This window comes from Acinonyx jubatus, chromosome C1, assembly GCF_027475565.1.
Source record: "Acinonyx jubatus isolate Ajub_Pintada_27869175 chromosome C1, VMU_Ajub_asm_v1.0, whole genome shotgun sequence".
Taxonomy (NCBI): Eukaryota; Metazoa; Chordata; class Mammalia; order Carnivora; family Felidae; genus Acinonyx; species Acinonyx jubatus.
This window is the reverse complement of record NC_069381.1, coordinates 199,041,374-199,170,085: the sequence shown is the minus strand read 5'-3', so window position 1 is coordinate 199,170,085 and position 128,712 is coordinate 199,041,374. Positions and strand designations below refer to the sequence as shown.

Here is a 128,712-nt window from a genome sequence, read left to right as displayed (position 1 = left end):
CTGTATGGCTAAGAAAACTGAGGCCCCCGAGAGGTTAAATGTCTTCCAGGTTGACGCAGTCAATACAGTTGACCCTTGAGCAGCACGGGTTTGAACTGCCACTTATATGTGGATATTTTTCAAGAAGTATAGTACAGTACTGTAAATGTATTTTCTCTTCCTTATGATTTCTTAATAACATTTTCTCTAGCTTACTTTATTGGAAGAGTACTGTATATAATACATATAACATACAAAATATGTGTTAATCAACCGTTTGCGTTATCTGTAAGGCTTCGGGTCGATAGTAGGCTGTTAGTAATTTTACCCGGATTTTCTTTTTTTCTTTAAACAAAATGTTAAGGCTTTTTTCCTCCCCTTTTAGCTTTATTTATTTTGAGAGAGTGAGAGAAAGCATGAGCGGGGAGGAGGAGCAGAGAGAGAGGTAGAGAGAGAGACTCCCAAGCAGGCTTCGCATGGTCAGTGCAGAGCCTGACTTGGGGCTCAAACTCATGAAACTGTGAGATCACGACCTAAGCTGGAATCAAGAGTCAGATGTTTACCCGACCGAGTCACCCAGGTGCCCCGAGAGAGAAAGAAATTTAAAAAAATTTTTTTTAAGTTTATTTATTTATTTTGAGAACGAGGGTACCAGTGGGGGAGGGGCTGAGAGAAGGAGACAGAATCCCAAGCAGGCTTGGCACCCTCAGCACAGAACCCAGTGCGGGGCTCCAACCCACGCACTGCGAGATCATTACCTGAACCGAGATCAAGAGTTGGATGCTTAATCGACTGCTCCACCCAGGCGCCCCGAGAGAGAGAGAGAGAGAGAGAGAGAGAAAGAGAGAGAGTGAATCTTAGACTCCACACCCAGTGAGGAGCCCAACGTGGGGCTCGATTCCATGCCCCTGGGATCATGACTTGAGCCAAAATCAATAGGTGCTCAACCGACTGATCCACCCACGTGCCCCTTATGCAATGTTAAGTTTTATTTACTTACTTTAAGTTTATTTATTTATTTATTTTTATCTTAAAAAATTTAATTTTTATTTTTGAGAGAGAGAGAGAGAGACAGAGCACGAGTCAGGGAAGGGCAGAGAGAGAGAGGGAGACATAGAATCTGAAACAGGCTCCAGGCTCTGAGCTGTCAGCACAGAGCCCAACGTGGGGCTCGAACTCCAGAACAGTGAGATCATGACCTAGGCCGAAGTCAGACACTCTACTGACTGAGCCACCCAGGCGCCCCCATTTATTTATTTTTAGAGAGAGTGCAAGAGTGGGGGAGAGGGGCAGAGGGAGAGAGGATCTTTTTTTAAAAATCTCTCTCTATTTTTGTTTAAAGTTTTTTTTATTTTTATTTTGAGAGAGAGAGCAAGAGAGAGAGAGAGAGAGCATGCGTGTGAGTGGGGGAGAGGCAGAGAGAGGGAGAGAGAATCCCAAGCAAGCTCTGCACTATCAGTGTAGAGCCTGATGTGGGGCTTGAACTCATGAACCGAACTGTGAGATCACAACCTCAGCTGAAGTCAGACCCTTAATCCAACTGAGCCACCCCGGTGCCCTGACAATCTTAAACAGACTCCATGCTCAGTGAGGAGCCTGACGTGGGGCTTGATCCCATGCCCCTAGGATCATGACCTGAGCCAAAATCAAGAGTCAGGCGCTCAACTGACTGAGCCACCAAGACGCCCCTTAAGTTTATTTATTTATTTAAGTAGTATCTACACCCAACATGGGGCTTGACCTCATGACCCTGAGATCAAGAGTCACATGCCCCACCAACTGAACCAGCCAGGAGTTACTACTGTACCAGACTTTCAACTGTGCAGGAGTTTATTTATTTATTTAAGTAGTATCTACACCCAACATGGGGCTTGACCTCATGACCCTGAGATCAAGAGTCACATGCCCCACCAACTGAACCAGCCAGGAGTTACTACTGTACCAGACTTTCAACTGTGCAGGAAAAGGGGGAGTGTCAGCCCCTCTAACCCCCACATTGTTCAAGGGTCAACTCTAATTGGAAGAGTCAGGGCTCAACTGGAGGCAGCCTGGCTCCAGGGTTAGAGAGAATTCAAAGAAAACTGAAACTGTAAATAGATGATACACTGAATTCAAATGAGAGGCGCGACAACATGGGTAGTGATTAGTGACAAAGACGGTAATAGAGGTCTGATATGACTCAAACCCCAGCTGTGGGCTATCTGGTCCCGACCTTGGAAGTGTTAGAGTCTGCATCATAGCAGCTGTAGGAGGTTCAGCCTGATAGAGCCACAAAAAAAAAAGAAAAATCTTGTTGAGAAACTTCAGTCACTTAAGAAGTTGTTCCCCCGACCCCCACCATAGCACTTGAGAAGGTAATCTTCAAATGTCTTCTCATAGATTATCTATCCATTCCACTTTGGGGAGATCTATCTATCATCTCTATTTATGAGAGAGAGAGAGGGCATGTATGAGGCCGTATGAGGCCAGGAGAGGGGCAGAGAGAGAGAATCTTTTTTTTTTTTTTAATGTTTATTTATTAGAGAGAGAGAGAGAGACAGAGTGCGAGCAGGGGAGGGGCAGAGAGAGAGAAGGACACAGAACCCAAGGCAGGCTCCAGGCTCTGAACTGTTAGCATGGAGCCCGATGCGGGGCTCAAGCTCACCAACTATGAGATCATGACCTGAGCCCAAGTTGGACGCTTAACCGACTGAGCCACCCAGGCGCCCCGGGAGAGAGAGAGAGAATCTTAAGCAAGCTCCATGCTCAGTGCAGAGCCTGATGTGGGGCTTGATCTCATGACCCTGGGATCATGACCTAAGCTGAAATCAAGAGTCTGATGTTTGACCAACCGAGTGACCCAGGCACCCCATCTTCAGGAAGATTCAGAATTATGTGTGGAACTGCTTAAGAAAATCGAACTCACAATATTAATTTTTTTGTGTGTTATATTGTGCATCTTTAGTATTTCAAGTTCTTTAAAAGAATTTGGCATGGAAGGGTGCTTAAAAGATGTCTTGAGATGCTGATTTAAATCAGGCAGTTGAATGGCAACTGGCTGGCTTGGTCGGTGGAGTGTGTGACTCTTGATCTTGGGGTTGTAGGTTTGAGTCCCACGTTGGGTGTAGAGATTTCTTAAAAACAAATAAACACAACATCTTAAAATAAATAAATACATTGAGCCATTGAATAGTTGATTTAGACTGAACGTTGAAGGTAAATTCTTACTGGGATTGTAAGTACAACCAAAACATTTTTTAAAAAACCTTAAAATTTACTATGTTTCTGTCTTTACTTCTAATCAGACTGCAATTAAAGTGCTTGGGGGCTCGTTTCTCTTTTTTTAAGAGCATGGAATTCTTTCTATTTTACTTTACCTTTTTCCAGCTTTATGAGATATAATCGACATATATGATCAATTGCTTTTAAAAAAGAAATGGAATATCTGGAATGAATAAATACATAAACTGCTTAAAGCAGTTTTAACTTTGAAAAGAGGACTAATTGTTTTAAAGTTTTTAAAATGTTTTTATTTATTTTTGAGAGAGTAAGAAAGCGTGCATGAGCTGGGGAGGGGTAGAGAGAGAGGGAGACACAGAATCTGAAGCAGGCTCCAGGCTCTGAGCTGTCAGCACAGAGCCTGACATGGGACTCAAACTCATGAACTGCGAGATCATGACCTGAGCCTAAGTTGGATGCCCAACTGATTGAACCACCCAGGCCTGAAAAGAGGACCAATCATTAATTAAAGCCCCCTTAAAAGTTATTATTAACATTTACTGGATGTATAATTAAAATATGGCTGATAAGTTGAACTTAAAAGTTTTAAAAATGCTTATGTTTAAAATTTTGCAATTTAAGAAATTGAGTATCTTTTAAAATTGTATTTATTGTTATTATTTTTTAAGTAAGCTCCATGCCCAATGTGGGGCTTGAACTCACGACCCTGAGATCAAGAGTTGCATGCTTCTGGGTGCCTGGGTGGCTCAGTCAGTTAAGCAGCTCTCATTCTCTCTCTCTCCCTCAACAATAAATAAATAAACTTAAAAAAAAAAAGAGTTGCATGCTCTACCAACTGAACTAGTCAGGTGCCTCTAATTTTATTATTTTTTAAATTTTATTTTGAGTGAATTCTGAATAAGCGTTTCTCTGCACATGAAGACTGCCAGGGCATTAAGAGAACGCACAACTACTTTAGGAAGTAGTTTGTTCCTCAAAAAGTTAAATGTAGAGTTAACGTATGACTTAGCAATTACACTCCTAGGTCTATACCCAAGAGAACTGAAAACATCTGTCTACGCAAAAAACCTGTACCCCAGATGTTCATAGCATCGTGATTCGTAATAGGCAAAAAGTGGAAACGAGTCAACTGTCAACTGACAGGTGGATAAACAAAACACGGTGCATATATACACAACGCAGTATCTATCATTCAGCCATTAAAAGAGTAAAGTCGTGATGCGTGCTGCAACATGAGCCTTGAGGAAATGCCACGTGAGAGGAGCAAGTCACAAGAGACCACAAATTGTCTGATCCTATTTATGTGAAACGTCCAGAAGAGGCAACTCTGTGGAGACAGAAAGTAGATCGGTGGTTGCCGAGTGTGGGTGCGGGGAGGCACGGAGTGACATCAAACAGGCACAGGGTTTCTTTGGGGGACGAATGAAAATGTTCTAAAATTAGATGGTGATGGTCACAAAACAGTGAACACAAAGCCGCTGAATTGTACTCTTTGAAAGGATGAATTTTGTGGTGTGGAAATTATATCTCAATAAAGTTGTTGGTAAAAAATAGAAGATTTAAATAAAATCCAAAAAAAGGCGAACCCTATTGCTTTCATATGTAAATTACATAAAGTTTGATTATTAGGACAAAGAGAAAAAAAAGAAGCAAATTGTGGTCTCGAGGCTCTTGGAGGAGGGGTGCCCAGGCAGCTCCCCTCCTTACTGCACTTCACCTCCCTCAACTCCTGACCAGAGGGGAGATTTCCTCCCAGAGCCCTCTACCCTTTCTGGAGTTTTCCCCCTACCCCCTCGCCTCTCCTTGGTCAGGCCCCTCTAGCTGCCCAGGACTCCCGCCTGCCTGTCCGCAAAGGCTCCCGCTTCTGGGAGCCCAGGTTCTCTCTCACCGCCCCCCCCAAATCCCTCCCCACTGGTGCTGGCTGTTTCCTGCCAGCTGCTAGGAGAGAAAGAAATTTGACAAAGTGGTTCACGGAAGGATCAACATCCAGTTTGTTAATCTAATTTTTTGAGAGGGAGAGAGAGGGCACAAGTGAGTGAGGGGCAGAGAGAGAGAGAAGTGGGGCTCCCCCGAAGCAGGACTCGGGTTTACCTGAAGTGGGGCTTGAGCTCACAAACCGTGAGATCATGACCTGAGGCGAAGTCAGATGCTTAACAGCTGAGCCACCCAGGTGCGCTGTTAATCTTATTTTTAAACCTCTGGAAGAGATGTGCTACAGGCCCTTGTTACCATCCCCCCTTAGGGCCGCTAGGCCAGTGGAAGGCCACATGGTTCCAGGTTGACATACCAGCTGTGTAGCCATGTGGGACAGTTGGCCTCTCTGAACCTGTGACAGGGACAGCCTGTGTCCTCCAGCCGCTGGGATCGGCTCTGTTAACAGCCGTTAACAGAGAGAGGGCTCACTCTGTGCTCAGCCCTGCAGGTGTTAACCCGTTTAATCCTCACAATCAGCTTCCAAGCCACATCCTCATTGGACGTATGACGAGCAGAGGCCCAGAAAAGCTAAGTAACTTGCCCAAGGTCACCCAGTTAATAAATCGACAGCGTGGACCCCAATCCGGATGGGCTGTCTCCAGAGTCTGGGTTCTTAATCAGTTTGTCCTACTGTACCCGATGGACTGGCCCTAAGTTTATTAATAACAGTAAGAGGAGAGAGAGGCTGTTCACTGAACACCATTCATGTCATTTAGTTTTCCAGCCGCTCCAGAATGAGGCTCGGTGACATGAGATGCCTGTGTAGCATCACCCACAGCCAACCAGAGGCAGAACCAATATTCCCGTCCAGACTGGTCCCTCTCCAAGTTCTCTCTCTGCCACCCTGTCCCACCTTATCATCTATCTATCATTTATCAATCTATTGATCGATCATCCATCTATCATCTGTCATCTCATTTTCTATTCGTTCTGCTTTTCTGAAGAACCCTGAAGCAGATGGCTTTCTCTGCATCTTTTGTGGAGCTGTACCTATAGTCAGGAACTCAGTAAGTGTGATTGCCAAGGGTTTATTGACCGTTAGGGTTAGTTGCCCACCCACTTTCAAAGGCTTCATTTGTGGCCAGGGCCGTGGAGGTCACGTTAAAAAAATTTTTTTTAATGTTAATTTATTTTTGACAGAGAGAGACACAACATGAGTGGGGGAGGGGCAGAGAGAGGGAGACACAGAATCCGAAGCAGGCTCCAGGCTCTGCAATGTCAGCACGGAGCCTGATGCGGGGCTCGAACTCACAAACCACGAGATCATGACCTGAGCCGAAGTTGGACGCTCAACCGACTGAGCCACCCAGGCGCCCCATATTTTTTTCAGCATTTTTAAAAGTTTATTTATTTATTTTGAGAGAGGGAGCGCAGGGGAGGGACAGAGAGAGAGGGAGAGAGAGAATCCCAAGCAGGCTCTGCATTGTCAGCACAGAGCTTAATGTGGGGCCTGAACCGCTGAACCATGAGATCATGACCTGAACTGAAACAGAGAGTCAGACACTTATTGAGCCATCCAGGTGCCCTAACTTGCTGGTTATTTTTAAAACTACATATTCAAATACCTTTGTGGCCACGTACCTATGCTCTTCTATACAAGTAATTATCGCACCAGGAATCTGATGTACCATTTTCCAAAGTGACTTCATATACCTTTTCTCATCTGACTCTCCTAATAGCCTCTAGTAAGTGGGATTGTCGGTGAAGATTTATGATTGTGCTGCCTTGCCTCATTTCTGGTACAAGTCCCTATTACTTTGGGGGACATTTTCCACACAGGGCACCTTTCAGTTGGGTCTGACACTGCCCTTCCGAGTGTGGTCATGTGACCTAACCTGGCAGTGAGAGGGGCCCTTCCCCCTAACTCCTATGATTGGTTCCCAATGAAACTCAGTCTCTGGGACTACCGGAGGTTCTGCTAAGTTTGATGAACTAGTGGCCTGGAAGCCTAGCACTTAAAGATAGAGATGATCTTTCCACTGCAGGGAGAAAGCCTGGCAGAGAAGGGTACCAATACAGAAGAAAACTGAGCTGAATGATAAAACTGCCCTTTGACTCTGTGGATCCAGCCGTGACTGAAGTCACCGTGACATAATCCCACACTTCTTAATTTCACCAGCTGATAAATTTTCCTCTTAGTTTTAAGCTCCTAAGTGTTGAGTATGTCCCTTGCACCTGAAAGGGTTCTGACTCCTTCAAGGTTGTCATCTCTATGGAAAGTGGAGAAACCGAGGTCATGGAAGGGAAATTTGCCCAAGGTCACTTGGATGTTGAATGACAGAACTGGGAATGGAGCCGGAGTCCCTAAGGCTGGTGGCACCCGCTCTCTTGCAAGCAAAGGGCAGGCAGCGTGGTTGTTGCCGGTCAGTTCCAGCACCTTGAAAAGCACGTGCCATCTGTCATTCAGGGTGATGCCCCAGTGGGAGGGTCACCCAAGGCGCTACAGAAATGTTTTGCCAGCCCCAGAGAACTGTCGCCAAGTGCCCCTGAAGCTGGGCTTCCCCAAAGAGACCTGGCCCTGGGGGCTTGCCCGTTCAAGACAGGAGTGATCCAGAGACAACCACAGAACACAGAGAACTTCCCTTCTTCAGGAAGGTGAGGACCACGGCCCCTTCCTCCCTGCCCACCCTAAGCGCAGTCCTGGTCCAGGACAGGGAGGCCAGTGCCAAAGTCCCTAGCTTGGGGTGAGGGGCGCCTAAGAGGGGAGGCCGAATTGTGGCCAGGTGTGGGAAAACCATGCCTTGGTCTGGCCCCGAGGAAATGTGGCACTAAGCTGGTACTTCCCAGTCGTCAGGCATGTCAGGGCCACCTTGCAGAGCTCTGCCATGCCCACAATGCCACCTGGACTCTGTTCCTCTTTCGTGAGTTGAAAACTGTGGTCACTTTGTGGGGAAAAAAGAAAAGAAATTAAAAAAAGAAAAGAAAAAACTGCTATCACTCGCCAAAAACATTGGCCTCAAAGGTAAATACAATGAAAACACAACCATGGTGTTAACGTTTAACTCAAGATGGTTGACGGACGGTGCTGACCTGGAGTCTGACTCTGCTAGAGCGCGTCGAGAGGGGCTGGCACCAAGGCCTTGCCCCTCAGTGCTATTCCTCTCCCTCGCTGCCAGTGGTGCACCTGTGCCTCTCAAGCTCTGGAAAACACTAAGGGAAGCACATTGTAATCCCGAACAAGTGCACACGAGCCACGGGAGCATGTATTTATAGCACTGTTTCTGGCCAAGGCTCTTGGAGAGCAGTAACTCCAAGTTAGCAGACCTGTGACTGAGACGGGAAAGTGGGACCAGCCATAAAGACGATCTCACTGAGTGACCAAGCCCTGGTTAAATTATTCATTCATCCAAGATTTATTGAGCGCCTACTGTGTGCTAGGCACCGTGCTAGGCGCAGAAATACAGAGATGCATTAAGATACAGTCCATGCCCTGAAAGGTTCACAGTCTAGAAGGGGAGACAAACATGTAAACAAGTAAAATACAGTGTGGTAACTGCCACGAGAGAAGCATTTACAAAGAGCAGAGGTAGCCTGGAGGGCAAGGGGCATGGGGGATGTCTTCCCGGAGGAGGGGGCCTTTGAGGGGGATTGTGAGAGATGAATGGGTGTTTGCCAGGCAGACAAGGCCGGAGGGGCCGGGGAAAGGCATTCCAGTCTGAAGAAACAGCATGAGCGAAGGCACAGAGGCATGAAACTGCATGTCTTGGGGGACAGGGAACTCTATTCTGGTGGTATTGCTAGAGTTGGTACCAGAGGCTGTGGCTGGAGAGGGAGGCAGAGGAGGGACGATGAGGGGAAGCTGAAGGGAGGGGTCTTCTTGGAGTCTCAGCAGAGGTGAGCGGAGCCCGAGGGAAGGCTTGCACACAGGAAGCGAAGGCTCCTGGTTGACCCGAGGTATGCCCGCTCGAGGACCTTATGGTTCCCCTCTTTGGCTCCAGAAGGACTTGGACTAGAGACCAGAGGAGAGGCTGAGCTGCGGGGAAGGGCCCAGGCCTGGGGTCCTGGAAGCCACCACTCCGACAGCAGTCTGCTCCCGGACTTCTGACTTCTGCACTCTGCTGCCCAGACCCCCACCCCCAGCCAGGGTGGGACCAAGGATCAAATGAGAAATGACATGGGGATGTTCTTGGCAAACTGCAGAGGGCCAGATGAATAATGTCTTTATAACTAAAAGCAGAGCGGGACTGAGAGGATAAAGAAGGAGTTAGAGCAAGGCAGAAGTTCCTAAGAACAAGGACCGTCAGGAGAAAACTGCCGTGGCCGGGCCGGAAGATGGCTTTCTCTCCCCTGGAAAGGGGAGTCCTTTGGGCCCCAGGCAGGGGCGGAGGCCTGCTGCACAAGGAGCCTTCCAGTTTCCGTGGCAACCAGGACCCTCCCTTTTCCAGGCTGTAGGGGAGTCACTGAGGCCGAGATTGTCCAGACAGCCAGACTTCCAGCCCTTTCATCTTTCCCAGAAATGGCTGTTTGAAAAATGCTTTTGTGGGGGTGGGGGGAGAGGAGGGGCGGCGGGGGGGGAGGCTTGGGGAGGAGAGCCAGTGTCTCAGGACACCAGAGCCCAGCTCCCCCTCTGAGTGACCGCTTTTCCAAGGCACCACACCTCAGGCCACTTTGGGGGACCGTCTTTCCCAACCCTGGATGGGAGAAGGGGGAAGATGACCCCTCACTGCCCGGGCAGGAACAGGGCAGGAGAGGAGGCGCCCTCCCAGCTGGCTCTGGAGATGTCCCAAGGCTCCGCCTTTCCTCTCGCCCCGGATAACTCAGCCTCACCCGGTGGGGTCTCCAAGCCTTCCACCAGCCTCCTCCTCCTCGGTCTCACGTCCTCATCACCTCGACCCTCCTCCCCTGACAGTGCTGGGACTGATGCCCGCCGTGGGCGCCGGTGGAGGTGGCAGGTGGTAGCGATGAGAGGGATGGTGTGGTGCGGGCGACGGGTGGCCTCCCCGCCGCGGGGGGCGGGCTGGGATGGGGTGGGGGCTGTCACTTGCTCTTGTGCAGGTCCTTCAGCCGGCGGAGCTTCTCCAGGAGCTCGGCCCGGGAGTAGCTGTCGTCCCCAGTGGGGCCCGGGCCTGGCCCCAGGGCCTCCTGCAGCACCAGGCAGTGGGTCCTCAGGAATGGGTTGTAGGAGCGCTCTTCTCCCAGGGTGGATGGGCACTGTGGGACGAGAGGCACCAGGTTGAGCGGAGAGAATCTGGAAAATAGACCCAGTCAAGGAAGCCTCCCCCACCCCCTACCCTGTCTCAGGGTCCAGGAGGCCTCGCTTGAAGGCCTGTGAACGGAGCTCCCCCCTCCCCCGTCAGAGCTCTGGGGCAGGGCCTGCAGGCCCCAGCTCAGCAGAGAGGGGCTCCTGCTGGGGAGTGCCCTCGGGCCCCTCCTGGACCCAAGCCCCCACCGTGCTCTTGCGCTCCATCCGCTGCCTCTGCACCCACTGCATCTTCCTCTCCCGGGCCAGGTTCTCGGGCTCGACCACACCCGCAAAGCCCAGGTTCTCCTCCGCGTACTCGTGACCTGAGGACCACCACGGGGGCAGAGAGCAGGACACACAGAGATTGGTGGTGGGGTCAGAGAATGTCCTCCCTACCCACCGGCCTCTGGGTACCTGACAACCAGGGGGAGGTGTGGCCCTTCCAGGAAAGCCCCAGCCACACGGAGCTGCTTCTCTGAATGTGGGCACAGGTCAGCCATGAGTGAAGGGGCAGAAGCAGTTCAGGGGGGAAAACCACCAGACCTGGAGCCGGGGGACCTGCATCCTAGCCCTGACTCTGCCCCTGCCCAGCTGTGCAACCTCAGCCAAATCGTGGCACCTCTCTGAGCCACAATTTTCTCATTTGGCAAGTGGAAAAAACAAACTATAATGCTACTAGAACACAGATGTGTCCCCGGTGCTTAGAACAGAGCCTGGCACATGTTAGGTGTTCAATAAAGCACTTGTCAAATGAGTGGATGGATAAATATGTGGTTTGAGGATTAATTGACATGTTAGTGATGCGTTTTAGAAACTATGGATATCCGATGTGTGTGTGTGTGTGTGTGTGTGTGTAGGGACATGCGGTGTCTGTATGGATGGACAAATGGACATTCAACGTACATGCACGGGGAGTATAGATCTGGATGCGTGCAGAGTAGATTCACTGACTTCTCCGATAAGCAAAGGCTATTTTCTGTTCTAGGCTCTAGCTATAAAATATCAGCCATGTCTCTGAGATGCACCAGGGCCTACAGGGCTCCCAGGAGGCAGAGGGCTGGCTGTCAGGGGCAGTTAGTGTGAGAAGCAGAGGCATTCAGAGCCAGTGCTCCAAAATGAAGGGCGCTCTGCCCTGGCTGCTAGAATTGGCTTCCGGGAGCCATCAGAGGTGGAGTTGCGTCACCTCCGGGCCCGAAGCTGGGTGGGCTGGGACTCTAGGGGAGTGAGGGAGGAGTGGAGGGGCACCTCACCGGGCCACAGCAGAGTGTCATCCCCCAGCCCCAGCACCGTGTCCAGGGAGCTCAGCATGGTCTCTGCAGTGCCCTCGAAGGTCCGTCCTGGTGAGGGTCGGCGGGTGTGTTACAAGATACAAGGAAAACACAGCTTGGCGTAAGTAAGAGGGGTGGGGACCAGCTTGCAGAGCTGGGACTGGCCAGCAGCCCTAGCCTTACCCCTGCCATACCCACTCCCCCAGGCTTCCGTGCCGTCCTTCCCACTGGATGCTGAGCCCACATATTCACTCCCCAACCAGACCTGTTTGAAGCCTCTGTTGCATATACTGACATGTGGGTGGGGAGGGGGTACAGAACCTTCAGGCTGAGTTCTAAGGGCCCCAAGCACAGCTGGTGTGGGGTTGCGCTTTTCCACGGAGCACTTTTTTCTTTGCCAGTGCTGCCCTTTGAGACTCCGTGCAGCCTGGGACTGTGGTCCTCCCCCACCCACGGTTTACCCTCTCATTTGGAGGTTTTCCACTTTTTGTAACCCAGTCTCTCCAGTGACTGTAGCAGAGAACTAGGCTCCATGGTGGAAACAAATACCCTGTGAGGTCTGTACTCAGTTACCAGTGTTGTCTCATTCTGTCCATCCCCTGTAGGAAGTTGTGAAGGTATTAAAAAAAGGGGGGGGGGGCGCTAATACAGATGGGAGTAACTGTCAAGGCAATATCTGTGCTAAAACCAAAGTTTTAATGCACTGCATGGGACTGTGGCTGTCCTTGGGTCCCTGTCCTGACCTCTCCCCCTCCTTTCTGGCCCCTCCTCCTGCTTCCCTTTTGGGGGAACTCACCACAGCCAGAGAGGAAGAGCAGGTCCCCTGAGAAGAGGCAGGAGGGACCCTTGTAGGGCTCCCCATCCAGCAGGTAGACCAGATGGCCTTGCGTGTGTCCAGGGGTGGCCAGGGCCCGGATCTGGAGCCGTCCCACGCTAACTACATCTTGATGACACAGGGGACTGAGAAGCAAGGCAATAGCGGAGAGAAGGTACTAGAGCTTGGGATGTGCTGCTCCTTGTCCCACCCTAAGCCCAAGGAGCTTCCACACCAAAGAGGGAAGGCACCCACGATGCCCAGGGCTTCAGATCCAAACCCTCGCCTCTTCCTCTTTTGGGGACCATGGCTGGATGAGTTGGGGGGTGGGTAGTGCCAGTCTTCAGATGGGCTCTGATCTGCCCTCTAAGGGTCAGGAAGGGCATCAGCAAAGACCCAACTGCTGGCAGTCCTGCGATCCTCGACTGAAGGGTGGGGTGCGGGAAAGGGCCCACAGAAGGACCATCCACCCTGGGGTCAGGGACTTACTGGGTGAGGTAGGGGATGCTGTCCTGAGGGCTCCCATACACCCGGCAGTCCTGGTGCCGCCGGCTGAGATCACGGTTCCCTCCACTGTGGTCCCTGTGGGATGGCAGAGACAGGCAGGGACTCTGAGGGGCAATGGTACTGGGCCTCCTTGCCTTCCTCTTTCCAGATCTCCAGGCCTTTGGGCACTGATCCCCGGGCTTCTGAAGTGAGCCAAGCTGTCCACACCTCTAGGCCTTTGCTCAAGCTGTTCCCCTGCTCAGAAGGTCATCCCTGCGACTTGCCACCCCTCCCTTCTGTCACCCAGCCAATGCCAACTGATCTTTCTGGCCTCTCTCAGCTCCAGGGTCATCAGCCTCTAGTCTCTCCAAGTGGACCTGGTCACACTTCACCAAGTGCCCCCCACCTCCTGCACCTTGTGCCAAGTGCCACCCAAATGTTTGTCATCGTTGTACACTGTCATGTGGGGCTGTCTCCCCCACTGGACTATAATCTGCTTGAGGAAAGAACTCACGAGGTCTGCCCACGTCCCAAGCACAGCAGGCATCTACTACATGCCCACGGAATGAGAGATAAATGCCTGCCCTGCCCTCCTCTAGGGCTTTAGGAGTCTGATAAGTGCAGGGTGGGAGACCCACCCTTTCCCTCCTTCTCTGCTGATGCCCTGGTGGCTTTAGGAAGAAGGTGGGTGCCCGCTCATCCTGACTCCCGGCCCCCCAGACCAACCTGTCCTCCCTAGGCCCAGTCCCAAACAAGCCCGCTGGGGCCAGGGTCGGCCAGGGAAGGTCATCCGTACCCAGATGCCACCCCAGTCCCTTACCAGTGCTTGTGAGTGCAGAGGATGGCAACCAAATCAACGCCCTCCTTTTCAATGGAAGCCTGGGGGAGAGAGAGGAGGTACTGAGACTGAGGAGTGGTGTGCAGAGAGGGACAGGGGTGCAGGTGCTGGCTGCAGAGGGGGCAGCCGGGAGGATGAGGGACAGGGAGGTGATGGAGCTAGAGGATGAGAGGATGAGAGGAGCTACAGGATGAGAGAACTAGAGGATGGAGCTAGGGGGAGGGGGGAAGCTGAGACTGAGCAAGGGCAATGGGGGGAGGGTGGGGAGGTGGAGACCCGAGGTGCGTAAACACACAGATATAGCCACATACAGCGAAATCAGAAATGGGAAGGAAAGATGGAGAGATCCAGACACTGACAGACACAGATGAGGAGAGAAGAAAGACGGTCAGAAAGGGGCCACAGAGAGTGAGAGACAGGAGAAACCTCAGACCATGGTCCTGAGTCAGCATCCCTCTCCCTGTGGCTCAGATCCCCCACGGCTGTCCTCCCCCCATCCCAGCCATGCCCTGGACACTGGCCCTTAACCCCGCTGTGGTTGTGGGGGTCTATGTGTGAGGGCATGTGCAAGGGGACACATTCCACTGGCAGAGGGATAGAGTCAGCCCCTCTCTAGTGACACCAGGTACCCCTGCCCCCCACCGCCCCTCCCCTCACCTGTACAGCCTGAGGGTCAGAGGGGTCCACAACCACAGCCAGCCGGGCCTGGGTGTCGATGATGAGGTAGCTGTAGTTGTCTGAGAGGACGGGGATGGGAAGCACCTTCACTCCTGGGGGACAGAGATGGGCTGTGGACAGGGTGACGCGTAGGGAGCCCAGCAGCCAGGGGCGTGTGATGGGGCATAGGCAGGGAGGGTGGGTGGGCACAGCCTGGGGCGATGGTGGCCCCGGGGCAGCCAGAGCTCACCGTTGAAGAGACGGGGCTGGGTTCTAGAGTGGCCTTTGGGGTAGCGATTCCGAGCCCTGCGCAGCTGCTGGCGGTAGAAGAGGTACCCGAGCCAGGTGCGGGTGTACAGGCTGTACCTGCGGGGCGGGATGTCTGTGCTCAGCCCCGCCCCTGCACGTGGGCGTGGGGCCCTCGGAGATGCCCAGGTCCCACGTGTCCACTCCCTTGGCCACGCCCCCCCCAAGTCAGCGCACCGCTACCATTATCTCGTGCCTACTGTTTGCCCTGCTCAGTACACTGCCGTGATGGACACACCCCGAGCCCCAGGCCCATTGAGCTGAGGGATTCACAGAGGGGACTCAGAGGGGACTCAGAGGGGAGGGGGTTATTCCACGAGAAGGGTGGACGCATTAGGAAGCTGAAATGAGGTGTAAAAAGTGTTTCCGGAGAGCAGTGGTGCATCACAATCACGCCTGGGAGTTAAAACAGATTCTTTGCCCCATCCCTAGCCTTCGGGACTCAGCAGGTCTGGGGCGGGGCCTGGGAATTTGCATTTCTAACGAGCTTCAGGTGATGCTTGTTGCTGCTGGTCCAGGGACCAAACTTTGAGAGCCACTGGGGTAGAGGAAACAACAGGCCAGGTCCAGAGGTGGCAGACAGCAGCGCGCTCTCCTTTGCGGAACTATAGAAAGTTCTGTCTGGCTGTCTGGTGGAGGAAGCAGGGAGAGGTAGGCTGGACGGTCTGACCACACTCCCTCCCCCCTCCCGCCACGATTTCGGGCCATCCCACGCGCTGCACAGAGAAAGGAAAAGGCGACAAGTCAGCACAAACAACAGAGGGGACTTGTGAGTGACAGAGGCCTCCAAACACAGGACACGGGCAGGCAGGGCAAGCTTCACGGGCGTGTGACCTGTGCGGTCACCTAGGGCCCCTGCGCTCGGCTTAGTGCTCCGTGGTCACCATCTTGAAGCTCTTCATGATTTTTTCTTAGAACCTGTGTCCTGCAAGTGAAGCCTGACAAGGGAACAGGCGGTGGGTGGAGGAGATGACAGAGCACGTGTGTGCTCTGTCCCGACTGCCCCGCACCCACACCACGTGCGCGGTGCCCACAGCCCGGGCTTCTGGTGCATCCGTCATGGTGGGCATTCGGACTCCAAGTGGTTACAAGGTGAGTACACACCTATGACTAAGGGGCACACCGGCTGGCCCGAGAGGCCACACCCTGGCCCAAACCAGAATTGGCTTTAAATGCAGAAGGAAGTTAGTGGCATTCTAAGAAACGCCAATGACCAAGAAGCCCTGTCCATCCTTTCTCACTCGTGTTATTACCCTGTATGATCCGACCACTTCCGCTGTAAAAGATGCTACAGAAGGAAAAGGAAAGAGGGTAACCTATCTGTCCCATCTTTTCTGTCCTCCCTCGCTCCTGAGTGAGCTGAAGGCCGACAGAGCTGGCAGAATGCGTGTGTGTCAAAAGGGATAGAAACAGGTAACTTCGTTTTGTGCGGCATTTTCCACTGCTCGGGTAAGAACAAAACACATTATCTGCGTACACGCTAAGAAATGTGAATTACGTAGTTTCAGTGATTTCATATGTGACTTAAATGTCATTTAAGACTAAGGCAAAAGGCAAAATTCATGTTAACGACTCAGATTTTTAATTTTTCTTTACTTAGAATGACATTAAGTAGCAAACTAAAAATATGAGGACAGGTCAAAAGAGAAATTGTAGAAGAAAGGAAAAGCTTATTATATTTTAGTACCTTTCATGGCACCTTTTTCCTGCTCTTTGAACAAAAGGCTCCAAATTCCATTTTACATCAGGCCCTGCAAATAATGTGAGCAGCCCAGCCGGCTCAGATCGAGCCACCTGGAGCTGTCCCACATGCTGGCCTCTCTGAAGGGAAGATGAAAGTAGGCTGGGGTGGTCAGGTGCTGGGAGGGCGGGTGGGGGCTTCCAAAAGCCTCTGTGCCAATGTTTAGGGTTGCACAGCAAGTCAGAAGAGGGGCAGAGATTCTGGCTGATTAAGCCTGGGACAGAGAGGTCGAGGTACAGGGTGGGGGGTCGATAATGCACCCTAAATCTCTACAGAGATTTGCTGTGTTTCTGTTGGGGTGGTGGGGGCAGGGGCAGCCGCTCTTCAGGCCCCCCTTTGGGAAGAGCTGGCTGATTTGCATACACGTGTTTCAAAAACCAAGCAGGTTTCCTCGATTTTGCCAGAGTTTGATCATTGCGATCCCTGCTCTGGGTACCCACACACGTGTGCAGGTTGGGATTTGGATACACCACGGGAGGGTCTGGCCATGCTTTCTGTGTCTGGATGTGCAGTTTTCATAGGCCCCCCCTCTGTTGTGCTTTCAAATCAGCTCCAGCAGCTTCACACTTTTATGCATTCAACCATGGTTAGTGAGACCTTTGCTCTTAGCCTGCTTTGGGAGCACAGTGAGTAAGGCAGAGTCACCGCCCTCTAGCAGCTTATATTCTAGTGGGACAGACAGGAGAATAAAGACATGTCAAGTCAAAGTGACAAAATAAAACCGGGCAACAGAACAGAGAATGATGACATCAAGGGAAGGCCTCTCTGGAGGGTAACGTTTCCAAGAAGTGAGGGAGCATGCTGTGTCAGAATGTGGGGAAGGCTCACCCAGAACTGGACAGACCGGAAGTGTAAAAGTCCCCAGAGGGAGGAAGGGAGCCAGCTGGCAGGGGCTGCTGATTCTCTGTGCCCAACGAGAGAGGATTGGTTGGGACAACGTAAATAGAAAAAGAATGTCAGTGAGACAACTGGAAAGATTTCAGTAAGGTCTGGAGGGTAGTTAAAGAGTTTCTATGGGTGTCAATTTCTTGGTTCTGCTCATTGTCTGTGGTTATGGAAGACGTCACATTCAGGGGAGCAGGGTGAGAGGTGTATAGGAATCCCGTGAGCTATTTTTGCAAGTCTGAAATTATTTCAAAGTGAAAACTTACAAAATAATAAATCAGGGAATAAAATCACCCTTTCCTCTGTGCCCCGACACCACCTCACATCTGTGCTTGGAGTCCTGTTCCTGACTTCATTTCTTCCTACTTAGGCTTATGGAAAGCGTGGGGGCCCTGGGTTCCAGTCATGGTTTGGCTCCCTCAGCCCAGTGTCCTTGGGCAAGTTATTGGTCTCTTAGATTGGGCTCCTCATCTATAAAGTGGTGATACCATGACTTATTTAGTTCCGCGGGGCTGTGTGAAAATTCAGTGACATGAGACAAGATAACAAATGTTAACAGTCGGTCGAGGGCCTGGTGGGGGGAAGGCTCAGCAACTGTCGCTTCCTTCCCGAATTCAGCCGGGCACCCCTCACAGCTGTTAGAACGTGGTTGTCCACATTTGGGAGGGACCTGATTAATGTTCCCTTGTCTTCCTTATTGGATGCTTATTATATGTGCTTGATTTCCCAGCGAAGGTCAAGATCCACAAAGGAAGGGACTGTGCCCTGAGAGGCTGCCGTGAACAAGGCCGCTTTCTTTCATTTACTCTTTTCAGCAACTATTTCCTGCACGTGCTGGACATGGTGCAGACAGCGGAGAGCAAGGCAGGGCCCTGCCAACATAGAGAGGGGAGTGGCCAACTGACACCAACCCAGGAAACAAATCAATCGCAAGCAGCTGGTGGTGGAAGAGGGCAGCAGAGGGCAGCCCGTCTTACTGGAGACAGGGTGCTCAGGGAAGGCCTGTCTCTTCTCTGAGGGTCACAAATGAGCTGGGAATGGAAATCAGAGAGGGAGTGTGGACTGTCTGGGCGATGCAGCAGCACTAAGGCCCCGAAGCAAGCAGGAGTGGGGCATGTTCTGGGAGTTGCCAGGAGGTCTTGGAGTCTGTAGGCAGGGCCAGAGGGATGGAGAGTGCCAGGGGAGGGGTCAGAGGGGTGGGCAGGGCCAGGCAGTGGAAGGGGGCAGGAAACTGCTGGTGGTTTTTATTTTTTTTTAATGTTTATTTATTTATTTTGAGAGACAGCGAGTGGGGAGAGGGAGAGGGGCAGAGAGAGAGGGAGACAGAATCCCAAACGGGGGTGGGGGGTGGGGGGGTGGGGGGGAGGGCTCTGCACCATCAGCAGGGAGGCCGATGCAGAGCTCGAACCCACAAACTGTGAGATCATGACCTGAACCGAAATCAAGAGTTGGACGCTTAACCGATTGAGCCACCCAGGTACCCCAATTGCTGGTGGTTCTTAAAGCGGGGAGGCACAGGCTCTGACTTCCCTTTCTGGGAGCTTGCCGGCCTGCAGTGTTGGAAGGAGCCGTTTAAGGGAGCAGGGTGGAGGAGTGGGGAGATGGAGAAAGTTGGGAACGGACGCCAGGCCTGAGATCTGTGCCCTGCTTGGCTGTGGGGGAGAGGGACAAGGTGGCCCTTATGGGCCTGAGTCTAGATCACTGTCCAGAGCAGGGGAAGGACCTGGGGTGGGGGCAAGGACCTAGTGACTGCTGGGATCCTGTCCTCAGGCCTGCTCTTCCCCTGACAGTGACCCCCACGTGACTCTCTCCAGTCCCAGAGCTGTGGCTTCTTCTTCATCTGCCTCCTGTGCTGGCTGGGTGTCATCATCACCGGGGTCTGAAACCATGCTCATCAGCCCCTCCCGCTATGTCTTCTCTCTCTGAGAAAGGCCCCGTCATCCTCCCAGTGGCACAGCTTAGGCCACCATTTCACCCTGTCCCTGCCACATGCTACCAAAACAGAACTCTCTCAGTTTTGCTCCCCCCAACCCCAAGACGGGCTGCCCCAGGGAACAGGCCCCAGAAGCTCTTCACAAGGCCCGTACGAAAGCCTCCTTTTCTCAGCTCTCTGCCTCTGAACCAAACCGTAAACCACTGGAAAAATGTAAGTTCCTAAAACGCCACCTTTGAAAGAGTTCTGCTCCTGCTCAAAAGCCTTCGCTGGCTCCCCACTGGTGACAGGAGAGTGTCACCACACGATCATCCGGAGCACCAGGTCTCACTCAACGTGCACAAAGCTCAAACACACAGCATTAAACTAACAGACATACTGTAGGGAAAACAGACAATCTGACAATAGTTATTAAAAATGCCAAAGCACACCAAACCATTATCTGTACTGTTTGGGGATACAGATGTATGTAGTCAGAGAATAAAGGCATCTGAGCGTATGGTCAACGTGCAGGTTAGCAGGCTTCCTTTGGAGGCAGGAAGGAAGTAGGCTGCGGGGGTGGCCACAGGGACTTCACAGTGTCAGTAATATTTTGTTCCTTAAGCTGGGCGGTGGGGGTGGAGGTTGTTATATTATCCATCTTCTTTTGAATGCCTGAAATAACTCATTAAATTTTCAAGCTACCATCCTGCCTCAGCTCCGGCAGGTCTCTGGCCTCGAGTACCCTCCAGGCCTCCTCCTCTTACTGGAATCCTAAGTATCCTTCAGGACTCTGCTCAAACCCACCCTGATTACCCCAGCAGAAAGCCACTTTCCTCTGCTCCATCTAGAACATTCAGCTTCACCCCCCATCACCCCACCCCCACCCCTGGGGGTGGCAGGAGCTGAGCCCCTCAGTGGCAGGGACCTTATCGACTTCTATCCGGTGTCTAATCAGTGAGTGCCATGCATGGGGGAGGCAGACTTGGCTGGTGACCCAGCCTGCTCCTCGTGTCTCCTCCGGACCCCCCTGGGAGGCCCCCTGCACTAGTAGAGCACAGAACTGGCACTCAGAAAATGCTGGCTGAGTGCCCAGGAAAGGCTGGGGTGGGGTGGAGGGTGGGGGGGGGGGGGAGGGGGCAAACATCCAGGTGTTAAAGTGACCGGAACGGAAGGTGTTCCTTCAGCTCAGTGGGCCCCAGGCCCAGCTGTGGACCCTGTGAAGCCCAGTGGGGGCTTGTGGGGCCCAAGTTTCAACCACCTCTGCCCCTCCCCTGCTCCCCCACCTGCCTCTCAAGTCCTCCCCTCCCCCTGCTGCACCCAAACACCTGGCCAAGCAAGGTGCTCTGAGAAGCGGGTCACTGGACCCAAGGACATGGGTGGGCTGTGTCACAAGGCACAAAATCCCAGCTGCCCAGACCCTGGGGTCTGGACCCAGGGCCCCTGAATGGAGGAGCTGGAGGAAGCACAGGATGAGGGTCTGCACAGGCAGGTTAACTATTGTCAGATCATCTGTTTTCCCCACAGTGTGTCTGTCAGTTTAACGTTGTGTGTTTGAGCTCTGGAGCTTACTGGTCCATTCTTCCCCAATGTCACCTCAGGGCAGCCCAAGCTGAGTGAGGTGCCTCTCATCAATCGCCTCCAGTCGGCCTCCAAGTGACCTGGAGGCAGCTGCTACCAATCTTCCATTTCATAGACAAGGACACTGAAGCCCGGAAAGGTGGGGAGGGGGCCACCCATGATCACACCAAGGCCAGCGGTGGGGCACAGATTGATCCCCGGCAGCCTGATCCTGGAGTACACACCCTTGACCGCTAGAATCCGCACCCCCCCAAACCCAAATCAGGGGGAAGAATGACATGAGTAGGCCTGAACTATTTTGGGGCAGACCCAACGCCTCTGAGGGCCTCTGCTGACAAAAATGCCACTTTAGGGTCACTTTCAGTGACCCAGACACAAAACCCAGGATCTGGCCACTGGAACCTCTTGGATCCCTGGTTTTAGCCTTTTTGAGACTCAGACTTGGGCCGAACTTATTACATGTGTGGCATTTTACCCATGAATGCAGAGGGTCCGAGACCCCATAGGCCTCAGGGTAACACACCCTAAACTGGAGAATCCTGAAGGCCCCTTTCAAATCTCGACTGATTCCTAATCCTGGATGTATGACTGGGTTGATGGTTCCATGGGTAGCATCATGCACCAGATGCAGAAGAGTGGGAAGGCAGAACAGACCCTGGGCAGGAAATGTGAAGCAGTTACTGGGAAGAACCAGTCCTATCTCCTAGCCTCCCACCTAGCCGGAAGTCACTGCCCCATATAATGGGCCCCTACAGCTTCCTTTCTTTTGTTGCCAGAGGCAAGAAGCAGGAACTCACTCCCCAAGCCTCAGTTTCCTTCTCAGTGAAACCGGGTGCTCCTCCTCCTTGAAAGAGCAGCTCAGCCCCGAAAGGTCACATGATTTACAAGATCATGTTGACACCCCAGGGCCGATGTGGGATTCAAACTCTCTGCCATGGGGTTCCCAGGCATTGTCGGAAGCTGCGATGTATGCGTGCCTTGGTCAGCTGCATCAGAGTGATCTGGGGTTGCTGGTTAAACAAGAAGATTCTTACCTTTTCCTCTTCTGCCTGCACTCCCACCCCCACCCAGATTCTCATCCAGCAGTTCTGGGGCCCAGAACTACCCACTGTCACCTCACCAAAAAGAAAAGAAAGTTCCTGGGGCGCCTGGGTGGCTCAGTCGGTTGGGCATCCGACTTCAGCTCAGGTTACGATCTCACGGGGGTCCGTGAGTTTGAGCCCCACGTCGGGCTCTGGGCTGATGGCTCGGAGCCTGGAGCCTGCTCTGGATTCTGTGTCTCCCTCTCTCTCTGCCCCTCCCCCATTCATGCTCTGTCTCTGTCTCAAAAATAAATAAACGTAAAAAAAAAATTTTTTTAAAAAAAGAGAAGAAAGTTCCTTAATTGGTCCTCTGGGACTTAGAAAAACCACGCTGTGCAGATTGGGGAGGAGGGAGGGGGAGGGGGAGAGGGGAGAGGGGGACAGCCTGCCTCGGTGATTCCCTGCAGTTGCCCTGAGGAGTCAGGGCTGGGACACAGCAACAGCCACCCCAGTGAGGGGTCACTGGCACACCTTTCACTCCCAGCCGCACTGAACAGAGTGTGGCTTCTCTGGCTTCTGAGTCTGCACTTCCAGCCCCTAGGGAGGCCCCATGGGGTCTCAGCTGGGGACTGAGACACAACCCCTTCCCCCCCCCCACCCAGACACCCAGGGAGAGCACACAATGGAGCTTTTCTTCCCCTCCTCCCTCGGGCAGTCTCCCTATCCTGGGCGAGAGAGGCCTGAGGGCTCCCTTAGCTCTCCCATCCAGCCCGGGCCCCAGACTCCACTGGGACCCGATGGGCAAGCCCAGGTGGCTGAGGCCTCTGGTCAAGAGGTCCTTTGGGCATCTGCCCTCTGATCCCCCAGGACCCAGCTTGCCCCAGGCTTTGCGTCTGACCTGACGCTCTTTATGAAACCAAACCCAGAAACGCTGTCTGAGGGCCGAGGGGCCTGGAAGGCGACCGGGACACAGAGCTGTGCTGGAACAGGCCTGCTCCCAGGACCCTTAGGAACAGAAAGAGGCTCAATGTTTTACGCTTTCTCAAAACTGAGGAAACTGAAGTTAATGAGACAGCTAAAATGGCCCTAGAGAGTGAGTTTCCTGAAGCTGCCAGCATGCCTGGTGGGGGGGGGGGGGTGGTGGTGGAGGGGGAGAGACTTCTCCATGCCCAGGAGAGGGGCAGTACCTGCACATGGTCAAAACAGGCCTGCCCTGGGGTGCCTGGGTGGCTCAGTCAGTTAAGCGTTTGACCGGCTCAGGTCGTGATCTCACAGTTTACAGGTTCGAACACAGCATCGGGCTCTATGCTGACAGCTCAGAGCCTGGAGCTTGCTTTGGATTCTCTCTCTCTCTCTCTCTCTCTCTCTCTCTCTCTCTGCCTTTCCCCACCTTGTGCACTCTCTCTTTCAATAATAAATACATAAACTTAAAAAAACAAACAAACAAAAAACAAGCCTGCCTGGGAGACCACGGGGCCTATCTCCAGTCTCTATGCCTGTCCCGGGTTGGGCTTCTGCAGCCTTCACAGCCCTCTCAGGACTCCATCCATACCCCCCAGAGGGAGGAGAAGTCACTGCTGAGGGCTCTCAGGGAGGACCAGAGGCACAGCCATTGCTGGAGGCCTCTTGGCCATGTCTCCCTGCCTATAATCCCTGCCAAGAACCCTGGGTTTTGTGTGATTTGGATTCTGGTCTGTTTCAGCTTTCCCCTGCTCTCCCTCATCCCAATGCCAGGCCCTCTTGATTCAGTCCTGCTCCCTGGGCTTGGAGTCCAGTGGGGGAATCAGATCTGGGAACACCTAATGCAAGAACAAGCAAGAGTGTCTAATGAAAACTTTAAGGGGGATGCCAGTGCCAAGGGTCACGACAGAGGCAGAGATGAATTTGGACTGGGGAGCAAGGGCAGGCTTCATGGAAAAGATGGCACCGGAGCCAAGCTTTTCATTCATTCCAAAAACTTGTAACAAGGGCCACCTCTGTGCCAGGCACTGTTCTGGGAGCTGAGATACAGGAGTGAAAGGAGATTCTTCCCTTGTGTGGCTCATATTCTGGTTGGGGGAGAAAACCAATAAACAAATAGACATGTCAATATATAGGATGTCATATGGTGATACGTACTATGGAGAACAATAAAGCAGGGCAGAGGGGATAGAGTACAGGGGAGTGAGTGCTGCTATTTTTACAGGGGATGGTCAGGGCAGGACTCCCCAGTAAGGTGAAGTTTGGGCAGAGAGCTGAAGGGAGTGGGGCAGCAAACCATGTGGCCATCAGGGGGAAGAAGGTTCTAGTGAGAGAGAACAGCAGTGGCAGGGCGCAGAGGTAACCCTGTCTTGGAGTGTTCCGGGAAGAGTGAAGTGGCCGACTGGGCAGAATGAGCAAGGTGAACAGCATACCAGGTGAGGTGGGGGATGGGCTGCTCTCAGAGGGCCTTTAAGCCATTCTGGAGGGATCTGAGCAGAGAAGCGGCACATTTCTAACGTAAATCTTAACGGTTTTGTTCCAATTGCCGTGCTGAGAATACTTTGGGGGTACAGATGCCAAAGGAAGGAGTCAATTGAGGAGGCCTGGGAAGAGACTGTGGGTTGGCCCAGGGTGGTAACAGTGGAAGTGGGGATAAGTGTTTTCAGAGTTTGGATATATTTTTTCTTTTTTTTTCTTTTTTTTTTTAAGCTAAACTCTACACTCAACATGGGGCTTCAACTCAAGACCCTAAGATCAAGAGTCATATGCTCTACTGACTGAGCCAGCCAGACACCCCTGGGTACATTTTGAAGGTGAGCTTTGAGGATGCAACAAAACTCGACAGGTAGAGATGTAGGGAGGAAGGAAGGTCTGATAGGCCCAGACAGAAGTATAGAAAGAGCTCAGGGCTTGGGGAAGATGGCACTGGGCCAGGTGTGGAGGGGGTGTACCAGGGTCCCAAAGGCCTGGGTGAGGGGTGTGGACTCCATTCTGGAGGCATTGTGCCTTGGGGAAGGAAACACTCACTCAGGGCCATGCTTTGGAAACTACCCTGCAGCAAAGAGGCCACTGTGGATGCTGGAGCTGTAGCTCCCCAGGGTCCCAAAGGCCTGCAGAAAGGAAACGGACCCTCTGCTCCCCTCATGCAGGGGCTGGCGCAGCCCACTGCCTCTACCCCAGCCTTCATTCAGGTCACAAGCAGGTGGGTCATTTACTCAAGAATCATCAGCCCAGGATTCTTGCCACTCCTTGAAATCAAGTCAGTGGACCTTACTGGCCCCAGAGGAGGGCGTTCCTCTTGCAGAAGTGGAGCAAGCAAGGTTTGTCCCAGGGCCAGTTGGTCTTACTTAGGTTGGGAGAATCAAGAAAGACCCTCTATGCCTAGGAATGAAGAGGGGGTTTGGTCAGGGAGGGTAGAAGGGCTTTGCCACCTAGGACTGTCTATCCCCAAAGGCTGGCTACCATCTACTTTCTCAGTTCTGTGAGACATTCCCAGCCCTGGATGAGCCCAGCCTTGCTCCCCATTCACCCCTGCCCCCTGAGGCTCTGCTCAGGGCCCCATTCTGCAACACCCCCTCAACTACCACTGAGAAGGCAAAGGGGCAAAAGGGAAACTGAGGCACGAAGTAGGTGGCACACATGGGAGAGTCCCACACCCTTGACCCCAGCCTCCGTAGGCATACCCTGCCACTCCCTGGGGAACTTGTCATGCCCTGTCTCTTGCCCCCAGATTGGGTCCCTTTCACATGTTCCTTTCCCCTATTCCTGCAAAGCAGCAACCAGACTCTGTTCATATCTGTGATCCCACAATCCCAACCCAGAAGAGTTAGGAGTTCAATGAATGAATAAAGGGATGTGGGATTTCCTGAGGGGTGGGTGGACAGGATAGGCTTGGAAAACAGGAGAAGTAAGGAAGAAAGCTCCAGAAAGATCCTAGCTGGTGCCACCTTCGCATCCATTCTCCATGCTACAGAATGCGTGAATGCTAACATTTCCCAAGCACTTACTATGAGCCAGACCTTTTGCACTTAATATGCACAATTTCATTTGATCCTCAAAGGATCCCCACAAGGTAGGTACTATCACCAGGCGCATTTTACAGAGGCCAACAACTGAGGCATAGAGAGGCTGAGTTATCTGTCCAGGGTCCCATGGTTACTAAGCAACAAACCTAGGATTCAAAAGCAGATTTGTTGAACCCGCATGCCATGTGCTTCACTGTCTCCCATGCCCTGCAGAGTCTCGAATGTGTGTGTCTATCTCAGGTTAGCCTGGATCTACCCTCCGCGGTACCCAGTCATCCCCATCCCAAGGCAGCTGTGGTTATGTTTGAGGAAACCTCTTTATAAAATTGTCAAACACTAGTGATTACTGTTATTAATGATAATAATTACTCTTCTCTTAGTATTTCCATCACCTGCTTTCCAGCCCCCAATGGAACCTTCTATTTGTGTTCCTCTCAGCCACACATTTAGGGTGGAGTGTGCCCGTGAACTCTGCCCCTTCCCATCACGGCCTGTCCCGTCACCCCCCCCTCCATCCTTCCTGGAGGCAACCCCACAGCAGCAACACCTGCCCATTTCCCCCAGACCATTTCCTGCTAACACCCCCTGTCCCTCCCAGCAGCAAGCGGCCTCTCCCCCGAGGGACTGGACTAATTGTTTCCCAGACCATGGAGGGGCAGGGTCTGGAATTCTGATTCCAGGCGCGCCCTTCTGCTCTGCAAATTTTGGGAGGTGATCCCAAGGCAATGGTGAAATCCAGACACAGGAAAGCCCAACAGGAACACTGAATTCCAAAGAAGTTCTCCGAGAATTCCAAGTTTTGGGATTTGGAGACTCCCAGGTCCTAAGTTCTACGAATATCCAAGACCTCAGGATTCTGGGACAGCAATCTTGGGAATTCTTATTTCAGGACTTCTGATTCCAGTTCTTTGTGGAAACATCTATTTTCCACTTCCTCAGGCTGTTTGTATGACTTCAGCATTACTGATTTTGAAAGCCAGAAGTAAATTTTAAAAATCCTTCCCCAAATGGAGCTGTACAATTCCTAGAAATTTTGTGGGTCCCAGATATGAAATTATTTAAATGCTTGTAAAGCTCATTATTTTAACACTATTTGCAGAGCAATGGTGACTCGGTTGGAGCATGATCAAGAACGTGACCAATGTTGGGTGCCTGGCTGGCTCAGTGTTAGAGCATGTGACTCTTGATCTTGGGGCTGTGAGTTTGAGCCCCGAGCTCCATGTTGGGTTTAGAGATTACTCAAAAATAAATAAATAAATAAATAAATAAATAAATAGCTTTAAAAAGAAAAAAAAAAAAGAATATGACCAATGTTTGGGCCATTAGAGATGTGAATGCCCCAAAGGCAACCACGATTCTCTCTCCCCCCATGTTTTTCTGGTTTTCCCCCCACCAGGTCTTTAGATCTCTACTCCTTAGACTGAGTTTGAGTAGAATCCTAGGGCTGAAGCTTTTTGGAAGACCTGGGGTGGTCTGGGGAGAAGGGATAATCATACAATGTCCTCTCTGAAGCTCAGGAAATTCCCGGGCTTGGGCCCTCCCCCAAACCTGGCCAGTGGCCAGGGCTCCCACAGTTCCTGTCCCCATCAGAGCTGCCCTCAAGCTTGAGGTCCTGCCCCCTTGCCCTGCTGGCTGTGGGTACGGATTAGGGGCCCTAAGAAGCCTTCTTGGGCCCTAGGAAGGCTTCTTGTGGTTTTTTCCCAGGCTCTTAGTGTCTCCATGGCAGATCAGAGCTGGTTACCGCCCTGGTCTGGCCCAGGAAAGGGTAAAAGTAGGGGGGAAGGAAAGAGTGAGAACTCAGGAAAGGGGGTCTGACAGGAAAAAGTCATTGGAGGTCAGTGAACCTCGACAGATCTGAGTGAGTAGAGTCGGGTTTCACAGCCTGGGGCTTTGGACACGGGCCAGGGTCCGGGAATAGAAGGAAAGAGACAGAGTCCCTACACAGCTGGGACTCTAGCTTGAGACAGAAGCGCTTACACTGTGTGGTGGGGAGCTGGGTGATGGGGAGAAGGACAGGGACACATGGAAGGAGCCCGCCGTTCCCAGTGACACTCTGATAGTCTGAGGCATTCCTTCTGTTCTGCACCTGCCCTCTTTTTCCAGTTCCCTTGTCGCCAGCCCCTCATCTGGCTATTTTCTTCAGCTGTCCTCTCATGCCTCCTTTCCCTGGCCATCCTAGTCTGCCGCTCCAATCCTTCCCCAACGCATCCCATTTTTCCAGCCCCCCTCAACTCCTTCTCTTCCTCAGTCCCCCTAAATCAGTGGTTTCTCTAGCCCGCCTCTTCGATCGCCCTTCTCTGGCTCTGGATCCCCCAGCCCCCTCCCCACCCGAACCCTCAAGTCCTTCCCCCGGCCCCCGCCTCTCAGTCCCCTTTCCCCCCGCGCCTGCCTTCCCGAGCCCCGCATCCCGCCGGAGCCCGACACTAACCCGATTCGGAAGAGCAGCCGCTTGCTGCGCGCCATGAGCAGGCCGCGGAGGGTCCGCCTTGCTCGGCAGCTGCGGGGGCTCGCGAGCAGGACCAGGACCAGGAGCAGCAGCCCGCAGCCGGCGACCCACAGCCACGGCGCGGACCAGCCAGGCCAGGCCATGCTGGGGGCAGGCGCCCGCTGCGGATCGGGGGCGGGCGGGGCGGGGCGTTGCTAGGCGACGGCTCTGTCCTGGCCCCATGGCAGGGAACCCGTCTGGGATGGGGCCCCGCCCCCTGCACTGCCGGGCCGTGGGGGGCATTCTGGCCCCGCCCCGCCCGGCGACTCGCGTTCGAACCCGCCCCCTCGCCACCGTCGGCCGGGCGCACGCCCCGAATGCCACCCGGCTGGAGGTGGCCTGGCCCCGCCCCCTCTGGCCGACCGGGAGGCGGGGCCGGTGTGGGCTTCGGACCTGAGCTAATCCGGGTCCAAGATCTCCAGTGGCCTAGGAGGGGACCGAAGCTCGAAGGTCCCCCCACCCCCCACCCCCGCCCGGCTTTCCTCCCACCTTCCCCCAACAGGGGACTCTGGGAGAGTCCCTGGAATGGTCCTCTTGGCGGGAAACCTTAGACAAACTTTTTCAGCTGGAAGGAACCTGGAAGATCACTTGGGCCAACTGCCATGCATTCATTTATTCATTCATTAAATTAGCATTCTCTGGCCTCCTATGTGCCAAGCACTATGCTGGACTCTTGAGAGTGCAAGGGTCAAAGACACACAGCCTCTACATTCCCGGAGCCTACAACCTAGAATCTGCTGGCAAGGAAACAAACCAAATAAGCAAATAAATATAATTGCACATGCATTTATTTATGTTTATATACACACACACATACATACATACATACATACATACATACATACTTGTGTGTGATTACAAAGTGTGCTGTTAGAAAGGGAGTGAGCATAGGGGGCAACGATATGAAGGACAGAGAGGACCAATTTAGATGGCAGAGGGCCTCCCTAAGCAGGTGACATGTAAACCATGCCCTGAAGGATAAAAGGTCACAGAGGCTCAGAGGGTGTGACTCAACCAGGATTATGCAACAATAGGTGGCAGAGACAGGACTAGAACCCTGGTATCCTGCCCCCCAAGCCCAGTGGGATTTCCACATCATTCCCCCCACCCCCTGCCTCCCACTCCCTGCACTGCTGCCTTCCTGATGGGTTCCAGAAGTTGTTGAGGTCTGTGGGAGGGAAGTAGAGGGCAGGCGCGGTGACACCTACAAATTTGGGCAAACCTTCTGGCTCCAGCCCTGGCCCTGGCCCAGAACAAGGGAAGGAAATGCTGTCAACAGTCCAGTAAGCTCTCTGTCCTGCTGGGAGATGGTTGGGGAGGGTAGCAGGGGAGGCAGTGCTCCTGTTTTCTTCCCTGCTGCCTGTGCTCTGGCCTGAGAGGCTGGATAAACTGACCCATGTACTCTCCTTCTCATGGACTCTGATTAGACAGCTGGATCTAAAGGCTGGGGCCCCAGTGTGGAGAGCATGGAAGTGTAGGATCAATACGGACAATGAGTTGGAGGCCTCATCCCCACCCTTCAAAAAAGCCAAGAGATGGGTTGATTTATCCCCAGACTGGAGTGTAATCCCAACGCCTAATCCTGGTTTCATTCAGAAACCCCAGACATGGACTTTCTCTTATGTGGATGCATCTTGAGGAACAGAGCCTATGGCCTGCTCCCTCCCTGTCCCCTTGCCCAGTAATTCAGCTCCTTCTCCATGCCTGGCACACCAAGGGCTGTCAGGGAAAAAAAAAAAAAGTGTAGATAGATAGATAGATAGATAGATAGATAGATAGATATCAGATGGAATGGAATTAAGCCCCTGCCGTTAGCTTCCCACCTATGAGTGCCATGCTGGAGGCGGAGAGGAGAGAAGACTGACAGGCTACTTTGCAGAAAGCCCTTCTAGGCCAAGGGACTTAGTGTGTCTCTAAATCTGTGTCTCTACATGTAAAGGGAAGAATTATGAAACCTCATCAAAAGCCATCATGAACACACCTTTCTGCTGGTAAGGCTGTTCCAGGCATTACATTGAGAAATCAAAACACAGTCTCTATCATCTGAAACAGGAAATGCAGGCTCAGGCATGAATGATTGAGTCCCAAATCTTCAGCCACACACACATTGACAAGATGACAGATAATCATCCAAGATACATTTTATGAAATACATGAAGCCAGGACGGGTAGGGATAAGGAGTGAGAGTGAGTGTTTTAGGGGACTCACGTAGGCTCAGGCAGCCCTCTTCTCCTTCCCTAGACTGCTCTGGAAGACTTCCAACATCTGCTCCAAGTCTGCTTTAAAGATTTTATTTTTTAAGTAATCTCTGCACACAACGTGGAGCTCGAATGTATGACCCCAAGATCAAGCGTCTCATGCTCCACTGACTGAGCCAGCCAGGTACCCCAGAATCTGTTTTAGTTTCATCTCCTCTCCCATGAGAATCTTCTGTCCCAGCCAGACTGATGCCTCATTATTTACCCCCTCCTGCACTTTATACCTTATGATACCCAACTGCTTGTGTGTCCCTGAACCCATCACATTGCTTCACACCCTTCTGACTTTGTACATGCTGTGTCTTCTGCCTGGAGTGTCATTCATCCTTCATTCCCCAAAGACTCAGATCAGGTGTGCTCTCTTCAAGAAAGCTTTTCTCAGGGCACCTGGGGGGTAGCTGGTTGGTTGAGCATCTGACTCTTGATTTCGACGCAGGTCATGATCTCACGGTTTGTGTGTTCGAGTCCTGAGTCGGGCTCTGTACTGACAGCAAGGAGCCTGCTTGGGATTCTTTGTCTCCCTCTCTCTCTCTCTGTCCCTCTCCTGCTTGCACACGAGCTGGCTCTTTCTCAAAATAAATAAGTATACATTAAAAAAAAAGAAAAAGAAAAAGAAAGCTCTTCTCGAACCCTCCCATTCCAGAATGGGCTTATGCATGTCCCCCCTTGTGCCACTAGGTCTTGTACATAATTCTTTTTTTTTTTTTTAATTTTGTTTAACATTTATTTATTTTTGAGACAGAGAGAGACAGAGCATGAATGGGGAAGGGGCAGAGAGAGAGGGAGACACAGAATCAGAAGCAGGCTCCAGGCTCTGAGCCATCAGCCCAGAGCCCGACGTGGGGCTCGAACTCACGGACCGCGAGATCGTGACCTGAGCTGAAGTTGGACGCTCAACCGACTGAGCCACCCAGGCGCCCCCATAATTCTATCTTTCAGTGCAATACCTCATGCTGTATATTTTTTTGTACGTGTCTATCTCAGACTCTAGAGTCTTGAAGACTTTACTGTCTTCCTGAAGAGTAGGGACTAAGGTTTAATTTATTCATCTTTGATGTGAATCTCCAGTGACTGGGGTGGTACCAGACACATACCAAATACTCACAAATGTTCTTTTGGAGACAGAAACAGAGAGAGAGAGAGAGAGAGAGAGAGAGAGACCACGAGCAAGTGGGGGAGGGGCAGAGGGTTCCACTCCCAGAATGGAGGGCTCAATCCCACAACTGTGGGATCATGACCTGAGTCAAAATAAGAGTTGGATGCTTAACAGACTGAGCCACCCAGGTGCCTCACACAAATGTTCTTTGAAATGGCCAACTCCATCGCTTCTTGGCCTTTTGGCTAAGGTCAAGTGAAATGGCCAACTCCAAGGCTCCTGCTTGATGGGACCAAGCCTGTCTCTTCCACCTTCTCAGATGCCATTCTTACCCTTGTTTCTACAGACCAGGCACACTGTTCCTCAAATGTGCAAGGTCATCCTCACCGCAGGGCCTTTGCTCATGCTCCCTCTTGGAACACTCTTCCCTCAGTTCTTTGAATAGGTAGCAGCTTCTCATCCATTGGGTCGCAGCTCAAATGCCAACCCCTCTGGGATGGAAATAGCCTGTATCTTGAGCTGACTGGTGACTGCATGGCTTATACCAGGAGCTCCCCATAGGGGTGAAATTGCCTCCCGGAAGACATTTAGCAAAGTCTGGAGACATTTCTGATTGTCACAAAAGGGAGAGGGAGGCGTGCTACCGCCATCTGGTAAGTAGGGGCCAGGGATACTGCTAAAACATCCTGTGATGAACAGGACGGCTCCCACAACAAAGATTTATCCAGCCCCAAATGTCAATAGTACAGACATTGAGAAATCCTTGCATATGCAAACGTGAAAATTCACCAGACCGTGCCCTAAAAATGCGTGCATTTACCAAATTTAGGTTATATGTCAAATTAAAGAAAAAACGTTACCCTCTGAGAGGCCTTCGTTGCCCACCCCATCACTCTCGATTATACTGCTCTGCTCACTTCCTTTGTCACACTTTGCACAACATGACATGATTTTGTGATTCTTGTCTGCCACCCTGCTACATTCCATTTCTGCTACATGGAATGTAAGGCCCATGAAGTCAGGGAAGGATCTGTCTGTCTTTGCACCACTGTATTCCCGGCGGTGTGCACAATGCCTGGCTCAGAGCAGGTGTCCAGTTCAGTGTCTGTTGAACGAATGAGCGAATGATAGAAACAAAGAATGAATGAATGATAATTTGGTTATTGCCACTGAGTGCCATGACTGTTGCAAGACTGGAGTTCTGAGCATAGGTTCCGTCCGTGCAGGACGGCTGTGCAGAAGCCGTGCCCTACGCAGGAGGAAAGCTGGTGAACAGGGAGTCAGACCCAGCCTGGTGACTGCCCATGTTTCATACCATTAGGGCAGGCTGCAGAAGAGCCAAGTCTGGAACTCCTCTTTTCCCATGACCTCCTCCCTTGAGCAGCCTGGGGTGCGCTGGCAAGGCTAAGGTTTGCTTCTGTGACTCTCCTAGGAGAGACTCACTTAATGACCTGACTCAGGTGGCCGGAAGCCGTGCCATTCTGGCCTGTGATGTGATGGTTTTAGAGCTCAACTCCCAAAGAGTAAGCCTCCTTCCAGGTTCCTGGGGTGGGCCACGGGTTCTGGAATCTGCCCCTTATCCACTTGCCATCTCAGGTCGTCTGTCCAGGGTGTCTGAATCCTGTCTTCCCAACTGGCCTGGGACCTTCCATTAGGATCGAGAGCCTGCCTTCATCTCGTATCATGGCTCAAGCTTAATGCCGGGTGCTTGGCTGGCATTCAGGAGATCATGGTATTGATGGTGATGATGATGATGATGGCAATGCCAGTGACAATGAGCGATCATGAAGGAGCTGATATGGAAGAGCTGTTTGAATATTAGAGAAAAGAGACATCTTGTTGGACCAGGGTGGAACAGTGAGTTCAGTGTAGAAAAATTTGCCAGATGCAGCAGTGGTGGCTAGCATAATCTGGCCCCCACGCAGCCCAGCCCCATTCACATCAGTCTGTACCCTCATCTGCTGCCCCCACGCCGAGCTCACCTTCCCATTGTGGACCTCCCTCCAAGGCGTGTGCCATACCCCCTGCAACCGTGGTTTGCATAGCAACAATGCCTCTGACATCTTCTGCCTCCTCACAGCCTGCCCTGTCCTGACGGACCATGACCCCTCTCTTCTATTCCCTTCCTCCCTCCTGCTGCCCTGCCTTCTGGAGGAGAAACCTTCAGCCTCCCACATTTGTCATGTGCCGTTCCAGGTCAAGATCATTGCTCCTCCTGCCTCATTTGAAAGCTTCTCTCCACTCTTCCTCATCAGTCCGACCACTGACCCAGCCCAGACTCTGAGGAGTTAGACACCTGTTTTGGTCTTCCTGTCTACTTCCTGCCATCAGGGAATTGCAACAATCATGGCTCATTGAAACTTGCAGCTCAGCAGTTCTCAAACTTTAGGGAATCTAAGAACTACTCGGGGAGCCTGTTAAAATACAGAATCCTGGGCCTCGCCCACAAAGATTCCAACTAGGTAGGTCTGGCCGGGGCCCAGGAATCTGCATTTTGCATAGGTAACACTGAACGCTGCCTTGGCCTCACTTCCTGACCTCAACTCCAAGGACTTCGGTGCAATTCAGTAGCCTACTCACGTGGTCACACCCTCCAAACTTCTCTACCCTGAAAACTTCAACTCCAGTGTCCTTCCCTCTGACCCCTCAGCCCCACGACCTGTACTCCTTTATCTCTAACCCCTAAAACCATGTGCTTTCTCCCAGCCCCTCAGCCCCTCCTGCCCACATTTCTTCCCTCCCAGTGAGAACTTGGATTCAGTCCCTTGAACCACTCACCACCTGTCAGCTTCCTCACCCACCTTGTCCCTCCATCGTTAGCCTACCAATCTCCAGAGACCTACCTGTACCAACCTGACAGTCACTCACCTTTTCAAACCTCATGGACAAAGCTGGAGAAGATGGCCATCCAATGTGAATTAGAGCCTCTACAATTCAGGGACCCCCGACACCCCTCTGGGACCCCTAACACCTATACTTGACAGTGCTTTGACTTTGCCGAGATGCCCTCTCATTACCTCCAGTTGCTATTGGAGATCTCAGGCACACCTCCACTTCCTTTACTTTCAGCCAATATCCTTAGAGGGGATAAGGTCTGTGCCCACCCACCATCTACAAATTCTGCTTCTTCCATATGAATTTTTAGAGGAAATGCTATTAGCCTTGTTCATATCTTCAACTGGTGTTCCTCCTGGCCGCTGCTTTTCCTCACCCTACGAGCAAAGTTGAGTATCTCACTGCCTTACAAACGTCCCTTGACTGTGGGTCCCTTTCTAGATTCTATTCTGCCTTTATCTCAACTTTCCTGAAAGTTAGTCTCCATGGGTTTGGTAGATTGTATTTCAGTTCTCAATTCTTTCTTTCTTTTTTTTTGTTTTCCTTCGGTTCTGAAATTCTTCATCTCTCCCCGTAAACACATCCTTTGTTATGTGACTATGCACATTTCCATAAAGGCAAAATAGACTCCCCCATGCCATTGATGTTGGGCTTGGTTTTGTGATTTGTTTTGGTCAGTGGAATGTTAGCAGACATGATATAAGCAGAGGTCTTAAACATGCAATTGTGGTTGAACCCGGTCTCTGTATATGGATACATATACATGCCTTTTGCTGTAAGAACATCCCTCGGGTCTTTGCTGGTCTAAGGAGGATGAAAAACATGAAGCCAACTTGACCCCACTCCAGCTTAGAAGCCAGCCCAGCCCTGCAGAGTTCAGCCTAGATCAGCTGAAACTCAGCCTGCCCACAGATGCCTGAGAGAATAATGCTTATTGTTGTATACATCTCAGTTTCAGATTTGCTTGTTATGCAGCATTATTGCAACAATCACTGATGGAGACGGGGGAAGCAAAAATGTTTAGCTATTAATGGTGCTGGAAACGATGCTTGGACAACTGATTAGCTATTCGGAAAAGAGCACTTTAGGCCTGTGCCTGGCAGAGTATACCGAAATAAATTCCAAGTGAATTAAAGTGTTAAGGACATAAAATTAAACCATACAAAATTAGGGGTGCCTGGGTGGTCCAGTCAGTTAAACGACCACCTTTGGCTCAAGTCATAATTTCATGGTCCATGAGTTCAAGCCCGCATTGGGCTCTCTGCCATCAGCACAGAGCCTGCTTCAGATCTTCTGTCTCCTTCTCTCTCTGTCCCTCTCCCACTAGTGCTCTCGTTCTCTCTCTCTCAAAAATAAATAAACATTAAAATAAAACATACAAAATTAGAAGAAAATTAAATGCATGTTCAACCTCTGGATAGTGGAAGACTTTCTAGGGCTAAAAGCAATAGAAGCATTTTTCTAATTTTTTAATAGGCATATATTACCATTAAACTCAGAGAAAAAGCAACTAGAGACCTAACAAGGGAAACAATTACCCTTTCAGCTACTTAAAAATTTTTAAACCTTTTGTATATTAAAAGAAAACATGCACATACACACAAACAAGAGAAAAAGCCAAAAACAAAAAATGTAGAAAATATTTGCCCCAAATTTGTCAGAGTTAATCTACTTAGTAAATAAAAAATATTTTTTGGGGGGGCGCCTGGGTGGCTCAGTCAGTTAAGTGTCTGACTTCGGCTCAGGTCATGATCTTGTGGTCCATGAGTTCGAGCCCCACGTCGGGCTCTGTGCTGACAGCTCAGAGCCTGGAGCCTGTTTCAGATTCTGTGTCTCCCTCTCTCTCTGACCCTCCCCCATTCATGCTCTCTCTCTCTCTCTGTCTCAAAAATAAATAAATGTTAAGAAAAAAAATTTTTTTTAATATTTTTTTTGAAAGTTTATTTATTTATTTTTGAGAGAGAGGACATGAGCAGGAGAGGGGCAGAGAGAGAGAGAGAGAGAGAGAGAGAGAGAGAGAGAATCCCAAGCAGGCTCCACACTGTCAGCAGGGAGCTCGACACAGGGCTTGATCCCATGAACCCTGAGATCATGACCAGAGCCAAAGCCAAAAGTCAGAGGCTTAACTGACTGAGACACCCAGGTGCCCAAATAAGGATGTTTCAAATATAAGGACTCTAATAAATGAGAAAACCTGAAGAGCCCAATTAACAAAGGGATAAATGGCTAATATACATGAAAAAATTTTAAACTCTTAACATCTATAGTGAAATTAAATTTCTTAAATTAAAAAAATCCAGAAAATGTCAGCTAAATAATGAGATATGATTTTCATCTATCCAAATGGAAAAGAATAAGACTAATAAAATAAAGACTAAGGTTTTACAGACTATGGGAAGATGGGTATTCATATGCTGCTTGTGATGATTATTAATTGGTACAATTTTCTAGAAAGCAATTCCCATTCATATGTGTGCTGTTTTTTTTTTTTTTATCAATACATGTGTGGCAGATCCTGCTGGTTGATTAATACCCATTCTCCATCCCCTACCCCATTTCCCTTGCTAACCCCTATTTTGCTAGCTCTCTTATGAACTTCCATAGCCTCCAAGTGAGCCCCTTCCCAGCCCCAGTGGGTGGATCTTGATTGGTCCAAGCCACTTGGTGCACTCACTGCCCCGCCATGTAATTGGTTAGACCCAGGAATGTGATGCAATTCTTGCCATTAGATAATAATAGCAAATATTTATATAGCACAAATCACATGCCAGGCACTGTTCTAAGTGCCTTTATGCAGAAAACTCTCAGCTCCCACGACAGCCCTATAAGTCAAATAGCTATAATTCCCATTGCACAGATAAGAACATCGAGGCACCGAGAGATCAAGTCAATTGCTCCACGTTGCACAGCTGTGAGGTGGGGCAGGAAATAGGCTGCAGGCCTTCTAGGGAAGGTTTTCCTTGTGATCGAAAAGGGATACAATAGGACTGTGCGCTTCTTTGGCTCCAGGATGCTGTCATCTGCCTGTGATGCCTGGAACGGCAGCTGCCAATTTTAGGACTTTGAGGAAGGAGCCTAAGAGGGTATTGCAATACACTGGAGATGGCAGAGCACAAGTGAGGATGGAACCAGTGTCCTTGAAGACATAACCAAGTCCCTGTATTAACCAGTCTGGATTACCTTGCCCTTGGACTTCTCATTATGTGAAAGAAAAATTGTCCTCATTGTTTAAGCCACTTTTAGCTGTCGTTTTTGTTTCTATTTTTAGATACTTGCAGCCCCAAACACTCAAATACTGTGGGTAGAATTTCCATTTCAATATAAAGGGGGGAAACATGATGCCAAAGTGTATATATTTTATATAATTGATATGATTCCTGTAAACAAAAATGCATAGAAAAACCTCTAAGATGCTACCAGTGATGACTGTTGACTGATGAACTTATGGGGTACCCCTTGTTTTCTTTTTTTATATTTTAAAAATATTTTCTGCCCTTCTAGAATGAGATTGTATTATTATTTTAACCAAAAAGATTATTTTAGGGGTGCCTGGCTGGCTCAGTCAGTAGAGCATGCAACTCCTGATCTCAGGGTCATGAGTTCAAGCCCCACGATGGGGATAGGGTTTACTTAAAAAAAATTTTTATATTGTTTTATTAAAATAAATAAAGCACTCCTCCTTCCTGCCTTTCTTTCTCACTCCCCAATCATTCTCAGGCCACTCAGCTGAGCTTCTGCCCCCACCAGTCCATCCTGATTTGGCTCTTGACTCCTACAACGTCAACCCCCTTTGTCACTGTTCAGTCCTGGTCACCTAACCTCTGGGCAGAGCCTTCTTTTTGTTTTGCCTTCCCGTCATGGTCTCTTCCGACTGTTCTCCCATACACATCCCGTTCTGCTGCTGCCACTCATGTGTCCAGTTCCCCAGAGTTCATGACGTAGCCCTTAAATTTCCGGAGCCATGTTCACTGCTTTCTTTCCCTGCCTCAGTCTGACGTGGAACGCATCACTCCCAAAGAGAAAAGTACACCTTGCCTTCCCTCTCGAGTTCCAAATAGAAATGCCCATCCTCTTTCCGGTCATCTCCAGGTGTGGCAGAGCAGGTGTAGAGGGGCCTCAGTCTATTTCGTGGCAAAAGGGACCGAGGATCCATACAGAGCTATTCTGATGATTAACTGTGATTACCCAGGGAACGTACATGGTGCCTGGCTCATCAGAGGTGTTCTTTCAATGATGTTATTGAATCTTGTATCATTCTTGCAACATCAACGTCTGGTCCTCATATGTGCTCAAGTACACATTTTATGAATGGATGCAAACAAAGGGTGTGATCCTTCCCCCTCCATTCCCCACTGCCATCACCCAAATTTGGGCCCTGGAGTCCTAACACCCAGTCCACCGCAGACACCTGTAGCCCCCGCCTGGCTTACATGGACTATCAGACAAAGCCTTTGGAAGCCCAGCTCTCAATCAGGTCTGACCCCCTGCTCAAAGCCAGTGTCTACACCATTAAATTCACATTGCTTGACTTAGCAATATGGCCTCAACCCAGTTTTCCAGCATTTTATGCTCCCACTACTCCCTTCCACGTGCCCCCCACCCCTCCAGTCGGCCTGCCCTGGTCACTGTCCTGGGGTTTTTGCCCCCTACATCTGCCCCACCACACCTGGAGAAATCCTCTGAGGCACACTTCTGCCTCCGCACAGCCTAGGCGATCTAATACACTCCCAGAAATAGCTGTAATTAATTAAGGCCGATTCTCAGTTCAGGGAGTTCTGCAGGCTCTCCCACAGGGAGGAAGGGAGGAGTGTGAGGGCAGTCCCCAGGGAGACTGATATGTCTTCTCTGGGAGTACAGCTATTTTATATTTTTGAGAGAGAGACAGAGAGACAGAGCGCAAGCGGGGGGGGGGGGGGGGCGGGCAGAGAGAGGGAGACACAGAATCCGAAGCAGGCTCCTGGCCCTGGGCTGTCAGCACTGAGCCCGATGCGGGGCTTGAACTCATAAACTACAAGGTCATGACCTGAGCTGAAGTCTGATCCTTAACTGAGTCACCCAGGTGCCCCGTATACAGCTCCTTTAAAACTGAAAGTAAATGCAACCTCCTTTCCGAAGCCCCTTCTGATCACAACTGGTCATTACTCTATCTCCAGACTCTAGTAAAATGCATGCTGCATAGTTGTCAAAAGGAAATGAATAGTTTGAAATGTAACCCTCACTATTTCTGACCTTGAACTGTCGGGGGAGGGGGGGTCCACTGGGAGAGCCACTGTATGTGGTTTCCAGGACCATGGCCTCCCCTGTCTCCTCCCTCATCCCAGCACCTAGCATGGTGCTGGAGTCAGTGCAGAGTGATACGTGCGGGCTCAGGTGCGGGGAAAGGAAGACCAGAACTAGGGTGAGCGATGCTCTAGTCTGCACTAGGCATGGGCTGTGCCTTGTGTGTGTTATTTCATCGTCCTAACAATTGTGTAAGGCAGACGATGACGTCCTCACGTTAGAGATGGACAAACTGAGGCTCCGGTAGGCTAAGTGACGCACCCCATCCCAGAGCTAGTAAGTGACAGAGCCAGAATTCAGTCCTAGTTTTGTGTGACCCCAAATCCCAGGCTCATCCCCCTGACACTGTGTTGCCCGCCGGGGTAGAAGATGGTTCGGTCAGAGTTTTCCAGGAAATACGCCAACTAACGACTCGAGGAGAGCTTTGTGAATGGCATACAAGGCCAAGCGCGCGGTGTAGGAAACACAAGGGATAGTGCAACTCCCCAGGGCTAGTGACAGTGAGGCCCTGGCACCACCTCTAGGCCCGACAGGCGAGGGGATGGAGCAGGTATGGAACCTGGAGGGACAGAGATGTGTGGACAGGGGCACCTGACCTTGGGTTGAGGGATACTGGGAACTTTGGTTCAGGACTGAGCCAGTCTGTGGTGACCCTTCAGGAGGGGGAAGGAGAACAAATACCCTGCCTTTGCTCACGCCTTGCCTCCCCTCTCTCCATTGGCCAAACCCAGCTGAAGCTGGAGAACTGAAGTCCCACCGACGACGTGTCCGCACAGGCCAGCTCTGCGCACAGCGGAGCAGGGTAGAGATGAATGTGGGGGGCACGTGGGAGACGGCCGGCCAAATGAGGCCCAAGAAGATATGTGGGTTTGGGGGGGTCTGTGACGGAAGTTCACTGATTCTTCAGAGGTGGAGGCCCACCACCGCCTTGGACCCTTGCGGAGAACCGCTCCTAACTAGCCTCCCTGCTCTCACGCTCTGCCCCCCCCCCCCCCCCCCCCCCCCGGCCCATTCTCCGCTCGGAGCCAGGGCATGGTCTTAAAATACGAACCAAATCATGCCTCTCCTCAGCTCAGAACCATTCAGTGACTTCTCTTTGAAGTAAAATTCAAAATCTGTAAGGGGGACCAAGCGGTCCTGTAGATCTGGGCCCCGCCCACTTCCCAGTCTCCTCTTAGGCCACGCCCCAGGGCTCACCCTCACCTCAAAGTTCCCCGAGGACCCCCCCACTCCCCCGCACTATCGGCTTCCGGGTAGCCTCCACCGCCTCCTCACAGCTTGTTCCTTCGGTGGAGAATGACCACAGCATGCCTGCCACCGCCCCACACACACGTGCGCACACACACATCCACACACCCCACACACATCGCATAGCATATACATACACACAGATACACATACCACACACCGTACGCCGCGCGCGCGCGCACACACACACACACACACACGCACACGGCCCATCTGACTCAGGCTACTCTTCAATTCTTCAAAGCCACCCTGTCGGGCCTTGGCCTCTCCAGTTGCCACGAGGTCCCATGTACTGCTCTCTTAGGGCACCACGCCCATTTCTCTTCGGCGTAGGTGTTACTGTTTGTCGTGATATATTCACCAGTGAGAGCGCTTGCTCCTGTCTGTCTTCCCCACTGGAGGTTCCAAGAGGGCGGGAGCTGTATTTACGGTTTCCCTCCCGTCTAGCCGCCCCGTAGTGCAGGGCTGAGGGCATGGTTCACCCCTCAGCCCCCCAGCAGCACTTGACGAGTTAGTACAACAGGACCGGGCGTCAGGCCTGACTCCGCAGCTCCTCGCCACCGCCACCGTGAGCCCGCGTGTGCGTTCTACTGCTCTGAGCTCAGTTCCTTTTCAAATTGACTTCTTATTATGGAGAATTTAGAGCCACTAAACGAAAGAGAAAATACTAGAAGGCGCTCTCCTATCCCCGTTTTCTAACTTCAACACTGGTCAACTTGTGGGTTTGGTTTCTTTATCCATAGGTAAGAAAGATTAGGGTGATCTTCAACCTTTTTTGACCATGACTCACAATAAGGACAGTTTTCATGAAGACTCATACACACTAGACGAGTCAACAAAACTAAAGCAAAGTTACACGTAATAATAGTGCTTGTATCCTCATTGTTTTCTGGTCTATTTTTTCACTGTCGGTATGACCCACTTAATTGAATTCACTAATGGGTCATGATCACCAATAAAAGGACACTGCACTGGATGATCTTCCACCTATCTAGAAAAATTCTTGCTAAACAATGATAGTCAGATCCTGCCCTCTAGTGGTCATGTTTGGAACTGAGCTTGTCTTCCTAGAGGTCAATTTTTTCAGTAAATAAATTCATTTCAGTAAAAAGTGCCGAGTTCAGGACCTATGCAAGGCATCTGGGGAGAACCCGGGGGGGGGGGGTGTCTGCGATGAATTACAGCATAGACCTTGACCCCGAGTCTTCCTCCAGTTGATGACCAGCATAACTGCTATAGATCTGTGCTGGCCAATATGGTAGCCACCAGCCCCATGTGGCTATTGAATACTTGAACTATGTCTAGTGCAACTGAGAAATTGAATTTTAATTTTGTCTTATTTCAATTAATTTAAACTTCAATATAAAAATCAACACTTATTTCAGTTACTCAAATATGTATGGAACAATACTTTTTCAACTGTACGTTTTTTATAACATCTAGATAAAGAGTCAATATTTCTGATGAAAATTTAACGTCCAAATTGAGATGTGCTATAAATGTAAACGAGATTTCAAAGTCCTAGCATGAAAAAAATCCTGCCAATTTAATTTTTTATACTTGGTTAAATGTTGGAATAGTGTTTTTGGATATGTTGGGTTAAATAAATAATTAATTAAAATTCATTTCACGTGCTTACTTTTACTGTTTATTTTTAAATTTTATTTATTGATTTTGAGAGAGAGAGTGAACAGGGGAGAGGCAGAGAGAGGGGGAAAGAGACAGAATCCTAAGCAGGCTCCATACCGCCAGTGCAGAGCCTGATGTGGGGCTCGAACTTACAGTCACGACCTGAGCTGAAACCAAGAGTCAGATGCCCAACTGACTGAGTCACCTAGGTGCCCCTATTTTTACTTTTTAAATGGGCCTAATGGAAAATTTTTAACTACTTATGTGGCTTAAATCATATTTCTAATGAATAACACTCTCAAGGCTGGAGTTCTGACATCTCTCCTTCCAGCCCCTCCTGTGTATCTTGCATCCTTGATGGAGGTGAAGGAAGATGCTAGAATCCTCAATCAGACTGGGTAGGGATGGGGACAGGGATTAGGAATTAAGTGTTGGCCAGGGGCACCTGGGTGGCTCAGTCGGGTAAGTGTCCAGCTTTGGCTTGGGTCATGATCTTGTGGTTCATGAGTTTGAGCCCCAAATTGGGCTCCACGCTGGCAGTGCGGAGCCTGCTTGGGATTCTCTCTCCCTCTCTCTCTCTCTCTCTCTCTCTCTCTCTGCCCCTTTTCCACCTGTGCTCTCTCTCTCTCTCTCAAAATTAATTAATTAATTTTTAAAAAGGAGTTAAACATTGGCCAAATTAAGGTTGGGATGCCTATGGCCTCGTCTGGAAGAGTGCGGTCCACCAGGCAGCAGTGACTTGCCTGGAGCTCCTTAGCAATGCAGATTCTCAGGTCCCACCCTGAGAAGCAGAATCTGCATTTAGACAAGATCCCCACATCACTTGTTTGCACATTAAAGTTTGGGAGAGCCAAGTGGAGATACAGGGGGCAGTCCTCTGCGTTTCTTCCCTCAGGGACATAGGAAGCAAGGCCAAGGCTGAGAGTGAGGCTTTGGAGAAGGTGTTGTTGGAGCGCTGAAGAGATTGAGGGAAGTGTGGAGGAATCATCTAGGGTGGGGATGTCAAGATGAATGACGAGAAAAAAACCCAAGTCTTCATGAACTCTGTGAGATCAGCCAGCACCTTCCTTCTCCCCTTCAGCCGTGTGCGTGCAGGGCAGCATCTGCCCGCTGAGTTCCCCCAGGCAGAGAGGGGCAGAGCAGTGCGGTGATTCTCACGAGGGATCAGGGATGGAAACTGGTTAAGGAGGGGAGAGAAGTGGGGAGGGACAGGAGGAGGATGGGAGACGCATGAGTTGTCAGTCCTGGTGTGGTCACAATTGCGGTTGGGGTTGTTGAGCTGGAGAGAGAGATGATGGTCAGGGCGTGGGCACTTGAAATTGAGATGACAGAGGGGGTGCAGTTACGGGTAACAAGAGGTTCCAGGGCAGCTATTATCTTGGGCTGGGAACAAGAGAAGAGGAAATGGCTGTTGGCTTTTTGGAGCGCGCAGTTGTTTAAGGCAAATGCAGGTAAAATATGAAGAAGGCCTTTCTGCCCACGAGAGACCTGCAGAAGCTGGGAATCCCCCAACGGGTCAGGGTGACGGAGGAGATCAAGGTCCGCAGCCGTGGAGGGCAGGGTGTGAGGGCAGGATTGAGCTACACAAAGGCGAATTCACCTATCAGGTCCTGTTAAGTCTTCCTGAATGCAATCACGCTGACTGAGTCACTGGGCTTCTCTTTCAACCGCACAGCAATTCGCAGAGTTTGCTAGGCTCCAAGTATTTGAAGACTGCCATTTTTAATCCTTATACCCTATTGTTACCTCCCTTAAAAAAATTTTTTTTAATGTTTATTTATATTTGAGAGAGAGACAGAGACAGAGCATGAGTGGGGGAGGGGCAGAGAGAGAGGGAGACACAGAATTCAAAGCAGGCGCCAGGCTCCAAGCTGTCAGCATAGAGCCCGACACAGGGTTGAAACTCATGAATCCTGAGATCATGACCTGAGCCGAAGTTGGATGCTTAACCGACTGAGCCGCCCAGGCACCCCTAATCTCCCTTTTTTAGAGATAAGGATATCAAGGCTCAGAGAAGTTAAGTAATAAGCCCAATGTCACACAGCCACTAAAGTGATTTGAACAGAGCCCAGGTCTGTCTAGCACCAAAGCTGGCTGATATTCGGATTCACCAGGGGGCCTTCATTTCAGCCTCCGCTAAGATGTTGATTCACATTTCTGAGTCTAGGAAGAGGTATCCCCAAGGGAACTGACCTATTTTCACAAGACCCTTAGGTGATTCTGATAGGGAAGATTGGAAAGCATTGCCCGGTGCCCTGGCCGAAGCACAGTGGATGCCAGGCGGGTTCTGTGGCCCAGCCTTTGTCACAAGGTGACGCATCCAGGGAAGGAGCTCTTACCCAACCTGTCTCCAGTTCTATTGAGCTGCTAAGATCGCTAGCAACAGTACCACGTGCGTGCCATTTTCAATGCTTTTCACGTAGATGATTTCATCCGAGGCCTCAAAAGTGCAGGAGGTAGGAAAAAACAATATGATTAGACTCATTCATAAGTAAAGAGATGGGCCCCAGGCCTGACGGCCATTCAGGGGCAAGGCTAGGACAAACCTTTTGTTTCTGGGACATCCACATCCACCCTTCTTTCTACTCCCAATTTCTTTATGAGAGTGCTGACTAGGGGCACCTGAGTGGCTCAATCAGCTCAGGCCATGATCTCACCAGTTTGTGGATTCAAGCCCTGCATGGGGCTCTACCCTGATGGCGCAGAGCCTGCTTGGGATTCTGTCTCTTCCTGTCTCTGCCCCTCCCCCACTCGTGAACACTCTCTCAATCTCTCTCTCAAAATATATAAATAAACTTAAAAAAAAGAAGAAGAAGAAAGTGCTGACTAATGTTTATGGATAATAAGACTAATTTTTAGGGGAAAGAGTTCTAATTTTTTAATGTTAGAATCCCTTTAATTCAACAGATGATGGGGCAGGGCTGTCTGAAGCTAGGGATGAATGAGATGTTGTCCTAGCCCTCCAGTGGGGAGAAAAAGGCATATTTACCCCAGGCTGCATTAAATGCCTTGAGTCAGTAAACACAGAGTCCTCTGGAAAAAAAAGGGGGGGACCGGCAGCTTTTTGGAGAAAGTGATAAATGAAAGGAACTTTCTTGGGTGGAGTAATGCATAAACTCTAAGTAATCAGGCACACTGCAGGAGGAATTTGTAGGACAGATGATTGGAGCCCTGGGGCTAGGTGCAAAGCTGAACTTTCCCTGCCCACTCCCTTCTGGTTCCACCTGGGCTCCCGGGACACCACCCAGGGGCCCACTCCTCCCGGACCTCCCTTTGCCTCTCCTCTCATCAATCACTAAGCTTTGGCTACCCCGTCCCTAAAACAAACAGCAGCCTGATTCCTTTCATTCCCTCTACGCTGCCTCCAGCTGCCTCTGACTTGACTGAACTTGACTTGACTTTCCTCCCAGGGCAAGATTGACAGAAAGATACAAGACGCCCAGTTAAATTTGGACTTCAGATAAGCAAGGAATAGTTTTTAGTGTATTTCCAAATATTATATGGGGCAATGACACATACTTAGGGAAAAAATTATTTGTTGTATGTCTGAAGTTCAAATAAAACTGGTCATCCTGCATCTTTATTTGCTGAAGCCAGCAACTTCACTCTAGGGGCGCCAGCGGGCCTCCCGCGACCTTCCCAACCTCCTTCTAGGTGGCTGCTGATAGTCACATGCCTCCCATTGCCCTGGAGGTAAAATCTCGATTCTGACTCCTTGTCTCCGAGCTCAGCCCAACTTCTTGCCACTCCTACCCCACTCTATCCGCCCAATCTTAGATTGCTGGGACAAGGGGGCCCTAAACCCCTTGCTTAAGATAAGATGCTGTTCCCAAGTAAGGATTTCTTCATCCCAGCACTTGCCAAACTGTCAAAATTATAATTAGGTGGTCTTTAACCATCTCCCCTAGACTGTGAGTTTCTTGAGGACAGGGGCTATGTCCTTCAGTTTTGTCACCTCCAGAACCAGAAATTGCTGTCTGCTTGACAGACAATAGGGGCTTAATTAATGATCTGCTAAGAGTCTTATGAATAACACGTTTATCCCTTTTATCCAGGGATAAAAAGGGGTCAAGAGAAGGGTACTGAATGCCTCTGGTGTGCCCTGGGCTAGATGCTTCGTTTCAGATTCTTTTAGGATTATAATCTTGATTCCATGATCAGCAAATAGGCCCAGGAAAAAGCAAGCAGCAAGGCTTGCATGGGGCTTGGTGGTGTGTGTCCCCACGTTCCACTTGCCCATGGGGCAGATGTGACTGCTGGCTGGGAAACAAATCTCCTTGGAGACTGTTCTAGCAGTTCCCAGAAAGTAGAGAGGTACTTTCTGGGGAACGGCCCCAAGGGTAGAGAACATGAAGGAGTGTCTGGAGATCTTTCCAGATTCTGCAAGGCTTTGCATCTCACCTACGGCTCTATTCTGATATCAGGGGACTTGCTCCGGTGAGCTCACGCTTTGGGAGGCGACTTCTTAAAATGAGGTCTGTGGCCCCCTAAGAACTGAATTTACATTGGGAGTTGGGGTGGCTGGGGGAGTTAGCCTGCCATAATGTCCATCAGTCCCCCTAAGTAACTCCTTTTTTTTTTTTAATTTTTTTTTTTAACATTTTATTTATTTTTGAGACAGAGCATGAACAGGGGAGGGTGAGAGAGAGAGAGAGGGAGACACAGAATCCGAAACAGGTTCCAGGCTCTGAGCTGTCAGCACAGAGCCTGATGCGGGGCTCGAACTCACAGAGTGAGAGATCATGACCTGAGCCGAAGTCGGCCGCCCAACCAACTGAGCCACCCAGGCGCCCCGTTACTCCTTTTTAAATGGTATCTATACGAATATACATAGTATGTGTGTGTGGGCGGGGGGGGTGGTAATTTTAAAAACATCTGTATTTTAATTGGTTTGAAACATATAATCTATGTGGCAATTTTGCTTACTATGCTTACTAGTAAGCACGCTGTTTTCACTTATGTTTGGTACGCATATAAGCTTCCAGATAAGTCCATGGGCCCCTCCTTCCTAAGTCTGCTCTATGACAGAGCTGGACTGACCACCAGAGATAATCATGTAAAGAAAACTGCTTAGTGATGCGTGTGGAATCAGGAGGACTTCAGGTGGTCTTGGTGGTCTACCTGCATTCATTTCTAGCTGTGTTTTGTCAAGTCTACCTGCCTCACCCCCCGCCATTCAGAAAGTTAGCGCCCATGGGCTGTAAAAGACATTCAGCAGTACGTTGATCTGTAGCTTATTAGCACTAGATAAGCACTAGATAAGCACCTGAAATAAAGCTGTTCCTCTACCAGCAGCTTTGGCGTAATGGAAAAAACATGGACTTTGCAACAATACAAACCCGGGCAATGTTTCAAAACTTGCCAGAACTCACTTCCTGGTTTGTGAAATGGTACGAGGAGGGCATCCTTGCATTAGTGACCGGGAGGGTTGACACGACAGGCACACTAATACTAGTAACCTACATCCCAAGTCAGGCCTTCTGACTTTCAAACACCTGCTTTCCTGGTTGAAGTAACTTCAATCGGGGAATGTCTCAGTTCCCAGGGTCAGAGATTCCCAGTTCCCTCTACATTTGGACGTTTTAAGTTTTAAACTTGCAAAGGGCGTTCAGCTTACAAGAAGAGAATTGTCAAGGGTGTTCAGGGATTTATGTCTAATAATGAAAAATGGGAAACAGTCTTAAATGTCCTCCAGCAGGAAACTGATTTAATAAATCAGCACAGCTATGTGATAGAATACTTTGCGGCATTAAAATTACGCTTTTGAAGAATTATCTAGTGTCAAGAAAAAAATGTTCTTGATAAAATGTTAAGTAAAATAAAAGCAATATTTAAAACATCATATAATATGACCCCACTCCAGAAAGACAAGTGAAACACATGGACGTATAAGGCAAAGAAGCACAAACGCAAGCGCTTTCCGCAGGGAGTCGGGAGGCGTGGAAAGACGTGATTTTCCTCCTCTATTTTTGTGTTTTGTCAGTTTCCATCAGTGATCGCGTACTGCCTTTAAATGTGAGAACACTAGAATCACGTCGGGGCCTCGGCAGCCGCGCGCGCGCGCACGCGCGCGCAGCTGGCGGACGCGGGCGAGACCCCGGGCGGACCCCAGCGCCCCCTGGCGGCGCCCCGAGGCCCCGCCCCACGGGGTTGGGACGACGGGGCGGGGCGCGGAGCCCCAGCCCAGCCCAGGCCTGGTCAGCGCGCTCGGAGCCGGACTCGCCGCGCCGGGAGGGAGGCCGGGAGCGCACCGTCGGAGCGGTCAGGCAAGCCAGGGAGCCGGGGCCGGCGGGAGTTGGGGACCCCGTGTCGGCGGGGACGGAGCCAGAGCTGGGACGACGCCCCAAACTTTTTCCGAGTGCTCGGCCCGGGGAGGCGGTGCCGGAATGGGAATCTGTTGCCTTCGCCCTTGGAGTTTCGCTTTCCCGCTGCTCCCCGGGAGGCCGGGTGGCGCCTGTTTGGCGTTGGGAGCCGAGCAATGGGTGGTGGGCACCAGCGAGCGGGCCAGGGTCTGTGGGTGTCGCGTCCCCCTCTTTCTGGCGCGTGCGTCGCAGGGCGTGTCCCCCGTACGAGCCCCCAGAGTGGCCAGTGGCGCGTGGGATGAGGCTGTCAGGTCCCTCGGCTGGTGGGAGGGGGAGGGGAGCGGCCGGGGAGCCTGGTGCCAGCCTTGGTGTAGACAGGTGAATGAGTCTGTGAGTGAGTGGGGGGAGGGGTCAGCAGCCCTCTATGCTTGGCGTGGGGAAGTGCCACCCCTGTCACCGTGACTTTGCCTCAGCCTGCCTGCTTCCAGCCACTGTGCCCAGGCTGGATTCAGAAAGCTACAAGGAAGTACTGTCCTCCTCATGGCCTCTTTGGGTCAGCATAAAAACCCAACGGGAACATGGGAAAGGGGAAAACAAGTGGAGCTGGGGAAGGAGCCAGGAGCCAGTGGGAGTGCCAGCAGGGGAAGGCTGCTGGGAGGCTTGGCCCTGATCTGTGGGTCCTGCATCAGCTTGTCCTCCAGGGTGTCCATCCCCTCTCACCCCACTGTGGCCTGGGTGTGGTATCCAGGGGGTGGCATTCTACCTGAGGAACGTGGACATGGGATTAAGTGGGGGTCAGGGAACCAGGGTCAGGGCCAGATGTCATGGCAGGTCCTTCAGGTGTCCAGTTCTCTGGGGCTCTGAAATATTCATCTCACCAGTGAGCTTTGGTTTCAAAGCTGGCGCCTTTGGCCTGGCCAGTGGTGGCAGGGGGAGCCAGGTGCTGCCTTGGGGCTGCTTTGTCGGAGGCCGAGGGGCAGCCTTACTTTCTCCTCACCTGCCTGTTGTCCCTGCCTCTCTAGCCATGGGACCCAAACAGAGGACCCAGTTTGTAACTTAGAAAGAAGTGGTGGGACCACACAAATGTCAAGGGCATTGACTTCTTCTGTCTTCTGGTGCCATGACCTCAGGGCCTCGCTTGTAAAAATGGGCACGTCAGAGACGTAATGATGGGTTACACCGTAAGTGTGGGGAGAGCTTCATGTCATGAGCTGGGGTAATAGCCACCTCAGCTCAGACTCCTCCCGTGGGAACAGGGGCCTCAGCTGGAAGCTGTCTACCTCAGAGCACTTCCATCCACCCCCAAACTTCTCACCTAGGGTCCTTCAGAAAGCGCAGAGGCCCCAGAGAAGGGACATACACTTGTGTCTTCGGAGGGCTGCAGGGGCAGGGTCAGAGAGGGGAAGCCGAGATAGCTCTGGGAAGAAGGTCTCCGCTAACAACACGGTTAATGCTGATGTGGGCTTTCTTGAGCATTCTGTTGGGACCGCTGTACAGGGGAGGGCCTTGACCTCCAACCCTAAGAGTTGAGATTCTGGGCCAAAACTTGGGTCTTGTTTTGAAGTAGAGATGATATTCAGAAGTCTACAGGCCACAGTGCTGGTACTGAGGGTACTCCATACACCAGTCAGGGAGGAAGATAAGAATGAGTCCTTCTTCTTGTGTTTAATGATTTGTATTTTTCCCATGACAGCAAGGGGATGGTAGGCGATGCCAGTCTCCTGGTTCTATGCTAGTTGAAGATGTCCCCCCAGCCCTTGGCAGTAGATCAGTAAATTCCACCATGGAGAATATAATAGCAACTGTCTGGGAGGTGGGGGGTAGAGAGGAGAAGGACCCTTGCTGTGGACGCTGGCTGGCAGTGAACTGACTCAGAGTGAGGGGGCATGCCTGTACTTCATGTGACTGCTCTCAGGGCTGGGTAGAAGGACAGGGGTTTTAAGATATGAGGAGTTGGGACATGAATCATTCTCAGGGTTGGGTCTATCTGTAAAACAAAGGTGGCCTGGTCAGGATCCCACAGGATATTAATTAGGTGTGCTCTGATAAAAATGTTTCAGGCTTGAGCAAGTTTGGAGGAAAACTGGGTGAAACAAAGTTGAACAGCTTTTGCTCAAGGCAGGGCTTCTCAGAGGCTAAAAATGCCCTTGTGCCTTGGGAATTTCCAAAAGGGGTATGGATTGTTTTTCAGACTTATCTGTTTCAGAGCTCATTTGTTAACATCTCCCGGGGTAGTGTTCTTTAGAGCAGTCTGGGAAATGCCTGGCTGGATGAATTTGGCTTTCAATGCCATGGTTCTGGGTAACGAGTCCCTCCCCTTTGCCCCCATGGGGGCTGATTTGGGGGAAAAGGAAGCCGAGGGAGGGCATTTGCCTGGTGGCAGGGTTAGAACTTTTGAGCCCGGGTCTCTCGCCTTCCTGCCTGGTAATCTTTCTTGTCTACGGTGTTACGTTCTTTCTTTGCAGACTCTGGGGTAAGTGAGCACCCAGGAAATGCTGGCTGCAGGGTCCAGAGGGCAGTATGGGGGCAGTTTGGGAGGAAAGGGCATTAGGGCCAGTCCCAAACCCGGAATGTGTCAGGTGCCTCTGCCTCTGCAGACATTTTACATCAGTAGTGACCCCAGCGTAGATTCCTTAGGAAATGTGTCACTCTGCCCTGAAACCTGTGGGTCATTCTGCCCTGAAACCCACTGCTCATTCAGAAGCAGAGGCTCTTGGAGTCGGAATGGACTTGATCTTTTGGTTCCATGTACTTGTTTTATGGAGGAGAAAAGTGAGTCCAGAGATGTGGAGTGGCCCACCCTGACTCACAGTGGGGTTAAGACCAGGACGAGAACTCTGCTTCCTGCCTTCTAACCCAGAGCTCTGGCGTTGGACTGACTTTGTGCAAGGGAAAAGGTCTTTGCTACCTCAGCCCGCCCCAGGTGCTGGCCTGGGCACAAAGGTGGCTGGTGGGCGTGCCTCAGGGGCTTCTGTTCCAAGCAGGTGTCAAAGCAAAGGGTATGAACTGTAAAATCAGACCTCAAATCTGGGTTCAGACACATCTCTGCTGTTTGCCTGCTGTGGGACCCTAGATCTGTTTTTGTCTGAATTTCAGTTTTATCTATAGAGTGGGGGTAAGAACATGCACCCCAGAGGGCCGTTGTGAGGCTCAGACGTACCTGAGTAGCCAATGACAGGTACATGACTTACTGCTCTGAGCGGTTCTCTTCCTTCCCTGCCTATCACAGGGAAGGGTTCGTTCCTTTCTGCACGGTGGGTTGTTAATTCTGCCTGCCTCTGCTCCCTCCTAGTCTTGAAGTCCAACTGAGAGGCAGAGAGGAAACCAAAGGAGGAGGTGGATAGGGGCTGTGTCTCTGAATTCTCCTCCCTCATCTGCATGGCCCGGCCTTTGGGACCATAGATGTGGCTGGGGTCGCTGAGCTCACCCACACTGCTGGCACAATTCTGTCACCCACTGACGGGGGCTGAAGCTGTGGGGCCTGGGTTACTTCTGCTCTCCAGGGCATCTTCCTCACCCCTCTTAGCCTCAGATCTGAGAGAGGCCACCCTGGCTCGGGGCTGGGGCTGGGACGGAAGTCATGGGTTGGCAGTCTTATCTACTTCTGAGCAGGAAGGCATGATGGGGGCGGGGGGCGAGGATAGGGGGGAAAGGGTATCTTGTTCTGGCCCCGCCTCACTGGGCAGGGCTGGGGATGGAAGTTCCAAACCCATGACCAAGAGGCCCTTTTGTGGGCTGGGACAGGAACTTTCTTGGCATTGGGGTTTCCTTGTCTGTTAGATAACCGGATGATTTCTAAAGGCCACTCCGTCTCTTACGTCAGGTTTTAGATCCCCTCAGAGTCATCCTGTTATTCCCAGAAGCCAGGCAGACTGAAGGATAAGTTGATTCTGGGCCTCTTGGTCCGTGTGCAGCAGGCCTGGTGACTGCCCAGACACTCCTGGGTGTATCTTTTTTAGTCCTCTGCCCTGGTGGCTCTGTGCTGGGGGTGGGGGTGGGGAGAGCTGGAGGAGTTGGGGTAGGTAGAGGAAAAGGGAGGGAAGGAGACCGTCCTACGAGGCCAGGGGCTGTGTTCCTGTGCCTGCTGGGTGGGGTTTCCTGAGATGCACACTCTGAGCTATTCTTTCCATTCTGACTCTGGGCATCGGTTCCTGGCAGCGAGGAGGGCAGGCTGCCTGGACCAGTCAGCTGCTCCTTTCCGCCCCTCCCTCCAACACACACCCGCTTGCTTGCTTGCTTGCTTGCTTGCTTGCTATGACTCCGGTAGCTCAGGCCTCCTCTCTGCAGATTCCAGAGCCTTAACCCTTCAGGTGCGCCCAGGGGAGCCTGAGCCTGGGCCTCAGCTGGCCAGAGCTGTGGTGGCCACACCGAGGTGGCTCCGGGGGAAGGGGCTGTTTCCCCAGGGCTGTACCTGAAAACCTTGACAGCCAACAAGTCCTGTGTTTGAGCCCGCCCACTGCTGCTGCTGGGACGGCTGGGTCTGGAGGAGAAAGGAGAGCTTCTGGCTCCTTCTGGTGGGGGATTGGGGTCTTGACGATGGGGGAGCAGACTTAGATCTGTAACATGGCAAGGATGGGGCAGTTAGAACATCTTGATAACAGGCATGGTGAGGAAGAATGTTCTAATGATTCAGGCTGCCTGCAAGTGGCACAGCCTTGCTCCCTGTTGTTGGAGTGTGTTCAGGAGAAACTGAATGCCTACTGTGTTTTAGGAAAATTCATGCTTCCAGTGGGGACCCTTCAAGGTCCCTTTTAGCCCATGGAGACTGTGAGCTCCTCTACTAGCTACTGGCAGAACCCAGATGACCTGACTCCTGGTTTCTAGTCTTTGGGCATCAGTCATCCTCCCCATCTCTGGATCGTCTCCCTCCTCTTTCCCCTCCTTCTCTTTCAACTCCACATTCTCCAGCGCCTACCATTACTCACAGCTCTGAAAGTAAACACTGACCACTTCCCCCTTTCCCTACTGCCTAGGCAGAGGCGGGCCCCAAATCTCATCCTTCTCCGAGGTCTCCATGACACAGAGTGACCAGGCTGGGCAGCTGTCAGGGGGCAGTCCTGGCCGTGGGCCAAGGCTCCTGTCCGCCTGGCACTGCTCAGAGGTGGGTGTGGCTGTGTTCTGCCACTCCTCTGACTCGCCTGAATGCTCTCCCCTTCTCCTGTGCCCAGGACTGCACATCAGAGAGCGGGGATGTAGGCCCCGCCTCAGGTCCGGCAACATGACCATGACCATGGAGAGGTCACTCGACTTCCCCGTCTGGCTGGTAAAGCGAGTGGGCTGGCTCACCTTAGATGAGAGAGTTTGCTTTTAGCTCTGTCATTTAAGAATCTCTAGCTCTGAATACCCTCTTAACCTCCTGGCGGTGTTTGGGAACTGGGAGATGGGGAATTACGGAGGGGCCTGAGTGGTTCCGTGTCCTTTGCTATGTGAGCCTTCTGTTGTCATTAGAGGGTCTTAAACGGGTAGCCGTGAGTGGTGACGAGAGGCTTAGATAGATGGGGCATCAAAATGAGAGATGAGAGCATGGGGCTCTGCAGTCCGTCTTGGCGCTCAGGTGTTGACTTCATCACACCCTAGCTAAGTAACTTTGGGCAAGTGACTTAATTCTTCTAAGCCTCTATTTCTTCATCTGTAAATAGGGATAACATTATCCGCCCTGTTGGACTACTGTAAGGACTAATAAAATAATAACTATAAAAAGCCAGCATTTACTGTTTTTATCAGGGGTCAGGTACGCTTCTAAGTGCTTTATGCATATTTTTACAACTCTGAGAAGGGTATTGTTAAGAGTATTAAACCCATTCTCCAGGTGGAGACGGTGAGTCATAGTGAGGTGACATGGTCAGTGCCAATCTCTGGTGAGCATGGGCTGGTGGCTGAGCCCTTGGAGAACTGGACTGTGAGCTGCTGTGTCTCCAGCAGGCGGGTCTACTGGTGAATTCCTCAGAAGAGTCAAAGGGAGGGGTGAGAACGTGCAGAGGGAGTCCCCGTGAGTGAGTCAGCGGCCTCCTGAGCTGGACCAGGCCCCTGGAGACCTGGTGGCCAATCCGAGGCTGACCTTCCTCTCCATGATTTACCCTGGGGCCGCAGCCCCTGTGGTCTGGAAAGGAGCCTGTTTGCCCAGCTTGGCTTAGAGGGAGGAGGGAGGGGCCACTGCTGGCCAGGCAAAGGGCAAGCCCCATGTCGCTGGGTGCCTCAGATAGTTCACAATCTGTTAGAGCAGGAAATGAGCTCACAGATCATCTGACCCATAACACCTCATTTTATAGAGGAGCACCCCCAGCAGGAGACAGGGCCAGGTCATGGTGTCATCACCTGTGGTGGCCCAGCTGGGGCTTCAAACCACAGGGCCTTTCCTGCCAGTGCCTCTTGGGCCATGCTCAGCCTATTCATCTGTGTGCCATCACCCAGATGGGTGGGCATCACAGGAACCCCGGGCTGAGATGGCTGTAATTATAACACATAGCCCTACTCCATAGTAAGGTGTTTTTTTTTTTTTTAATATTTTGGTTTTTTTTTATGTAATCCCTACACCCAACATGGGGCTTGAACTTACAACCCTGAGATCAAGAGTTGTATGCTCCACTGAATGAGCCTGCCAGGCACCCCTTTCTTTTTTTAATAAGTTTTAGATATAGCCCTACTCCAAAGTGACCTGTTTGCACCTCTTCCTATAGACAGGATGCCATTCTCTTGGTGGAGTTAAAAGGGGATTCTTGGAGAGGGACGGGCAGAGGGGTGTAGGGAGAAGGAGCCTTTTGCCTCAGGGGAGGAGAGCCAGTTTGTGTTTCTTCCTTTTTCAAAATCTATTAAGATTCACATATTTATACTTATTACCCTATCCTTACGGAAGACTGGGACATTTCCAAAGCAGTTAATATCTGTTTCTTATGCTCACAACACTCCGTGTTTGGTCTTCTCTCGTTCTCTTTCACTCCTTATTTCCTCAGGTCGCCCTACTCCACTGTGCAGGACCTTCACCATGACCCTGCTTTTGAAGCCTTGGTTTGCTGTCACACCCTCACTGTCAGAAAGGTCTTTCTTATTTCTGACCTGACACATTCTTGTTGTGCTGGCCCATCTACTCTGGGAAGATGGAGAACAGCTTTCCTCAAAGTAACCCATTTAGAGCCCTGGCCTGATATCTGATCCCTCCTCCCTGCCCCTCCCCACCACCTTCCTCTCTGAATTATCCCAGTTCTCCTAAGAGAGAAGAAATAAGACAATTCTTTATCTGATCCCTGGACTGTGCGGGGTGCCCTAAAAAGAGAAGCCGGTTCTCTCTTCCTTCCAGCAGAGGTTCTGAGCACGTCTGCCTGCCTGGATCTGGGGGGTGCTTCCTCCCTGGGGGGTCCTAAAGGTCTGCCCCTTGGGAGATGCTGTGGGAGGAGGTCATGGCCCTGTCAAGGCTTTTCAGGGACCCCCTTCTTAGCTTCTCCCAAGCCCCCATCTTTGCCACCTCAGAGGGGAACACCAGGCCTGGAGGACATTTATTTGGCCTAAGAGGCAGAAAGAACACAGCCTAGTATAGAGGATGCAGACCCAGGACCCTGAAGGCCTCAGTTCCAGTTGTACCATTAACCTGCTCGTTCTGTGGCCCTGGGGAGTCAAGAGTCGCTTCACTGTTCTGCGCCTTGTTCCTCTTCTCTAAATTGAGCATTTGGGGCCATAAGACCTGGAGGTCCCTCTCAGCTGTGTTTTTGGGGTTCCCTCCTCGTTCCTCAGCCCTCCCCTGGCCGTGGGACTCCTCCTGCCACAGAGAAGACACCTGCTGGGTCTTGAGGCATGACTCATCAGTGCATTCTCCTCCCCACTTAGCCACAGCTCCTGCTGGGGAACAGGCAGGAATCACAGGGATACCAGAGGCTCCGGAGCCCAAAACATGGGTCTCTCCCTCCCAGGGGGTTTCGGGGCCCTGTACGCACTATCTACTACCTGGCAAGGCTGTGAAGAGAACAGTAGCAGCCATATGCTGCGACACCCATCAGATGCACCTTAGCTGTTATTTGAAGGAACCAGAAAGTCCTGTCTCTGGCCTCACCTTTTTTGTGCAGCTCCCCAGCCCTGAGTGGCCAGCCCCAGGCAGCTACTCACCCAGGCCTCTCAGGCGTCCCCTGACTCAGCCACTGGCCACGGAGCCACTGGCCACGGGCCCACTGCCCTCCCGCTTGGGCCTGGTGGCTCGGCCCTGGGGCTAGCTTGTCCTCCCCCTCCACTTAGAGCCCTGGCTCCTCCCCAGCTCTGCCTTTCAGGCCTGAGGCTCCTGCCAGCTGCTGTGGGGGCTGGGCTGACCCCTTCAATGGGTCCCGGCTGGCCGCGTGACTCACCCCCAGGCTTGGCTGGGGCCATCAAGCTTCTTCTGTGGTCACTGGAAACTTTTCTTAAATGAGCACAGGGGAGTTCCCGGGCTTCCGTCCCTCGTCTCTCACACCACTGATGCCCAGTGACTGCTCTGGACTCCTGCACAAATCCCCCCTTCTGCTTTCCTGGGGGCACGAAGCGGCACAGGAGGGAGGGCCATAGACAGAAAGCTGGCATGAAGGCAGAGGGACAGGGGCTGAGCTGGTGGGGATGGGGAGGATGGCCTGTGGGCAGAGGATGACACTGTGATCACGATCAAGAGAGAAAATGTGAGGGTCCCCTCTCCACAGAGGCAGCCTGGACTGGGGCCCCGTGAGCTGGGTCCGGGCACTCCTGACTGATTTTCTCATCTCCATTTCAGGTGCCCTCAGCCCTTGAGCGGCCATGTCCAGCCCCAGTGCCCCCCCTCCGTATGAGGACCGCAACCCTCTGTACCCTGGCCCTCCGCCCCAGGGGGGCTACGGGCAGCCGTCTGTCCTGCCTGGTGGCTACCCGGCCTACCCGGCCTACCCACAGCCTGGCTACGGTCACCCTGCTGGCTATCCACAGCCTATGCCCCCCATCCACCCGATGCCCATGAACTACGGTGAGTCCCTGAGGGGCAGCTGGGGGCGGGGGGGAACGAGGCAGCACTTGTACCACATGAGGCCACCTCTTTTCCTTCCATCTCAGCTTCCTGTCCCATCCCTTTTTTCATCTTCTCCTTAGATCTCTCCTGTTTCACCATCTTTGTTACCTGCCCCCACCCCCCCCATCCCCTTAGCACCTGGCCCTGAGCCACCTACTAGCCCCTTTATTCAGCAAGGAGACTGAGTCCACAGACACACACCAGAACTTCCATATCAGATGAGAAAGTGGTGGGGTAAGGCAACTGGTTCCTGGAGGCCATTTCCGTGTCCTAGCTAGACAGTTGCCACCCCCTGGACTCCTCTCTTCTAGTAACTGCCTTTGGTACCTGAGGCACTTTTTTTTTTTTTTTCCTTAAATATTTTCGATGCTGACAAGTCCTCGTCCTTTAAGGTAACATCTGAGTCTTACAGACATCCAGAAGTCATTTGGATGTCTGATAAATGTCATGGCAGGTAAATGCTCTGTTTGGTCAGAAATGAGAGATTAGAATGCAGGGATTTTTCCTGAATGGCTCATATGTGGATTTTGAAAGCAGTGTCCAAGGAAGCATTGAAGGAATGTTTTGAGTCCTGTAGCCTCTGGAATTCTGGGGCACGGCCAGCTCTCAGCTGGCCATCTGTGTTCTGTTGGGAATACTAGCACATCAGTCACGGTCACAGTCATGCTTTGTCCTGTGCACGCAGGCCGCTGGCATCCCCGAGTGCTGATGTTTGCCAGATGCAGATTATGCTCCTCACTCTGTTCTCCACCCTCCACACATACGCTGTGTTTCTATCTTCCTCTTCCTCCTTCCATCCGTGACGCCCCTGCTCCGGCCCTGCCAGCTCCTCTGGCTGATGCCCCAAGCCCTGCCCCTGCCTGGCTTCCTCACTAGATCGTGACCCCTAGTTGAAGATCATGAGTGTTCATCCCCCAGAGCACCCAGGTGTGGGCCGGGCACCCCCATACAGGAGCCATCAGTGAATGCGCACCGATGGAATGGCTTACACCAAAGTCCCCTTGTGACAGGGACGCTCGGCTCTGCATGGTGCCCAGGCCATCCCTGGGTTACTCTGAGGGCATCCAGAGGACCTGATTTGGGTGAGGAGTTCCTGAGTTATACCCTTGTCTTTCGGCTGGAGATCCCTGAGACTCTGAGATAATGTCATGCAGGCTTTGGGATTGAGGCCACATGTCCCAGGTCCCCAGTTGGTCATATTGGATCTGTTCCCAGGCCCAGGCCAGGGCTATGATGCGGAGGAGAGAGCAGTGAGTGAAAGCTTCGGGCCTGGAGAATGGGATGACAGGAAAGTCCGACACACCTTCATCCGAAAGGTGAGATATGGGCGGGGAGGCCACTGTACGTAGGCTGTGGGAATGGGGTGGGGCCGGGGGTGGAGATGGCCAGGCATTATTAGTTCCGGGGCACTCATTCCCATGCAGATACGCTGTTGCCTTCCGAATTCTCTTTAGTCCTGCCCTGCCCTCAGAGGGGCCCCCAGCTCCGCTGACTCACGTTCCCCGCCTTTCACTCTTCTCTTCCTTGACCTTGTGGTGGGGGACAGATTCAATCTGGGAAAATCTAGGCAGGCTTCGCCAAAGTGTTCTGTCCTCCCCAAATGTCTTTCTCCTGTTAGACTGTGAGCAACTTGAAGTCAGAATGATCAAACTCTTTTATACTCCATCCCTCCCCCATCTCACATCTTCACGGTGCCCTGCTCCGAGTAGGTGGATACCCGAGGAGGTAGATACCTGACAGACGTCACACTGAACTCCCAGAAGTGTGAAGTCCACACCCGGTAGTGCAGTGAGGCAGGGGGAGTAAGTGGGGAACTGAGGCTAGGTGTTGGACAGGGGGTGGGGGAAATGTCAGGGAGCAGCTGGAGGTGGGGGTCAGCTCTGAGGGTGCGTCTAGTATCTGAGCCAGACTCCTCAAGGGTGGGGGGCCTTCAGGCCAGGCTGCAGCCGAGGAGGGCCCTAGTGGAAATGAAGTAAGAAGGAGATCCTTCACCATTAAGAAGGGGCCCCCTCGCCCCCCGTAAAAGACGTGGGCAGGGTAGTAGGGTCTTTGGGGCTCTTGGGGGGGACTGGCTGCTTCCCGGGGGGACACAGGGGATGGTGACACATGCTGCCCCCACCCTGGCCTGTGTTCCAGGTTTACAGCATCATCTCCATCCAGCTGCTCATCACGGTGGCCATCATCGCTATCTTCACCTTTGTGTGAGTCTGAGGACTCGGGGGCCCTGCGGGTGGGGCCGGGCCCTGTGCTCAGATGGACTGGAAGGGGAGTTTGCATGTGGTGGCCAGGGCGGGCGGCGGGAACACAGGCTGCTGGGAGGGCCTGGGCAGGGAGTGTGAGGTGTGTGACTCCCCTCCCTTGTCCTCCCCTGCTCCACAGGAAACCAGTCGGCGATTTCGTGAGGAGAAACCTGTTTGTCTACTATGTGTCCTAGTGAGTCTCTGCGCCTGTCTGCTGTGTGTGTGTGTGTGTGTGTGTGTGTGTGTGTGTGTGTGTGTGTGTGTTGGGGGTGGGGCAGGGAGATGAGCGGGAGACAACTGACCAGCTTTTCTCAGGGCAGCGATCAAAATGCTTTTTGAGGGGCCCTCCAGGCTGCCGGCTTTGCTGGCAGGGGTGGGTGAGACTCTTGGTGTGTGAGCCACCAAGTGAGGAGTAACAGCACCGCAGAGCTCCTGGGAGCAGGGGGTGGGGGGCTGGTGGCTGCATGCACACTGCCAAATGGTCCCTGGATTCTCCTAGTCTGTCTGCTACGGTCTCCTTCAGCCTCCTTCCTGGCCAAGCCCCCTGTCTCAGAGGTTCTTGGTGTCCTTGGGGGGGGGTACTTGTCCTGGGCGGCTTCCCCTCAGACTTCCCAACGGCCCCCAGCCTGCCGGCGTGGTGAGTGCCACCAGGCGGGGCCCAGATGGGGCTGAGGGGCAGGCTGGGCCTGTTGTCCATTTCCTCATCTCTCTCTCCCCAGTGCTGTCTTCCTGGGCACCTATCTGACCCTCGTGTGCTGCCAGGGACCCAGGTGAGTCCTGGAAGACGATGAGAAGGGATGGTGGGGGGCACGAGGGGGGGGCAAGTGTTTGGGGAAGCAAGGGGATCCCTAGAGCAGCTGCGTGGTCATGGGTGCGGTTGAAGTTGAGGTGCGTACAAAGTCCCCTGGGTGGGTGGGATCTATTCAGCCATGCGGCTGTAATTTTTACAGTACATCTGCAAGGTACGTAACGTTTTAACCATTTAACACATATGGAAAACCCAAGGCTCAGAGGTTGAGTAACTTTCTCACGGTCACGCAGTCATTGTAAGAACTGCAACTGGACCCAGGTGTTTGTGGCTCCATTGCCCAGGTCCGTCCCACTGCCCCATGTTGTCCCTGCATAGAACCCCCCAGCAGGTACCAAAGGCCATGCCCGCCTCCCCACCCCCAAGTCAAGGCCTAATTCTCTACGCACCTGAGCCAAGAACTTCCTTCTGCTAAAGGAGCCTCTGATACCGGGCTAGACCCAAGTCGCTTAATCACACATGGTCTCTTTCCTTTCAGACGCCGTTTCCCATGGAATATCATCCTGCTGACCCTCTTTGTAAGTCTAGAAGGGTTGAGGGAGGGTGTGGAGATGGTGTGAGAGAGAGAGAGTTGGTCCCAGGGAAGGGGCTGGGGACACCACTGTGGAAGATGTCCCTGGCTCTCTCCCCGACCCTAACCTGACCCATGGCATTGGTCTCATCACTGCCTCTTTCCTACTCAGTCACATTTGCCGCCCCCCCCCCCCCCCCCAGCTCTGGCAATCTACTGTGGCCATGCCTCCATGCCACCTTTCTCATGTGTTTCACTCTTGTCTCTGTCCTTCCCTCAGACTCTTGCCATGGGCTTCATGACGGGCACCATTTCCAGGTATATTCCAGGACAAACCACCGCACTCTTGTGAAGTGTCTGTTATGTGGGAGTGGGGCATCCCTGGGCTGGCAGTCATCTGCATGGGTGGATGTTGGGCAAGATCCTTCTAGAAGGGATGGTTTTGAAGTCATTCATACATGACTTATCTATCCCTTTGGCCTCTCTGAACTCCTCCGCAGTGTGTATGAAACCAAAGCCGTCATCATTGCAATGATCATCACTGCCGTGGTGTCCATTTCGGTCACCATCTTCTGCTTCCAGACCAAGGTGAGGGTATGGAGGGCCCTTCCCTGGCCACCCCACCTCCTTTCTTCTATAAATCTGGCCCTCCAGGCTTGGCAGTTGAGCAGGCCTGTGAGGGCCCAGACTCCTCTACACCAGGAATTTCCTTTGGAGAGTCTAGTCCCCTTCCCCTCCTGTCTGCAGCTATAAAACTGCTTCTTGTGTCTGTCCTTAGAACGTCATGGTTACGCCCAGGCCTTCCAAGAAGCAGCACTGGGACTCCCTGGAGGGGGAGGCAGGGCAGTCTAGCTGGGCTGCTAGTTGTGACACTTGTCTGACAGGTGCTTCCTCCTCCCTTCCTGGCAGGTGGACTTCACCTCGTGCACAGGCCTCTTCTGTGTCCTGGGAATTGTGATGATGGTGACTGGGATTGTCACCGCCATTGTGCTGTCCTTCAAATATGTGAGTGTCCTGGGAGAGCTGCGGTCTGCAAACCTAACATTCACAGGAGACTTTCGGTGTGAAGTGTTGCAGCACGCCCACGCCCCAGGCATCCGGGCAGGCTCTGACTTCTGGAAGCTCTCAGCTGGCTAGAAAAGGCACCAATGCTGGAGCACCATCCTTTGGTTAGGGTCGTCTCTGTTAGGAGATGGAAGGCCCTGGGCACCGTAGAACCTGAAGCCCTGGATGACATTACAGAATTCCTATGGGAAACAGTGGGTGAGATGTGTCTGGCAGCTGAAGTCAGGTTCGAGGAGGGAGATGGCAGATGGGCTTCGATGGAGGGGACCCCCGAGGAGGGGAGTGTGGTGCTGGGAAGGGAGGCGTACAATCAGGAGGGCCACCTGCCTACTTGACCATGGCTGGCCCTACCCTTCTGTGGACAGGCACCTGGAGGGCTGCTGAGCAGGCTGCCCTGGGGGTCCATGATTCTGACAGTCGTCAGGGTGGTTTCCCTCCCACACCAGGCTGCAGGAACCACTCTACTGAATGCTGACTATGTGTAGGGCTCTTCAAGCTGTACCTGCCTGGCTCCTGCCCCTCCCAGAGCTATAGCTCAACCACCTGCTTTTTTCCAGAAGTACAGTGGACACTTCTGTAACCTAACTAACTTTGGAGATTGGTTTTATATGACCCCTGGAGGATGGCCTCTGTTTTCTCTGCCAAATGTTACTGTTCTTTTTTTTAAGTAATCTCTACACAACGTGGGGCTCGAACTCACAACCCTGAAGTCAACACTCATAAGCTCTACCAGATGAGCCAGCCAGGCACCCCAAATATGTTACTATTCCTAATTTCTTTCAGGATGTGGAAGGCAGAAGTAGTCCTTTCACATAGCTACCTTCCTGGGTCTCCCCACTCAGATGCCAGAATTCTGGGGGAAATGGCACTGAGGGACTGCCTGGGTCTGTGCTTTACTAAGATCTCTAACACTGTCCTTGTCCCCTCTCCCCAGATTTACTGGCTCCACATGGTCTATGCTGCTCTGGGGGCCATTTGCTTCACCTTGGTGAGTAAGGCCCTGCTGTCTCTAGGAAGGGGAGTGGGGGCTGGAGAAGAGGAACAGGTGGAGCAGGAGTTAGGCTGCTTGGGAACCAGGGAGTGGGGCCACAGCTGCCCTTTCCTCTTTCCACGGTCAAGAGGTGACCGATTTCCTGGGCATTCCTGCCATCGCTCGTTCATTCGCCTGCTGTGAATACCCAGCAGGCTGTATTATAGATGATGGCGTGTCTTTCTGCCTTCCTAGACTGAACCATTTGAGGGGAGAGACCATGGGTTGTTCTGGTCATTAAAGAGTCCCTAAGTACACTGCATGGCATGGAGGCTCCTAGGACAGATGTGGTTATGAAACGAGAACCAGACAGGAGCTCTGGCCCCTGAGCCCCTGGGTCCTCACTCAAGCCTTCCCTGTTCCTGCAGTTCCTGGCTTACGACACACAGCTGGTCCTGGGAAACCGAAAGCACACCATCAGCCCGGAAGACTACATCACTGGCGCCCTGCAGATCTACACTGACATCATCTACATTTTCACCTTTGTGCTGCAGCTGGTGGGGGACCGCAATTAAGGAGCACCTTCCACCCCACTGTGCGCCCACTGTGGGCTCTCCCTTCCCTAGAGGGCTGGGCCCTGTGACTGGAGTCCGGACCTCAGACCCCCTTCCTTCCCCTCCAGTAATGTGCCCAGTTTCCTTTCTGTCCTGGGATGGGTGGCCTCTGTGGCAGTGGATGTGCAGGGACCTGGCGGGGCTGGAGGAACCAGGGACTAACTCTTGCCTCTGGTAGACTTGGCAGGGACCAGGCAGAAGACGTGCCTTCTCCTTCCACCCACTCCGTGGCACCAAATTCTTCTCGACTGCTGGGGTTGCAGGGAGGACAGAAAAAGCCTATTCTACAGCCAAAAGGGAATATGAGAAGTAGAAGTAACTTCGGGGTGAAGAGGTGTCCCCTCCCACCTCTGCCATAGGCTTCTGGGCTTGGTAGCTGAAGCTGTTTCCTCCCTCAACCCCCAACAAAGCCAGAGAGCTTTGTCCCAGCCTCCTGGACTCACTGGCCATTATCCTGTACTCCTCTGACAACCCTTGGTGCCTTCCGGTTCACAAAGGTAGAAGAGATCTGTGCCCATGGATCTCCCCTGCTTCAGTCCCTCTTCTTTCGATGGCATGTACATACTGTTCATTTGGAATAGGGGAGGACAAGGAGAGTAAGCAAAGCCAAGGACGGCCAAGACAGAACAGCATCTACCCTGGGCTTCCTCATGGCTTGTGGTGGTGGAGAGGGCAAGCCTGTCCACAGCCATCTGGTCCCCATTCTCCAAAGCTCCCTGGGGCCTCCTTGGGGGCTTCTGAGATCTCTGGTCAGAGAGACCTCTTGCTTCCTGTGCTCAAGCTGCTCAGAGAAGAAAGTGAGGAGCAAAGCTCGGGAGATGGGGTGGTTTGTAGGATTATAAGTGGGGCCAGGAAGTACCAGGGTGTAGAAAGGTCAGGTTGGGGGCAGGAAAATGCTCTGGGGTCCTCTCCCTGATCTGAGGGGTATGAAAGCCTACTGTGGTGTCCATGGAAATTTCTGTGTTCTTTCCTTGTGCTAACCTGGGAAGGATCCTGAGCAAAAGGAGACTTCCCCTCTCAGTTTGTTCTTAACTTGTGCTGGGGGATTTTAGACTTGAGCCTCATCTCTCCAGCCAGCTGCCACTTTCTTCGTGACACCAAGTGCCTCAAGCTGGAATGGGGAAGGAGGACAAGAGTCCTTCTGTCAGTGGGGGTAGAAACCAAATCAGCCCAAGGGTATACTTAGGACTTCTCTTAAGTACTTGGTCCTAAATATATCACACAAAAGGACATAAGTAGAAACGTAATAAAGTTTTGTGTTTCGAAGTTAAAACCCTACTTGGCTCTGGTTTCTTTAAGGTGTCCACTCTGGGAGGGCTGGTCTGGCTCTGCCCAAACCGTCCACTTCCTACCTCTGCATTTTGGCTTGGTTTCCTCTACCTTGCCTAAGATCACAAAACATATTTTGCCCCAGTGCTTCCTGGTGACGGACGCAGTAGATCGGTAAAGGTTCAACCTTAGCAATACTGGGTCTGGCGCGGACGAATGGTCTGTCTCTGAATGAGAGTGGTAACGTGACCTTTTCTGCATCATGGACCCTTCACAAAAGCACACGAGAGCTAGGAACTCTCTTACTCACAAAGCTGTATGTGTACACGTGATTTTCACACTGATGGGGGGAGATGCACCACAGGTTCAAGTTTAGAACTCGTCTTAGAAACCACTAGTCCAGACCCTCTCACAAACAAGGAAACTGAGGCCCAGAGAGGCTGAGTCACTTGGACTAGACCAAGAGGAGTCGTGTTTTTTCCCCCACACCCTGAATGCCCTTTTTGATTCTCTTTTTTTGTTAGAGGCTCAGTAGGACTCCACCCTCCGGGCCAACAGCTCTGAGGGCCTGGTCCCCAGGGCCTGAGCCTAGGCTTGTTGTACTTAAGTCTCTGTGGTTTCCCCAACCAGCCAGCCGGGAACACTGAGTGCTTCTGTGAGAGGGAGCATATGTGAGTAACCAAGCCCTCCCTCTGCCCCTCCCATCCCAAGGGAATCACAAGCCCAGTCCTGGTTCCTTTCGGCTCAAAACACTTAATAACTTTATTTGCCTTTGGCTGGCTTCTCCAGAGGGGTGGGGTAGGGGCTGGCAGCAGCCTGGGCATCAGGCGCCCTCTGGTGGACCTCACAGGCAAGGACCAGAATCACGGCCAAACCCAAAGGACTTTGCGCTCTGGAGGCCACAGTCAATACGGTCTAGGGGAGGGTTGCAGTGTTCCTCAGGCTTGCACCCCCGACCCGGCTTCAGGAGACGGGGCATGTTGGGAGGAGGCCCTGAACCTCTGGCTCTCATACTCGCCCGTGTTGGATGCCCGCATGTTCTGCCGAGCCTTCATCTGCTTCAAACGGTCCTTGTCCACTTCCCGCTTGGTGAGGATGAAGAGGAGGACACCACAGGGGAAGCCGATGGCCCTAGGGGTGGGGAGATGTGCATGGGGTTTGGGGAGGGGCCAGGCCTGAGCCAGTGGAGCTGGGGGAATCTCATTCCAGCTTCATCGATGACACGCACACTGCAATACCTCTTGTGTCTATGCAGCCTCTGCACTGGCTGCTGGAGGGTCCCAAGCAAATCAGAGCCTGCTGCTGCACTGCTTAAGACTCTGTAACAGCGCTCCGTCACTTTCTGGCCAAATCCAAACTCCCAGGCACAGCACCAAAAGCCCAGTGTGGTTGGGTCTCTGTCCACCTTTCCATTCCTCTCCCCTATAGCTTGACACTCCTCAACACGAGTCCCGCAATCCTGCCATACTGACTCTGCAAGGTTCTCCAGACAACCCATCCTCTTTCCTTCTCCAAGTGTTGGCAAAGTTTCCCTCTACCTTAACTGCCCCACATCCCCTCCCAGGCTCCCCCTCTTAATCTCAGTAACTGCTACTTGGGAGACATTTTGGTGTGGGGGAAAGGGTATGGAGTCACAAGACCTGGTGAGAATCCCACCTCTGAGCCTCAGTTCCCTCCTGTGAAATGAGATGTAATTTTTGTAATGCTTTTTGTTTTTGGTATTTAGGGGATGTACTATTTATCTCAGGAAAGCTAAAACGTTACACTGTAAAGTACCAGCACACCTGAGGTGTGGAAAAATATGTTAATGTCCCTCTCCTTTCTTTTTAATATTGACCAACAACACATATTAAGGCCAGAGTCAGATCCAAATAATGATGTATTGAACACCTTGTAGATGCTACTTATACACCTAATGTAATCTCACACGATCTCAATGAAAGATCTCAACTGGGTTTCATCCCAAGCTCCCAAAAGAGAGACTGAGGCCAGGGGCCCAAATTCACATCAGATTAGCTCAGCTTACTACACAGAAAGCCCACTGTCTCTCCAATTCCACATACTTTCCCAACTCCCCTGCCCCATTCCTCTGAGATTCCAGTCCTCACACCAAGCAATTCTGTCCCCACAACCTTGGATTCAACTCACCACCTGAAACTTAAGAGAAGTTTCTGGGTCCCTCCCTCCCCTGTGCCACTCCCCATTGGTGGGCAAAGAGTTAACTGAAACTCACCAGGCTAGTCCCACAGCTTTCATGGGGTTCTTGCCCCTCTTTCTGGGAATGTATTCCAGCTCAGGGGATAGGGGCTCAGGCTCCTCCTTGCACTCTGGGGAGCTGTGGCTTTGCAGAGCCCGGGTCCTGTTCTGGGAGGCCTTGTTAGCTGTGGCTCCTGAGAGGATCCCTGTGGATGGAAGGAAGAAAGGTCAGTAAGAGAGGATGAGAAGAAAGCCCGCGGGAGGAAGGGGAGTGACTGCAGTTTGGAGTAACAAGTGCCAGGGAGAATCCAAAGGGAAATGGGAAAATTGCCATCGAGGTGGCACCTTTGGAAGCCACTTCCACGTCACTGCAGGCTCATCACCCTGGTGCCAGGAGAACGAGCTTCGTTGTTCTTCATCTGCTCAGACGACAGGATGTGAAGGACTGCAGTGGGACTCACATAAGACGTATGAAGGAAATCCGAGAAAAAGGTTTTCAAACTGCAGAATGTTAGCACTGGGAGCTGAAAGGTAGTCTACTCCATCCCCTCATTTTATAGAAGAGGAAACCGAAGCCCCGAAAGATGAACTGCTTCGCCCAAGGTCAAACTGCTAATTATCCGGGGCTAGAACCCAAGCCTCCTGAATTCCAGGGCTCTTTCCTCTGCACTGCGGTGAGTGTGAAACACCTGGAGCGCGGGAGTCTAAAAGGCTTCCTCGGAGCTCCCTCTCGCAGCACGACCCTAGAGGTGTCGTGTAACTTGAAGGCAGGGGGATGGACTGGGTGACCTCTAGAGAGCATCTTTTAGCCCCCAGACTCTTTATGATCCTGCAGAGGGGTGCGGGCAGGAACCGACAGCCATGACCTCCTGCTATCGTTGGTCGGGATGTATAAAAAGGGGGACCCCCTGCAGTCCTGCCCTCCCCGGGGTCCCTCTCCTTACCCCGGAGGACGCGGGCATTTCTCGCCCCCCGGCCCTTCAGCGCCGTAGCAGCTACCACCGCCGCCATGTTCAGATCCCACCCCCCTTCACCGCGCTCCCCGCCGGGAATTGTAGTTTGCGTAAGGGGCCTCCCCCGCTCCTTCCGTCCTGCCTACAGAGCAGAAACTACAACTCCCAGAAGCCCACGAGGGGACCCAGGAGAACTACTCTTCCCAGGAGACCCCGGAGGCGCGCACGCTCGCTTGTTTCCCTCCTGTTGGAGGCGGAGCCAGGCCGGGCGGAGTTTGGATTCTCTCTGCCACGCCCCGTCCCCGTCTCCCAACTCTGCCCTGTGATTGGTGAGTCAGCCAGTCAGCCCCCTTCGCTATTGGCCTAACGGCCGCCGCTCTTCCTGCCGGAGAGTCGCTTACGCCTACTTCCTCCCGGGAGGAGGGGCTCGAGTTCCGCGTCGTCGCGCAGAGCTGACTCTGGGAGGCGTTTGGGCCCAAAGAAGTGGATCGGCCGCTTGCGCCGCATGGAGTCCGAATCCGAGAGCGGGGCCGCTGCTGACACCCCTCCACTGGAGACCCTAAGCTTCCATGGTGATGAGGAGATTATCGAGGTGGTAGAACTGGATCCTGGTCCGCCGGACCCAGGTGAGAACTGCCGCTCCTCAGGCCGTGGGACAGGAGGCGCTCACCCCTGGCCCCTGACCCCTGCTTCCCCCCTCTCCCTTCCCCTCCCCACCGGTCATTCCTACCGACCTCCTTCGCCCTTCCCCCCTGCCCTACCCCCACACTTAGTTCTCAGGCCTGGCAGGGGTGGGGGTTCCCCTGACGCCTCCTCTGGCCCTTCCCCTCACACACCCCCTTCCCATCATCCCCTCGGTCCTCCCTTCTTACACTGTCTCTGGCCAACCCCAGGTCCTCAGACCTCTCCTGTCTTCCGTCCCAGGTGCCCCCTCCTCCCTGCCGCTTCTCGCCCCCGCTTCACCCTGGCTGCCTGACCTCAGCCGACCCTCTTGCTGCACGCCAGCGTCAGGCCTCCCCACACCTCTCCCCTGCCCTCTTTCTTACTGCCTGCCGAGCCCCATCTTTTAACCCTCTCCCCGAAGCAGATGATCTGGCCCAAGAGATGGAAGATGTGGACTTTGAAGAAGAGGAAGAAGAGGAAGAGGGCAACGAGGAGGGCTGGGTTCTGGAACCCCAGGAAGGGGTGGTCGGCAGCATGGAGGGCCCAGATGATAGCGAAGTCACCTTTGCATTGCACTCAGGTAGGTCTCTGAGGAGATCCGTCAGAAACTCAGTGCAGGTGGGCATTTGAACATCAGACACCTGCTGTGTACGGAGCATTAGAAGGGACGTGGAGATGGGGAAACAGAAGGGCCTGGAGCTCACACTGTGATGGAATGGGAGAGAGCGTGGCTCCTGAGCCAGCCGGGACACCTGGGTTCCCATTCTCCTGTGGCTGCTTACTGACTTACGATCTTTATTAATCTCTCTGGGTCTTAGTTTCTTTTCAGAAAATTACCCTGTTGTAAATTAGGGACGATAGTACCTTTTTGAGCGCATTTTATATAATCTTTTCCAATATTAGCTCTTAATAAGGTAAGTCACACGGTGCTGTCCCACTCTGTGCTCAGCCTGGTGGCAGCCCGTGCAGAGAACTGGAAGCCTTGCACATGTACACTCCTCTTGTCTATGCACGAGTCTGGGGTAGTGAAGGGGTCAGCCCTGGGGAGGGACTTGGGGCTTGGCAAGCTTTCGGAGGGATTTCTCCAACAACCTGATGTTTTAAACTTCGAAGCACTTGGATGCGCCCTTCATTTCCAGGAGGATATACATGCTGCTTTGGGTGGAATGGGGTGGGCTTCCTGAAGGTTCTGAAGGACAGAACCTTAGCGGGGAGCCCTGTCCATTTACGGAATATCTCTTGGGACAGCATCCGTGTTTTGCGTGAGCCTGGACCCCAAGACCAACACCTTGGCGGTGACAGGGGGTGAAGATGACAAAGCTTTCGTGTGGAGGCTCAGTGATGGGGAGCTTCTCTTTGAGTGTGCAGGTGAGGGGCGCGGGTGAGGTCGTGTTCCTGTAGCGGTCTTAGGGGGCTAGCCTGCAGTGGTTGTGCACCCAGTAGCCATTTAGTGAGCCCCACTTTGTGCCAGCTCTGTGCTGGGCCTGAGGCTCTCAAAGCAGAGTAACTTTGTCTGTCTTGGGCACCGGGGAGGGAGCCGCTGTTGGCCAGAAGAGGGTGGGAAAGGTCTGGGAGGAGGTAGCACTGGTGTGGGAATATTTATTTCTTTATCTGTTTTATTTAAGAACTTTTTTAAAGTTTATTTATTTATTTTGAGAGAGAGAGACGGAGACAGCGTGCACAGCGGAGGGACAGAGAGAGAGGGAGAGAGAGAGAATCCTGAGCAGGCTCTGTGCTGCCTGCGCAGAGTCAGACGCGGGGCTCGAACCCACGAAACTGTGAGATCATGACCTGAGCTGAAACCAAGAATCAGACGCTCAACCGACTGAGCCACCCAGGCGCCCTGGTGTGAGAATAGTTAGGCAGAGAGGAGGAGTGGGTATTTTGGGCAGAGGTGTGGAGTAGACAGTGTGGGCAGGACATAGGCCGGGCTAGGCATGGTTGAGTGGGAAGCCAGCGTTCGCCCCTGAGGAGATCTGGGGGTATCGACTCCTGGAGTGGCAGTGAGTTTGATCACTCGTTATGGTGGGGTGGTGAGACTCACTCTTCTTTTCTACCGAGCTGGTCCTTTGGGGGCGAGACACCTGGGAATCCTGATGTTTTCCTCTCTTTCTGCCTACTTTCCCTTGTAGGCCATAAAGACTCGGTTACTTGTGCTGGTTTCAGCCACGACTCTACCCTAGTGGCCACAGGGGACATGAGTGGCCTCTTGAAAGTGTGGCAGGTAGACACCAAGGAGGAGGTCTGGTCCTTTGAAGCAGGAGATCTGGAGGTGAGATCATCAGAGTGGTGTTCAGCTACGTGGGGCCTCGGGTAGAGAGTGAGAACTTGGGGGTCCGGTCTGGCCTTTACCAGACCAAGCCAGCTATAAGCCAGTGCGCTCCCAGGGTGCCTTGAGCAAGGGCGTCTGTGTCTGTTCCCTGTGCCGTCCGTGCTGACCTTGGAAGCAGGGGCAGCTTGGGTGGAGCTTATAGGACAGGCTCCTGGGTGGAATGGGGCGACAGGGTGATTTCCTCTCTGTCCAGTGGATGGAATGGCACCCTCGGGCACCTGTCCTACTGGCGGGCACAGCTGATGGCAACGCCTGGATGTGGAAGGTCCCAAACGGTGACTGCAAGACCTTCCAAGGTCCCAACTGCCCAGCTACCTGTGGCCGAGTCCTCCCTGATGGTGAGTCTTGGGTGCGGAGAGGTGGGATCCAGGTTTACTCACCTTCCTGGGCTCCTTCCCAAGCCGTGGCCTGCAGACTCCAAGGCCTGCTGTCTGGAGCAGGGACCCAGGCCCCAGAGCAGGACCGCTTCCCTTTTCCTACCCCGAACTTGGTTTTCTCCACTAGTCCCTGGGGCAGCATCTGTTCCCTTACTTTCTCATCTCCCCGCCCCCCCTTGCTGGGTGTGCCTGAGGGTGCTTTCTCTCTCCGTCTGTGCCTGTGACCCTCCAGGGAAGAGAGCTGTGGTCGGCTATGAAGATGGCACCATCAGGATCTGGGACCTGAAGCAGGGAAGCCCAATCCATGTATTAAAAGGTATCCAAGGGGCGCCTGGGTGGCTCAGTCGGTTAAGCGTCCGGCTTTGTCTCAGGTCATGATCTCACGGTCTGTGAGTTCGACCCGCACGTCGGGCTCCGTGCAGACAGCTCAGAGCCTGGAGCCTGCTTCGGATTCTGTGTCTCCCTCTCTCTCTGCCCCTCCTTCCACTTGTGCTGTCTCTGTCGCTCTCAAAAATGAATAAATATTAAAATAAATAAGTAAATAAAAGCATCCAAGGCAGGGGAAGGGTTAACTGGGCCTCTGTGGAGAAGGCCTGGGGCAGGACTCAGGGGCCGGGAGGAAGCCTGACTTAGCCATCTGCTCCATCCTAGGGACTGAGGGTCACCAAGGCCCTCTGACCTGTGTCGCCACCAACCAGGACGGCAGCCTGATCCTAACTGGCTCTGTGGACTGCCAGGCCAAGCTGGTCAGTGCCACTACCGGCAAGGTGAGTGCGACCTGGAGCCTGGCTGTTAGGCTCTGCTTTCTGTGTCTTCCTCTTCCTCTCTGATTATTCTCTCGGCCCCTTTCCCGTTGCCTTTCCGCCTTCTAGTCAGCCTTCCTCCGATCCTCTGATTCTCTCCCGTGACTTACAGGTAGTGGGTGTTTTCAGACCTGAAACCGTGGCCTCCCAACCCAGCGTGGGAGAAGGGGAGGAGAGCGAGTCCAATTCCGTGGAGTCCTTGGGCTTCTGCAGCGTGTGAGTGAGAGAAAGGCCTCGGCCTGGAGCCAAAGGCAGCTGGGGAGAAGGGGGCTTGGCGAGAGGTGCCTGGGCCGGGGAACCGGGGAGGAGTGAAGAGTGCGCGAGTCCAGGTCCCTCTGCGAGCCTTCATGGTTCTCTTCTCTGCCCAGGATGCCTCTTGCAGCTGTTGGCTACCTGGACGGGACCTTGGCCATCTATGACTTGTCTACACAGACTCTCAGGCACCAGTGTCAGCACCAGGTACAGGCCGCCCGCAGCTATGGCTGTGGCTCTCTCTTCCCCTCCTCCCTCCGTGAGGCGGGTGGGGGCACACGCCTGTCAGCTTTCCCGCCCCTGACTTCCGCTGTGTCTCTGTCGTACCCTGGCGTAGTCGGGCATCGTGCAACTGCTGTGGGAGGCAGGCACCGCCGTGGTTTACACTTGCAGCCTGGACGGCATCGTGCGCCTCTGGGACGCTCGGACCGGCCGCTTGCTTACTGACTACCGGGGCCACACGGCCGAGATCCTGGACTTTGCCCTCAGCAAGTAAGTGAATTGGGCAAGGGCTAGAGTCTCCTTGTGTACTCAGAAGGTGGGAATAGCACATGGGGGGCCATAGGGTCCTTGGGGTGCGGGAGGGGATTCCTGAGGGAAGCTGGGAGCCAAGGCCTGGTGGTGGCTTGTGAGGCAGAAGTGCTGGGCAGCCTGAGGGAGTTGTCACTTTGGGTTGACAGTGACGTACCCGGGGCCTCACGTCTCGGTTCCGGGGCTGAGGGGCGGGGATCGTCTCCCTCGCTGCTGCGGCTCTTTTCTGATCCCCTTCCTGAGGGCTGATCCAAGTGTATTCTTGGATACAGTAAGGGGCTGACCCTTACTGATCCAAGTGTATTCAGTCGATGTGTGCCCAGCAGCCCAGCACCAGGCACTACTGATCTAGAATTGAGGATGCACTGGAGGAGACCAGCCGAGGGCCTCTGGGTAGCAGGCTTGGGGCTGGGCCCCAGGTCATTCCGTCCCATCGACCTGTGCTTTCTGTCCACAGAGATGCCTCCCTGGTGGTGACTACGTCAGGAGACCACAAAGCAAAAGTATTTTGTGTCCAGAGACCTGACCGCTAATGGCTGCAGCCTCTGCTCTGTGTCTGGTGTTGAGGGGTGAAGGGAGAACCCCACCAGCAGAGGTGGTAGGGTACGAGGGAAGAGGAGGGGGGGCCTCGGACTACTTTCCAACCCCTTCAAACTGACTTGCCCCCCTGTCCCCTCTCTTAAGAGACCCACCCCTTGGCCCCCCTACCCTCGCCCAGACCTGCGGACCCTTCAGAGCGGGGTCAGGCCTCTTTCTCTTTCACTTTCATTTGCTGGTGTGAGCCACGGGGGTGTGTGTTTGGACGTGGGGAGTAGGTCTCTGAGGTCCCCGTTCTTTCCCTTCCCAAGTCTCGGGGGGTGGAAAGGAGGAAGAGATATTAGTTACAGATTTTAAAAATGTAAATAAAATATACTTCCCAGAGATGGCGTGTGTGTGTGGATTTTGTGGCGCCTGGAAATGAGGAACCAGTCGGGGGCCTGTCAGGGTGAGATGCGCTGCACAATCTGCTAGATTTCGAGGTGTCTCAGCCCAGCCTCTCAGGCGGTGGCGAGTGCTCCCCTCCGGGTGACTCGGTTGCAGTCTCCCTCGATGCACGTATGGCTTCAGTTTTTCTGCTGCTGTCCCACCTGCCTCCTTTTCTGAGATGTGGAATGAGATAACCATAAACCGGGTGGAAGGAGCTTTATTCCATCAGGGTGGGGTCAGATCAGAGCAGGTGTCTGATCCAGAGGCGTGGGGACAGAGAGGAGATGAGAGGAGTTAGGTGCGGTGGCCGAGATGGACGGCTGCTTCTCGTAGGAGCGAGCGGAGGCCCTTCCCCTAGTTCAAGTCGAGGTCCACGCTGCTTTGGCTGCTGGTGTGGTAGGCAGTGCTGGGGCCGGGGCCGCCCTGGGAGGCTCTTCCCCGCAGCACCCGAAACCACCTCTGGGCGGCCGCCCTCCAGGGGGCCGTGTAGCGCTGGTCACCCAGCCCCATGGCCACGGGCACGGCCGCCGCACTGGCGCTGCCCAGCGAGATGAGGGACAACAGAGTTCCGGGCCCCAGCGGTGGGCGCTGCTCGTAGGCCAGGACCGAGAGGAGCAGGGTGGCCACGTAGGGCCCCCAGCACAGCCCGAAGAGCAGCGTGGCCCCGGCCTGTGCCCTCGCCTGCCTCCAGGTAAGGGCCCGGGCCAGGGCTGAGGGCGCGCCGCGGCACACTGCCCGCTCCAGGCGGCGGATGTCCTGCAGCTGGCGGTGGGCGGTGGCCAACACGCGGGCGCAGAGAAGGGCGGCAGCCCCCACGGCAGGCAGCAGGAGCCCGTAGACTTCGAGGTAGAGGTAGGGGGCTGGGAAGACAGCCTGGGAGCTGCAGTTGGCGTCGGGGGCCCAGTGGTTCCAGCCCAGAGCAGGCAGGCTGGCAAAGAGCAGGGGGCCAGCCCAGGTGAGGAGCAGGGCCAGCCGCGTGCTCCCGCGGGGCCGCAGGGGCCGCAGCACCGCCATGTAGCGTTCGCCGTGCACCAGCAGGAGGTTGGCGAGCAGGGAGAGGAAGGAGAAGTTGGGCGCCAAGTAGAGGAAGAGGCACGACCAGTAGCCCCGGCGGCTCTGGCTCCAGAGGCCGGGCAGCGCGGGCAGCGCCAGCCCGGTGAGCAGCCCGGCCAGCAGCAGGCTCAGGAAGAAGCAGCCAGAGGGTGGGCTGCGCAGGTGCCGGTCCCTGGCGATGCCCAAGGCCAGGAGCAGGTTAGCAGCGACGATGAGGCTTGCCAGGGCCAGGGAGAGCCCCAAGGCCCCCACGGGGATGGGGCTGGGCACCTCCCTGGTGCTGTTGGGTGTCATCTTGGGCCTGGGGACGGGGGAGGCCTGGAGCAGCCGGCAGCATGCCTGGATGGAAGACGGCAGCCACAATTAGGGGGCGCTGCACATGCAACCAGAGGTTGCACACCCACAGACTGCGGGCCTTATCTTGTTTGCTGATACACATTTTTTTTTTTTTTTCCATCAGTGGCTGATTAAAAAGTTACATAAAAATTCTTACTTCTGGCTTCTCTTCAAAACTGTCCAGCAACAAGTATGTCCTGCAGGGTAGCACCAGCTGGAGCTGACCAGCTCCCCATCCTGCCGTGTTGGCCATGGCTACTTTCCGTCTGACCCCCTCGGGGCAGCTGTGTCTATGCCTCCGGTTAGACTGAAAAGCCAACCCACCCAGCCCCAGAGCCCCGAAGCATCTCTGGATCCACAAGGCAAGACCTCTAAATTAGCCAACAGGGAGGTCTGGCTGGCTTGTAGTGGTCTTCTGGCCGGCCAACAGATGAGAGCCCCTTTCAGGCTGGGCTGGGGCCAGTGCTAGGGGTGGGTGCTAAGATAAAGGAGAGGGGTCCCTGTCCCTAGATGCTCACAGCCTGGTTGGCACCAGAGTATTAGGAGAGGGTGGGTTGCTGAGGGTTGCGGGGCGGGGGCAGGAGTGAGTCAGAGGCAGAGGCAAAGGCAGGGCTCGCTGAACGCTGGCGTTAGTGACAGGCCAGGGCCATGGGTGGCAGCAGTAAGCGGGGTGCTCTGTCCCTTGCATCGCCTGCCCTGCCCCTCGGCCATCTTTGTAGCTGGTTACAGCTCAATGAGCAGCCTCCGGGTAGGACTTCCAGCCCATAAACTTGACTCATCCGCACCACACTAGCAACAGGGCCCTTCCTGGAACTGGAGGAGGAGAGGAGGGAGAGTGAAGATGCCAGCAGCAAGGAGGACACCCCGCCACGCCTCGGGGAGCTGAAGCTGAGCCCAGAGGAGGGGCAGGGGGAGCCGCGGGGCAGGGCCTGGCCGTTCTGTGACTCTGATCTGTCCTTCTCCTTCCCTTTCTTGGCTCTGTGTTCTCGGCCCCCCTCTGACACCACGGCTGCTGGGGCCACATCATGGGGAGGAAGAAGGGTCCTGGCCCCGGGGGAGCTCCTGCTGCTGTCAACCGGGGAGCAGCTGCTGTTGCTAGGATTAAGTCAACACAGAAAGGATTCCCAGCTGCCCCCACCCCCAGGTCATAGGAACCGAGGGCACCACCACCACCCTGAGCTCAGGAGATGCTGCCTTACTCCTCTTCCCAGTCCCCCTAGGCCTGCCAAGCCCCACCAGGCTGCTGCCCCTTTCCCCTCCCCTCAGCCTGTTTCCTCTTCCTCAACCTCCCCCACCCCTACCCCTTTTCTCTACCCAGGACATCCTTCCCTCTCTAGCAGGCCCTTTGGTTTCTGTTCCCTTTGTCCCCACGCCACCAACTCTATGAAACTCCACGAGACCTCAGGGTCCGGTCCTTCCAACCTGGACTCTGGAGCTCCAGCTCCCAAGGACTCCCCTGGCGTGAGTCCCCACCCCTCCTCCACCAGTGCAGCGAGAAAGGCAGGGACAGCCCCAGGGCCACCTTCCCAGCAGAGTGCTGGCCCTATGACCTGCACCCCCTGGAGGCTCTGGTGGCTTTGGCCAAGGCAATGGCCTCTGAGGATCGGGGGCTGAGGTGTCCAGAAGAGGTTGGGTGCTGGGTGGGGGCGGGGGGAGGGGAGGGGAGCAGCTACTCACATGGCTGTTGGGGACAGGTGTTGCTGGCCCGGTCTGGGCTTTCCTCAGAGTGTCAGGGAGCTGCTGCAGGCAGGCCCGCAGGGCTTCTGGCGCTGTCTGGTGTCCCGGCCGGTGAGGGCATGGTGCCTCCACAACCCGGGGACAGCAGGGCCCTGGGCTCTCTGCTGCCCAGGCTCTGCCCCTGCCTGGGTTCTGGAGGGATGGAGCCGGGGCTGGTGGGGCTCAGCCCGGCCCCGCCCCTGGGGGTGGGACCCGGCACACCCAGAGCTGCTGACTGCGAGGCCTTCCCCTCTGAGTCCAGTGCCCTCTCCCTGTCCTGTGCCAGCGTGCCCCCTCTCCAGCCGCCAGCCATCTTCTACCTCAGGTCACCCAACTTGGAGCCATCATCCGCTAGGCTAGCTAATCTGAGAAATGCATCCCAGTTAATGAATAAAAATGGCTTTGTCCATCCCCCACTTCCTGTCCCAGCTAATACATTTACATTTTTATTTTATATTTTAAACGTTTATTTATTTTTGAGAAAGAGCGTGAGTGGGGGAGGGGCAGAGAGGGAGGGAGACACAGAATCCGAAGCAGGCTCCAGGCTCTGGGCTGTCAGCACAGAACCCAACGCGGGGTTCGAACTCACGAACTGTGAGATTGTGACCTGAACTGGAGCTGGACACTTAACCGACCGAGCCACCCAGGCGCCCCAATACATTTACATTTTTAACCACCTGGAGTGGCCATCCAGCTGACAGCACTTCCAGCTCCATGTCTGATGGTGGCAGTGGCAGGGGTGTTTGGAACTTTGCTCTCATCCGATCCCTTTCAGCTTATAAAAGCCAGCCTTGCCTTCTAGAACCTGGGGTCAGCCTACACTTTTCTAAACTACTTTGAGTCAAGTTCTGGGCTATGAGGTAAAAATGGCTCCGGGGGTGTGACACTGGGCAGGCTACCCCAGGGCCTCAATTTTCCCATCTGTAAAATGGGAACAAAGTAAAACCACCTCCCTGGGCTGCTGTGAGGAATATCACAGAGCAACATGTGTGGCTGTACATATTACAGTGCCTGACACTTAATGTGGGGTGGGGGTGGGGGTCTCAACAAATGATTCATTTCCTTCCGCCTCCACGATGATTAAGAGGCATGAGCTAGTGTTGGCATCAGAAAGCCTGGGTTTGAATCCCAGAATCCTGGCTGGGATCCTTTTTTTTTTTTTCTTAATTTGTGTGAACTTGGGCAAAGTACCAAAGCTCTTTTGTCTTAGTTTCCTCATCTGTAGAATATATTGTGTTCACCTATTGTGAGACTAACCGAGATAATGTGTGATGAGGATGAAGCGCTAGGCACACCAACACACAATGAAAAGCAGCTGCTATTAACATCTTAGGATTTCTGCCCTTCTCTGCATGTCCCTTCCTCCAGCCACCTGTATCCTCTAAGAAAGAACTCTGTAGAGAAAGGCAGAAAGACAGCTCGCGAAAAGCAAGAAGGGAAGGGTGCTTTTGCTCCAGAGAGACACTGGGGAAACCAGGTACAGAAGAGGAAGGGCAAGTTCAAGGCTAGGAAGACAAGAGGCATGATGCTCCAATTTTCACTTGTATCAGGTGAGGTCTTGGGGTCATGGAGAGAAGCCAGTTACACCCCCTTGAGGCCTGAAGTGGGAGGGAGCAGGATGAAACTGCGAGAAAGCTGGAGATGAGCCATGAGGACAAAGACTTCCGTGCTCAAGAGCAGAGGTAGACTGAGCCAGGGGACTTCTGTGCCCTCGGCGGGGGTGGTGGTGGGGTAGACCTGGGCTGAAGGCTGGGGGCCGAGGGGTCTAGCTCTGCCAGTCCCGCACAGTGGTTGGGGGGACCTGGGGAGCAGAACTTCTGTTGGGACAAAAAGTGGGAGGAGGAAAGCATCCAGCCTCAAACCCATCCTCAAGGGAGCTGGCTGCTGGAGACTGGCTAACAGCAGCTGGCCCTCAGACCCACGCTATCTGGTCGAGCAGAAGTCAGAGGCTCTGGGAGAGTTCAGCCTGGGGCCTGGGCAGAAGTGGGTGTGGGGCCCCTCAAATACTGGATTGCCAGGAATAAACAGACATCTTTCTGTTCCCAGCGATGGCCTCCTCCCTACGAGATCCAGGATGTCTGTGTTTCTTCTCTGCTGCTTTGTCTAAACATTGTGTGTGGGATGACGTATGAAGGGGACATCTTAGGCCATGGGAGCTGGGAAGCCTGGGTTCTGTCCCCACTCAGCCCTCTCTCTTCCTTACTGGACCATCCAGTCCTTCTCTGCTTCCCCATCAATCTCTGGCCCGGACTCATCCCCAGCCTCCCCTAGGCCCACAGGAGGGCTCTGGTACAGGTGGTTTCCAGATGCTTCATTCCAGCTGCAGGCTGGAGAGCCCTCTTCGTGGTCCTCATTCTTTTCCTCAGGTAGAGCCTAGGTCAAGGGGCCAAATCCCACCAGGGAATCCTCCTGGGCCTCCTCTGTTCACTCTATCCCTTGGGATATTTGAAGCTCTTTGCTAACCCTCGGTGCCTGGGACTGGGTGGATGCGGCATGCGAGGGCTGGGGGTACTAACTGGATGAATGGAAGTGACAGGGCACTGGGGTTTCCTGGACCCTGGCTGGCCTCCAGAAGCCGCTGTCAAAACTTCACTCCCTGTAGACAAGAGCAAACGAGCCCTTGGAAGCCACCGGGCATAATCCTGGCCGGGATCTTGGCCTCAGAAAACCCGAAGTCAGGTCTACGGGCAGAAGAAACCCTGGTCCTTCCTGTTAGGGTTAAACCAGATTCTCCATGGCTCCCTAAAAGCCACAGACACTGGTGGTTTTAGGTGATCTCCAAAAGGGGGTAGCACTGCTTGAACTCAAAACAGCCCCCAGAGCAGACCCAGGCTTGGGTCTTTAGCCTCACTGTTGAGACGGTCTTAACTTCCAAGGAGACCAAAGGGAACTGAAATGGCAACTAAGTGCCAGTTGCCCGTAAGAGGGCTGCTGCTGCAGTCAATAGGTGTTCCGCCCACCAGAAACAGGTGACAAGGGCCCAGTCCCACCAGGGCCAGCAGTCCGCAGGGCCCACATTTGTTGGGATGGGCACTTAGCTACGTCCTGAGCTAGGAGTCCTGATTCAGTGAAGTCCAGATGACTGAATGACACGTAGCTTTCAGATTTTTTGACTGTGACCACAGTTAAGAGGACGTTTTTCGTGTATACAACTAAAACACAACCCAAAGTCAGTACTTACCCTTAAGAAATGTCGTGCACTCCGATCCATGCCATCCCATTAAAAACGCTGGTGATGAAGTTACACACATGAGAGGCACACACAGAAACACACAAGGCACACATATACACACATGTGCATGTGCATGAGAATGGCCAGGACTGTGTCTATGACCTCATCCTGGTGGTGACACCGTGCTACAGTCCTACGAGATGTTGCCACTAGGGGGAGCTAGGTGAAGTGTATACAGGATTTCTGTATTGCTTCTTGTAACTGCGTATGAACCTACAATGATCTCAAGCCCATCTAGGAAATAAAAAAGTCAGGAGTTCACAATTCATTAATGGGTCTCAAACCAGTTTGAAACGTACAGCACTAGGTGGAGACAAGTTAGAAGGGAAAGCAAAAAGCTAGAAACCATTTGGCTGGCCCTCAGATCATTTCAGGTACTCAGAAAATTCTCCTGATAATTCTTTACCAAGCAAGCTTTCTGAACTGATTTTATTTTGGGCATCAGCATACTTTGCTAGGCTCAGTTTGCTAGGCTCACTGTTAGGTGAGCATCTCCCAAAGTGAATTTTGTGGAGGGCCCGTCTTTTGGGTTGTTGTGTGAGAAGAGAAACGGTGGCCAGTTGGTCTGCATTAGGTCCACACCTTGATACCCATCAATGTCCTGCAGAAGAACACAGGCCATGGAACACATTCTGGGAATGCTGTGCATTACTCATGATAAGAGTAAGCCAGAAACACTTTAATGTAACTGTCCCTGGCCCAGCAGCTTCTTGGCCACAGCCAGACAGACTTAGTAACAAAGCTATACAGGAAACAGGTTCAAGTTTATTCAGAAATGCCAACCAAGAGCTCACTAGCCAGCCATTCTCTCTCTCCTCTAAGGCGGGCCGAGGCACTCCTGAAAGCAAGGTTTTCCAGATTGGGTTTGTAGGCTCAAGGGTAGTGCCACGTGTACCCTCCTCTCTCTTTTGGACTCAGTCTAGAAACCCAGCAAATTCTCACGTAAGATAGAAAGATTTTATTAATGACCCCAACTGTATTTCTTTAGATACAGGAGTTTTGAACTCAAATACTTAGGAGAAAACAAGTTAAGATTGCATTATCCTGCAACTCATTACCAGTAACATATTGCAAAGCGAAAACAGCTTGGAAAACAGGGGGGAAGGCAAGGAGAGTGAGGGAGGGAAGATAAAGAAAAGGAATTAAAGTTGATCAAGTGGAATTCTTTTTTTTTTCTTTTTTTAATTCTTGAGAACTATGAAGTCCTTGCAAGCACAGCTCGTTTCTGCAGATTATTTTCCAAACGTGTACAAAATGGAACCAAAACGGAGAATCCCTTAAGAACCTGAAGAGGTGCAACGGTAAAAGCTACGATTATCCAGTAGCAAGTGTTCCAGCCTTCAGTTGCCAGCCGCCTCCTCTTCCCGTTCCCAAGAGTTAGCGGGATGAAAACGTCTTCCCCCTTCAAAAGCAGAGAGAAGTGTGAGGGTTTCTGGGTCCCCTTTCCTGCCACCCCACACTCCTGGACTAGGGATGACATCCCAGAGAGAGGACGTAGGACCTCTAAGCCCGGAACAAGACCCAGCTCAGAGAGTTTCGTCAGCTCTTCGTGCTGAATACTCTGGGGTCCCGGGTAGCATCTGCGCCAAGCCCACAAGGGCATTAAATGTACCAAGTGAGATGGGAGGATCCCTTGCCCACAATTTCTGGACGGCCTAGACCAACCTGAATCTCAGACTGGGCTCAACCCTCTTCTTGGTCGAGAGCTCAGGCTCCTCCTGCACAGCTTGTACCTTTTCGGGCTCGCGGACAGCAGTCCCTTAAATTTTTCACCATGGGAGCAAGATGCTCAAACTTTCCAAGTACAGGCACTTTGTATTGCCATGTGGGGCCATACCCCAGGGTTACAGAACACTCGCCTGACGTTAGGCTCCTGAGTCCTGGTGCTCTGTTCTGTCCCACCTGGTATTTCTCCGAAGGGCCAGCTTTGGGAACAGGCTGGTTCCCAAAGACAGAAGTTATTTGGTAAAGCAGCCTGGAAGCTGGGGTTGAGAACGATGGAAAACTGGGGCAAAGATATGGGGGCTAAAATTTCGTGCCTTGAACATCTTACCCCAAAACGAAACCATACTTTATCAGCCCCCGTCTCCCCCCGCCGTGCAAAGCTCATGAGTGTTTGATTCTGGCAGAGAGCACCATGGGGCAAGGACATGTACAGTTGGCTTCTGAGCCAGGCCTGCCATCCTGTTCCATGCAAACCCTCCTTCTCTGCTGTGTGTGAGGGTCCTGGCTTCTTCTACTCATCCTTAGTAACACGATCTGGTTTTCAGCCTGGATGCGGTTGTTAGCCTCCCCCTCCCCTTTCTGAGGCCCATCTCTGCTAGAGAGAGATCACAGGACAGAAAAAGGCAAAGCTGCTCTTCGTGTGTCCCAGGAAGGAGACTCACAGATAACTTGGAGCTGCTCCTGCCCCAGCCCAAGACAGGTGCACCTGCTCCGTGGCAACCGCAAGGCCACCTGCCAGTGGGGCCAGAGGGGAGAATCCCTGTGGGGAGACACTGGGCGGTGGCTGCTTTGGTGGGCTCTTCTGACCAGACAAGAGATTACTGGGCCGAAGATGGCACAGGCAGCCCCATGACTGACTAGTTACAGAGCCGAGCCTCCCCTCCACTGTGCCTAGCTGCCAGTTTAGTCTCTCCACTGGCCCTGAAAACGGCACAGAATCAGCTGCCTCACACTTGAGGTCACCAAAGTGGTGCCTGGTGAGAAGAGTAGTCCCATGGAAAGTGGGATGGGGGGGGGCGGGGGAGCGGGAAGGGGAACTTGTAAACCCCAGGAGGGAGGCAGGGTTCTGGAGGGGCAGCAAGAGTATGTGTGTTCCAGGACACATACCCTCCCCACTGGATTTGTTTTGCCCATTTTAGGCCCTGCCGTGAAGCTGCAGGGTAGAAGGCATAATACTGCCATTTTGTAACCAGAGCATCTGGACGCCTCTCTGGAAGCAGAGGATCCAGCTATAGGTTGAACACCCCTCCTTAGGCTCTGGGCAGGAGGTGCAGAGCTACTACAGAAGAGAGGCCTTTGGTACCAATTTCATGAGATGGGCAGCCCCTAAGCCTTTGCCTAAAGAAGTCAGGAGTGACTTCAACTGCCTGTATTGGAGACTGGAAATCCTCTGCTCAGGTACCAAGAGTCAGGCACCTCTCTCATCCTGTCGAGTGGCAGCAGAAACTAGTCTGGCAGGAGAGGCCTCACATGTCAGGGGAGGGGACCTGGGGTCCTATGCACACCACACCTGCCAAAGGTCACCCCCAAGAGAACCAGGTGTCGGCAAATGCACTGGCTTCGAGGGGTACGCGGAAGCTTCGTTCGCCTCCAGACTTGCGTTGAACGGGCACAAAGGTTGGCAGATGAGCACCTGTTACCTTATCTTGAGAACAGGATCACCTAAGCTTCAGCAGAAGGGAAACTAAGACCTGACATTTTGCCCACAGACCTCAATCTCTAGCTAGGCTCTAGGGCACACTGACTCTCCTACGCAGGGCCAACACTGGAGCGCCAGTCCACATTTCCATCTCAGAGACAACTTCGTCTTCATGCAAAATTCCTGCTGAGAAGCAGACCAGGGGATCAAAACACTGAGTGGGCGGCTCCAGACCTATTCACTCAACTCAACGTCCTTAAGCAAATCTCTCCATTTCTCCAGGCAGACCTTGACAGGACAAGACTGCCCAAGGAGAACACAGCTATCTGAGTAAAAAGGTCCCTCTGTGCGTCCCCTAGCTGCCATTCTCCTAGCTCACAAAGATGTGGAAACAAGGGAACGCAGCCCAGCCCCGTCAGAAGTGAAAACCTGTCCACTGCATCTTTAGTCAGTCAGGTGGCTACAGGCCCCTGGAGCACCAGGTCTCCAACACCATTTCCCTCTCGGTGAGATTAGGAGAGGATGGCGGTCCTGCTGGGAGGCTGCCCTACTCACGTGATTGTTTTCATTTCTTTTTTCTCGGCATCTGGGCGTGCACGGTTCAGCACCTTGAGGAAGTCAGATGTTTTTGCCCGCATACGTGTGTGAATATAGGCCTGGAAATAAACACAATGGATGCTGAAGCAGTCGTGTTCTAGAAAGACAGCTTTGCTTTCAGTAGAAGTTATCAGGAAGGTTTGGGAACATATGCCTTACGAGCGACATAAGGTCATGCAGGGAAGCAGGAGGGCAACTCTTCCTGGGGACAGAGATTCATCTCTTTACTATGGGGAAGAGATGGAAGAAAGGCCATGATATCTTAAAGTCTCTAGGACCATCAGGGTTCATAGCAACAGGCTGGACTCCAGGAATGACTTTTTTTTTTTTTTAAGTAAACTCTACACCCAGCATGGTGCTTGAACTCACGACCTCAAGATCAAGAGTCATGTGTTCTGCTGACTGAGCCAGCCAGGTGTGCCCCACACAGAAATGATTTTTTTATGTTATTAACTCTGCTGGAGAGAACTACCCGGTGCATAGGAGCGAAGGTGCTGTGGTCCCTTCTCACCTTAGAGCACTTGATGTGGTAGTGCAAATAGTCCCGGAACGTGTGGATCAGGTTGATGGTGTTGTCTCGAGCGTTGGCATTGGTGTGGCGAGGGAACAGCACTGTGGGTGGGGGCACAAACAAGGCGTCCGGGTGTAACAGCAAGGCCAAAGAGATAGAAGGTCAGAGCCTACAGCTGGCTCCAGCCTCTCCCTGCCTAGTGCAATGCACTTGTATCCTCCTCCTTCAGACGAGGAAAGGATAAATACCACAACCAGGACAGGTACCAGTGAGTGCAAATGCCAGAAGTCAAGAAAAATGGAGGAGGTCAATGGTAGAAAACCAGGGCTCCCCAGAAAAGGGCTTGGTCCCGGGCATCACTCCAGGTCTGGATCCCATCCTGTGGCCGTGCATTCTGGAATCTGTCCCCACCTGCTGGCTCCTGCCTCTGCAGCACAGCAGCCTCTTTAGGTGATACTACAGGCAATCTGGGGGGTACTTTAGAGAAAACACTTCATCTTAAGTGATCATGATCAGCAAACAAAGCCTGCCTGTCCTACGTCCCCGGGTGCTGCGGCACAGTGAGCCCAAAGGAACTCGTTTCCAGAGAAGATTCTGTGGTCCTGTGGTGAAAACTAGACACGAAGCCCTAAGGGCCTCAACCCTCTCGATGGGCACGGCAGTAGAAGTGGTTTCGGCTAGGAGATGAGGAAAGCCCCTCCCTCGGCACTATAAGCTGAAGCCTCGCCCTCTGCACCCCTCCCTTTGGCTTCCCAGAATCCTCTCCGTCTCTTCCACCTACTCTACTCCGTGGTCTTGGGAGCAATAAAATCCTCCAAGTATGAGGTTTTGGTAGAATGCAAAGGAATGCGTCATAAGAAAGGGTAGGCCCTCTGTGTCAATTTACCTTGAAAAGAAACAAATAGCAAAACAAGAGGTAGTAACACTACAGGGCACAGAATCTAAGATGCCAACAATTTTAAGTCTACCCTCAGTTTATACACCATAAAGAGAAAGGCTGCCAACTAAACTGTGTGGCATGCACGAACTCCAAGCTGCATCCCAACCTCAAAGACAGTAACATGAAAAAAAGCGGAGCTCAGTTTTAATGAAATATGGTACATGAGTGGGCTCATCACCAATAAACGGGTACACCTTCAGTATGGAGGGGACTTAAACTTCATAAAAGGCAACATTTTAGTGGCATCAGGTGCAGTGAATGAGCTGTTATTCCGCACTATCAGCTACAATAATGAGCCGGCTCACTGGTCTAGAGTGACTGTGAGAAGGGAAGGCTTAAATTTCTTCAGTGGAGTAAGTGAACTCCAGCCAGGCTGGAGTTCTGGCTTAGAAATGCCAAACGACTGAGAACTCCCAGTAGGCTACTCAGCAATGCTTGTGTGGTCCCAACTCACAACACTTGACACCAACAGGAAGAAAAGAAAATGATTACGGTACACCTTCCTGCAGCCACAGCAATGGCCAAGAACGAAGTGGTACGCCTGCTTTCGCCCCTTTTACATTTTAACGAAGGTCTGTCTGGGTTTTGGCATCCTGCAGTGTGAATGCATCAAAGGCTCCCAACCTCAGCATCCCACCCTGCTTACCGAAGGTAATATAGCCAATGTTGTCACCCACGGCAGCGTCGGTATCTTTCAGCTCCAGAGGTGGTTCCCTGTGGCTAAAGAGGACCTGTGGGGCTGTGTGGCTGGCTCTGCGTCCTTCTTTGAACTCCTGCCGGGAAGAAGCACAAAGCAACCAGAAGAGAATCTGATGTAAGATGAGTGGCGACTCATGTGATGAGGTTGGCCCCGTGGGGTGTGACTGGCAGACAGCTAAAAATAAACACCTAATATGAAATATTACAAGTGCTGGCTGCTATCAATGCGATTTGGACTCAAAAAGGAGATCACAGAGTATTTAACAAGTCGGATCTTCAAAATGTGATGAGAGCATTCTTAATCCCTTTTCCTTTCTCTTGTTTTGGAACCACATATGCAATAAAAGTGTATCTGAGACTAAACAGACAACGAACTGCAAAGCATGAGAGAACCAGATTACATTTTAGGATTAAGGACTAACGCATATTAGTTTCTTTAGATTTAATGTGAAGAGTTTATATTTTTCAGGAAATCTTTAAAATTTCAGGGTGCATGGAACCTAGGCTCTAGCTTGGTTAAGACCCAAGATGAAATCTTAACTCCTTTCATCTCTGTGTGAAAGCCTCTTATGAGCTGACCCATTTCTCACCCCTCCTTACCCCATCTCCACTTCTTCCCGTTTCATGAGTATCATGCTTTCTCAGGGCTCTGGGCCTTTGCACAAGTCTTATTTCATGGAGGCATCTTAGACTGTTACTATTTAGAATCCAGAAATCAGCACTTCAGATTAAATGTAAGCCCTCTTGGGGGCAGAAGACAATGGAGTTAAAGAAGCTGAGTTGTTTTAGGGTATACTGACAGGAGGAGGCTGTGCGACATGAGAAATGAAAGCCTGATTGTTAATTCTGGTCTTGAATGGCTATGGACTCGCCCACCACCACTGTGCATAAGGACTTATTCCCCTTAACAAAATGTACCCATCCTCATCAAACGACAGGAAAATGACTGAGGATGTAAAAACCAGGCCATTCCCCCTATGTTCTAATCTCCATAATCTCCAAACCTCAAGCTTCTCTGACACACACATTCCCGTGTACACAGGAAAATGACACAAGGCATTCCTGTCTCAACCCAGATGTGCAAGAACAGAGCCAGATTTTCCAGCCATGCCAGTAAAACAGGGTGATCCAAATCCAGAGTGATAACAGAAGAATGGAACCAAGGGCTATGTAAATCCACAGTTCTAGGAGTACTGAAAGCATGTTTATACAGCTGTTTGGTCTGCAACACTCTCCTACCGCTGCTCAGATATGGTCTCTTCTAACACGCCATCTCTAACACACGTGGGGAGCTGGCTGCTATCTTGTTGGGAGGTCCCATGTCTTCTCTCTAAGCCTCGACTCTGACACTTTACTAGTCACTAATGCGTCTGGCTTCCCTAAGGGCTGTAAGCTCCACAAGCCAGGGATCTTTATTACTCTGTATCCATTCCTCTTCCTTCAAAGAGGCTGGACAGCACATGGCTTGCTGAGTGAAAAAGCAAGCACTTCTACTCTAGCTGACTTACTGCTGTCACACTGGAAAGGAAGAGATGGGGACTAATACAGCAAGCCCGCAGCAAATTAATGGCAAAAGAAGGATAACACCTGAGGAGTTTTAATGCCCAGTCTGGAATCTCGCCTGTTCCACCACCCTGCCTCCTGAGCTGGCACTGCTTGGCTTCTAAAGGTTGGTGGAAAATAAACTAACATAGCTAGATTAGGTTAGTCTCTTGCAAATTTTGTTCCTCAAAGGAAAAATATTTGGAGAGGTAGGGAAAGAGTCAAGATCATTCAAATGGTAATTCCTAAAGCAAAGCTTCTGAGGTTACCCTTCTCTAGAAAACACTTTTCATTCTGCAAAGGGTTTGGGAGGTTTTCTAACTTCTACTATTTTTACTCTTTAGCTCCAGGGGAAAAAATAGAACAGGTAATAACTGCTGGCAATTTCTTGTGTTCAGTAAGCTTCTTGAAGGCTCCAATTCACTGGTACCTGTGGCATTCATAACCCGATGGGGCGTGTGTAAACCTGCGGTGACTTATTAGCATTTCATCAGTTCTGTATAGGTAAAGCAATACATTCAAAATTTGGGTGAGGATACTCCCATGTGGGGAACTACCCTTTGGCCAACTTTGTGTCTTTGTTGCTCCTCTGTGCTCTCTCTTAAATAATACCTAAGAAACAATCAACCGACCCACCCAGTTCTCCTTTTTCTTTTCTAAATGCTTATTTATTTTGAGAGAGAGAGAAAGAGAGAGACAGAGAGGGAAGGAGAAAATTCCAAGCAGGCTCCAGGCTGTCAGTGCAGAGCCTGACCACCATGAGATCATGACCTGAGCCGCAATCAAGAGTCAGATGCTTAGCTGACTGAATCACTTTCCTTTTTCATTAGGGTCTTTGTTAAGTGCACGTCAGCAATGATGCCTCTTTTTTTCCCCCTCCAACTAGGATGTCTTTTGAATATCACAGTATCATTTCTCTCTTCCATCAAAGCATGATTTATCATAGCAAGTTCAGAGTAAATCCAAATATATACAGAAATTGAGTCCTGTAAATGATAAAAAGCAGCATCTTAAATCGGTAGTATAAACATGGGCCTTTAAACAACTGCTGAGACCAGTGGGTGGCCATTTAGAAAAAAAAGATGGACCCATCTTTCATACCATATGCCAGGAGAAACCCCAAACAGATAATCAAAAGATCATGTGTAAAATATGAAACTGTAAAAATACTAGGAAAATAATACAGGTAAACTTTACAATCTTAGAGTAGGAAAAAGTGTTTCCAACAAGGACTCAAAGTCTAAAAGCCACAGAAGAGTCAACTCTGTGAAAATAAACTTCTGTGTGAGGGAAGAAAAACCCATACACTCTAATGACAAACTGGAAAAAATATTTGTAACTCTTACCATAGATAAAAAGGCTAATCTCTCTAGTATATAAAGAAATGGGGATTAGTAACCCAATAGAAAAATGGGTAAGGGCATAGAAACACCTCAAAGGAAAAGAAAAACAGACTTCAACAGAAGAAAAGATATTGGACCTCGTTCACAAGAGAATATAGATACCATTTTTAAACCGATCAGATTGGCAGAAATCCGCAAGTCTGACAACATACTCTGGGAAAATATGCATCGTAGGTGGGAGGGAAAAGGGTACAACCTCTGTGGAGGTTGGCAATATCTACCAAAATTACTGACTTTGACTCAGTGCTCCCAGTACAGGAAAATATCCTACAGCTATCACCATACAGGTATCCATGTAGAAAGGGTCCTCAACATAGTATCTTCACTACTGCTTAAGAGGCAGATTGGTTGTGTCTTGTCCCTGAACATAGAGAAACCAGTGGTTTCCACTTAACTTTTCTCAGTTACTGGGCTGACGTTAAGATCTAGAAATATGAAAGATATTTTAGTTCACCATACTCTTATCTCCAAAATTCTGTATCGTTCTTAATGCTTTCCATGGAATAAGCAGTGAAATGATATCAGACTTTAGTGCTCAGCTTGCACGTCTACAGAGATAATGCACCAAAGGCAAATACTAGAATATCCATGTGAGTATGCAATGGAAATTCTGTCTTTTTCCCAAGGGCATTAAGCATCCCTCAGAGTCTGCTGAATGACAAAAGCAGGAAACGTGTTCTGCCCAGGCTGGAGGTCCACTCCAGGATCTGGAAACCCACAAAGATACGCAGCAAGCAGGTCAGTGACCAGGGGGAACTTTTAATAGTGTCCCTGGGTGACAGCATTCTGTGCTAGGCCGCTGCTATTCTCCATTCTCCTAGAAATTTAAAATAACCAGGCCCAGGAAAATTCTCAGATGATTTACTCGGGGTAAAATCCAGCAAAATAAGCCCAGGATTCTAAAGGTCAATTCAAATAAATTGCCCAGCCTTTGACTTTGGAGAGGGAGGCAAAGCAGATGGCTTCCCGAGCACAGCCTTTTCACATTCTTGGACACCAGATGGGTCTGCGTGGTGCCAGTCCAGTCACTAACTGGAGATACTGTCAGTGTAAAAATGCAGACTTTCTTTTCCCTTTTAGACCAGTGCCCCTACCACATGTACTTTGAGGGAGGAGTTTAAATTCATGTGCAAAAAATACACAAAATTTTCCTAAGGAACAAATCTCCTGTAAGCTCTCCAAGATAAGATCTGTTTAAAGCATAAAAATAAGATGTCGCCAGGAATAAAATGGAACAAGACTGGTAAAAAACCAGCTAAATCTAAATATATACTTCATAGCTTTTAAAATTAGTATGTCAGTCTGGATTCAGCCCAATTTCTAAGCTACTGCATTTAATTCCCCTGTCAATTCTGCGTAAAAACACATGAAATGCTTGTCTGGAAGCTTACATTTAGGACTCACGATATAGGTCTCTATAGCTGTGCGCGCGCACGCGCGCGCACACACACACACACACACACACACACACACACCACTCGTTTTCTCTCTCTCATAAAGTTCAGTACTCTCAAATGTTCAAAGTGTCAATATTCCAATTTTTCTGCCTAGGGAGTCTAAAATCAGCATTTCTGATTAATTAGACTAAACACAAAAAGTCACTAGAGATGGATCAAATTCGGGCTATCACTTTTGAGTATTTCCCTAGTCACTTTAGAGAGGCTACAAGTAAAATATCCTCACTATATGAAGCACAACTATCTTTCAGCTCTTATGTAGCAAAAAAGGTTTGCTGTCCAGAGTCCTTAAATCTCCTCAGCCTGCCCAGGGACAGGATGAATGCACAAAAGGTGCTTGAAAACGTAAGCACTGAGCTAGATTTTGAATGCTGAGCCACCTCAGAAGAAATCAGCCTAGGAACCACTTCACCAACGAGCTCTCCTGTCCTAGAGTCAGCAACTGGTTAGCAGACAGCATGACAAAGCCACAATGCGGTACTGTACCAGACCAGAGTCCAATTGTACCAGAAATCCAATTACACAATGTCCCGCTGAGCCCCATTACTCTCTTCTTGGTAGGCGAGCTGCTTCTGAGGAAAGAGCTCTACAGTGACCTCAGGCAAACTCGGGTCAATTTGCTTCACGGTCCACTCAAGGACTCTAGCCTATTAATGTACTATCTACTACTTAGGAATTTTCTAGGGATTCTGTTCTGAAAAGACTTTAGGACTAAACCAAGCCAAGAGCAGACCTTGCCAGAAACCTCAGGAAACTTGACAAGAGGGTAGGAAACCTGACCAAGCTTTAAATCAAAGACTCAGTGGCAGCAAGGGTGCTTAATATTCAGTCATAGCATTAGTATGTTTGGTACTCCATTCACTCTTTCAGTCTAGTCCTGCAAAGGCTAAAACCACTAAGGAACAACTACATGCAGTGGGTTGGGTGGGAGCTGTTTAATTACACCTTCAACAAGTTCTGGCATCGGCAGAGCCGCCAGCTCTCCTCTTCTATGCTTATGGTGTGCTCTGGTGCCACGGTATAAACCGCCACACTGCGGCATCCCTCCCCCAAAACACGTCCACTCCATACCTGCATGAACACTTTTCCAATGACCACATCGTCGTCATCCTTAAACACTGTGCTGAAGACTACTGTGACTCTGTCCTTTTTAGACTCAACATACCTGAGGGGAACACAACCCATGAAGTAGTAAGTACAGAATCAGAATGGGGTTTTGTCAAGAACTTGATCTCGAAGCGGAATAGGCGGGTAAAGTCATAAATCTTTCAATTCATAAAACAAGGCATGCCAAAGGAGACTAAGTATGTATGACCAGCGAGGTCTATATAATGCACGCATGCCCTGAGAGGGGTAGGAGATGAAGATCACCCAAAGTAGATGGTACTAATCTGTCTACGTGGTAAGATGTGGAATCTACTAGTGTTAGTGATTCTCAGAACTTCACTCCTAAACATCTTTTTTTCATTTTTTTTTTTTTTTTTTTTACATTTATTTACTTCTGAGACATAGAGAGAGGCAGAGCATGAGCAGGGGAGGGGCAGAGAGAGGGAGACACAGAATCTGAAGCAGGCGCCAGCTCTGATCTGTCAGCACAGAGCCCAATGTGGGGCTCGAACCCACGAGAACCGTGAGATCACGACCTGAGCTAAAGTCGGATGCTTAACCGACTGAGCCGCCCAGGCGCCCCTTTTATTTCTTTATATACTATGAGATTCCTAGTATGTAGATGATTCAAGAGTTGCAAACACACAGACTCCATGGTCACCCTCTACCTCTTCATTACCCAGGCTATATTACTGAAGGAAACCTTCAACAGCGGTGTCTTAAAGGAAAGCAGTGGATTCACTTTTCTTCTTTAGCCAACTTTTGATATCTGGAGACTAGCAGAAGTGGCCCCCCCCGCCCCCCATCATCTATACCTTGGCTTTAAGAATTTTATGAGAAAGACATGTTAGGGATATTCACCCAATAGAGTTTAAGGTCTGATCTAACCATGTGTCTTTCAGTAAGGGCATGTAACAGCCACACCCAGGCTTTAGGGCCAAGTCCTATACTCACATGGTCTCATCATCCCTATAATGGATAACTGCCCTGTTCTCTCCTTCCTTGCCCTCTTCTTGGAATTGGAAGTATTTCTCAAAGACAGAGGCAAAACAATTTCGTTTCAACATGCCAGCCTGATGCACGATAGAATCCTTGGATGCAGGCAGATTTTCAAGGTCATATAGCAAGGAGACATTGTATCCTGGAAGGGGGGGGAAAATCCAGAGGTTATATTAAAAAAAAAAACAACACATAAAAACCAAAAAACTTTGCAGGTTCTAATGACATTTTATTTTGTTTCAATGCCTTTTAAGCCAGGTAGATTGCTGTGCGTTCCCATACGCCTCATACGGCAAATGAGGTAAGGCAAATAAAACCCCAATTCTTGTAAAATCACTGTAAATATACACAGCTAATTAACAAATTCTCTGCAAAAATTTGAATCAATATCAAAGATGACAGATTACAAATAAGGAACAGGAAGAACCCATAATCCAGAAACTCTGATTAGAAATTTAGTGTTTTAGACACTATTGGGAAGGGGGCTTGAATTATAGCTATCAAGCTATAATGAGTTACATATTTTTCTTCGATGGTTTAACCTGCCAAGTGCTAACACAGTCAACAGCTGGGGATAAAAACACAATACAACTTCTTGCATGCCATCACAAACCCTTTGTGGAAGGAGGGAAGGTATGGAAAAACCTTAAGAGTGCGTATGTCTATATATATAATGTGTGTGTGTGTGTGTGTGTGTATACCTCTCCAATAGCTTTCCCTTGTATACACTAAAAATTTCAAAGTGTTTTAAAATATCTTACTTCATTTAATTTCTGTAAAAATTCTTTGAAGTAAGCAGGCCAGATACGGTTATTCTCATCTTAGAGGGAAAAGGAAGTTCAAAGGAGCAAAGTGCCATGCTAAATGCAGCAGGATATAGAGGTGTCAGCAACTCTATTTTGAGTTGAATAGAATGGGATCCAAATTCTGGCCTTGCCACTTTGTGATCTTGGACAAACTACATAACCTCTATAATTCTGGCATCTGTTTAAAAAGGGTGGTAAGATGGGAGAGGCACCTGGGAAAATTAAAATAGCATTTTAAAGTGGCTGGAACACAGTAGGTCATCAATAAATGGGCCCCAAAGCTAAGTCTGCGACCACCACACACTATTTTGCCTCTTTACAGCATGTCGGGTACGAGTCCCAGCAAACAAGGCGGGGACAACTGATTATCTGATCAAATGATGAATACACCCCAAAAAGTATACAGACAGTTTTGTAAGAGTATCTGTACATCACTGAGTATCACTTCACATGCTAGGTAAGTGCTGGAAATAATTTTACCAGAACTGTAAGGAATATCTTAAACATTTATACTTTGTTACTATTTAATTTTTTTCCAAGAGCATTCCTCAGGTCTGTGTTTTTTGTTGGATCTATCCTCACTGAGAACATGAGCTATCTAAATCTCTATTCTAGATTGTACTTAGCACATTTTTGATACTCCAATATTAAATAATATCAACCACCATTCCATTTTGGGTACCAGAAAACAAACCAGATAAGCAAACAGACTGTAAGATTAGATAGAAAAATAAAATATTTAAAGTTGAGGTTAGTTTCAAGAAGCCAAATAAAACAAATTAAGTAAATTACAGCTGAAGTCAGACTTTAAGAAGGCTTTGGTATGATGAAGAGAACATCCTGAGAATAAATTAAAAGTAAAGACCTAGTACGGCCTGGTGAGTTCCCCAAACTTGCCTAGATAAACTCACAGAGAAACAGGAGACACACTACTTCCACAGTTTTTATATTTTGCACTTGTATGAACACAAGGTCTGCAGTCTGGCATTGCCTGTGCTTTAGCGGGAAGTGTAAGAAAAGGCTCAGGGACAGAAACCTAACCTCTGTGTTACACCCCAGTGGTTCTGACACACTGCTTGATCTGAGCTGTGACAAGCATGCCCAAGAGTTCCTATATGATTTTTTTCTGTTCTAGTTCTGCTTCTTCCCTTCCTCCCTCCCTTTCCTCACTCTCTTTCTGAAATTCCTTGATTCCTCTTAAAGCCTATAATGTTATTTATCTTTTGGTTTTTATTTCTGCGATACACTTTTACATCAATTTGGGGATGAACACATTTTAGTATTCTTTCTGGACTGCAGTCAATGCTCCCACGCACAGTACTCCTAGTAACAAGTTATATCCCAAAGGCATCTTTCTGTATTTGCTATTTTTGTTTCCAGAGTAGCATACAGAAGACAGGAGAAGGTATTCTACTGGGAGTGGTGAAGCATGTCATATTATAAACATGAAAACAAAGAAAAATGCCACGAAGTCTGGGGAAGGAAATATGCCAGCAAAAGTAATAACTGCTGTTAAAAGACACAGACACACCTTCCTTCTTAGAACAATTTGCAAAGCACCACAGGTAAAATTTGCAAAGTACCACAGGAACAACATTTGAGCAATACTATGTTACTTGGTCCTCATCGGGGGGTCCAGCTAAACGCCTCAGAATTTGAGACTACCACCTATTCACAAGGAGGAAAAAATTGTTCAGTTTTTTTGCTTTGTCTCTCCTATAAAGCAGTGTAACATAGCTCTTGCAATTAAGGAAGACCATGGTGCTTTTCAATTCCCGCAGCTGCAAAGAGGCGATTTATTCTTTATTGGAAGAACAGATTAAAAGAAGGGGTTGAAATTTTTGTTACTTGAATATGTGAGAACAGTTGTGTTTCCTTCTCCACATGTGCAGAGCACAGAAAATGGTGTTAATAGGGGGCTGGGGTGAAAACCAATGTTTGCTTAATCTCAAAAGACATTTTCATCACCATGAGCAAGCAAAGAAAAATGGCCCGCTGGTTAAAAGATAAGGAAGAGTCACTTGGCCCCAGCAAGTAAATGTTAAAAATGACAACATATAGCAGTTCTGTACACCACACTGTGAACCATTACTGGACAGTGCAAAGCCCCTTAGCTTTTAGAAACAGCTTTATTTTTGTGGAGAGGACTGAAGTGGGAACTGGGCTCAGGCAGAAATATTTGTAAAATGAAAACTATTTAAATGAAACGCTTTGTTTAAAAAAAAAAAAGCAGAGTACAAACAGGACAGGTCTCTTTCCAGGTCACTCCACAGTTGCTTACGGGACTACATACCTGATTCGGGATTTACCAAGAAGCTCCCATACACCCTCTTTAGTAACTAGAAAATACAAAAACAAGTATTAATCCAAAGGTCATGATAATGTCTTTGTTTTTTTTTTTTTTTTTTAAAGCACTGAATTTCCCAAGCTTCTTCTAAGCCAGATTTCTTAACTTTCATTTGGTGGATGGGACACTGGATATACACTGGAGAAGCACATGTATCTGAGTTACCAAGCAAATCACTCACAGAACTGAGACTGAATACAAAAGGTTAATTAATCTAGGATCTGTTTTTCAGTCAAGGCTCATCTTTTACCGTTTCAGGATTCAGTCACATCCTTTATATGTTCTCTGTTCTCCTCCAGACCATATACTGCACACCATCATGTTTTTAAGAATGCAGAAGAATGCCAAACCTGAGTGACAGATTACGTCAGTTATCAACCAAGTACAGGCCAAACCAGTAACGAGGTGAGTGAAGAGAGAAAAACCAGAATTGCTGGGATCAGATTCCAGTTAGCCTGCTTATCTTGTAAGCTTTCAAATTATTTAGTTCATCACCAGTTTTATGCAAAAGACAACAGATAATTGCACCTTAGCCAGTTGTTTATACTGGAGGGCCCACAGAAGGTTGTACTCTCTAAATGTTTTTTTTCCAAAACCAATACTTAACTGCTGGCTACTCTCCAGCTTTGGGGAGTAAATGATAAGAGCCCTTTTTACACCTTCCTATTTCTTCTCTGTCAATACGACTGTTTCACCTGGTGGTAATTTCTCCTAGGCTGACAGTTTAAGAAACAAACCTTTCATTCTGGAAGCCCTAGTTCAGACTTAAATGTTATATAGAATACAATAAGCAGTAGAAAGGCAGCTATCTGAAGACAGAAAAAAGTAAATATTAGAATCGTCAGAACTTAGTAACCTTTTTGGTATTTAGTAGTCTTTATATGACTAACAGACTAAACACAGACATGACTTATTCTTAACCCTCATTAAAAACATACTTAGGGAGGGAAAGTGTCACCACTATTTCACAAGAAGGGAAAACTGAGGCCAGTATACTTAACAGTGTATGTAACAGTAATATAAAAGGCTGCATGGTTTTGTCTCTTGACATTCAGTCAATTTCTTAACACTATCTCACCACAAGCACATTAATGATCCTCTGAAATTTTCTGGGATGCCAAAAAAAAAAAAAAAAGGATACTTAATCCTTGACACGTTACCAATTAAAAGTAAACAAAAGCCATTAATTTTCAATTGTAGGAGTTATACATGCATCTTAAACAGAATTCCATCAGCTAAGAAAAGGACTGCAGACACAGGAGCACTAGAGGGGAGCTCTGTGCAAGCAAGCACTCAGCCCTGCTCACTACTGTGGTCTCTGCATCCACACGCGCCCACATATGGGGACTTTCAATAAACAGAACTGAGTGAATACTGTTGTTTTCTTTGACTCTTACTTTCAATGTACACTTCAGAGATTAAAAAAAATCAGCAGCAAACCATATATTTAAGTCATATTTGAAAAATTTTTCACATGGTGAAGTTCTTTCCTTCTGTTCTTAAATATTCTTTAAGATTCCACATATTTATGTAACCATTTTTATACAGCTGGAAGAAATTCTCTATCTGTAAATGTGGATAATGGAATGGACCTCAAAGCATGGATCAGCGATCACATTTGTTTGTCCAAAGGCAAAAGACAAGTAATGCCACATGCAGTTGTGATCTGGTGACCATATAGCCACTGTGAGGTTATCTTTTTTACAGAAGAGGAACTGAAGGGAGAAGTTCAAGGTCACAGAGTTTTTTGGTGGCACAGGGAGATCTGATCTTCAGGTGTCCTATATACCACTTCTCCTAAAGAGTCCTGGAGATGGGGTGAAGGGGTGGGGGTAGGGAAGTAACAGGCACATCCCTGAAGAATTTTCACTGGCATCCCACCTCTGAGCTACAATTCTGTACTGTGAGCACTATGGGTACCAGGAGAAAGGGAAAGTTAGATGTGGGCGAAAAAAAACCACAGCTCCTAATTCTTAGTTTAATTCCAAGCAAAGTTAGTATTCTGAGATCTGAGAGGTTCTTACAGCCAAATTTTAGCCACGTTCAACTCCTCTGCTCCCTCCCCCTTGGTGAAACCAACGGATGCTTCCCTGTTTATTTCACTTGCGCTTTTAACCCTGTAGGATTCCCTTTTTCAATGAGCACCATCTTCCAACCTGACACCAGGAGATGGGTGGAGGCAACCCACCGATGCTCACCATCAGACCTTCCCACCCTAGCAGCAGAGGCTTTCAAAGTAACAAGCTGCCTCTGGTTATCACAGGCTGGTCACTGTTTAACCAACTCAGGGAGCCATTTACTGTGCACTCTGCTCCTGAACTGTGAATGTTACTTGCTCCACCCGCTTGAGCGGGTGGAGCTGGCTCTTTGGCCCTGTGGGAGCTACAAGAATAGTGCTGTTATGGAGCTCCAGTGCATGGAGAGCAGTCTGGAAAGGAGATTTAAGAAATCTAGCTGTTACACTTTCTTCCCCTCCCAAGGATTACTGTTATCACCACACCTGCATCTTTACACAGAGAGGACTGTCTAGGGAAAACGATTACACAATTTTGAGCTGTCTGTTCAAAGGTTTAACAATTCTTTACAGCTCATTATTTTATGGTTAATCAAAAGCAGGGCCACCTTAACAGCCACTTGTTTCTTCTTGCTCTGAATGTGGTAAAGAGAAGAGTTGGCCACTAGCTTTTATAGAATGATCTTTCTTATGCTTTATAAGGCTAGGTCTTCTTGCTGAAGATTTTGTTTCATGTAAAACAACCCTGAACACAAATTCTGTAAACGTTTCTTCTACCGTTGAACTTATGAGGCAAATCAGAAAAGGTTTTGGCTCTTCCCTTAAAATGCCGGGACAGATCAATTGCATATGAATATCTAAGTGACTGCCTATGGCTCTTGGTATTCTATTTGGTTAACATTAATTTTAGTTTTTATACCAAAATATTATTGAGATTTTGATCTTTTTTTTTTTTTTTTTGCCAACAGCCTTTTCACTGCATAAATTTTAAATAACTGAAAAACTACTATCCTTAATCACAAAGAAAACAGAAATGGCCATATCTTCATTCACCAGATTAAGGAGAACCTAGCTTGTTAAAACTAAAAGATATTTGAAAACTGATTCAGGAACTGAGTCATACTTCCTGCTTTGAGACCCAACCACAACGTGTGCACACTGGTGTAACAGCATTTTCTTTCTTCCATAAATGGCTCTCCCCAGAGCAAATACAGTTCAACAGGAACCAAACCTGCTACTCTAGCTATAGAAAGAAGCCAGTGAATGAGGCATGGCCATCAAGAATTTCATAATGCATAGACATCTTTTTATTTCCCGTACAGTAGTCAAAAGGAAGAAGAGATACTTAAAGAGGCCAGCTCTAAAGAAGTTTAAACCAAAAAACTAAAAGGGTAGATTTGTGCCTAAATTTCTACAGTATGAAATTAAGATCGTAAACCTTTAAGGCCAGAGTTACATACATGCTTCACAACATCAGAGAAACAGAATGGAACCTATCTGTCTTGCAGTAGCTATTTTTATGTTGGTCAGAGAAATATTCTTCAGTGCATTTTTGGAGAACAAAAGTTTTCATTTCATTAGTTAGGGACCATCTTTATTTTCCCCGAGTAATAAACAGCCAAAGCCTTTTCTAAAAAACACCCTTTCTATCATTATGGACAATGGAGTCAAGAGCCCCTGGTTAGGTGGGCAAGCTGTCCAAAGTGGCCAGTGTCGGTAGGGGTGGTCAGTGCCAAGGACCTTCTATGAGTGGCAAGCTGCCAGTTAAAGGTGACAAGGAAATAAGAGTCCTGAGGAAAATGATGTGGAACATACCTCATCAGCACCATGTGCCTGAAGTTCCTTGTAGAATTTCAAAGAAATACTGACCATCACTTTTGTTTTGTCTCCATTAGGATTTGAAATATGATAGAGGACTCCATCGAAATCTGTGAAGAAAGCAAATAAAACTGCTTAACTTGGGAATGGGGAATAAGACCTTAAGGCACCTGGCTACCTTGTTACAGGCCACAAGGAGGTCTCCCTTGTAAGTAGGCATATAAGCAAAATATGTGCAGATAAGCAAAAGTTTAAATCCATGCAGAAAGTATAAATACTGAGATAGAACTGTCAAGTACTTATCTCTGTCCCCCCTTTAAAAAAAAATATTTAAAAAAATTAAAAAAAAATGTTTATTTTTGAGACAAGTGCAGAAAAGCGGCAGAGAGAGGAGACAGAATCTAAAGCAGCCTCAGCACTGTCCGTGCAGAGCCTGACGTGGGGCTCGAACCCACAAACCGTGAGATCATGACTTAAGCTGAAACTGAGAGTCAGACATTTTCACCAACTGAGCCACCCAGATGCCCCACTTTGCTCTTTTTAAGGAAAAAAAAATTATTTATTTATTTCGGGAGAGAGACAGAAGGGGCAGGGGAGTGGCAGGGACAGAAGGACAGAGAGAGAGAATCCTAAGCAAGCTCCTCCCTGTCAATGCAGAGCCCGAGACAGGGCTCACGAGGGCTCAAGCTTACGAACTGTGAGATCATGACGTGAGCCAAAATCAAGTTTCAGATGCTCAACTGACTGGGCCACCGAGGTGCCCCTCTTTGCTCTTTACTAAAATTACAAAGCTATTCTTACCTTCATCACAGCTTGGTGCTGAAAGTTATTTCTTAAAAAGCTTTTGTTGTGATGTATGTTAAATATGCATACGAGATAATGTATAATGAACTCCTAGTTCCCACCATGTGGCTTCACCAATGATCAACACGGCCCAATCTTATTGGGATACCCCCCTCGCAATGATTTATTCTGAAGCAAATCTGAGACATCACATCATTTCATTCATAATTATCTCAGAATGTATCTCTATATGATAAAGAAGAAATTTCAGAAAACACAGCCACAATACTGTTGCCATGCCTATATTTTTAAAAACAACTACTTAATATCAAATATCTAGTCAAGTCTTCAAATATTTGGTCTCAAAAAAACCCCAAAAAACAAAAAAACAGTTTTAAAATACTGTTGTCTTATTTGAATTAGGATTTACACTGCATTTGGTTATCTCTTATGTTTCTTCTAATCTCTATATAGGTCTCCCCTCTCTTTGGCTATTTTCCTGCAGTACAGAGAGAATTCACCCTGTGTAGTTCCTGAAACCAGGGGCTGAGTGCCACCACTTTAGGGAGATCTGGCATTGCCAGTTAGTAGGAGGGGACGGGGATGGTACCCGGACTCCTGTCATAGCACTAGAGCTGCAAGAAGTGTTCCAAGACCATCTAGTCACGTACCCTCATTTTATGGAGGGTGACTGTTTAACTCCTTGAAGTTCACACAGCAAGTGAGTAGTATCAATATCTAATTCTTTACAGGAAATAGAAAGCAATAACCTCTGACTTGCTGAACAGGTCTCTAGCATTTTCCATGTTTCCCCACTACTCTAGTGCTAGGCAAACTGAGATGAAGGCTACTTGAAGATAAGTTAGTATTTCCAAATTAAACAAACTACGGTTTGTACCACAAAATTAAACACAACCTTCTAAGGTACCAGCAGGTTAACTTTACACAGTCCAATAAATCCATAAAATAGTCATCTGAAACAATGACCTCAAAAAAGCCTTCACGATCAAGGGATTGTACCCCAAATGTCAAAATTTATTTTAGAAGCTATTTTGTTTTTCTATTTTTATATTAGCTTTACAAGGTTGAAGTAAGGACACTTACCTGCAAATGTTACTTCTACTGCTTCTGGTTTGTTACTGCAAAACAAAAGAAGAGTCCCTTAGTTAAGACAGTTGTTTTGCAGCTTGCCTTCCAGGGGCCTTGCAAAGGCTCCTGAGCTTTACTTCAGATCACAGCATTCAGTACCAATTTTATGCTGACTGCTGATCTGAGTACACAATTCATTTTCTCATGTACCTGAACCTTTGGGCTCACTTAAGGTGGAGGATACAAAAAGGAAGCAGGACAGGTACTGCTTTTGTTTTCCAGCTGCTGTCGAATCTCTGCCGTGGTTGGTGCTTAACTTCTATTTAGAATTCCTTAACACTATGATATACACCTTTGCATATGTGAACTACAAAATGCTATCTTTTGATCAGTGTCTCCCTCCACAGGACTGTAGTGATGGAGACAGAGGTAGTACATTCAGCAGGAAAACTGCTAAACAGAATGTAGAATGGTTTTTAATATACTTAAGATGAAAGGATGATCTCAGGCCATAAAACAAAACAGAAAGTCTGTATCAGTTCGAAGACAACTTGTAAGTCTTCCTACACATCTTTTCCTCTCCCTTTATGTCACCAAAGTACTCACCACTCTCCTCCATGAAGTCCTCTCTGACTGGTTCTACCCTAGTTTTGTTTTGTTTTGAAATTACAGTGTGACATTTCCACAGAAAGCACAGCACAAAGTAACACTGTGAAATCACTGGGAACAGTCAGGACTCTGATTTTTCAACTTTAGCTTTTCATCAAGACCATGTTTTTCAGACAAGTTAACATCCACACACCTTTATTTTCTCACCTATTCACCTATAAAATGGGAGAACACAATGACCCTACTGACCTCATAGAACTGCTAAAGATAAAGCAAGAGAACGAACACGAAACAACTTATCCTGGAAGGTAATGACGACAGCCTGATACTTTCTGTGCAGCTGCCAGCTCAGCCTGGTATGTAAACTTCTATTTGATAAATGTTGCTGAGTTCTTACCTAGAAAGCATGACATACATCCTAGCTATAAACAATAATGGCCAATTAACCTCCTGTGAAAAGCTACCTTACGTGATAGCCCCACTTCTCCAAGCCCAATGGTAGGAAACAAAGGAAGACGCCACAGTTTTATCACTAGCTACCTATGACTCAAATGACTCTACTTTGTTTTATGGACCAGCAGACAAGACATACACATTTTCACATTTATCCTTGCCTAATTTGCTCAAGACCTCACAATCAAGAACATATCTTTTATACTATCTCTGCTCCCTCACCTGTAAAGGGAACCAAGACTGAGTTGCCCTCCAGGGTTGCTGGGAAATAATGGAATATAGAGTGTGGTTTATGACTGTTAAAAAGCTGCTACAGATGCTAAACAATACCTTTCCAGGAAACTGGCTTCTATTAAACATATGCTAGTCCCGTTGAAAAATCAACCTATACAGGTCACATATGAAGTTCCACCCTACTCCTTCAAAGCCATCCATATGTGACTTAGGAAAAACACTTTGGGAGTCTCTAAGAATGGAAGCATCAGGTGTGTTTACGGGGAAGCAGTGAGTTCAGAATATGATGGAAAAAAAAAAAAGAAATGAAAATTTAAGTTGCTTCTGATCTTTCATTTGAAACTGCACCCCAGGAGACAAAGGCAATGAATGGCCAACCACCATTCCTCATCGCTAAAAAACAAGGACAAAGGAAGAAGAAGCACAAACATTAATCTATGGCTCATTTAGACGAAATATTAAGAAGCTGCACAATGGGAGGAAGCACCAAAGTGTATTTTCCTGGGGAAGGGTGGCTGTGCCAAAAAGTCAGGGTGGAGGCTTGTAAAAGTCCATATTGGATCACTTAGTAGGTGGTTGGGTCTTTTTTTTTTTTTTTTAATCTTTAGGCTTTAACTCAGCCAATGGAGGACTGAATTCCCCCCCACTCCCTACTTCATCAAGAGACCAAGAAAAATTAGGTATAAATAAAAAACATTAAGGTTCTAAGCGATAAACATTTCAATGCTGAAACTCTGAATTTCTCTAGACTGTGAAGTTCCCTAACCACAGGGAGAAGTTGCTTACCAAGAAGCTATCCTAAGTGGTTGGCTGCCTGACTTGGGAATATCTGTCAAATAACCACCATTAATATTTTAGTTTACTATTTATGGCTGCACAAAAGATTGTAGAGGAGACAGGCTGTAGAGGAGAACACTGGGCCAAAGGAGTCTTCCTGAGAAGTTATATGGGAGTTACAACTCTGTGCCCCAACAAAGAGACCATACCAAGCATGACACAGACCAAACAGGATGGTGTCAATTCCAAGACCAGGTGTTTGTTATTTACTTTTGTGGCTTAAAACCAAGGAGCTAGAGGGGAGTAAGATATGTTTTATCTTACTGGGGGAAAGCATACCATTTAATAGACCAAAAGATAAATGGGTAAGTTGTTTTTTGTTTTACCATCTGCCAAAGTTTCAGATGCTGAGGGTGAGTTTAATCACAATAAAAGCAAATCCTTCCGAGTTGACTGTTCAACACAAGTCCTGTCACTTACTGGCTATGTAACCACATTCGATGTTACTCAATGTTGCTGAGCTTCAGGATCCTTTTCTAGAAAATGGAGATTAAAAGGTTGTTGTGGAGACTAATTGAGATGACATGTGTGCAAGTTTCCCAACCAGTGTCTTGTGACTAAGTTACAGACCTGCTGAGATAATAATGATCCTTGCAGCCCTTAGGGCAGTCCAGTGGAAGGATCTCTAGGCTAGGCCATTTACCCAACATGCCTTATGAATATCATGTTCTGTTTGTGACATATCATAAACAAGGTCAGAAGTCACCAGTGAAAGGTAGCTGCACAGTGCTTAATACCTATGTCTACTCCCTCCACAATTCCCATCAGCCCTAGTTTTCTCAACTGTAAATGGGAACTGCTGTCACATAGGCCCATTTTGAAATCAAATGAAATTATGTTAAAGCTTATAGCAAAGTGTCTAATTCATAGAATTATCAATGAATTAGTGTTTCTTCTAGGTGGAATCAGAAGAGACCACACTTTGAAGCCATGGTTGGGAGAAGTTGTGGGATTGTGCTAAATCCCAGAATCAGAAATTGGTCAGCAGTACCAGGAGAAACGGAACCCTATTAGTATCAGAGTGCTTAATGTCCAGAATCCTGGAACAAAGCAGCTAGATAAGCCCTCGGGGTTACTGACTAGATAGCACAAGATACTAAAACATATTCAATTCATTAAGATGGGTTTCAAACACTATTCTTAAAATCCTTAGAAAAAAATTGCTATCCTTTTCCATTAAAAAAAAAACAACTCATTTATTTTTGAGAGAGAGAAAGAGACAGAATATGAGCGGGGGGTGGGGAGAGAGACAGACTCTGAAGCACGCTCCAGGTTCTGAGTTGTCAGCACAGAGCCCAATGTGGGGCTCGAACTCACAACTGTGAGATCATGACTTGAAGTGAAATTGGACACTTAACCGACTGAGCCACCCAGGCACTCCTACTCTTATCCTTCTTCTAAGGAAGTTCCTAGAATGTTACTAATTCATCAATTAAGAACTCCTGACAACTTCATTTTCCAATCCTCTTTTCTCATTAAGGATTTTGGAGCCTTTACTCCTGAATGCATCCAATTCCCCATTTGGGCATTTATGTCCCTCTTCTACTTATCCCTTCACTGAGCTGAATGAGACGAATTACTGAATTCTGCTATCTCACTATAAGGTTTCTGATCTCTCTTCTGTAATTCTCCTAGAAGGCTCCCATCATCCCATTTGGGCAAAGACTAGAGAAATGCGGTCCTTACTCTCTGCTAAGCTGTATCTCAAGATATGGAGAACAAAGATGATCTAAAAGTCGATTCACACAATGTCAGAAAAGTGATAGAATCAGCACCTAAAGAAACTAAGATCCATTCTATCTGGGCTCATCCCTTCCTTCAAGAAAATATTTACTGAGCTAACTCTATATACAGTGAGGATGCTGGGAAAGAATGATGACCAGGGACAGGCTCCGCCCTTAAGGAGTCATCAGTTTGGGGGAGTGTAGCTCTGGGGCTTCGCGCCCAAAGCACTGCTGCAGAGGTCGGAAGTCAGGCAGCAGCGTGCAACTGTAACGACCTGTTAACAGACCCATCAGACCATTCTATTTCTTCTGAATGCTTAACCAATGTCCTAATTCCAAATCACTTCAAACCAGTCTGTCTCTCTGAGGACAGATGCAGCACATTTAGGAACAAGAACAGGGTATCAGCAAGATTTGGCACCACTTGCTCCCTGAGCGTCACTCCCCCTCACAGAACCACAGAGCCCCGCAACATGCACAGCTGTGGCAAGGAGCCAGCATGCACTTAAAATCAACAGCAATTCGCATCTGACAGCATTTCCCCAATTCTGGCCTCCAGACTCTAGCTAAGTTGGTAGGCCTAGCTTCTGAGGCTGAAAAGGTTCTTGGTTGTATATACAGCAACAAAAAAATTAAATTAATCTGCCAGATTACTTCTGCTTTAATTGGGCATCTGGGTAAGAATTCCTAAATGAAAAGGCAACACTGTTGACAAGACCTGTGTATGAGGTTACCTGCAGTGTTGAGCATGGCTCTTTAATGAGCATGTTCTCTTAGTCTCTAGGCTGTCAGGGAGACAATTTACCAATAATTATCATTTTGTGAGGACATATGAATCATTCCAAGAAGCCATTTTCACAGGAGTGTGGTAGGAAAAAAATAAAAAGCAATTTGTTGGAATGAATCTTAGGCTTTGTCAGTACTGCTTCCAAATAAATTAAAAGGTGATTATGACCCAATGTTAAACAGTTCAGATAAAAGAACTGCTTTACCCAAAGGAAGTTGAGACACTTAGTAGGATGTCACATGCAAGAAGATCTAGCAGGATGATCTGAGGCATGATTTAAAGAAAAAAGAAAAAAAAAATCAACCTGAAGAGGAAAATCGCCGAACTGTATTCTGCAGCACGCACCACAGAACGATTTTAAGACCACCTCATGCTTGCATTTTCAGCAGCTGCAACAGTGCTAGTGCTGTCCAATAGAACTTTCTGCAATAATGGAAATGTTCTGCATATGTGCTGTCCAAATAAGGCTGCTACTAGCCACATGTGGCAACTGAGCACTACAACTGTGGCTGGAGCGAGGAACTTAATTTTAGTTCTATTTCACTCTAATTCTTATTTAAGCTTAACTAGCCACATGTAGCTTCTGGCTATTGTACTGGGCATCACAGAACTGTGAGATTCGTTCTGGAAAAGGCTGTCAGAAGTATAATTTCCCCAACTGGTTTGAGAAGTGTACTCTCTGCTCTCTGTGTACTCTGAGAAGTGTAAAGTAGGGTGAAGCTGACCTCTCCCAGCAAGTTCTCACGCTGGTAAAACCTCTCAAATTTCCAGGGTTTCTCCTCCCAGCTACTCCCCTTCTTTAATGCCTTTCTCCCATCTCCACCCTAACACATCTCACCCTTTGGCTCCTCTGTAACTTTTGCCAATAGGTTTTCTCAGAAAGGCGTCCTTCCTCTGTTCCTGCTTGGGGCACTGGAAGAATCCCATAAATGTTTATGATGATCACACTACTCATTTTTTGCTAGAAGTTCTGGAGTAGTAGCCATGTGCCTTGATAAATACGTTAACTACTTCAATGCTGACTCACCGTGTATGCCTGGAAACTCACAGTGGGCTTAGACGCCAGCTTCTGCTGGGTGTTACATCTACAATTCCAGGAAAGCCCCACTTCCTAGGCCTGATAGCAGGGTCTCTTTTCAAAGATTTTCAAAGTGCTTTTCAACAGAATATGTTTTGGGCCTACCTATTTAAAGTCACTTATCAAAGGGAAGACAGGCCATAGTAAAGCCTAAACTTGCTGCCCTGCCCTAATATCCAACACTGCTAGAACATATGCTTTGTCAAGAAATGTCCTAGAAATTCCAACTTACGCTTCCAGACTTGAGTGCCTATTTTAATTCCTCTGAAAGAGTATTTGTAAGAGTTAATTTTCTAAAAGGAAAAGAGCTGACATTCTGGATAATGGGCTTCAATTTGGAATCACAAATACACAAACAGATATGAATGCACTTCTACACTACAAGGCATGCTTCTACTTGAAAATGAACAGGCATTTATCTTGTCAATCGGCTTATAACCACCCAGATCTCATTCTTTGCTAGTCTGGACTCGAAAACGCATTTAACAGGTTCAGCTGTGAAAATGCAGAAGTTAATTCAACTTCCTCCTCTGTGCTACGCTGCTCAAAAAAGTACACAGCAATCACCCAAAATAAGACTCTGATCTGATTGACTTGAACCCTTAAAATGCAAAGAATCTGGCCTAAAATATAAGCAACTGCAGCCCGTGGCAGGAAACGGTAGCTACTGCTTACTGTATGCGTTACTTCATGGAAAGCCATGCTTTATTTTACAGATAAAATCTGTAACCTTACTAAAAGGGACAGGAGACACCATATGTTCCATTTAAGCAGTGAGTTAGAAGTCTTTTTTTTTAATGCCAAGCCACAAGTTCATCATGGCTACTTAGAATTTCCCCTCTACCAATCCTCTCCCGTCTGCAGATCTCCAAGCACTCTTTCCCATCACTAGTTCCCAGTTCACCAGAAAGTTTGCACTTATTTCCTCAACTGTGCAACCAAGATGTGAAGCCCCATCCTCGCAATGGAGAAGTGAGGCAAAGGGACTGACTATGCACAGGCCACCAAAAATTCAAAGCTAAACCCAAATCTTCGGCTCACGTCTTAAACATCAGAAAGCAAAGCAGCTTTGGAGGACGAGGTTGTTTTCTACAGATTCCCGTGTTTCACAGAGAAGACTGCCTTGGAAACATGTGCTAAGCCTACCTTTAAAAAGGCCAGTGGGTAAAAAAGGTGACCTAAGAATCACCTTTATATATAGACTTTGGATTCTTGTTAAGTGTGTACCTGGGCCAGGATTACCACGGAAGAAATCACAGACCAGGGATCTTGTATAAGAGTTTAAAAGATAAATGGGTGGGGAAAGTTGAATTAGAACCTCAGAAGAGAGATAAGGAAGGGGTGTGGATTGGGAGACTATAAGCTTTGCTTGAGAAAGATGTAACAAAATGGCCAAAGTGTCTTACAGCACTGTTCCAAGAAGGGAAACCAGAGAAGTCGCATTTGTCGGGCTGCAAGACTGAATCTGCTTCCAGTCTTGTCTCCTGCTCCTTTAGACGAAGAGGTGGGGGGGGGGTGGGGGGTGGGGAGCGAGAAGGCTGGTGGTGATCTGGGCCTGAATCTTCTTCCCTCCTCCAGTCCTGGGAATTCCTGGAAACTCCTTTCAATCCAATCCCAAAGGAGCTTTCTTCGGGTTCAGAACAATGACGGGGACTACAGAAGGAAGGGGTCCCCTGCTCGCTCCAGAAGGCAATGGGATACCCCGGCCAGAGTTCCGGGCCCGGCAGTCCTCACGTCCTACAGGTCTCCTGCCCTTTGGCACTCACGCTCCTGTCCACTCGCCGCTTCCGCATCCCTCCACGGAGCCTCTCCCCACGCATCTCTGCCCCTCACCCCACCGCGCCCAGTCGCCTCCCACGTCTACCCCGCCGGGGCCGTCCCCACACCCGGCCAGGTCTCCCACCTCGTGCCTCCAAGACTGGGGGACTGAGCGATACTAGGGACTAGCGTGGGTCAACTCTGTCTCCCCCGCCACCCCCCGGCCCCGGGCGCGCGCTCACCCGGCGGCCGCGTTCTCGAACTTGAGCGCGAGCGTCTCCTCGATGATGCGGTTGTTCACCTCCAGCAGGATCATGGCGGCGGCTGCCCCGGGCAGGGGAAGGAGAAACAAGGGACGGTGAGGGTGGGTAAGGGAGAAAAGGACGGAGGGAGCGGCCCTGCTGCCCCCTGAGGAGGGGGGTAGGGTGGGGTAGGAGGTTAGGGGAAAAGGGGAGAGGGACCAGGGTGGGGGGAAGGGGAAGACGCGAGCGCTCGCCCGCGCACGCACTGGCTGTGGAGACACCCACCCACCCGACCAACCTGGCCCCCGAAGCCTGAACCCGCCTGCCGAGCCGCCGCCGCCGCCGCCGCTGCCGCCTCACCGACAAGCCCGGTCCCCGCCCAGCCCCCGGCTCTAGCCGGCCACTTCCGCTCTCACACCCACTTCCGCTCGCTGCCCGGACGCGCGGCCCCGCGGCGCCATTTCCGCTTCGACCCCTCGTGCACGCGCACGCAGGGTCGCCGCGAGGCTGGGGTGGCGTGGCGCATGCGCGACCCCCACCCCGTCCCCCGTTCGCCTCCGCCTTCCCACAGTTCCCCCTCGCTTACAGCCTTTGCTAGTTTGTTTCCAAGCGGGCTGTCATTCCCCAAAGCCTGCTTCACTGTCCAGCGCCTCCCAACCGCTCGTCCCAGAGGTCCAGCTCCACCCTTCCGGTCTTGTCATTTCAAAGACCCCGGCGTCTTCTCCCGGGCGGTTCTTTTGCTCTCAGTTGTGTGTCCCTTACTCATGCCGCACTAATGGCTGTCCAGCGGCACTACCACGAATTCACGAATTCATTTCTCCAACAAATATTTAGTGGGCTTGTGCTCTGTGCTGGGGGCGCAGTGGTGAACGATACGACGTCCTGCCCTCGTGGAGCTTATAGTCTGGTAAAGGAAGCATAATAAATTCTCAATTATAGAACTACAAATTGTTAAACGTGTAATGGAGGAAAGGAATGAGAAGTCACCATGGTGAATATGTCTCCCCGGGGTCTTGTCATGTCTCCGTTTATGTGCCTGGGAGCTGCCCCTGGGTGCCAAGAACATGATTTCTGTCTTTGAGACCCTTAACCTAACTACTTCTTCCAGAGACCTACCTACCTTCATACTCATCTGTATCCAGAATCTGCACCTTCTGTCTGTGTGTCTTGTTCTGTATTTTCCATCCTCTGGGGGAATCTAACAAACTTAGTTAAATCTCTTCTACCTGCACTGACTTATTTTCTGCTATGTACTCTTGGGGTAAGAGTGGGAAAATCCAAAAAATGAACAAAAACTAGTCCTTGTCATCAAGGCCCACACAGCTCTTTAAAACATTTCTTATAGGCTAACATTTTAGCATTAATGTTTATTGAATTAAAATACTACATATACATAGTGTAAAAATACATACATAAACTAAAAGTCTTGTAATGAAAAAAGCAGTTCCCTGGCCTACTTTTTAAAGGCAATATCTTTAACTCTTACATATTCATCCTGATTCCATCCATATATCGAAACAATTGCTTTTACTATTCTTGATTTGTTAATTTTAAGCATTATCTGTTGACTTCCTGCTATGATAGATAAGAACATGACCTTTCACTTCTGCCCCTGCCCCCCACAAAGTTATGTAACAATTTTGGGTGAAACGAATAATCAGCATTTAAATTATTATGTATGCAAATATTATTTACCAATGAGCTCCAAAGTACATTACAACCATGCCTTCTAGCTTATACAGCCCTTTATTTTTCTTAGAGTTAACTATTGCCTTTTTTCTCTCTTGTCAATTTCCCATGTTATCTACAGTTGCCTGCCCATCCCCTCTGTAAGTACTCTAAGACTTTGTCAAAGTCTAGCAATATTTTCCATATACTCAAATACATAAGTTCCAGTTTTTCTCTGGAGTCTTTGTCCCAGAGCCCTCCTGTCTCTTATTTCAATCTGGATTGACTGCTCTCCAGACTTGCTGTACAGTTGTCATTCTGGGATTTTCCTTCACTGCTGTTCTGGGCTGTTTTGCCCATTTCCTGGATCCCATGTCTTCCTCTTTCTTGGTTTACTTCCTTGTTTTGCTAAAGTACCTTCTTTAGTAACTTCCTAAGGAAGGGAGTTAATTAAGGGCTATGTTGTTGGAATCTTTGCATATTTGAAAATAGCTTTTTTTTTTTTTTAAGTGATCTCTATGCCTAAAGTACAGCGCTAACTCAGGACCCCAAGATCAAGAGTCACATGCTTTACCAACTAGCCAACCAGGTGCCCCCATATTTGAAAATATCTTTGTTCTAACACTTGAATTGTAGTTTGACTGTGTTAAAAAGAAACCCCAGAATGGGACACCTGGGTGGCTCAGTTGGTTAAGCGTCCAACTTTGGCTCAGGTCATGATCTCACGGTTCGCAAGTTCGAGCCCTGCGTAGGGCTCTGTGCTGACAGCTGAGAACCTGGAGCCTGCTTCAGATTCTGTGTCTCCCTCTTGCTCTGTCCCTCCCCCACTCACGCTCTGCCTCTCTCTCTCTCATGAAAATAAATGAACATTAAAAAAAAAAAAAACTAAAAAAAAAAAAAGAAACCGAAACTCGTGTTACTTAGGCCAACTCACCAAAGAAGGGCTTAATACCTAACCAAATTACACTTTCAACCTCCCTCAGAAATTTAGTCTTTAGTCAGGAATTTTCTGATCAGCACCAATCAGGTTATCAGTGTCATGGACCTTCTTGATCCCCTAAAGGAAGATGAGGTAATGCACCTACTAAGACCCTTTTGTTCCCAAGTGAAGGTGAGACTTCACCTGAAATAATCCTCTTTTCTCTTCAGGGCTTCCTTGTCCTGCCTTTTGAAACCTGTCCTTTTCTATAGCCCCTCAGAGCTCCCCTCTACTTGCTGGGTGGGATGTTGCCTGATTCATGAATTGTTTAATAAAGCCAATTAAATCTTCAAATTTACTCGGTTAAATTTTGTTTTCTTAACAGCTGGTTATTGATTTCAAATTTGAAAATAATTTTTCCTCATAATTTTGAGTATTATTTCATGTTATTTGACCTTTCAGGGCTGCTATATAAAAAGTCTGATTCCTGGGGCGCCTAGCTCAGTCAGTTAAGTGTCTGACTTCGGCTCAGGTCATGATTTTGCAGTCTGTGGGTTCTGTGGGTTCAAGTCCTGCATCGGGCTCTGTATTGACAGCTCAGAGCCTGGAGCCTGCTTCAGATTCTGTGTCTCCCTCTCTCTCTGCCCTCCCCTGCTGTGCTCTCTCTCTCTCTCTCAAAAAAAAAAAATAAATGTAAAAAAATTTTTTTTAAAAAAGTCTGATTTCTACTCATATTCCTGATCCTTTGTATCTTCCCCATCTCTAGAAGCATTCAAATTTTCTCTTTAAGCTATTGTTTGGAAATTGTATAATGATGTATTTTGCTATGACTCTTAATGTTTCTGTGCTGAGCACTCATTCAAAAGGGAAACTCAGGGGTGCCTGGGTGGCTCAGTCGGTTGAGCGACTGACTTCAGCTCAGGTCATGATCTCACGGTTTGTGAGTTCAAGCCCCTCATCGGGCTCTGTGCTGCCAGCTCAGAGCCTGGAGCCTGCTTCCGATTCTGTGTCTCCCTCTCTCTCTGACCCTCCCCCACTCATGCTCTGTCTCTCTCTGCCTCAGAAATAAATAAACATTAAAAAATTTTTTTTTAAACAAAAGGGAAACTCATGTACTTCAGTTTGGGAGGAAACTTTCTTTAATTATTTCCTTGATCATTTCTTCTCTATTTTCTTTGTTCTCTTTCTGGAATGCCTGTTACTTAGAAATTTGATTTCTGGACTGATCCTTTAATTTTCTTTTCTATTTCCTATTTCTTTGGGTTTTGTTTGTTTGTTTGATTGACTTTTATTTTTAATAGTAGTAAAATACACATAACATGAAATTTGACATCTTAGCCATTAAAACTTTTTCTTTAATCTTTATTTTTGAGAGAGAGTGCAGGGGAGGGGCAGAGAGAGAGGGAGACACAGAATCTGAAGCAGGCTCCAGGCTCTAAGCTGTCAACACAGAGCTCGATGCAGGACTCGAACCCACAGAACCCACAGACTGTGAGATCATGACCTGAGCTGAAATTGGACACTTAACCAACAGAGCTACCCAGGTGCCCCAACATCTTAGCCATTTTTAAGTGTAAAGTTCAGTAGCATTAAAAATATTCACATTGTTGTACAATTACTTGTTTTGTCTTGCAAAACTGAAAACTCTCTACCCATTGTTTGTTTTTGTTGTCCTACTTTTCTGGGATATTTCCTAGTCATTATCTTCAACCATTTTAAGTTTCAGTTTTCCTATCTTTATTTCCCAAGACCTTTTTAATGAATGACCTCACCCCATATTATTCTCTCTTTGTTTTATGGACAGGAATACAGGAATATCTTCTATCTCTCTGGATGCTACAGCGTGTTTGTTTTTATTTTTTCTTCTGCTCTCTGCTATGATCTGTTTCTTTGGGTCCTTTTTAATGCTAATTTATTTAGGTCTTTTTCTTTTATGTTAATGGCCATCCTCTAAAGTCTGGCCACTTTAGCAGTCTGTTTGTATTTAAGAACGAGACTAAAAAAACTGAGTGGAGACTTGAGTATATGGGCAGGATGAGTTCCTTAATGCCTTGCTACTCAAGAGGGACCAGCGGCATTGGCTTCATCTGAGAACTTTTTGGACATGCACAATTTCAGTCTCCATTAGAAACTACAGATTTAGAATATGCATTTTAACAAAATTACCAGGGGATTTAAATGTACATTGTGTTGTGAGAAGCACTGGATTAATGGGCTTCACCATAAGGTGCAACAATGATGTGCTAGATTTCATTGGGGGCCCATAAATGTCAATATTGGGAGGTCTTTTCTCTGGAGAAGAATCTTCAAGTTGTGTTGGGAGCTTATAAATTTGGCATTCCCAGACTATATGGGGGGTAGGGAAGAGTGCTTTGAATCCCAGCTGACTTCCACTTAATCCCATTATTAGCCCTGTGTCTCCCCACTGCCTTCCACTGGGCTAGAGTCTATAGAAAATAAATCTTTAGTGGTGGAGGGGGTGGAAGGAGGGTGGGTGGGGTGGGAAAGGGTATAATCCCTTGACTACTAGTGGACTTAGAATTCCAAAACTTTTGATACAGATTTTCTTCCCATTTTCTTTATCTTGCTTTTGGTTTATTTAAATTTATGACTAATAGAAGATATATCTTTGTACTACCACCCACTTTTCTTGAATCTTAACATATTATAATTAAACTTACTGCAGAGCTTCATGAAAAGAAATACAGTTGAAACTTCCTGAGAATCCCACCCAATTCCATTCCTTTCGCTCCTTCCTCCTCCACTCCATAAAGGCACACCCTGCATGTGGTGTTTATCCTTCTCATGCATGTTTTTACACTTTCACTGCATAAATATGTATCCATAAACAATGTATAGCATTTTTGCATATTTTAAGCTTTTAATAGTTTTATACTGTACATCTCCTTTGAAACTTGTTTCTTTTAGTCAACAATATATTTTTGAGATTTACCTATGTTGTTACATGTAGGTGTTTTAACTGTGATATAGCTTTCCAATGTACAATTATACATTATGATATTAAAGGTATTCATCCATTATCCTATTGAAGGACACTAACGTTTTTTTCCAGTATTTCTGCTATTACAAGCAACGCTGCTTTGAACATTTTTGTACCTATTTCCTACGTATAGATGTGACGATTTCTTTAGAGTATGTTCCTTGGAATGTAACTGCTAATATGTAGGCTACAGATATCTTAAACTTTGCCAGATGTTGCCAAATTGCTACTAAGTAGTTGTACTGATTTGTACTTCTACTGGCAATGTATGAGGGTTCTCATTGCTCCCTGTCCTCACTAGCACTTGGTATTGTCAGCCTTTGAAGTGGATGGATATGAAAAAGCATCTGATTGTTTTAAAAATAAGAATTAGTTAGGCAGAAAGAGAGGGATGTATGAAGGCCTAAAAGCAAGAGAATGTGATATCTTGCAGAAAGTGAAAATAGACCAATAATTGTGGGGTCTGGAGGGGGCATGTGCCAAGTAATTAACAGCTGGAGGCACAATAATAGCTAACATATATTGCAGTTGAGGATTTATTCTGTGGTAGGCTGTTTGAAGAGCTTTACATGTATTATCTCATTAAATCCCTGGGACAACTCTAAGAAGTAGGTACTCCTATTACCTCATTTTTTAGATAAGGAAACAGATGCTGAGAGGGTGAAGAATGGTATCCAAAGTCATATATGTGGCTGGTCACTGTGCTGAGATATAGACCCCAAATGTCATGCTCTTGACCACTATGTAATATTGGTATCCATTGCTGAACTGGATAGTTCTGTATCTTAGTTCAAGTGTGATAAAATCAAAGTATAAAAAAACTAGACCTAACACTCCATTAAAAATGATGATAACAGATTCTTGACTGAACCTACATCCTGCTGAACACTGATGGCCAAAGTAGGGAAATTGACTGTTCTAAAATAGCCAGAAATATGTTGCTTTTGGTCTTAAAGTTAGAGACTGGAGCTCATCCTGGGATTGGGGACCTGTCTGGCTATCTTGGGATCTACTCTTCAACCTTCTTTACTCTCACATCAGCTGGACCCCCTTGCACTCAGACTTTGGTGGCTAATAGGGAAGCCCAGAAGGAGGAGAAAGGAGAGAGGGAGAGAAAGAGACAGAGATGGAGGGGGGAGAGACAGAGGGAGAGAGAGAAATCAGGGTATTTAATCCTCTGCTTTCTCCTCCTTGTGAGGTTTCCTCAGGCTGGCTGTGTCCTTCAACCAAATGTCATTCCTCCTCTCAAGGTGACCACCTTAGCACAACTCTTCCCTTCCTTCAGTGCCTGGTAACCACCTCTTTTCCTCAACCCTTAGGGCCTAGAGGTGGTACCAGCTTGGTTGCTGTTAGTCCTTGGTTACTGCACTTTCTCTTGTGGTTCCCATACATCCACACTTTATAAATAGTCCTTTGTTAATACACCCTCTTTGAGTTATCCTGTCTTAAGTCTCCCATTTGTTTCCTGTGGGATCAAGACTAATATGGGGTGGAGATGATACTTCCATGATATCACTGTGAAGTGAAGTTATCCAGTGAAGTTAGGAAGCTCCAGGAATTGGTCCCTTTACTGAAACAACTACTGAGCTGGCAAGAGCTCTCAGAATCAATTATTTGGAACTTTGGAGCCTAGTTGAACACTTGCAGTATCTAAGGGAGTGATCGATGAAGGAAGATGCTTTTGTTGAGTATGCTCACCACCCCCCACACCCACAGCAGGTAGTCAGATGGATCATTCCACATTCATGGTGTGGCTACTTGGTTCAAGTGTGGACAACAGCGACTTGTCCTCCAAAAAAATCAGAGTTCTGTGTTTTGATCTGCTTGGCAGTTTGCTAATAGGTATGCACTGAGGCTGCTCATCATTTCAACTCCCATAAGCCTTGCAGAAGTGTCTTCCCCAGTTGTGTCAATTGAGAAGTTTTAAAGAAACAGGACACCCCTTTCCTTTATTTTCCTTTCCGGATCCAGGCATTTGAGAAAATCTCTGTCAGGTCACTGGCTGACTACAGAGATAAAAAATGAGGCTTCAATGACTACACAAAATAAATATTATAATTTTTATAAAAATAGTTTGGGAAAGGCACTAAATAAACAGATGACTACAACCTTCCTGAAGCAATAACAACAATTCCTGTGTAGGGGAGGATCTGATTTCCATAGTTACCACTTTAACATTCAAAATTCCCAATTCTCATATAAAATTACAAAGTATACAAAGAAACCAGAAAGTATGGCCTATTCATAGTAAAGAAGAGGAGAAATTGATAGAAACCATCCCTGAGGAAACTTAGACATTAGACTTCCTAGAAAAATGCTTAAACTGTCTTAAATATACTCAAAGAGCTGAAGGAAACCATGCACAAATAACTAAATGAAATCAGGAGAATGATGTATGAATAAGAATATAATATCAATAAAGAGATAAACAATTATAAACAGGAACCAAATAGAAATTCTGGACCTGAAAAACATAAGAGTAGTTTATCAGAAGACCTGAGTAGGTTGAAGAAACAATCAGTAAACTTGAAGATAGGGCACATTAAAATTACCTACTATGAGGAAAAGAAAGCAAAGAGAATGAAGAATAATGAACAGGGACTAAGGGAGATATAGGACACCATCAAGAATATCAGCATATACATTATGGGAATCCCAGAAGGAAAAGAGATAAAGGGGGAAAATATTTGAAGAAATAATGGTGACAAACTTTATAAATTTGTTGGAAGTCATGAATATACACCATCCAGTAAGCTCTGAGAACTCAAAGCAGGATAAACTCAGAGATCCATACTGAAATACATTATAAACAAATAGTTGAAAGCTAAAAACAGAGAAAATCCTGAAAGTAGCAAGAGAGAAGTGGCTTGTCATTTACAAGAAATTGTCAATTAGACTTAATGCTGTTTTCTCATCTGAAAACATAGAGGTCAGAAGGCAGTGGAATGATGTCTTTAAAGTGTTGAAAGAAAAAAACTACCAATCAAGAATTCCATATCCAGCAAACCTATCCTTAAAAAAAAGTGAAGGGGAAATTAAGACAATCCCAGATAAACAAAAACAAATGGAATTCATTATTTGTAGACCTGCACATGGGGAATGCTAACAAGAGTCTTTTCAGGCTGAAACAAAAATATCCTAGATAAGATTATTGGTAAAGGTAACAACATAGATAAACATAAAAGCTACTGTTACTGTATTTTTTAATGTAACTTTTAATTTTTATTTAATATTTTTATTTAATGTAACTTTTTTTATTTCCTATATGATGTAAAAGCCAAATGCATAAAATAATAATTATACATCTATGTTAACAGGCACACAATAAAGATGTCACCTGTGACAATGACAAAATAAAGAGGGGATAGAGCCGGACAGAAGTAGAGTAAATGTATGCTGTTGAAGTAAGTTGATATTAACTTAAACTAGATTTTTAAAATTTAGGGTGTCATTTGTAATCTCCATGGTAACCACCAAGATAATAACTGAAAAAATGTATGGAAAAGGAAATGAAGAGGGAATCAAAATTGTACACTAGAAAAATCAGTCAAACATAAAATTAGGCGGTATTGGAGAAAATAAAGACCAAAAAAGATATAAGACACAGAGGAAACAAACAGCACATAGTAGAAGTAAGTCCATTATCAGCAATCATTAACATTTTTTTATTTTTAAAGTTTATTTATTTATATATTAAAAAATTTTAAATCTTTATTTTTGAGAGAGAGAGAAAGAGAGAGACAGACAGAGAGACAGAGCATGAGCAGGGGAGGGGCTGAGAGAGAGGGAGACAAGGAATCTGAAGCAGGCTCCAGGCTCTGAGCTGTCAGCACAGAACCCTGTGTGGGGCTTGAACCCACAAGCTGTGAGACCATGACCTGAGCTGAAGTTGGACGCTTAACTGACAAAGCCACTCAGGCGCCCCTAAAGTTTATTTATTTATATTGAGAGAGAGAGCATGCATGAGGTAGGGGCAGAGAGAGAGGGAGAGAGAATCCGAAGCAGGATCTGCTCTGACATAGCATAGAGCCTGATGTGAGGCTCAAACCCATGAACCGTAAGATCGTGACCTGAGCCAAAATCAAGAGTCAGGCACTTAACTGACTGAGCCACCCAGGCGCACCCCCCACCCCAACTTCCCGCAGTAATCATTTTTAAAAAATGCTTATTTCTGAGAGACAGAGAGACAGAGAGAGTGGGGAGGGGCAGAAAGAGAGGGAGAGAGAGGATCCAAAGTGGGTTCTGTGCTACAGCAGAGAGCCTCATGTGGAGCTCGAACTCCCAAAGGCCGGATCATGACCTGAGCTGAAGTCAGATGCTTAACTGACTGAGCCACCCAAGTGCCCTTCAGTAATCATTTTAAATGTAAAGTGGATAAACTCACTTATTTTTTTATTTTTATTTATTTATTTTTATTTCAAAAGACTCATTTTAGATACAAAGACACAAAGAAGCTAAGAGTGAAGGGATGGAAAAAGATATTCCATGTGAATACTAACCAAAAGAGAGCTGGGTGGTTATACTACTATCAGAAAAGTAGATTTTGTCAGGGGGGAATAAAAGTAGATTTTAAGTTAAAAGTTGTTACAAGACAAAAAGAAGGACATTATATATAGATAGAAGGGTCAATTCATAAAGAAGATGTAACAATTATAAACATAAACACTAAACAACAGACCCCCCCCCAATATCTGAAACAAATATTGACAGAATTGAAGAGAGAAATAGTTCTACAATAACAGATAGAGTTGGATTTTAGTATACCACTTTCAATAATGGGTTAAACATCTGGACAGAAGATCAATAGGGAAATAGAGGACTTGAAGAACACTATAAACCAACTAAATTTGACAAATATATACAGAATGCTCCACTCTACAACAGCAAATATACATTCTTCTCAACTGTACATGGCACATTCTCCAGGATAGACCATGTGTCAGGTCATAAAAACATCTTAATAAATTAAAAAAGATCGATATCATACAAAATATTTTCTCCAACCACTAGAGAATGGATCTAGAAATCAGTAGCCGATGGAAAACTGGAAAAATCACAAATGCACAGAAATTAAACAACACACTCTTTAACAACCAACACATCAAAGAAGAAATCACTGGAGAAATTAGAAAATACTTTGAGATGCATAAAAACAAAAGCACAGTATACCAAAATGGATAGGATGCGGTAAAAGCAGTGCTCAGCAGGAAATTTATAATTGCAAATGTCTACATTAAGAAGGAAGATCTCAAAACAACACCTGAACTTTACACCCTAAGGAACTGGAACAAGAAGAGCACACTGAATATGAAACTGGCAAAAGGAAGGAAATGATAAAGGTTAGAGCATAGATAAATAGAGAATAGAAAGACGATAAAGAAAAACAATGACACCAAAAGAAAAGTTTTCTTTGAAGAGATAATAAAATGGACAAACATTTTAGCTTAACTAAGAAAAAAAAGAGACAAGATGCAAATTACTAAAGCTAGATATGAAAATGGGGACCTTACAGAAATTAAAAGTATTTTTAAAAAACTTTTTTAAACATTTATTTTTGAGAGACAGAGACAGAGCATGAGCAGGGGAGGAACAGAGAGAGAGGAAGACACAGAATCCAAAGCAGGCCCCAGGCTCTGAGCTGTCAGCACAGAGCCGGACGCAGGGTTCGAACTCATGAACTGCGAGATCATGACCTGAGCCGAAATAGAGTTGGACGCTTAACTGACTGAGCCACCCAGGCGCCCCAGAAATTAAAAGTATTTTTAGGATTATTATGGATAATTGTATGCCAACAAGTTAGACAATGCAGATGAAATGAACAAATACTTAGAGACACACAAGTTACCCAAGAACCAGTAGAAAATATTGATAGACCTATAACAAGATGTTGAAGTAGTAATAAAAAAAACCTCACCAGAAAGAAAAGTCATTAATTAATTAAGGTGTAATTAACAAACAGTATTATTACTAATTTCAAGAGTACTATATAATGATTCAACAATCACTCAGTGCTCACCCCAGTAAGTGTAATCACCATCTGTCACCAAACAATGTTATTACCATCTTAGTGACTATATTCCCTATGCCATATGTTTCATCTCTCTCACTTATTTATTTTGTAACTGGAAGTTTGTACTTCTTAATGTCCTTTATCTATTTCAGCCACCCCCAGCCCAGCTCCCCTCTGAAAGACAAGAAAAATTTGCTAATTTTTTAAATGTTTATTTATTTATTTTTGAGAGAGAGAGAGAGAGAGAGCGCGCAAGAGGGAGCACATATGCACATGCAAGCAGGGGGAGGGGCAGAGAGAGAGAGGGAGACTGAATCTGAAGCAGGCTTTGCACTGTCGATGTAGAGCCCAACGTGGAGTTCGAACTCACAAACTGAACTGTGAGAGCCTGAGCCGAAGTCGGATGTTTAGCCAACTGAGCCCCCCAGGCGCCCCTAACAGAAAAAATTTAAAGAAGAATTGATACCAATTCTACTCGAACTCTTCCAAGAAACAGAAGAGGAAGGAAAACTTCCTAGCAGATTCTATGAAGCCAGCATTACCCTGACAGAGAGACCACAAGAAAAGCAAACTACAGAGTGATATCTTTTATGAATATAGATACAATGATCCTCAATAAAATACTAGCAAACCAAATCCAACAGCACACTGAAAAGGTTATATACCATGACCAAGTGACATTTATCCCAGAAATATGACAATGGTTCATCATAGGAAGATCAATCAATGTAATAACCACATTAACAGAGTGAAGAAAAAGAAAAAAGAACATCTCGTAGATGCAGAAAAGGCATTTGACAAAATTCAGCACCCTTTCATGATAACAATACTCAGAATACTAGGAATAGAAGGGACTTCTAGCATGATAACGGACATTTATGAAAAAACCCACAACCACTAATATCCTTGATGGTGAAAGACTGAAAGCTTTCCTTTTCAGATTGGGAACAAGACAAAGACATCTCTTTCATTATTGCTATTTAACATTGTCTGGAAGCCATAGCCATGCAATTAGGCAATAGAAATAAATAAAAGACATCGAAATTGGAAATCAAGAATTAGACTATTTCTATATGCAGAACATGAGTCCATGTAATGAAAATTGCATACAATCCACACAAAAAAATGTAGGGCTAATAAATGAATTCAGCAAAGTTTTAGGGTATAACATCAACTCACAAAAATCAGTTGTGTTTCTATACACCAGCAATGAACAATCCAAAAAGGAAATGAAGAGGGGCACCTGTCTGATTCAGTTGGTGGAACGTGCGACTCTTGATCTTGGCGTTGTGAGTTCAAGCCCCATGATGGGTGTGGGGATTACTTAAAAAAAAAAAAAACAAAAAACTTTCAAAACAACTACCCCTCCCCGTGCCAAAAACAGACAAATAACCCAAAAAGGAAATGAAGAAAACAATTCCATTTACAGTAGCCTCTAAAATAATGAATTACGGAGGTGCCTGGGTGGCTTCGTCGGTTAAGTGTCTGACTTTGGATCGGGTCCTGATCCTGAGGTTTGTGAGTTCAAGCCTCACATTGGGCTCTCTAAGAGCCCGCTTTGGAGCCTCTTTCCCCTCACTCTCTGCCCCTCCCCCCACCCCACACACTCTCTCTCAAAATAAATAAACATTAAAAAAGTAAAATAATAAATCACCTAGGAATAAGTATAACCAAGGAGATAGAAGACTTGTACTCTAAAAACTACAGAACATAGTTAAAAGAAATTGAAGACTTAAATCAGTGGAAAGATTCCATGGTTATGAATTGGAAGACTGAATATTGTTTTGTTTTTTTTTTTTGACTGAATATTAAGATAGTAGTATTCCCACCCTGCCCTCCCCCCCCCCCCCAAAGTAATCTACAGCTTCAGTGCACTCCCTATTACAATTCCAGTGGGCTTTTTTTTTTTTTTTTGCATAAATGGAAAAACCAGTCTTCAAGTTTATAGGGAAACGCAAGGGGCCCCAGATAGCCAAAACAACTTTTAAAGAAAGAAAAACAAAGTCGGAGGACTCACACTTCCTGATTTCCAAACTTACTACAAAACTTCAGCAATAAAACTAGTGTGGTACTAGCATAAAGACAGACATATGGAGACCAATGGAATAGAATTGAGAGTCCAAGCAATAAACCCAGCATTTATGGCCAGTTGATTGTTTTTAGTGTATTTTTAATTTATTTTCGAGAAAGAGAGAGAGAGAGAGAGACAGAGTGCGAGTGGGCAAGGGGCAGAGAGAGAGGGAGACACAGAATCCGAAGCAGGTTCCAGGCTCTGAGCTGCCAGCACAGAGCCCAATGCAGGGCTCAAACACATGAACTGTGAGATCATGACCTGAGCCGAAATCAAGAGTCAGACACTCAACTGACTGAGCCACCCAGGCACCCCAGAAGAGTGTCTTTTAAACAAATTGTGCTGGAACAATTCATTAACTGCATGGAAAAGAATGAAGTTATACCCTTACCTCATTCCAGATACAAAAATTAATTCAATATGGATCAGCAACCCAAATATAAATGCTTAAACTGTAAACGTATTAGAAGAAAAAAACCTAGGGGCAAAATCTTCATTACCTCGCATTTGAAAATGGATTCTTGGACCTGCCACTAAAAGCATAAGTAACAAAAGGAAAAACTGGTAAACTGTTCCCCAAAATTAAAAACTTGTAGGGGGCACCTGGGTGGCTCAGTTGGTTAAGCATCTGGCTTCGGCCCAGGTCATGATCTCACGGCTCATGAGTTCAAACCCCACATCAGGCTCTCTGCTGTCAGCACAGAGCCCACTTCAGATCCTCTCTCCCTCTCTCTCCCTCTCCCTCTCCATTTCTCTCTCTCTCCCCCTTCCCTGTTCATGTGCTTTGTCTCTCTCAAAAATAATAAATAAAAACAATTTTAAAAAATTAAAAACTTGTGGTAGATGCATACAAACCGAACCTCCAAACTTCACATGAGTCAGCCAAGTACTGTCATTAAGTATAATCAGTTGAAAGTTTGAATATGAATAATGCAATGGGTTGTGCTATTTACAGGAAATTAGTGATTTATCTTATTCAAATTTTATGTGGTTTAATGTTCCTCCTGAAGAGTTAATCTGCTTTGGAAAATCACATGTATCGAATGTCCCATTTTGGCATAAGAAGAGAGGCATACCACTTTTATTAATAGACAATTTCTCCTCGTATCTGCTGAATAAACGCTGAGCTGAAGGAATGCCAAATTATTTGCTTGCCGGGGATGTTCTCATGCCTTGGCCCAGTGCGGAGATGAGGGGGGCAGAAGTGACAGGGGAGATCAAGAGGCTTTTCTATTTGTCTGCATAGGAGCTGGTGACAGTTTGCTCTGGGTGGAGTAGTAGAGACGGAAAGAATTGAATGTTTTCGAGAATTATTTCAGTGAAGAAATCAAAAAGTTCTGGTGGATTGGAGAGACGCTCAATATTTTTCTATATTGAGCAACAAATTACCACAAACTCAGCAACCTAAACAACACTCACTTATGATCTCGTGGTTTCCATGGGTCAGGAGTCCACACTCAGCTTGGCTGGGTCTTCTGTTCAGGCCCTTATCAGGCTTCAGTCAGGTGCTGACTGGGGCTGTGTTCTCACCAGAGGATCAACTGGGAAAAGATTCACCTCCAAACTCCCTCAGGTGGTTGGCAGAATTCATCTCCTTGCAGTCGTAGCACTGAGATCTCTGTTTTTGCTCTGGCTGTCAGGGGATCCCCCCCAGTTCCTTGACAAGCATGACAGCTTTCTTCTTTAAAGCTATCGACGGAGTCTCTCGCTTCAGCCTGCAAGATGGAGTCTTATGTAACATAATCATGGGCGTGACATCTTGTCATCCTTGCAATAGAACACAACCTAAACAAGGGGCTGACATCCATCACCTTGGCCGTATTCTACCAATTAGAAGCAAGTCACAGGTTCTGCCTCAAGGGGAAGGAATTATATAAAAGCATGACTCATTGGAGGTGGGGGGGGATCCCCTTAGAGTGTGTCTCTCACAGGTAGGATAAAGGAAAGCAAAGTGCCTGCTATAAAGTTAAGATTTCTGGCTTGAGCAGGTGGGTGGAGATGTTGCCGTTTACAGAGATAGAGAACATGGGGGGAGCATGTTGGTTGAGGGGAGATCTTGAGTTCAGTTGTGGATGTGTCAAGTCAAACTGCTCAAGAGCATGAGCCATGACCCTTTTGTTCTTCCCTCTTTATCTGGTACCTAGGGTAGATCCTGACACAGAGCAGGTGCTTGATAGAATGAGTGAGTGAATGAATGAATGAATGAATGAAATCTGTGAGGCACCCTAGTGGAGTCAGGGATGAGGCCAATATCTCCTGGAGGTCACTGGTGTTTGTACAGTGATTAACACACTGCCTTGGATGGAATCGCCTAGGAAGGAGGATAGAGGGAGAGCAAGGATCTCAAGACTGAGTGCCAGAGGCCCCAAAACTGAAGAGTCAGGCTGGAGAGGAAACACTAGCAAAGGCTACCAGAACGAGATAGACACGAGAGTGTCGGGCTGAACGCTGCTGAGAAGTTGAGACAGGGCTGAGGTGTCCTTGGGGAGAACTGGTTTTGGTGGAGTGATGGGGCTCAGCAGCCAACTCCATGGGCTGAGGAATGTTCAGGAGGTGAGGAAAGGGAGGGCAAGCAGACGGTTCTTTCTAGAAGTCTGGCCGTAGGGGAGGAGAGATCGAATAACTGGAAGGAGATGAATCATCCACTGTTGGGACCATCCAGGTTCTAACATCAAGAGAGGGACCCTCAAGGCAGGGGCTAGGGCACGCAGGTGGGTGGTGCTCTTGGTCAGAGCACCTTTTTGGCCTGTCTCACGGTCTTGCTTTTATACTGCTTTCTCTATCATGTTTCTATTATGGTCAGGTCACCATCATTCTTTGAGATTGGAAAATATGCTCAAAGAGCCTCTTTTCTCTCCCCTTGTCTCCTCCTGTTTCCTTCCTTCTTCCTCATCCCAATACTTCTGTCCAGAATTTTTCCCCCTTCCTCCCTCCCTCCCTCCCTCCTTCCTTCCTTCCTTCCTTCCTTCCTTCCTTCCTTCCTTCCTTTCTTCCTTCCCTCCTTCCTCTCTTCCTCCCTCATGCTTTCTTTTCTTCCTTTCATTAGTATGGAAGAGACTTGAGCAGTTCTCATTGCTGCCAAGTAGGCTGCAAGAAAGGAGGAGCAGTTGAAGATGAAGAGAGCAAAAATGATAATTAATGGTGGGAGGCTTCTGAGAAAATGGCTGGGAGATGAGTTCTAGGGCACAAGATTGGCTTTGGGGTGATCACATAGCGACTCTGCCATGGCAGGAGTAAAGGAGGAAGGCAAGGCGTGGGCCCAGCGATGTATTGATCTGGTGTTAGAAAGTAGGGGGCGGTTCCCAGAACTCAGGTCCGGTTATCTTTTATGTCCATCTCAATCCCCGAGGCAACCGTCTTTCACATAATAAACTGATAGAACTTGTTGAATGAAAGAACACGCGCAGAAACCCTCTAAAAGACAGCATACGTAGTGATTTTTTTCCTTACTTTTTCAAGATGAAATCCTTATTGACTTTAGTTATCAAGCATGTAACACAGGTTCCTTGTAAAAATTTAAATAATATAGAAAATTTCCCTTGAAGCTCTACCCCACAAAGATAACCATTGTTAATGGTGAGTGTCTACCTTGCCAGTGGGTTACATATTAAACAGAAGACAATACGTGGAACTGTGCGAGCTGTTTTTCTCACTTTAACATTATACCCTTTGTGTCAATATGTAAAGATCGTCCTTATCTTTCATTACACCTGCCTGGTCTCCACAACACCTCTGAGTCTCATACATTTATTCAACGAGGGCCCTTTGATAAGCATTTAGGTTGTTTCTGATTCTTCAATACAAGGATCATTCTTGCTCACAGCACTTTGCACACCTGCACCACTGTTTCATTAAAATAAATTTCTATAAGAGAAAAACACATGTGCACATTTGAAATGTTGGTACTTATCTCTAAATTGCCCTCCCGAAGGCTATGCCAACTTGGGCTTTCATTAGCAGAGTCGAAGGCTGCCTGTTTCTCCACACTCTCGCCAACAACTGGCTATTACAAATCTTTTTAACCCTGTCATTCTAAGTGAAAAATGACGTCCCATTTTTCACTCATCTGTAATTATTTTGCTCCTCTGTAATTATTAGTGATGTAGAACATCTTGAACATGAGTTTGGGCCATTTGCATGTTTTCTTTTTTTTAAAAAAATGTTTATTTATTTTGAGAGAGTGCACATACATGGGGAGAGGAAGAGGGGAAGAGAGAGAATCCCAAGTGGGATCTGTGCTGTTCATGTCTTCTTTCATGGAGTGCTTCTTTTTTTTAATGTTTATTTATTTTTGAGAGAGAGAGTGAGAACGAGTGGGGGAGGGACAGAGAGAGAAGGAGACACAGAGTCCGAAGCAGGCTCCAGGCTCTGAGCTGTCAGCACAGAGCCTGACACAGGGCTTGAACCCACAAACCATGAGATCATGACCTGAGCTGAAGTTGGACGTTTAACTGACTGAGCCACAGAGGCTCAGGTGCCCTTATGGAGTGTTTCTTAGTGCCTTTCATTCATTTTCTATTAGGCTTGTAATGCTCTTAATTATTTCTACATCATCATCATCATCATCATCATCATCATCATCATCCATAGTTTTCTCTATCATGTTGCAAATATTTTTTTCATTTTGTTATGCCATTGGTTTGCTTTGTGATATAGAGATTTTACATTTTCATGTCAAATTTCTCAATCTTTCCCTTTCTGTTTTTTGTCATTTTACTTTATTTTTATTTAAAGTAGGCTCCGCATCCAATGTGGGGCTTGAACTTCCAACCCTAAGATCAAAAGTCACATGCTCTACTGACTGAGCTAGACAGACGACCCCCCCCCACCTTATTTCATTCCATTTCATTTCATTTCATTTCATTTCATCTCATCTCATCTCATCTCATCTCATCTCATCTCATCTCATTTCATTTCATTTCATTTCATTGACACAGTCCTAAGAAAGCTGATTATCACATCAAAATTCTAAAAAATTTCTCCTA

At 48.9% G+C, this 128,712-nt stretch overlaps 5 protein-coding genes and 2 long non-coding RNA genes across 15 annotated transcripts; 4 read left to right on the top strand and 3 right to left on the bottom strand.

Annotated features, from left to right (window-relative positions):
- Window positions 1–8,501: 8,501 nt before the first annotated feature.
- Window positions 8,502–68,746, bottom strand: PNKD (PNKD metallo-beta-lactamase domain containing). Of its 8 annotated transcripts, none has more exons than XM_027050836.2 (10): window positions 68,591–68,746; window positions 67,684–67,852; window positions 14,668–14,783; window positions 14,418–14,548; window positions 13,743–13,801; window positions 12,926–13,018; window positions 12,419–12,582; window positions 11,605–11,691; window positions 10,562–10,677; window positions 8,502–10,323 (listed from the first exon to the last, which is right to left on the bottom strand). In XM_027050836.2, the coding sequence occupies exons 1-10, from the start codon at window positions 68,655–68,657 to the stop codon at window positions 10,150–10,152; spliced, it is 1,176 nt and encodes a 391-aa protein (XP_026906637.1). In that variant the 5' UTR covers window positions 68,658–68,746; the 3' UTR covers window positions 8,502–10,149. The 8 variants fall into 8 exon arrangements, with proteins under 8 accessions (XP_026906637.1, XP_026906640.1, XP_026906648.1 ...); XM_027050839.2 differs by having other exon boundaries at window positions 14,418–14,530; XM_027050847.2 differs by having other exon boundaries at window positions 14,418–14,497.
- Window positions 15,054–27,126, top strand: LOC128314127 (uncharacterized). Its single transcript, XR_008295570.1, has 2 exons — window positions 15,054–16,172; window positions 24,535–27,126. It is a non-coding gene; the product is annotated as an uncharacterized LOC128314127 (long non-coding RNA).
- On the top strand, window positions 28,495–37,757 carry LOC128314126 (uncharacterized). Its single transcript, XR_008295569.1, has 2 exons — window positions 28,495–29,618; window positions 37,535–37,757. It is a non-coding gene; the product is annotated as an uncharacterized LOC128314126 (long non-coding RNA).
- On the top strand, window positions 48,792–65,454 carry TMBIM1 (transmembrane BAX inhibitor motif containing 1). The gene is made up of 12 exons (XM_027050890.2): window positions 48,792–48,948; window positions 57,707–57,931; window positions 59,189–59,289; window positions 60,110–60,174; window positions 60,353–60,406; window positions 60,933–60,983; window positions 61,500–61,539; window positions 61,813–61,850; window positions 62,033–62,120; window positions 62,442–62,537; window positions 63,532–63,585; window positions 63,996–65,454. Exons 2-12 carry the CDS (start codon window positions 57,730–57,732, stop codon window positions 64,140–64,142), a joined length of 936 nt encoding a protein of 311 aa, XP_026906691.1. The 5' UTR covers window positions 48,792–48,948; window positions 57,707–57,729; the 3' UTR covers window positions 64,143–65,454.
- Window positions 68,747–69,019: 273 nt separating the features above from the next.
- AAMP (angio associated migratory cell protein) lies at window positions 69,020–74,478 on the top strand. Of its 2 annotated transcripts, none has more exons than XM_027050916.2 (11): window positions 69,020–69,225; window positions 69,687–69,842; window positions 70,511–70,630; window positions 71,395–71,534; window positions 71,788–71,932; window positions 72,204–72,287; window positions 72,623–72,738; window positions 72,887–72,990; window positions 73,143–73,233; window positions 73,364–73,518; window positions 74,015–74,478. In XM_027050916.2, exons 1-11 carry the CDS (start codon window positions 69,105–69,107, stop codon window positions 74,088–74,090), a joined length of 1,308 nt encoding a protein of 435 aa, XP_026906717.1. In that variant the 5' UTR covers window positions 69,020–69,104; the 3' UTR covers window positions 74,091–74,478. The 2 variants fall into 2 exon arrangements, with proteins under 2 accessions (XP_026906717.1, XP_026906710.1); XM_027050909.2 differs by having other exon boundaries at window positions 69,684–69,842.
- A 228-nt stretch (window positions 74,479–74,706) lies between these two features.
- Window positions 74,707–79,074, bottom strand: GPBAR1 (G protein-coupled bile acid receptor 1). The gene is made up of 2 exons (XM_027050924.2): window positions 77,590–79,074; window positions 74,707–75,915 (listed from the first exon to the last, which is right to left on the bottom strand). Exon 2 carries the CDS (start codon window positions 75,868–75,870, stop codon window positions 74,878–74,880), a length of 993 nt encoding a protein of 330 aa, XP_026906725.1. The 5' UTR covers window positions 75,871–75,915; window positions 77,590–79,074; the 3' UTR covers window positions 74,707–74,877.
- A 2,721-nt stretch (window positions 79,075–81,795) lies between these two features.
- ARPC2 (actin related protein 2/3 complex subunit 2) lies at window positions 81,796–110,511 on the bottom strand. Its single transcript, XM_027050927.2, has 11 exons — window positions 110,357–110,511; window positions 110,059–110,140; window positions 102,352–102,386; window positions 100,462–100,574; window positions 96,579–96,624; window positions 93,435–93,621; window positions 92,445–92,538; window positions 86,919–87,045; window positions 85,333–85,433; window positions 84,780–84,880; window positions 81,796–82,262 (listed from the first exon to the last, which is right to left on the bottom strand). The coding sequence occupies exons 2-11, from the start codon at window positions 110,130–110,132 to the stop codon at window positions 82,238–82,240; spliced, it is 903 nt and encodes a 300-aa protein (XP_026906728.1). The 5' UTR covers window positions 110,133–110,140; window positions 110,357–110,511; the 3' UTR covers window positions 81,796–82,237.
- Window positions 110,512–128,712: the final 18,201 nt, after the last annotated feature.

Bases quoted from the DNA above. Each gene is read 5' to 3' on its own strand.
- TMBIM1 (XM_027050890.2), top strand. From the start codon at position 57,730: ATGTCCAGCCCCAGTGCCCCCCCTCCGTATGAGGACCGCAACCCTCTG. The intron at 61,540-61,812 runs GTAAGTCTAGAA...TCCTTCCCTCAG, and splicing joins TCATCCTGCTGACCCTCTTT to ACTCTTGCCATGGGCTTCAT. The intron at 62,538-63,531 runs GTGAGTGTCCTG...CCCTCTCCCCAG, and splicing joins TTGTGCTGTCCTTCAAATAT to ATTTACTGGCTCCACATGGT.
- PNKD (XM_027050836.2), bottom strand. From the start codon at position 68,657: ATGGCGGCGGTGGTAGCTGCTACGGCGCTGAAGGGCCGGGGGGCGAGA. The intron at 13,802-14,417 runs GTGAGGGGAGGG...TCTCTCCCCCAG, and splicing joins CTGACCCTCAGGCTGTACAG to GCTTCCATTGAAAAGGAGGG. The intron at 10,324-10,561 runs GTGGGGGCTTGG...CTCGTCCCACAG, and splicing joins GGATGGAGCGCAAGAGCACG to TGCCCATCCACCCTGGGAGA.
- AAMP (XM_027050909.2), top strand. From the start codon at position 69,105: ATGGAGTCCGAATCCGAGAGCGGGGCCGCTGCTGACACCCCTCCACTG. The intron at 69,226-69,683 runs GTGAGAACTGCC...CTCTCCCCGAAG, and splicing joins TCCTGGTCCGCCGGACCCAG to CAGATGATCTGGCCCAAGAG. The intron at 70,631-71,394 runs GTGAGGGGCGCG...TTTCCCTTGTAG, and splicing joins GCTTCTCTTTGAGTGTGCAG to GCCATAAAGACTCGGTTACT.
- GPBAR1 (XM_027050924.2), bottom strand. From the start codon at position 75,870: ATGACACCCAACAGCACCAGGGAGGTGCCCAGCCCCATCCCCGTGGGG.
- ARPC2 (XM_027050927.2), bottom strand. From the start codon at position 110,132: ATGATCCTGCTGGAGGTGAACAACCGCATCATCGAGGAGACGCTCGCG. The intron at 87,046-92,444 runs GTATGGAGTGGA...TCTTCCCGGCAG, and splicing joins TTGGAAAAGTGTTCATGCAG to GAGTTCAAAGAAGGACGCAG. The intron at 84,881-85,332 runs GTGAGAAGGGAC...GTTTATTTCCAG, and splicing joins ACCACATCAAGTGCTCTAAG to GCCTATATTCACACACGTAT.